Source organism: Pholis gunnellus (genome assembly GCF_910591455.1).
Source record: "Pholis gunnellus genome assembly, chromosome: 9".
NCBI lineage: Eukaryota > Metazoa > Chordata > Actinopteri > Perciformes > Pholidae > Pholis > Pholis gunnellus.
In genome coordinates this window covers 10681197-10806695 of record NC_136535.1, presented here as the reverse complement: position 1 = coordinate 10806695, position 125499 = coordinate 10681197, and the positions used below count along the sequence as shown (strand labels likewise).

Sequence of the window (125499 nt, the reverse complement as noted above, 5' to 3'; positions counted from 1 at the left end):
CTCATTGTTTAACTGTTCGGATGCAACTTTACTGTTTTAGTTCACACTGGGTTCTCATTGTTTTTGGCTGCAGCAGGCAGCTGTTTTAAGCAAAAGAAAGCTCTAAAACCCACTGTACACTACCCGCTCCGCACCAATCGGCAGACAGAAACTGTTTCCGACAAGCCAGTGAACATATTGAGCATTTAGCAGCTAAAGAGCCAGATATTTCCCTAAGGAGTTGATGGAGACCAAAAACAGAGGTAAATGAGTGGACTTACAATCATCAGGCAGGTGGAAACTTAAACTTGACTACAAATGAATGATAATGTTGCTCTGTGTCGTATCTTGCAGCGTGAAAATACTTACACAGGCAAACACAGTGAAGCTGACTGATTTTACTTTCAGTATTGTCTTCATATCTTAATTGATCAAAGGTGTGGCGGTGTTCGAGAAACATCCTGAAACAATGGCAGACAAATAAGAAAATGTATTTACACCCCAACTATTTAACACATCAGCCGATATAATCCAGTATCAGTAACAATGTGTTTGGGAGAGACTCCACAGTCTCACAACTGTTTGAAAAAGTTGAATGAATACAGAGCCATTGTTTGCAAGCTTGGGAACTGGGCTCCCGCGGGACAAGACATGACTGAAAACAGGGACTGGGATCAGGGCATTAGGGTTTAAACTGGCATGTGGTTCTCATTGCTGCAGCAGAGTGAGTGATCGTTGTGTACTGGTGCTTTAACTGGCCTTGCACATGAGCCGATCAAAACCACATGTTCCAGTGCGATTGTGTCCGTGGGTGCGTAAAGATGGAGCTCTGGCTGAAGAGCTGGCTCACGCAGCCACGCAGAGCACTCGTCGCACGTTAAAAACATTTTTCCCCCTCACTCTATTGGCTGATAGAATGGAGGCTAACATCCACGTGGAGTGTATTTTCACTGACTAAGGGGTTTGGGAGCTGATTTATAGCACAGGACTGTTGTTGAAATGAATCTAGAGGAGCGGGGCTTTGTTTTTCTAAAAGCCCTACTTGAGTTGACAGTCCAACAGCAATCAGGGAAGAATGGAAGTTATTAAAAGTAAAAGTACGGTCCAAGCTATGAGGAGAGATCACTGTTTTAAGAAACCACTTTGCTTTTAAGAAAGATGACGTCCTAATTTCCTATTTGAGGTCAATTGTTTAAAGAATGGTACTGTAGTGTCATTTGTGGTAACGCAGTGCATCTGGTTTACAGCTTTTTCCTTTGTGTAGATCTTTTATGTGCTTGTTGTTTGCTGCTTTTTTTAAAATGCAAACTTTGTTGTACATCATAGCGTAAAAATTAACTGATTACTGGTTACAAAATTCCCTAAATAAAAAGACAAAGGTTTATAAGGTTACATGTTTCTAAAGGGATTATTCTTTCTGTGGCTTTCAGGTGATTGACAGGAGGCTCAGCGTAACACAATATACGCACTGACATGAAGACATAAAACTCGGCTGCACAGAAACTGACAAAATTAGATTTAGCCTCCACGTCTACTGTGATGGATTGTATACTGTATGGCCATTCTGGTGACAGAAACCATGCAGGTAAAACAAATCCTGATATATCCAGGTTTTACTGACCGTGTGCTGACACAAACAGGAATTATTAAAAGAAAAGGAACAACCTAGATCAGATTCCCAACCTTCGTTGTCAACCTGATACCCTCTTATCCAATTCAGATGAACTCAAGTAACCCCTCATCGACTCCACATGCTTTGGTGTGTTCATTTGATATTGAATTTATCAAAGTAGATATTGTTGTAGTAATTGTTCTACATAGTTAAACTGTTAATGTAAATTTAGGTCAGTTTTATTTTTATACCACCACCTGGAGTGGCAGCAGAGTGGCAGATAAGCAGGACGTTTCAACCATTTATCCCTCCATTTTAGTAGGTATTTAGTAGTAGTATTTAAACTTTTTATTATTTTAGCTGGTAGCTGCTTGATCGCTTGCTAATGAATTTGTGTGCACTTTCAAAGTGATCCTCAGCCATTGCAGCTGACTCAATGTGTGTGTATGTACATTTTATTTAAATCCTTATTTCTAGCTTTTCAAATTGTCTGAGCTACTCCACAACCGCTCCACATACCCCCCTGGCAACTGCAGAAGTATCCCGTGGCGTGCCCCTGGCTGGTAATCACTGACCTAGATGACTGATTCAAACTAAAACATTATTTTTGTCTTTTGAAAGGGTTCTCAGCAATTACTACATACAGCAAAGAGGTTAGAGTGGTATAATGTGTTGGGTAATGATGGTGGAGGAGTAAAATAGTGTCCGGCAGAAGCGTCCACAGAGGTGTTGCTGGTGTGGACGCTTGGCCCTCAAGTCTCCTGGCAGAAAGCCAGCCGCAGCCTCACACTGTGTTACTGTGCCTTATCTCCAGCAGCCAGGATGCTGATTACAGGGAGACTGTACAGGCATGCACTGTGTCAGAGACAGCACGGCTGTGCATCTACCTCCACACCACCGCAGATTATGCCCAAAGTCATTATTATGCCACTCACTGTAATAGGATAGTGGACAGACTCTTGCTGCAGTATTGTTCAATGTATACTGCTTTCTTGGACAATGATGGCAACAGGTCGTGTGAACTAAATTATATTTGACCACTGAAGAGCTGATACCGACCCATTATTTGTTCATATAATCAGCCAAATAATTGTTGCTTTAGATCTACATTGAAAAAGCAAAACAAATCAGCAGATCTATCTCTAGTATATCAAACAACTGAGAGCATTTCAGCAGCAGTTTGTTATGTTAAGGCATTGGGATTCAAAAGGTCCAAATTGTCAGTGAGTCAGTCATTTGCACTTTGGCGTCAGCGTGTCAGTTGTGAGTGGGGCTGCTGCTTCTGAACCTCTGCAGCAGAAAAGTGGCAAGAAATTAGGTCCATCTTTTGTGTCAGCTATATCAGTTTCAGGGGAATGTGACACCAGAGGCAGATTAAGTAAAAAAGAGGTATGAATCTGACCTATGAACTCTCTGGCTGAGGGTAGAGAAGCACAACCATGGAGGAGCACTGCTCAAAGAGTTCATCATAGACAGAAAGCTCAAACACAGGTGTCTGCTGGAGAAACAGACTTGATTTTGCAGCATATGTCTCTTTCTCTGCCAGACAAATTGCAGTGCTAAAGTATAAATATACATAAATACAATGAATGTCTAGGGATGAAGAAATGTGTACAAATACAATGCATGCATGTGACATTAAACAGGATGAAAGCTCCGCTGTTATCGGGAGCCTCCAGCCACCTCCAGGCTTTCTGTTTGTCTCATCAGCAGGTTTGGCTCAGTTGTTGATCCTCTGAAACAGAGCTCACGAAGCTGCAATTTAATAACCCCGACAGTAAGAAAGACAGCACCAGCCCACTATTCAGACTCCTGCTCTCTTTTCAGTCTCACAGAAGGCACATTTAATTGTATCCTGAATGAATCACGAACAATCAACTCTGTGAAATTGAGAGAAAGCTGTTTGGCACACAGATCGCATCATTTGCTGTTCAATTTAATGATGAAGGTTTTGTTTGTTTAATCAGAGAACAAAAGCAGGGGTGGATGAGGAAGTGGAGGGGAGCCGCTAATTACAAGTGGATGGTGATTAAACAAGCATTACATTTCATCCCAGATGATTACAAAAGGTACTGGCTAGTTAAGTATTCTTTAGGTTTTCAGTTGAATCCAGTTTGTATTCAATACAACTGAGCTATTGAGGAGGTGGGAGTGTTTTAAAAAAGAAAATTGCATTTCTGAAAATGAATGGAAGTGTCATAGTAACCCTGTTTCCTTTTAAAGAAGCTAGTTCAGATTGCAACGTCTCCTGTTTAAAAAAATATGCTTTCTTTGAAAGGAAGTCCTTTCTAAATCTTTGAGTTTGCAATTAAACTAAAATATTCTCAACAATTCATTAAATGTGGGGTTTTATTGACATAAAAACTGATTGTGAACCAATATTCCAAAATCTTAACCCCTCTTACTAGCAAGTTCTTTAGTAACGGACTACAGTATAGCTTTTAAGTAATGTAATACAATAACACCTACAATTCAAGTCAGTCGAGAAAGTTTTAATTCTGAAGCGAGAATGTGTAGAAACTTTCAGTCACACGATAAGGAAGTTGCTTTAATTTGAGGACGACTGCAGCAGGATGAGAAAAATGTGGCAGCACCTGTCTCTGCTGCAGAACAAGGGGGTCGTGACTCCTATACCACCAGGAACTGCACACAGTAGTAGAAGTACTGGAGTATGTCCTCCTCTTCTGTCACTTCTTCATATTGGATTATCTTCATTTCAAGGAGGGCCACGAGAAGGACAAAATCAAGATGCATTTATTAGCATATACAGCTCTAAAAAAAATGAAATGATTCAATTAATGGTCAAAAAGACACTTAAAGTCTAATATAGAAGATAAAAAAAACTTCATAAAATTACCCTGTGACTACCAGAATGAACCACAGAAACTCTTTTTCCTGCATTGCAACAACTCAACAGCTTTCTAACAACCCGACAATGTGCTGAAGCGATTGAGGAACTCTTGAGCGTTTCCTGTCTCCGCTGGAACAAAACCTGAAATCCATCACTCACTTCCTGTTTGCACTCCAGCTCAGTTGACATGCTTCCTGTATAAGCCAAAGGAACTTCCCTCACAACACTCGCAATGCACTGAATCTCTCAACGGTCTCCTTATCTGCTCGTCACACAGTGAATGTGGGCTGGAGATTCACTGGTGGACACACACATGCCAACAATAAAGCTGCTTGTAAATCCTTTGGAAAACAAAACAATAAATGGGTAACTTGAAGCAATTCTATTTACCAGTACCATGTCTACAAATGAGTCATGAGAAACTAATCCAATTCAAGTGTTTGTCCCCCTCATTCCTAAAGATTCAGTTTGATTTATTCACGAAAACAATTCACCAACTGTCAACTCCAGATGAGGGAAGATCTGAGTTGATTACAATGTTAGAATTCTGTATGCAACTTCAATCAGGACTGAAAAAGAAGTAACTCCTCCTCTACATTTTTGGGTAAACAAAATAAATGGTTTAGCTGTCTATTTACAGATAATTCTCCTAAAGAGACGCTAAAACGGATGATCAATAGAAGTAATCCAGTGAAAGAATGTAAAACGTTACTGAGTTTAAAGGTGTATGGGGTTAGTGCATTATATTAAAGCAATTTATGTATTTTTTCGGTGTACTACCATTGTTATAGAAAACAAATAACCAATATAATTATAATTTATTATTGCTTGATGCTATTTATTTATGTAAAATGACATAAAAGCATCGCTAATTGATGAACAAACCCACGCCCTCGTGTACTATTGTCTGCTATACTGTACACAGGACGTTTCTTTTTGTTGTGCTTGTTGTTCTTCCCCCACCATCTGAGTGCAACTCCTGTATCTAATGACACTGACATCCTACCACCGCGCTGACAGAGCTCTCCTTGTTTGGGCTGCAGGGTTGTCTCTTGTTTACCTCTCCTCTTCAACCCCTCAGCAATCGTTTGCTATCATTGAGACCCTCGTGTCTTTGGGCCGTCAGGAAAGCACCGGGATCACCAGCGGCACCTCCACCACAGCAAAGTCAGTCTGGCAAACTCAAGCTGCAAGAACAAAGAGAGAAAGAAAGTGTGCCAAAAGTTAGTGTGTGGTATAAAAAGTGCTGATCTTGTGTGTTAATCGGGAGGAAGAAGTGCTGAGGCTGCTCTTAATGCCTAATGTTTCAAATCAGCCTAAGGATGCACTACAGCGAGTTATAAATACTAAAGCCGGTGAGATGATGCAACTAAAGTACGCTGGGTAACTTTAAGGTTTTGAGAGTCTTGTACAGGCAGACCCAGCTCGGCCTCTACCGCTGTGGATATCAAGGTAACACTCCCTCTGGGCTTTGATGGCACAATGTTTCATTCATGAAGAGGCCACGGCTTCCGCTGATGCTTTAACGCTCAAGTTGAATATATCAGAGGAAGAAAAAGCAACTCCCCTACTATATGACTACATGCCAAAATGTGTCCACCTCAATTATTTAACACTAGAGGTCAGTGACATAAGTGCAGAGCAAAAAAGCATTTTGAGAAAGAAAAAAAAAGGCAGCTGCAAACATGAAGGCAGTGGGTTTTTGGGTGAAAGCTTGTCTTTGATACTTGTGCACACTTTCTGCTGTCATCCACGACCGGTGATGCTATTCAGCGAAAGCCGGCGCACTTTGCCTGAGTGCATGTGAAGTGGTGCTTCACACAGAGAGGTAATCGTGCAGCTTCAGGTCCTCATAAACCTCACAGAGAGATTACCAAAACACACGTTCAGGAAGAGACGTGGTCAGTCTGGGAATCACTGCATTACCTATCAGTTAACTATCATGGCATTTGGGAAATATTCATTCTGAAAGCGGCTATAATTGAGTGAATCAAATGTGAAAACAACGTGACAATGTGAAAAGGGTCCCGAATGTAGATGCACCTGCAGAGAATTATCATGTCTTTTAACTTCCTATCTACACCGGAAGTGGGAATGGGAATGCATGTGATCATGTTGTGCCTACATTTTAGCAAGTGCATGACCAGTTTTATAATATAAAACGTAAATAACGTGAAGAACCGCTATTTACCTATTAAGGCACTGCTATAACAGTCACGTTTACTGGTCAGAAAGTGTTGGTATTTGTTTTTTGTTTTTGTGTTTATAACGATGCATTATTACAGAATAATGTCTAATTGTGCACATTCAAAATTGTGTGTTAATAAAATACGTCTTCATCCAGTGGAGACTTATTTGGTTGGATACACTATTACAAACAGTCCAGTTTTCAAGAACAAGGTCCTATTGTTGTGCAACAAGCTAATTATTCTAAACTGTTTTATCAATATGTAAGTTATGTCAGTGTACATAGTACTAAAATAAAAATAATAATGTGGTTAAATTCTTGTTTGCGAAGACTGTAAATAAATAATGTTAATAACTTAATAAACTGCAACATTTTCATGATGATTTTAGGATCAGAGCTCTTGAAAATAGAAACATTGAGCTGCTGCAGCAACAAGCAGTACGGTCGTGGAGTTAGCTGTAAACTAGTTAGTGCAAACATAACTTTGCATCAAAGATAGTTTTCTTAATCCATCTAGGCTTCAAGTTTTAAATGGGGACGCGTGTTCCCAGCTTTGACAAATAACATATCAGGCCGTTCGGGGCCGCATGACGTGACTTTCTGCATTTGGGAGAAATAGTGCTGCACTGATTAAACACATAGCAGATAGCAGAGTTTTGATGCGCTTACACGAAACTGCAGCTCCACATTTTAACCAGGATTATCGAGTGGATTTCAAAATTGCAGGTGGGGATTACGGCATTATCTCTTCAATCCCAACCCCGTTGTTCAATATTTTACCCGCAGATTACAGGCACACATGGCCCATGTGAGTCTTTCAGTAAGATTTATTTGACAGCGGAGGTCAGCTGCTACCGGACGGCCCCTGAGTAAATCTTATTCACATTTGACACATGATGTAAATCTCTTCAGAAAGAATCAATAATGTCCTGACTGAAGCAGATGAAGACGTGAGGTGTTCCCTGTTTGGGCGGGGGCTTAGAAGACATATGGCTGTTTCCCCTTGATGAAAGACCTTTTCATTATGTTGTTAAACCAGCAGCACACCGGCAGCAGGCAGAAACCCCTCCCCACAAGAATAGCCATCCAGCTGGGGTCAAAGATCAGAGCCCTCCCTGTTGGTCAGAGGAGAGGAGTGTTAACAGAGAACTGTGTCCATCTGCAAGCTGAAATCAAACCTACAGCTTAGGTTTCGACTCTTCATCCTCTGTCTCTGGTTTCTATTGTTTAAACATGGCTGCTTGATCGCAGTGTCCCCCGTTTATAAAATGTGGCCACTATGTCTCCGATGGCTACTTCTCGCCTGCAAAGACGCAATCCAAGCATCAACTCTGTTCTTTTCTGTCTCTTTGGATGACTGTGACCGGAGATGGACTGGCTCATAGGCAGAGGAGTGAGTCACCTCTTCTACCTAGCATCTATCTTTATTTCATCTGTCACCACAAAGCTCATAACGACAGTTCATGACCTTCCAGCCTCAACTCCTTCATCCTCTGCTGTCTTGACAGGCTCAGCGGACTGAGATTTATACCCACTCAATGCCATTACGATGTTATCGCCCTAATTTCTCACCACCTTTTGACTTGTCTGATCAGTGAGTTGCTGTGCGTGTCCAGCGTCCCCCATCTTCCACCACAAACTAGTTTAGAGATTGTTGCACTAGATTCCTTGTTTGAGTTGGAGAGGGTGTCCCTGTCCCTTGTGGCTTTCAGACATTTAATATATCTGTAAGAGGAGGTCTTTACATTTTGACTCTTACAGATAAGTGTGACAGCAATTTGAATCATTCTACAGTTCTCACGAGGTATTGAAAGACAAATTATATCTGCATGAAAGTACAATGACAGCAGAACCTAAGAAGACAAGTCTGAACTTTGGGTGAAGTCTTATCTTTTAACTAAAGAATGTTCTTTATTTACCATTTAATAGGTTTTGTAGGGTCAATACGTTCAGTGACCACTTTCTTTACTTTTTAAAAAAATCATACAATTGTCTAAAAATTGACACGAATTACAGCAATAATCTGTGTTTTTCACAAACCTCTCGTGGTATCCGGCCCGTTGGTTTTATCTGCTGAGGTTCTGCCTCCACCCAGTTTGTGGTGCTCATTGATTTGAAAAAATGGCATTAAAAAATGTACGAGCAACATTTCTTTCCTGTGGATTATCCTGAGTCAGTACATGTCTTTCCTTCTGGAAAGACAAGTTGCTGCTGAATTTTTATGCCAGATGTCTATTTTAGTGCTGCAAGCTCCATAAATGAGAGTCCGTTTACTTCCACGGTGGAGGAAGAAACCTTGCAGATATCCCCAAACCTGTGCCAATGAAACCAAAACTATCTGTAAGGCTGGATACATTTAATTGAACCGATCCTTCTCTTTCCCTTTAGCAGACGAAAAGACTCTGAGATATGAATGACCTCATCTTCATGTGTACTTTCCAGACTAAAGATAACCATCTCTGAGTCACTCATAAGCATGTGTCAAAGCTCCCACGCCTGCCAAGTATTATCTGTGCCCTCCTTCACATGTACATCCCATCAGTGTGACATTGTTACTGACGTATATGACTTGATAAGACAGCGCTAAATATTACCAGGGCAGAGCGTATAGCTGCATCTAAAGGAACATGATGGAAACGTGAGACCTCCTGGCTGACGTTTTCTACAGGGCAGTGGCAGCGTTACATACTGTACAGCCTCAGTGACTGAGATAACACATCGTAATCTATTTTCAGTCGGCTTAAATGAGTCTCTGCTGTTATTCTATATGCAGTGTGGAGACGTGGAGGAGAGGGGTTATAGACAGGAATCATTTTGATCCTTTAGGTGCAACAGAATGTAAAAACCTCTCTCCAGTGTTGATCAACTGATTTCCATCTTTACTGCTGATTATTAAAGCTATAAATCCTGGCTGTAAGATGCTCTTTCGACCCACTGGTTTTCCTGTTCTTTGTTTTGTCATGTGGATTGAGTCCCGCACCTTTCTCCTTAATGCAAATAAGATCAGCCCAGGTTGTGTTGTGTATTTTTAAATAATCAGGAGAATTTGAGCTTGGATTGATTTGACACTCTCTTACAAAGCCCTACAGCCGAGACTTCCTGAGTAGTGAAGGCCAGAAGACTATATTCACATCATTTTGATGGAATTCAAATGTAATATTTGAAATATTTTCTTTTTTAACTTTTAAACTTTTAGGGTATTATACTTGTATCAAGCCATACAGATTGTTTTCACTTTTATGTGTGCTGGTTTTAAATGAATAGTTTATATCATATTATATATACATACTCTTCAGCTCTCACAGCTTCATCAGCTCCCTCTTTCTCAATGGGAGTTTTGGAGAAACATTTGCAGTCAGGAGTGGGAGAGCACCTTGCAGTTTCAGCTTCATTGTGCCCAGGATCTGGGACTGTAGCCAAGCATTCTCCGAAAGGGAGAAGTTCACTGAAGTTGTGCTAATAAATGGCTCTATTCGTTTATCACTGGTGGCTCATGATGCAGGCCGAAAGTCCCTGAGCTGCTCGACTGCTGAACATGGTTTAATGTTTTACTCTTCCCCTGGCTGTAAAAGTCTTGCGTCTATTCAAGAGGAATGTGTGAATCATGCCGAGCAGCTTTGACAATGACACAAAGGACGCTGTAGTCACTATACGATGTATTAAAAAAGCAGGAATGTTGAGTGCTGTCCAAACTGGAAGATGTGTGCAATGTACACACAAGCTCAATGAAGCCTCACAGGATTTCTGAAGTGTCCTTGAGCAAAACACACACAGTCTTGGACCACTGCGCTGCAGCTGACCTTGCACCTAAATCCCTCTGATGTATTTCCCTTTCAAAGAACAATTGTGTTTACCATCTCACATATGAACTGTACTTAGTTTTTTCTTAGAAAGTGTACTATTTGCCTTGAAGTTAATTCAGGAGGACGCCAGGCTGATGGTTTCACAAAATGATAGATTTTCATGGTACCATAAAAAGCATAAAAAACACAGAGAATTATCAACCAATTTTACAGTTCTCCTCAGCTCTACGGAGCATTATTAGCACCTTTCAGCTTTTGATTTTTGGCAGGTAGATGTTGAACTTAGAGAATTTAGAAGCTAAAGAGACGGATATAGCCCTCAGGAGTTGGTAGAGACCAAAAACAGAGCTAAAAGGTGAGTAAATATTAGACATACATTCGTCAGTTGGCCAGACTTATGACTCCAAATAAATGTTAATGTTGCTACGTGTCTGCCGGATGTGTAAATAGGCAACTGTTTGCTAAGATGGTTGTCATTAGCTTTATAACGTGATAACATGCCGTGTTTTCAGCTTGTAAAGCTGCCCCATTTGGCAAGAAGAAGAAAAAAACGTCTAATGGCAGAGTCCTGTATCAAAAAGAAAACTGAACTACATTACAAAATTAACAACGCTCAGCATGTAAGCCGGGTTCAGTCTTTTGAAATGACTCTTCCTCTCTACAATAAGTGCCAAATTCCAGCAACATTCCTCAGACTGCTTTACAGCAGTGACCTCAGCTGCAGTAAATGGGCACCATCCTGCAACAACAAGTCTTATATGTACATTGTGTTTATAGAGAAAACAAGGCAGGACCTCCTAACAAACCAGCCACTGCTTAGTCAGGGTGTGGTGGACGTCGCCCCGGTGAAGTGCCACATATAGTTAATCCGCTCCATGTGTTTGAAACCCGACACACTGACCGAGAGTGGAGGCACAACAGAACGGATGGCCTTGTCAGTGATGGAAGGCTCCCTGGTGACCCATCAATATAGAAACAGCACTGCTTAATGATCATATTCTTCATCTTCTATCACCCCAAGACCTGCAGCTTGGTCTGCTCCAGCATGCAGGATAAAGCCAGGGGCCATAAAGCAAGAGACCACAGGGGCCACAGTCCGGGCGTCAACAGATCACACGTTTAAAGAATATTTTCTCAACCAGTTTCCTAATATGAGTGATTGGATTTTGAACAAACAAACATTTTCTCCCAAAGTTACAACAGTTATGATTACTTCACATGAAACATGTTTTTTTTGTATCTTTGTTCTTTTCCCTGCTTTTCTCACTGGTTGGAAGTGGGAGGGACTCAACATCAGAAAAGGGTGATGTCACGTGCACCACTCAGAGTTTTGCAACATTTGAATTGAGTTACTTCAAACAAACACCATCAACACCGTCCTAGCAAAGCAGATTACCAGAGTTTTTGAGTGTTATAGTCTCAGTAACTAAAGACTGAAGATTTGAACTTAACTTCATAAATAAGCAGCTAACTCTTGCTCAATAAGCCATGAATATTCAATGTTGAGGAGACCAAGCATTCTGCAGGGCTTTAAAAATGAAGGTTTAGATAAACTTGATTGTTCTGTGCTTTCAGAAAAGGATGGAAAGATTATAAAGTTAGATGGTAAGACCACCTGTGTACTGTATGGCGGAACAGTTGCAAGTCAGTATGTTTAGATGAAGAAATATGTAAACGTAAGCATGATATAAGTAGTTGGTTTTACAGTAAACTATTTCTGCTATAGGGTACCTTTTTCTCTACTTCTGTCGTCATGATAAAGAGAAACTGTGATGTGAACAGAACTCAGGTAAAACATGTGTTAACCATCATGCTAGAACATGTAGACATCGTCCCTGAACAATGGATTCCCATGAAGGCACAAGACTACAGTTTTAAGTTTTTAGGCTGGTGTAGGAACAAAATATTCCCTCAAAAAAGAAATAATCAACCAATCCTGATCTATCTGTTGCCCGCCTTTTCCACAGATGTAATTACCCAGCTGTGTTTGGCATGTATTACTTTCATTCAGCTGAGAAAATTGGCGATAATCACAACTTTGAGCATGACAGCGAAGTTTCAGCCGGCCAATCAAGACAATAGCTTCGGATCCCGCAAACCCAGAAAAATGTACCACAGATCCCTCTCTCAGCATCTCTCGTCCCACGTGGCTGATTCTTAATCAGAAACAGGCAGACTGGATCAGGTCCCACATGTGGAAGACTGGATTATAAAAGCTGTGAACAATTAACATGCATGAGGGTCTGCCCTGCCTCAATGAGAAGGGAATGGCGTCTGCTTATGTTAATTTCTCAGGATTAATTCAAGACGCTTTTAAGGGCATTTCGGTGGGAGGGATTTTCAAAGTAGACTCTCTCTCCTGCTTTTGTCGAGTCACGTGAAAACCTTGTATTACTGAAACAACTGTACATCCAGTACTTGAGATCTTCTGTATGGATAAATAATGAGTTAAGTGTGAGCAGCAAACTCTCTGGTGCCGCCACACAACAACATTTTGGGACAAACATGTAACAAGTGTGTGTTTCTGTGTGTGTGTGTGTTTCTGTGGCGTTGGCTCAGCGCTAGGCTGGCGCCATGTTTGGCCCCATGACTGCGGCTCCAGATGTGAACGACTGCTCAACACACCCCAAGGAGGAGGAGTATGAGGAAGAGTCTGCAGCAGGGTTGAGAGGGAGGAGGGACCGCTGCGGGGAAACTGAAACGTGACCCCGTCGTCCTCAACGCTCCCTGCACCGCCCTGTGTGACACATAACTCATCCTGAGGAGTCTGAGCTTTCAAAAGAACTGTACGGAAATTATTTTTGTATGGAGGGGGGCCGGAATTTATGTTTATGTCACTTTAAAAAAAAAGCAAGGCCGTGCCCAGTGTTATTACATCATTTTCTTTGGAACCTTTTCAGTTCAATCCGCCAGATTTGCCACATCATCTGTGAAGCAAACATCTCACTGCTGTCAAACTTTCTCTCTCTCTGCTGCTGTCAGTTTTCAATACAGTGGCCGATCACTGAGACCCACCTCCACCCCTCCATTCTGTTACCACCACCAGTCTGGAGACTCAATAATGGAGGATATTCCTGTACATATTTAGCCACTACCCAAATAAAATAATGAGTTACCGTGGGGTCTAATTGCCTCACATATCTCTGAAACTATGTCATATAAATTCATAGTTACTAAACACTTTTTTCAATTAGCCTCTCGTGACTAAATTTAAGATTGTATACATCACTTTATATCTTAATGGAACAATAAATTAACAACCAACACAAATAAAAAAAATGTAATTCTTTCGTCAACAACAATGACGACAAAAAACTGTTTGATTACCTTTTTTCATAAAGACAAGAAGATTAGAACTAAATAAAAGTAGCCTTTGATATGAAAATTAGAACTACGACATTTTTGGTCGAAGAATAAAAACTAATCGGTGATGTGAAAGACAGACAAGTGAACTGACTACTGATTTAATGCAAATTCAACAACCTGCATGTATCTGACGGGTCACACGTTGCCCTTGATTTGTAGAACAATATCCTCCATCAGACTACCCATCCTTTAAACAAAACAAAAAATACAATACCCTCCCTCTTTTCTGGCCCCTCTTCCCTCCCTTACATTTTTCATAACAAAACAAAGCCAATGAAATCATCTCTTCTGATAGATACAGTGATGTGTACAGTGATGAAGCCAAGTTGAACAGATCCTTGTTGTCTGCTTCAACCTCCACCAGTGGACGCCTGCCAGTCCCGCTGTAAATCAACCACAGTGGACGAATTCCTTTTATCGCATTAACTCTCCCCTCTTGCTAGGGGGCAAATATTGCTGATTTACATATGCAATTAGTGGTGCTGAAGGGGCAAATTTCAGCCTAACAATAGTTGTCATGGTCCAAAAGAGTAACGCAATTAGAGCCAATTGTTTAAGCACGCCCGCCCGATTCAATTACTCACGTGCTGCTGACAATCAGTGTCTGGCTGTTAGAGATGCATGACTAATGAATGACATCAGGACATGCTGCCACCTTGCATTACTGCACGCCTGACTTTCCACAGACACAGTCGTCAAAATAACACCTGATTCCTTTTAAGAAACACATGGAGAAATATTTCCACGTCAGCACAAAATATCCCAGTAGCAAATGATGCACAAAAAGACTCACACATTCTTTGATGTTTTTGAGGAGGCAGCAAAAGTTTAATTGGAAGTAACATCCAGAAGGCTTTTATTATCAACTTTTTTAGTTTTACATTGCAAGAAGGAAATAAAAGTCTTATACCCAACTTATAAAAGGAGGTCATAAAAAGTAAGAATACTTAGAAGAGGCCGAAAACCTCCATGGAGCATGCTGAGCTCATTGTTTTTCATCTTTCGCACCAAGTTCAGAAAGTTCACGTCGCACAGCTTCCAACAGCCTGAAATCATAGAGGGGTGGTATTTTAATAAAAGCAGGGAGGATCTGTTTGTATGAACTGCTCAGATTTAATAAAGTATGTAAATAATCCCAAAATCTAATATTACAAGCCCGAAATGTACAGTATGTATTTTAGTTTGATATATTCAGCTGAATTTGAAGGTAATCTTATAGTAAGAATAGATGTGATCAGCATTTCACTATCCTGCAATAGTACACATTTTATAATAGTATTTGTACTTCATTCGTATAAGCAATGGACGCTTATCTCAAGGGTGTTGGTGTATGCCACATGAACTCCATGCAGAGTTAGATCAATACTCAGGTGGGTACAGTTCTAGTAGTTTTATTGCTACTAGAGACCGTGGCCGCTGGAAAAAAACCGTAACACTTTAAAATGTTCTATTTTGACAGTTTTTATCACTTCCTTCCTGCCTGACACGGTCTAGTGTAAGAATATCAATACAGAAGAAGGCACTTGGGCTTTAAGTATGTATCTTATGCTACTTGCATTATTCTGCACTACTGAACACCTAAGAGGGCCACAATGTACAAGACTTGAGTACTAAGTATTAGTAAAATATACTTCAAGTATAAATTAAAAGTAATCGTTATACAGCATAATGGCCCCTTAAATGTTATATTATGTACATATAAATACAATTTTTATTGATACATGTAAGCATTTTAAACTAGTTTACAGTGAAGTAAGTGAAGTATTGCTACTTTATTTGAATAAAAAATCTGAATAGTTCTTCCACCAATGATATTGGATTGTCAGTCACTTTATTCAGGAAAGCAATAAACCGGTCTATTCAAACAGCAGCATAAATCACATGTCAGCCCTTTTTTAAGTGTCACCTTTTTAAACCTGATGAGCAACCTTGCTGCCAATAAATGTCATCTTTGTGCCAGGACAGCTTGGCCCGGCAACAAAACATCAATTGTCTCCAATTGGCAGAATTTCCTTCCCTCAGCCGTGGCTGCGGCCAATCAGAGGCTGGCTTGGTGGAATGGAGCACGTTCACCGTGGCAACCGCTCCACTCTACCTCTGCTCGCTGACACTCCTCCATGGATGCATTATCCACTCCTCACACCGTCCTCTCTGTCTCCGTCAGATGGTCAAAATAACACCCACCGGAGAGGTGAAGCTGGCCGTTCCCGCAGCTCAGGATGAGGTTAATCCTGACCGAGCAGACGAGGGGGACTGTGAGTGTTTTACATACTCCATCCTGCTTTCTGGAAAACCATTTTCCGAATAAACCAGAGCTAATATTCCACTCTTGGAGGCGAGGTTATCTCAGGGGTTGAGGGTGGTGTCTCCAAATGAGCGAGACATGAGACAATCTGCAAGCTTGTGCGAGGCGGTGTCCTCCCGCCTGTAACAGCAGCTTGCGGGGGGAGGCAGTGATATTTGAGCCACAGCACAGATGTGGGAATAAAGCTAAAGACAAGTGTGGGTGGTGCTGTGTGTTTCAATACAGCTGGGTTTAAAGACAAACCACACTTATTTGAGTAACCCTTCCCTGACCGCGTTACAGCAAACACACAAAGATACTAAACATGCGGACCCCCAGTGGAGAGACCTGCTTGACACAGAGCTGAATGTGTTTACTCCACGACTTCTTTGAATCGACAGTGTTGCCATTAGGGGATCAGAGAGACTGGGAAGCCATGTTTAGAGGATAATCTTGGCTGGACCATCTGGTCAAGATTTTCTCTCTTTTCTCTGGATTTTCTGATTTCCTCTTTTCACTGTGAAAAAAAATGTCTTTTGCAGTCTTGAAATGCAACTGAAGACTCACATGGATTTGATTTCACTTCTCCAACTGGATAATTGAGAGACATGCAGCAGAAACGGGAAAGGCTTGTGGTGCATCCCAAGCCAGTGGTGAACTACATAATCTATACTTATACTATTACTGATCACTTTCAGTTGCCACTGCCCATCTGGATGCTTCACCAATCCCATTGCCCTCCCAGTATAATCGCTGTTGACATAGGAAATTTAATCTAGATATCTTGGTGATGATGAAAGTGGTTGTAATAGGATTAAACTGGGCTTGACAGGAGTGTGACATCGCTACTGCAGGGCTTTACTCCATGAGTACAACACTGAATTATACTGTTGGTAGTATGCAACCTGCTGCGTATTTACCATGTGCCCAGGACCGAAGAAAAATATCTATTCATAAGGAATTTAAATAAGAATAGGAAAGACATGTACATTTTCCCAAATTAAACATAAAAAAGCAGTTGTTATGAGATAAGTACCAGAGTATCTGCAGGTTTAAGATACTGAACTACAAATCATTTGTACGTTTACCATTTTAAAATGCAGGCTATATCGTTTTAGATTTTTCACAGTATTTTACCCACACACAGCTTTCCACTGACCTCCATACTGCTTAAATATAGTGTTCCTTAAATTCACTCAAGTTCCATCTCAGTTATATCCAGTTTGCATCAGTTTCTGATACTGTTACATTATTGTTGCGTGGTAATGCATTTCAAGAACTGATTTATTTGAGAAGTTTGCCACACATTACTTCACAATAATACTGTATTTTGTGTTTAATTATTGATGCAACCTCATTGTTTCCTATCTGAAGTTGTGACAATTCTTTGTCACTTTGTTGTTACAATTTATGTTTGTAGTATTTAATACCTTTTTTGTACTTCAATTTGTGTATAGTAAACACACATCATTCATTCTGCTACAAATCTGCTCTTGTATTTCTGCTGCAGATCAACAAGGCTGAAAAGAAACAATGCACATGTGATGTACTATAATGGATTACACAACTCAAGCTAGTTTAAGAGTCGTCTAGTAGAATTTCATACTGAAAAGAAATGAATAGAAACGAGTTGCATGCCTTGAACAAAAGGTAAAACCCATCAACGTTTCTAAGACACAGTAGCACGGTTTGTAAAAAGATTAGTTGTGGAGCTTCTTGTGGTAAAAGGCAAACATGCCATAATACTGGTATGATTCTTTAAATGTGTGTTTAAATGATAAATAAAAATGAATGGCCAAAACTATGGGTATATTTTTGAATATTCTCTGTTCTGTCTATCTTTAGTTCTGAAGACGCCTCATCTGTGGGGTTTAGGATGAATTGATGTGTAGACAACAGCTTCACCCTGTGTTAAAAAAATAATCTTATATGTCACTTTTAACTAGCCGATACCCGCTAGTTGTCTTTCAGAAATGTACAGTTTGAACTCCAGAAATAGGCCAAAAGAATGTAAAATGTCTATTTTCATTTGCTTTGCTCATGTATCTGCCATGTGGCCTTTTACCATACTGCCAGATTATGGGTTGCATGGTTGGGGTAACAGAAAGCCATTACTTAGGGGCTAAAGGCTGGAGTTAAGATTATCTGGAGGACTTCAGGCCAGAGAGATTTGTTTCCACAAGCAAAACACAACACTGTCTTTAGTAGTGAGAGGATTCTGAGGTGACAAATCCGAGATCAAGCTAATTTAATTGTGGTTGATGAGGATTTTAGTTGAGTTTCAGTGAAAATCTTTTCTTGTTATAGCCTCTGTACTTTTGTTACTATCGAATGTGTAAATAATGGAGATTACATCGTTAAAACATGTGGTATTGAAAAAGTATCAAGTATAACGAAGCTAACGAAGGGCTCCTTGAGTTATCATGATGTGAGAATGCTAATTTAAAACCACAGAATGAGTATTAATATTGACCTAGTTTAGGGTGGATTATAAGCAGAGTGGGTGTCCTTTTCACTTTGGATGTGACTGAAATTGAAGATCTGACTGGGTAGCAGGGGAATTTGGAAAATAAAGTAGAGGACAGCAAGCCACAGGGACACACAGTACAGTCAGAGTGACATTCTTTACCGGAGGTTTTGATGTGGATGACCAGGAAGCCTCTAGAGGTTCACACGCTGCTGGAATGATTTGTCATCGTGAATGTCGACTCATGTAAGCAACGGTCACTGAAGGCCCTTTCGGGTTCACCGACTCAAACTGCAAACGTCCTGCGTACACACTGCACACACATGGCCATGAAAGTTAACAATACACTGTTTTATCTGAGAAGGTGCTTATTAAAATGCCAAACCCTGGGAGTGAGTTTTATTCTAAGATGTAGAGGAAATAGCTTAGAAAAAAAGAAATTCACACGCTGCATGGATGTAATCTTATGCGATGCGTGACAGTGAAATTTTTGGCAATATTTTAAGCTTTGCTTTCCTCACTGTAATAGTTTGTTAAATTATACAATACAGTCAGGGAGCCGTATCAGGGATGGACATCGGGAAAAATACTAAATTAGAAATGATCAGCAGAGAACTGCCTCTGAAGAAATCTTAATTCCACACAGTCACAGTGCTGTGCTCGATCTGCGAGATTTAAGGCACTTAAACTTAATAACACAGGCGTGTTTGTGTATGCAGTCACAAAGATTATGATTATTTTGAATCACATACGCATATCAGGAAGCAACAGATTTCCAGAAACCACATCTCAAAAACACACTTTTCTCTCCCGCAGTATACAAACAGAGGTCGGCAGAGTCACACCTCTCTGGAAGTTTGCAAATGAGCTGTCGGAGAATCCTCACAGAGGTGTCAAATACTGGCTGCTTTAGGCTATTAAAAACTTAAAATATCATTTGAGTCTGAAATGCTTTTGCAAGCCCAATATTTCTCTAGTGGTTACTTATTGAGAAGAAAGGAACATTAGCTGTGTTTGATGTTTTCAGTTGATGAGAACAATAATAAATCCAAATATAATACAAATATGAGGTCAAGCAGAAAAAAATGAAACGCATGCTTAAACCATGACAACATCTAACTGTGCACACCAGTAAAATACGCAGGAAAACAACATTTGGGCAAGCATGTGGAAAAGAGAAAGGCCTTGGTATTTTGTTTTGATCGTCCTGCTCTCCCAAATCTACAGACATGATACCAAAAAACAACAACAGACTTTCTTTTATGCATCAATATGAATTCCAGATCTTCAGCACAGGTTCTAACATGCACTTGGCAGACATAACTGTTGTATAAGACATACAACAAAAACAACAAAGCCAAAGGAAAGGAAAACCAAACCAGACCTAAACAAACACCATCATGCAGTTTACAGTCTCTCGTGTCCTCGTAAAAGCAGAAAATGATTAGCTTCACCGCTCTGGATGAAAACACATAAGTGACAAACAATAAAACATTCTCTTAAGACTCTATCACCATAATCATTATTAATAACGAGTGGTGGAGGAAGTATTCAGATTGTTTACTTTATTAAAAGTACTAATACCACACTGTGGTAGTCCTGCATTGAAAAATATGACTTAAGTAAAAGAAAGTAAGTATAATCAGGAAAATACGTTTAAGGCAACACAAGTATTTTATTTAACTACTTTGAAAAGGAATGAAATTGATGATTATCAACATTATGGATGAATTCTGCTGATTATATTCTCCATTAATCAATTGATTGTAAAAATTCAGAAGTGAGAAATCCTTTCACAATTACCCAGAACCCAAAGTGTTACCTCCACAATAACCAATGATAAAGACCTCAACATTATTCAAAATTAATTCAAAATTATTAAATAAAATAAAAATTGGTGAACGTGGAATCATTAGATGTTTTTTGCATACAAAATTATTTCAATGATTATCTACAGAACTGCAAATCAATTTTCTGTCAATTATTACAATTATTAATTAATTATTTTACAGTAAGATATTGGTAGACTTAAGTACAGAGTTTGAATAGATTTATTTAGTGTCACTACATCACTGTTAATAACCATAGTTTTATTGTTATTCAACAGCCATAATGGGCATGAAAGGAGAGATTTATTTGCCCATGGATGGTTTGAGGGGGAGATGCTGGCAGTTTATATCAAGGGTGTAGCAGCTGCCATTTTTTTTTTCTTTCACAGAAACTCAAAAAATGTGTGAACCTCTACTCTTACGAAGCAAACCAACTCAGATCATGACTGACCAGTCGACAGCTAGCCAGCTCAGCTCGCAGATCACACAAACTTGATCAGGCACAACTGTCAAAGGTCAGCCCCCGCCCCCGCCCACACAGACTTTTAGTTGGCCAGAAAATGTTAGTGACATCTTCAAAAGACAAATCATATTCATAACCATTTAAAAAACATTGGCATAGTCATGTATTTTATCTTGTTTTGTTTGTGGTTTGAGCTTTTCACGCTGGATTTACTCTTCTGCAAACAAAACAAAGTGTAGTAGAATCAACCACACAGTATTTGTAGCACATTCATCATGATCAATCGAAGATTTCATCGACGTGTAAGGGTGAGCGTATGGCCTGTGGACGCCTCCAGGTTCCCTCCCCTCAGGGCTGGTGTGTTATTCCAGTAATCCAGGCCAGTGACTGATCCAAGCATGGCAGCATCATACTGCTGGAAGCTAGCCACGGTGGGTCTTGACTGACCTTTGGCCTCAGGTCACTGCCTCTGGTCTTACTTGACTGATTTTCGAAAGCTCGCTGGATGGATGTACATCAGAGGGAATGCATAAATCAATATGCAGGAGAAGCTGTCTTTTTCTTTCCAAATAATAAATCCTCCATCTGTATTTTCTGATTCTGTGCAGTCCAGCTGTTGCGTTAGACAAGCCAACCGGGTCAGTGAGGTCAGCGTGATCACAGAACCGTATCATATAGAGTTGTGCATTAAAACTCTTTGTGATCCAGTCTGTGATCCAAGCAAAGATGCTCGTGAGCACAGATGGGAGAATTAAGAGAAATCAAGCCTTTATCTGTAATATCTGTAGTCTACAAGCAGTTTTTTAATCAATCTAAACATGAAGCCTCTCATAGAAAATAGCATCTACTGCTGCAGTAGAGAGTATCAAGCAGGCCTGTTATTAAGTTGATGACTTATTTGTGGTTAGGTATATTTTCTTTAGTATTTACTCAGCTGATGTTGCAATATTCAAAAATGACGTGCAATACTTTTACATCTTTGCAGCTGTTCCAGTTTGATGCCGGTAAGTGGATTCATATCAAAGACTCCCAGCTAAAGCCTTTTGCTTTGGAGGGATGGGTGGAGCTGCCTGTGAGTAATAGAAGATTAGATTTTGGATAAGCCGAGACTGAACATACAGGAAGGTCCACAGTAACTAGTGCATACGTGGTATCAATTACCTACTGACCGGGGACCTGTACCGGGGCCAGAAATACACTGGAAGTGCAAGAAATTAAAACAAGAAGTTAGGCAATGAGAAGGGTTTAAGTTGTGTTTTTACTACTATAACCACAAGGTACTTTGTACTTGTTACAAGGTAACAGTTTTGATATTTTAAGGATATTATTATTGTATCATATATCTAAAAACTTAAAAAACATAAATTAAGTTATATTTCTTGGTCCCTCCTAAACAAAATGTGTTAGCTCCTAATTTCCCTCATACGTACCTAGTATATATTTGATTAGTACTCTAAATGTACAAAGTATTTACATTGTACTTTGAGGGCTCTAATCTCAAGCCTCACCAAGAATTTCACCCAAATAGATTTTTTTAAGGTCAAACTAATGTTTCCAAGTTCAACGAAGCTTCACGCTCAACCACAGCTTGTTGTCAGATGATTTTCCCGACTCAGGAGTGAACTCCTGCCGTGCAGCTCAGATGTTTCCCACACCTGCACATTTCCTTCACTGCTGTGGGACATACTGTAGATTCACCAACTCAGTCACATGCAGAGCTGTTTAACTTCAGTATGAGGGACGACAGCATGGCACCGCTTCATCAACCACAGCTCCTCTTTGATGTGTTGTTTTTCATGGGCGAGGAAAGCCTCATGGGTTGGGCCTTTTTCCGCCTTCACCACCATCTCCTCCTTCTCCACCTCCTCCTTTAACCCAGCTGACATCTCACTTCCAGCATACGTTGACCAAGGTTTTGGGTGAGCTCACCAAGCAGGAACGGCACTAGTGTGTGCACAGCGTGTTTGAGAACGAGACCGTACCTGCAAATCATTCACCAAGCGAGCAGAGGGTCATTTCAAAAGAGAGCAAAGCCAAAGGGCAGCACTGTGCACTGAGCTGCACGTGACTCTGCTCTGCATGGGAAACACTGAGCTTGCTAACATGTAATTAGCTGTTACTATTTTCATTCCGCATTGCCCCGAAGCAGCACAGGGCTGTTGGTTGTACACCCTGCGCCAGGAAAGTTTGAGGCTGGCTTTTGAGTCTTATATTCTTCAACTTCATCTATGAACTTTCTGTATTGGTCTGAGGAGAGACAGAGGGGGCCGTCCTGGCCAGAGGACCCCTCCCTGAAATGAATGATCGCTCTCACAGAAGGGAAACTTAAAAACAGCTATCCTGAATGAAAAACAAGCTCAGGTTTTTTCAAGGATCTTGGCAATATCCTCAAAAAGGAAGACTTTACATAGAAGCAAAGAAAGGTCCTGCTGTATTCCTAAAACAGATGTTGTTTTCACTTAAAAGCAGAAAAAGAAGTAGTTGAGATTTTACACTTTAGGAAGACCATGGCCAGCTATTGTGCACTAAGTGGAAAACAGGACTGTCCTCCTCGGGGACCTCTCAGTGACTTTGACGTTAAAAGCTCATTTTCCTCTTCCCTAAATCCTGCTGCACTGAACATCATCCAAACTGCAAAGCTTATGCAAACTCCTGGCACCGCTTCAAAGCAGGTCTGGTGTCTGCCTCACTTCCTCTGCCCCCTTTCCTCTGCTCCTTCACTTCTCTACATCTCGAGCGGCATTGGAGCAAAAACTACTGAAGGAGCAGGACCGAAACTAGTTGCAGCGCTAACCTAGATCACTGCGTGGGTGATGAAATGGAAATAAAACCGATTGGCGAATGGGGATTCATCAGATATGTAGAGTCCAGAATAGAAGGAGTGCCTCTTTTTCGACAGAATACTGAGGCTAACAAACAAAATCCTTTACATGCAACTACTTTTCAATATATAATGAGTGGAGAAGGCAGGACAAGAGGACGATTGTTTTTCAGAGGAGACAGACTTTTAAAAAAAGGCAAAGAAACACTTTAGAGGAACAACTTGGCAACTCTGCATCACTGAGCCGAATGTGAATCTTCAGATGAGCTTTTAAGTATTTTAGGATCATTAAGAATTAATGTTGATAGTAAATTTCATTAATAATTCAAACGGTGGTTTATGTCCATGCTCATGTTTTAAATGCGTTCAGTACTTTCTTGGTGGTCAGTATGCTAATTCAGGAAAACAATATAAAGCAAGTCCAGTAATGCTGAGGAAGTATACTTTGCAATACTCATACAGGCAGAAACAGATATAGTAGAATAGGATATTTCAGTACGCCAAAAAATACCAGGATGTCCTATCAGATTGCATTTTGCAGCATGCAAGCCAGTACGCTTTTACCGCTTTTCTGACCCACAATAGTCAATGCAGCAGATATATGACCAAGACCAGGCCCTGCACAGAAATGGCCGGGCCACTAATAAGGTCCGATGAACGGGCCCTTTCTGCTTTACTCAAATCAAGTCATGCTCTCTTTTGCCTTCTTAACAAATGCATGTAAACTGAGAGAGACTTACTCAATAACGGGGGCTATATACAATTCACTCCAACATTGGCTAATAGTTCAGATCAGTACATGTCTCAGGTCATGTGGCCGGCCACCCAAAGTCGCACCTGACATCCCAGTGCTCCCACTACAATCCTCCCTCCTTTAATTAAAACAGTTTGCTCAATACGCCGGTCTAAGACTAGATACACCTATGCAGAACAGAATTAAAGGTGAAAAAACATTTGAATAGAACATTTTGAATAGAATCATAAGATAAGAGAATATATCAACATTAGCATTTAATAATGCTGCCTGGCAATTAGTCCAGTCCTCACAATATCATGCAATTAGCTTTGGCTACACAACGTAAGCATAAGCCAATAAACTATGGCTGCAAATGTAAATTATAGATCAAGGGGCTACATTATCAGCTGCATTAGGCCCATCCAAACTGCACCAAATATAAAACACTTGATGGTAATTGTTTACTGATAGATGTGCATCCACATTGCCCATCATGCCGAGCTATTTAACATTGTATATATTCAATATTTGATCAATAGTCCATGTCAATGCATTCCTTTCAACTTTGCATTGGTCCACAGTTGTAACTTAAACCTTGACTGAGAGATAATCGTTCTCTTGTTTTAAAATGATGCACACCTAATAGAGAAGTGCCATCACGACCATGTTTCCTCTGGACCGGCCCCCTCAGAGGCTGCTGCTGCAGGAGAGCGCAAGTTTCGTTACGTGCACGCGCATATGAACGCGTGTACAAAGTTACAGCAATCAGACAGACCATGAGATGCTAAACTCGGTTAGCAAGACGATGCACTGAGGTCACGCACTTTACTGTTATCTGCTGACGTCAAACTTTTGGAGAGGAGCACACGTTTACCTGATTGTTGCGCCCTGACTATATATGAACTAAATTACATACTGGAAGTTATGACCAATTTGTTTCTGCATTGAAGAGGCTTTCACTCGAATTGAATTGAGATTTCAACCAAGTTGTTGCTGTACGATTTATGATTTTAGTAATAAGTAACAATTCAGTAAATGTATATGTATTTTTTTGTTAAATGTAGTTTTACAGTTAGGAATACAATGTTTAAGTCAAGCTGGATTGTGCCTTACACATAAAACAAATGATCCAAGTCCCTTCCACATGCTGAGGCTTAATTATTAATTAAACACTGGTATCATACTTAGTATCGGCCCATACCCAATGCCTTGGTATCGGTATCGGGACTGAAAAAGTTGGATTAGTGCATTCTTAAATCTAAATATGCTCATTCAAATCAAGTCTGACTTGAATCTTCAAGTCCCTTTTGGATTTGAAAATGTATTTGTTTAAGTTGGGTTTGTGTTCATTGGGTCTTCTTCAGAATTTGTGATGTACATTTAGCATACTTACTACTGCCTATAAAAACAGTTAGTGTCTTCAAACTTAGTTGTGTGGAATTGGAAAGAGGTTCATTTATCAAGCAGGGAGGTTCTAACAGAAGTCTGACCCTGAACATTATACAAATTACAACCTTAAACACATTTCCACAGCAAGGTGTTATAAACAGTGAAACCTGTCGGTTTAGTATTAAGTAACCAACACATTTTGTGTGCCACGACATATGGGACATTATGTCTGACAATATGACTAGAAATATAAAAGAACGTCATTATGAAGTTGAGTTTGTACCCTAATTTGTTGCACGTTTGTGTACACCATAAAGTATCCAGTTTCAACTTTTCTTAGAATTCAAGAGCTCGTTTCAGGATTTTCTTTTCTTTGATTTACGCCTATGTTATTGATCCTTGGATACTGAATGTGTTTGCAGTTGGAACAGCTCATTGACTTTAATTTGTATGGATGCTGGGAGGATATTACAGGGCTTTACATACAGTGTGCACTGTATGAAACACAAATAGGTAAAACCAACTATAATATATGGTATTTTATTTCAATTAAGAAATTGACAAGCACTCATCAATCAACATATTAAAACGTTTGTGCCATCTGTTCAAACTCACACGACGGCTCCTTAAAATAAATACTTTTAAGAGGAAATAATACAGACAGAATATGTGAGGCTCAAACCACAAGTACAAACAAATTATCCAAATGTCCAAAGAGACGAAAGGGTCTGAAAATTCCCAAAGTCAACCCCGACTCTCCAAACGAAAAGTGTTTGTATAAAACAGCTAAGTGTTTTTAAAAATACAGAATCTTACAAAAAAGTGTTCATCTTCTCACCTCTTTAAATCACTGTAAAATATCAGCTGGCATTATGACAAGAAATCAGGAGTTTTTTCATGTATAACAATAAAAAGACAGAATGTGCTTCTGCATTTTTACATTAGTATTCACAAACGTCATGAGTGTACTGTATCATGAAAGTCCTCCGCCCCTCTGATGGTGCTGCGATGGAGACAGGTGCATCGCACATCCCTCCAACCGCTCCCCGTCACAACATTGTGCGCCGAGCTGAAGATCGACACCGGTGACCATGGTAACAACAAAAGGTGTATTCAGTCCCGAGACACCCACTTATTTGCAGACACCATGTCATTAACCATCTTTTCAAACAGTACACCACCCATGCCGAGGCTATGTAAAACAGTACACTTCACAGCCAAGTGTTCATGTCTTTATAGGTTATTATCGACAGCGTTCACATTTTCTGAATATAAAAAAAAAACAACAACAAAAAAAACAAACATACTTTTTGACAATTTGTCAACTTTCAAAACGGTCCAAAAAAAGAGACAAAATAGCCATCAACGGGAGAGGACTTCAAGAATACAGGTTACAGTACAAAAATGTGGTCCAGGTGGTAGCACATGAAGCATGCATGTGTTTATGTTGCCCTGCTCACCCCTACAACCCTCATGCGAAGACATACTGTATAAAAAGGCCACATGGCTTTTTCTTCACTTTTAAATGCACGTGTCCAACAACTGGCCTCTTTGTCTGCTCTGCTCATCCTAAGACCGACGAAAGGTGCTTTGTTCCCGTAATGGTGGACTCCGCAATAGACACGGAGCCTCATAGGGTCACTATGAAGTTTGGTACATGAGCATGCTCCTGAAGCTATTTACGACTGGGTCGCACTACTGACAAACAAAGGTCACAGACAGTTACTGTGTTGGGAGCAGTTCACTAGAGGACACAGATATGTTGCTTCAATGTTGTCAGGTAAAAAACTTGTCTACTTAAAAAAAGAAAAAGAAATAGCTTGGTTGATCTCGACAGTTTCCTTTTTATTTTTTAAAAGCCCCAAACTTGTAGGACATTCTCAGTATTATGAGAGACATGTTTAATTATGGTTTAAGGAATAGTTTGACATTTTGGTAAATTAGTTTATTTGTTGTTTTTGCTGTGTTAGATGATTGATACCACTCTCAAATCTTTCCACAGCAGCCAGTTAGCTTAGCCTAGCATCACTATGATCAGGAGCAAACAGCTAGTCTGGCTCTGACCAAAAATGTTTGTAAGGATTCAACAAAGGAGACTTAAAGTGGCTTTAATGAGTGAGCTTTACAGGTGCTGGTAGGTGGATTGTGTTACCTTTGGACAGAGCCAGGCTAGCTGTTTCCCCCTGTTTGTAGTCTTTATGCTAAGCTAAGCTACTTGGCAGTTGGTCGTACAGACATGAGAGTGGTATTGATCTCCTCATTTAACAGAATCAAAATGTAATGCTAAAATAATTAATTAAAACATGAAAATTACCAAGATTGAAGCTGCAAGTTTCTCACTTGAAAACATTGATTTGATGCGTGTGTGTACACAAACCTCGAGCAGTTTCTTACCAAGGGCTCTGTGTTTGTTAACGGATCAGTGGGAGTATACTGTATGAGCATGTAAACAAAAGGCCGTTGGGCTTGAGCTCGAGTCTGCTGAGCTCCCTCTTCTTTAGATCACCCCAACAGGACGTGTCTAACCAGAGTCTAACGTTCTCTCTTCTCTAAGTGCAGAGGCTTAGTGAAGCCCTTCACCCTCTTTTTTTCATTTCTTTTCCATAATCTTCAACATTTGTACTGCGGAAATAACAACAAAAATATAACTTAAGATAATCTCTCTAGGCACTGTTTGATTTCCAAGGCTTTTTGTTGTAGACTGTGATAAAAGGTCAGCAAACAGATAAAAAAAAATAATAAAAAGAAACACCAGAGAGTGACGGTTCTGCAGACCAAACACTTTCTCCTCTGTGATGTATCAACGTCCTCCGAGTCAGCTCACACAGCCAAACAGACTCGCTCTGTGGTGGAGAGGCTGCAAGGGCAGAAAGTATCTAAAGGGTAAGTGTGTAGAAGGTTCAAGGTTAAGTGTCAGTTCCAGTCTTGACCTATGCTTCTCCTTCGTAAAAAAAAAAATGTCAACAAAAGTCAGATCTTAAGCCATAATCTTCTGGGGAATCTCTATAGAAGCTTTGATGAAGATGCAGTTGTCTCGGACGTAGTTCCTCTTCTTGATCTCCTCGTGAGAGATGAACTTGGGGTAGCCGAAACCCAGGGTGCTCTCGTCCAGCGAGTTGCGGCTGCTGCTGGGCTTCTGGAAGTTCTTCCAGTTGGGGTCGGGGTTGAAGGTCTCCGTGATGTGCTGGGGTTTGGAAAGCGACGGGTCGCTCTGGTCCATGATGGAGAAAGTCACCTTGTAGGAGAAGGGCCACTCCAGCAAGCTGTCGTACTCTCCGGGTAACACGCGGATGTAGACGGAGAGGTGGGAGCCCTCGCCGCTGCCGTTACCGTTCAGGAAGGCCGACACCTGCAGCTTGTAGCCGTAGCGGTGAGTGTAGAAAGGCGGGCTGAAGAACTCGTGATTGCTTCTGAGTTTGGCCTCCTGGAGTTTGCGGGAGTAGTCGCTGAGCTTCCAGATGAGAACGCCGTCGTGACTGACGGACAACTCCTCCATCTCCCTCCGAAGCTCCAGGATCTCCTGCCGCTGACGCCCCACCAGGTTACACATCATAGTCAGGTGAGACTTGGTGGTGTCTTCCAGGTGACGACCGATAGCCAGTTTGGGGCACTGCCAGAGAGAAATCAAAGAGATGAATTATTAAAAAGCTGCTGCGCAGTGAGTAAGTGAGGAGATGCATAACACATACAGAGGTTTTTATACAAGAAAATAGAATACAGAATTTAGCCGTATTGCAACTTTTTTTTTTCAAACTGGAAGGTTGTGTGTGTGTTACAGTGCCAGGTTTCAATATAGGATGATGAGATAAAAGCAACACCCGTGCAACATCGGTTTCATCCTCATATGCACAAATAATCTGGTGAAGACTGATGAAAAAGGATTGCTGATGAACCTCATTATTTTGAGCTCAGCACCTTTATGTTTGCATTTGGGCACAAAGTAAAGTCTTTTGATTTGACTGAACTATGACTTTGAGATGAAGGGGTGTCACGTTTGTGGCAAATTTCGATGGATTTTAATTTTTTTTATATTACAGCAAATGTGGATGCTGTTCGTATGTGTTCAGTTCAGTGTGAGTTATCTGAATCATGTATTTTTCTACATCCATGAACAGTCACAGATAGATAAAGATGTGGATAATGTGATTATGATATTTAATAGTCACTCTACTGCTGTGGAGACATGTTTTTGCTTTCCGCCTATAAATGTTGTACATCAAGTCTTCCACAGAGTGTGCGGAGCGAGTATGACGCTCATCTACAGCTCTTCCTCGAGCGTTTCCAGATTTTCTCAAATTGATGTCAGTTTCAAAAATAGACGGAAATGCACTGTCAGAATATAGTGTTGCTCTCATTAAAAGAGAGCCTACAGGCACAGTGCTGTATGTTTGAAAAGAGAAAAAGCATTACTTTGGAAACACTGAGCAATGATTTGAAGGAAATATAATGGAAAAAACGCATGTAAACAACAACAACAAACAACTTGGGAGTTGATTAACAGTAATAGTGTTAACAGAGAGAGGGAATAATCTTTTACGGTTAAATGATGCAGGTCAGTCTTACCCTGTGCTTGCAGCCGGCGTCTTTGAAGGGGCAGAGAACGAGCGCGCTGCCGCAGTTGTCCTTCACATGGTTAGCCAGATCCTCTCGGGCGATGTTGGGTGTGCCGCACTGGTTTGGGCACTGGACCGGAAACCGAGGGCAGTGGTACTGGTGGTTCTGCAGAGGAGTCAATGATAGTGTTAATGTGTGCACTGCTGACCTACAGCATGAGTGATAAGAACACATGCTGCACGGTGGGGTTGCAGATTAATGGTTGCACCAGCGAAAATGTCCTTAAAAGTAAAACAAAAATGCATGTGGTATTAAAAAATGAGGCTGAAAAAATAGACCAGACAAGAAAGAAAACAACTGATCATGCAGCCGCATGATCAGTTGTTTTCTGAAGCCGCAGAAACGATTGGGACCATTCTGCCAATAACACACGCAAATCTGGCAACCGGTAATTTGATAATTGTCTATTGGTTATTGCTTTTCTTGCTGCTATTCCTTTTCTTAACTTACAGTAAACTGAATATATTTGTGTTTATAGACTTTCTGCCGGACAAAAGAGGCAATTTGGTCACCATGTTGTCAAGGACATTTTCTCTTTCTTCTGATGTTTTACAGCAAAAATGATTAATAGTAAAGATAATCCGCAGATTGATGAAATGACATTAGTTTAACTAATTAGTTTAAATTTGATTATCTTTTATCCTTTTCTTGATTAATTCAATATTCATATAAATGATAAAAAGTCAGAAAAAAAGTTATATTATATATTTTTTTAAATTGCTTAAACGATTATTCAGTTGTAGACAATCGACTAATTGGTGCAGCTCTAGATACAACTAATCACTAGTTGCTGCCTACAGACATCTAAATGAAACACGATTGTTTATTTTCCATCCTGCAAGGTAGAATTAGTACATCATACCTCTATAAAATCTAAAATACATCAGGAGGCAAAAGGCCCTCAGACTCAACTGAAATTATGTTGAAAATATAAAAATAAACATCATAAACGAATTGTAAAACACTTTGTCTAAGATCGGGTTATTACATCTTGGCCCCAAAGGTGGGGGAGGGGAGAGTGACACTGGCTGCTCAGCTTCTGGCTAGATGTGCACAGACGCAGGCGCTTCAAAACAGCAGCTCACACTAACATCCAGCTGCCACAGGAAAAAGACACCATGAACCACAGAGAGCCTTCTCTGGGCCATCCTGAGGCTGGAAACCCTCCAAGAGCCACATGCAGTACGGACGACAGGTACGACGATACTGACAGGAGTCCCATTCTGAGAAAGACCGACTCAGTCATGCCCGATATAACATGAAGTTATTTCACTAAAAAGAAAGATTTAAGATACAGGTGGTAAACTTTGTGTGAAACTGACCTGGATTGTGTCGAAGACGAACTCCTTGCCGCAGTACTTGCAGGGCTGTGTGCGTTTGGGACACTCGGCCAAGCCGTGTTGGGACAGCAGACGACGCATCATCCGCGCTCCACACTTGTTCTCACAGTAAACACTCTCCTGAGGACACACACCCTGGTGGTTCTGGGATTGAGAGGAAACACGTGATTGCAATTTAAAGCAGGGTTATAATGTCAACACATGTAATACTGTAGATAAAGTAGGTGTTACTGTTTACTCAAATGCTGTTCATATACTGCAGTTATTATAGCTCAAAACTGTGTTTGCGTGAAAGCAATGAGGCTATTATACATTGCCTAGCCAATAACCATTTTGAAACTTTTAAGAAATCAAATTTACTCTGATGGCTCTGATTGATTCTGATAAAATGCATTGATCAATCCAGACAAAAATAACAAGTAAGTCAAGGAAATGTCATGTACAAGTATTCAAAATACTATAATTAGACACTATTTTGATTATAGATGAGTATTTTTTTCTTGCCTAACCGTCAACCATTCTGCGGTTGTAGTGTCTAGTATGAGAGGATTTGCTGATTTTCTCTTGTTTTATATCACTGAATAGAATATCTTTGGGTTTTGTGAGAAGTCATCTCGGACCCTCGTAGACTAAACAAACCGTCTATCAATTGAAAAATAATCCGCGGATGAATCGTTAATGAAAGGTTTTGAATAATACACAGTTGTAAACATGAGTGAGTAATTCCAATGTGAGAGCCAAAAGGTGGATGAATGTCACTGCAACTGTGTGCAGAGGGGCGACCATGTGGGCCGGAGTAAACGGAGGAGGGGCGGTGGAAATGACAGAGGTGTTAGTGAGGAGACTCTGAGGTACTTCAGCCGGCTCACTGAGGAAAACACATTCAGCATGAGAGACCCACTCAAAGGTTCTTTCCTTCTGCCAACACACGTGTTATTTCAACAGAGACTAACACACGTGCATTAGTCTCTCCCGCAGCTTTTCACAAAGACGTCTTTCATATACTGTAGGCATGGAAATTACGCGGCGTCACTCTGGGTTGTTTACGTCAAGTTCCCGCTGAGTTGTAACAGGAAAGAAATATAATAAAAACAGGTTTGGTGTCGGTGTTTACCTCGTAGGCTTCACCGGTAAACTCGCTGCCACAAAACTCGCACTTGACCTTGCGCTTGGGGCAGTCGTGCTGCAGGTGGTCGGGCAAGTCGCGGCGCGTCAGCTTGACGGAGCAGCGGTTGGGGCAGGGTATCACATTGAAGGCGCAGGTGGAGAAGTGGCCCTGAGGGAGACACACACACACACACACAACACAAACACACGCATGTTAGGAAATACACAAGTCAGAGAGTTTGATAAGGCAGCAGATATATAAAAAAAAAAACAGTAGATGGAGGAGAGACAGATGAGAGGTTATCAAAGCTTCTCACCTGCAGCTGCTTCATCTGGCCGGTCCAGCGGCAGCCCTCCTCACTGTGGATGCAGCGGATGGGCAATGCCAGGATCTGTTGCTCCAGCTCTGGGTCCGGGTAGATCTGGAGAAGACGAGCAAGACGAGGTCAGTGTAGCAGTGGCTGACCAGGTCATGTTGGAAGACTGATATATATTACTTTCATAAAGTGTATAACATGGGGTGAATCAGCATTTAACCAATGACGCATGGAAAACCAACCGAACTAGCAAAAAAATGCAAACTTATGAAGCTGAAAACAGGGCTTTTAATGGATGATAAGCTGATATTTTGCCACGTTGCGAGCCGTTGAGAGGCAATCAAAATATATAATATGTATCGTGCACTTTTAAACAAACAAGATAAATTGTGCAAGTACGTCACCCTAACCCTGTTTCAAGTCTTTATGCTAAGCTAGGCTAAACAAATCCTCCTACACTCCAGGTTAATGTACACAGTTGAGATTGGTATTGACTGGGGTCTCTCGGAAAGACAGAACTTTATTTATCTCGAGGGAAATCATTGTGCGGCAGTTACAGAACAAAGTTGTGCAAATAGAAAATATCAATGGAGGTGCAAATTCATAACATACTCAATGTCAACTATATTAACAGGTTAACGGTGTAGATCATAAAATCTATAAACAGGTTAAATAAGTGTGTTTACAATAATGCTGAACTATCCTTTACAGATGTATTAGAGTGACGGAAGCATGTTGGTTTCTACACTATAATCATATATATATATATATATATATATAAAATCAACACTGAATGTTGAGCTACAGACTCACACATTGGAAACTGTTGAGATTGAGTTAGCAAACTGCAGCAGTGAGTCGACCCAGCCGCTGCAGTGATAATGAGTTAGTTTAAGGGTTTATGGGACCTTTGAGAGAGACAGGGAGCATAGGAAAAGATTTATTTTCCACAGTCACTGAGCGATGAGGATGAGTCAGTTTTCAGCCCAAACACCCCAAATCCTCCCCTACAGTATGCTGTCCTGGGGATTTACAGCTCTGCATCTCCATCCCCCCATGCTGTCACACGAGCAGAGCACTGGTCAAACAAGACAAGCCACTTTCTCAAAATGCCACAACAGCCCTCTAAACAAACAACAGCTCAGTAACAGCCCGACTACGCTCACGTGCCTCTGCACCGAAACCTGGCAGCCATCGCCTTGAAATCAAAATTTTATTACACTTAACTCACTCATTGTTTAGCTGCCAAACAAAATAATCATTTCAAACTGTTAAATATGATCTACAGACAGATATATCTAACATTAAAACAGATGCTTGACTAGCGGCGCTTTTACAGTAGAGGCAGATGTTTTTGCTGCCATAATCACATTCTCAGGCTAAGAGGAAACAAATAAAAATCCTCTAAATCAAACTGAGACACTCTCTCATTGTTCCAGTCTTAGAATCTGTAGGGAGACGGCAATAATGACCTTTTAATAACTTAGTCCCAGGCAGATCAGGAGGGGGTTAAGCTCTTTGGAGCTCCAACTAGGGGGTTTATTCTGTCTGGTTTAGCAATTGTTAGTCACATACTACAACTACTATTACTACTACCACTACAGCAGCTGCAGCACAATCCTTTAATGACTGCAACGCTCTTGTTCTGTTGGAGCGAGGTTGTGTTTGTGCATGTTTTTTAAAAGGACAGTTTGCAGTGAGCGCTACCCTGACAGTAGACCACCAAGACGGGGTAATTTGCAGGCGACTGGGAGCCTTGGTAAATAACAATGTCTGACAGGTGCGCCATGAGCACATCCTTCCCGTGGGGAGTCCCTGCTATTACAGGCGCTTTCGTCGCTCTCAGCACAGCATGCAGACCTGCGCTGCTGCAGCTCCGCGTTAATGGCTCGACGGCTAATTCAGGCTAATGCTAACTAACTGCATGGGAGAATTACATAGAGAGGACTTCTTTCAAATCGATGCCAAAAGCGGCTCAGACACAGGGATGACCATAAACTGTTCGTTGGGTTTTAAGTCTCTCATGCATAGTTCAGAATTAAGCTCTTTTGTTTCACTCTCTCACTTTACAACGGGGATATCACTTGTGAGGGAGACATACTCTGACTCTGAATACTTGTTATTCACGATCTTTGTTCCCCCTCTGGCACAGTTTGATTAACCGCCTTTAAAAAACAAAGAGTTGAAATTTAGATACACTTTTCTTTTCTTCTGGGAGAGATTTATTTTAGGGGGAAAAGTTAATGGTTGGATCAACTGAACGCACTTCTTTCCCACTGTAATGTGACTCTGGGTTAAAGATTTTTCTTTCTTTTTTTTTTATCCATGCTGGCTGCATGCACACACACACACACACACACACACACACACACACACACTTACACACACACACAGTCATGAATTAGGGAAAATACCTACATGCACACATACACATAGCAGCATATATAATATGGTTGGAATGTATGATGTTGTATTATGTGTTTTTATTTCTTAAAAGCCTTAACTAGGGACAAGGTCCGCAAATGAGCTAGGGCCTGAAGTTCTACATACATTGCATCTGTTGCACTTTACTTAAACGTAACAATGCCTACATGTATTGTCCCGGTCAAATAAATTAAAACATAAATAAAATAGCGACAGGGATGGAAAGGTCGGTCTGTCAGTCAGTCCACTTTTTTGGTGCAGACTGAAATATCTCTCTACAACTACTGGATGGATTACTATTGCATTTTCTACAGATATTTATGATCCTCAGAGGGTTAATCCTAATGACTCTGGTAATCCACTGACCTTTCCTATATTGCCACCATGAGGCTGTGTTTTGTGGTTTGGACTGGATGGATTGCCATTCAATTTGGTGCAAACGTTCATGTCACTGGGTCAACATTTCAATTTTCCCAATACTTTTATTTATGACCAAATAGCTGGGAAAGTAATATCGTTCCTACCAGCCTCGGCTATACTTTTGTGTTTCGTGCCAACTGGCAAATGTTAGCATGCTAAAATACTAAGCTAAATGGGTGATCATGGTAAACATTGTACCTGCTTAACATCAGCCTATTAGCATCGTCCCACAGCTCAAAGCACCACTGTGTCACAAGATGCTTGTAGAGTCTTATGTTCATAGTGTTACTATTATCATATTTGAGAAGAACAAAAGTGTGTTGTGACAGTGATGATCATACCTTGGCATAGTCCAACGGTAGCTGGTCCTCCGGACACTTGAAGACACCCTCACTGCAACAAAACAACAGAAGATCTTTGTTATTATTGGAATCACTCCAAATAAAAGATGACTGCAGACAAAACTGTTTGCAAGCATCTCAACGAGGATGATCAGCCATTTTTAAAATCCCTTTCAGCGTAAAAGCACCTTCTTTGACAGTCTGTAAGAGCAGCGCAGCATTGCTTTTAGATGGATTCTGTCTCTTCATACACTTAATATGAGAAGCTCTCTGACTCATCACTCTGTAGGACGTAAAAAGACACACTCTCATCCACACACTGCACAATAAAGTCAGATCTTTGAGCTTCTGGCTTCAATAACATTGACTCTTTCATCCTCTCCCCCTCAAGAGGAAACGGCCGACAGATTGTTATTACAGCAGAGGACAAAACTTCAATTTGGAGCCTGATCGCTTTATTTATAATACATACAGAAATGATGACTTCCCACCTACTTGTATAGATTCTCTCTCAGCTTTGAGTGAGTGTTTAATTTTTGCCCTTGCTATACAGTCTAGACAATAATGAGCTAGTTTCAACAGGCTTCTGTTTTCCTGAGAGTAAAGCAGTGTAAGCCTTGCCTTCATGCCCAAGGCTTTTCCTCAGGAAAAACAGACGATTTGCTGATTTGCTTGTGCGAGAGTAAGAGGAGTTTTTTTTGTTCTTTTCCTAATTTCTGTCCTCCAGCAGTTTACCTCAAAGGAAGACTTTATTTCAGGCCCCCACTCAGTTTTTGCGGCGCCACAGCGGAGCCCTCACCGGCCTGTTTTAAGGGCCAGATGAACGAGTGCCACGGCTCATTAGGACATCCCTACCCTGATGTCATCATGAAATATTCACACTTGTAAATAATGGAGGCAGCAGCCACTAGGGGGGAGCTGCTACACAGAATCTAAGCTTGCAACCATCCAGACAAACAAAGGTTACTTAAAGAAACACAGAAAAGGCAATTGGTGGCGGATCTCTTGAGATGTCCGCTGGGTCGTGACTGTCTCGAGCGCTCCTGCTGTTTCTGGAGCAGAAGTGCTCTCACAGTCTTCATTTCCAAGTCTACTATTTTGATAAACTGTTCATTCATTTCAGTATTCATTAGTTCCAGCTTTTCCGATTTGCTGCTCTTTTTATGCGTTACGTGATAGTAAACTAAACACCTTTGGGTTTTAGAGATTTTATGTTGCCACTTTGTGATTGTGGGAACCCGTAAAAAGGCATTTTGACACTTTATCGACCAAACGATTTATTGCTTAAATTGGTTGATAAGGAATAAAAATCTTTATCTGCAGCCCAAACCTGTTAAATGTTTGTTTTGTTTTCCCCCATTAAATCTACTCAGGCTGCAGACAACAGAAATGCACAAAAATGTGCTTTTGTTCAAAAGTCACTAGCCTTGAAGCTTGATCTGACCTCCTGTGCAAAGAGGCCTCTTGTAACCCTGGCCATGCCTACATTATGTTAAAACTAATTAAGGGACAACAGTGTGCAAACAGTCAGTGTTTGTCTCTTGGTGCTTTTGCTTTAATATGGTTGGCTGCAGTGTCACCTGACCCCGGCTCCCAGAGGCACAGCGACATGTGACAGGACGGGAGTGCACTCCGTCCCGTCTACCCAGCTGCTATGAAACGAGGGAGCGTGCTGACGGGGGGGAGCAGAGGTTAGGCCTGAGAGGGAGGGTTGATGAAAAGGGGGGGTGGAGGAGGGAGGTTAATGCATGACGAGACAGCAGTAATTCTCCTCCATTAGGGTCACTGTGTCAGCATGAGAGCTGGAGTCCAATTAACAAGCCACAGAGGACTGTAAAAGAGGGTCAATCGATTAGAGGCTAGGAGAGCCCAGTCAGCATCTCACGTGTAGTGTGAAATCATTTACAGTACTCATCGCCATCACCGAGGAATCATCCGCAACTGTGGAGTTTAGAGAGCACCACGATCACACAGCGAAAGGAGATAGGAAGCGACAGGCTCTCAGCTCCGGACAGGGGACAGCCAGAGGCCCCGTCCAGCTCGGGCCCCGTATCTGACACACAGAGAGGCAGACAGGCGAAAAGAGCCAAGTCACAGACTGTCAGGATAATTCCTCCCATGGTCGCAGAGAAGCTCCCGCAGCCACACATTCATGTGTTCGGGCCCCACTGCTGATAATGCCGCTCGACTCTCTTGGCCGCTCGTGAGTCAAACTCTCTGCCGCTTTGTGACAGCACATTAGCAGTGAAAGGTTGGGCCGATGTGTAACGCAGCTCTAGTTCCATTACATCCATCTTCTCTGACTACTGAGGGCTTTGTAGAAGAGACCGGAAAGCAGCATGACCAAAATTCTGAATATCACAAATAGGGCTTCACAATGATTAGAATAAATACTCAAAAAAGCTGCATGAGTCCAATGAATGCTTAGCATTTTTAGCCATACCAGTGGCTTTATATCAGCCCATGTTTGCCTTACCCAAGATGGTGAACATGGTAAACAGAAGCTTAACATCAGCATGTTAGCATTTAGCATAAAGTACACCATCACAGGGCTGTTAGCATGCTGTAGACACTTAAGTCTTTCGCTCGTCAGTTGCTTGCTGAAACGTTGTGCAGCTTATCAGAATTGTTTACAATTTGTTTTGCTGTAGACCAGCCAATAGATTGACTGACTCATCTTTTTTCTACTCTAATCACACATTTGACGCAGAGCCAACTTCGATTGAATCGTTCAAGAAACAATTAGTTGATTAAAACATTAGCTGAACAACAGAAAATAATGTTGATGATTAATTCACTCTATAGGTTATTCATTGGGTAAACAATGCCAAAAATGCTGATCCCCGCTTCTCAAATGTGGCAATTTGCTCTTTTATGTGGTACAAATATTTTGGGGTTTTCGTCCGTTGGTCAGAGAAAACAAGAAATCTGAAGATGTCACCACGGGCCCTAGATTATTCGTAGAAATAGCAGAGAGCTTTATCGGTATAGGCATAATCGTTAGCAGCCCTAATGCAGTCATTAAAGGATAAACATAACTGTCACACAAAGCCCAAAGGGAAAACTCCTCTGTGCACATCCTTGCGAGTGGGAACTTACACCTCACAAACAGCCAGCCTCTTTTAAATCAAGTTTCCCACAAGTGTTTGTCTCTGACCACAGTTCACACCCTCGTCAGTGAAAATCCAGGGTGAGAGGGCGATAAACAAGTGTTTCAGCGTCATGTTGGGATGTCACAGGGGAGCGAGCAGCTTAAGACCGGACAGCAGACAGTATAATACAATCACCTCATTAAAATTTCATCGCCTCCCTCTGTCTGCGAGAGCAGCAGAGGCTCTACAGCTGCTCCGCTGCGGAGACGACCATGTTTAAATCACCTCAAATTCACCGTCAGACAATGGCACGCGCATTATCACTTTGTGTTAGCATTCACCCCCTCTGCAGGTGAAATACACCCACTAGTCAAACCCATCAATGTCTTGGACCCTAAATCCTTCTCCCCTCTTTTTTTTGCCCCCGCTGAAGTCTTCTTTTCAGGCGGAGATTAAACAGCCTTCCATTCATCCAGGCGATACCACGAGGACAGCCGTCACAACATGCTTCGTCACTCTGCGCACGGCTCCTGACAGGCAGACGGTGAGAAGTACAAATCCCTCAGGTTTAATCTCACCGGTGCAGAGCGGAGGGTTTATTTTTCAAGCGACAGCGACCAGTCTGCAGGCCACACAGAGAGAGCATCGTTGGTGACAGTAACCTTGAAAACTGTTCTTTATTAACTAACAGAGAGACTCCTAATCAAACCTTGCTATGTTTGCCATTGTAGAGGGCAGGGCTGTCGAGACACGCTAGACAAACTAAATCAAAAGCGCGAGGCCTTTGGAGAGGACAAGTCTGTGGCACATTAACACTCTAAACAGACCTCTGTCACATGAGGTATTTTCTCAGATAGCATCGAGGACCCTCGACTGAACTGCCCGCTTATCTCCTGCTGGAGCTCACTACCGGCTTTTATGTTCATCCCCGTGCTAAACCCTTTTTGCCTTTTCAAGTTATACCATGGATTAACATTAATATAGACAAACAAAACCACCTTAAATTCCACCAGAGCCCTCTGTTTGGGCACTCGATCTCACAGCAGAAACTAGACTCCCCGATTCTCCTCTCAGGAAGTTAAAGAGAAAACAGGAATCTAGTTTTATCTCAGATAGAGTTCCTATAATCCCCCCAAATCCATCTGGTTTTCAGCTTGTGTGTTTAAGACTGTGTACAGTCATGACTTCTTTCTTCTGAGCCTCTGAATTTGAACAATAATGAGTTCCGATAATATAGAGACATTACAGCGTGACTGATATTCTGCCATGTATCATCTTGGAGTTTTGGAAAGCGGATTTCTTTCACTGAAAATGTTTCAAAGTGAAATGTATCAAAAAAAAGTGTTGCTTCCAGCTTCTTAAATGCTTTCCCTTGCCTGACATTTATAGTCAACTTAATATTTATGGGTTTTGGACAGTTGCCTGGAAAATTTGGAAAAAAATATTTACAAATCTATTTTTTTCTCAATCATTAGTTGCAGCCCTATGTTTGACTCTACCTGACAAACAAATTCATCAACAACTTCAAGATTAGTGAGGTTTAGAGGTGCTGCTAGGCTGATTAAGTTTCCTTTGGACGGAGCCAGGCTAGCTGTTTCCCTCCGTTTCCAGCCTTTATGGTAAGCTAAGCTAAGCCCCTGCTGGCTGCAGCTTCATATTTACTGTCCACCAATACCACACTATACTATCCTCTGCCCTCTGTCCTAATACTCATAGTATACTGAAAGTAGACTAATTAAACTGGCATATAGTCAGAGTCAGCAGTTTTGCACTGACATAAAATGATGTATGATGTGTGACTTTGGACGGCTACTGCTACTTTAATTACGGAAACTTCACGAAGGGAAAGCAAAATGTTTTTTCCACAGATTTAATAGATTATTTTGATGTTTTCCCAGCTGTCTCTGGAGCTGTCTCACCACAACCCACAATGTGCTGTAATTTCTTCCAAATGAAAAGTGTGGATCTGTCTGTGAGTTTCTGTTGCTCAGGCAATTTGGAACAATAGTGTATATTCAGTGGAGGCCAACAATTATTTAGCATAATATCATCATTCTGTATAGTTCACTTTGCCAGTATGTGTGGGCCAACTGACAATCCATCCTTGGAACAACTTGATCTCACTATACCTGGACTTTAAAGCTGCAGAAGTTGTTCGGCCTGCAGAAGCTCTTCCTCTCATCCTCTTGCTGGATTAACTTGAGCAGTCTGTGCTGACTAAAGTGGCCCCTAAACGAGGTCGAGTGACGGGGGCTGAGGCCGGGTGGCGTTTCCACTGGTGGAACCTGATACAATGCGAGCGCAGCGCTCCTTTCGCCCACGCCTGATTTGGCTCTTGTTTGTCTGAAATGGGAGGAGAAGCGCCTACTTTCACAGAGTGCGATGACACACCCGCCCACAGGTGGATCGACGGCTCCTTCTCAGGCTTTCTGTGTGGGACATCCACAGAGAGTGGTGCTGTGACAGCTTCTTGTGTGGGATTTAATACCCACGAGATAAGCTGTCCATACCTGTGGTTTGCTAGAGATTATATTGTGTATAAACCCTCCGAAATTTGTGGAGACGTTCTTCTCCGCCACGTCTAATAGGAAGGCAGCGCTGCATGACACAAAGCTCAGCCATCTCGTCCAAATATCAAATGTTAAAATCTTCAAAATGTTTGATAACTGTGGGTTACTAATTCATGCTTATGCTGCAGAAAAAGAACTATTATTAACCAATTTTTTGAGAGGAGCTGAAATTACGTTAATTAGTCAAATTATGTTGATAATCAATTAATCATTTAAGAAGTAAAACAATGTTGGGTGGTTGGACTCTTGGTTAGACCAAACAAGACAACTGATGACGTAATTTTTGTCTCCAGGAAAAGCATTTTTCACAAAAGTGTTCTGATGTTACATCGGCCTTACGATTAATTAATTCATGTTGAAGCTAATCAGCAGATTAATCGTTAATGAAAATAATCGTGAGAAAGATACACAATTAAAGCTGCGTCTGTTTTTGACTGTTAGTCAGACAAAACAAAGCAACAGAGATACAAGCATCTAGCATGATAAGAGACGTCTTTTTCAGCACCCAGCAAAGCTTTTCAGCCAGTGAAACAGTGAATACTTACTGTAAATCCTCTTTTCTGTTTCATGGGACTGGTATAACCTGCTGTCCTCCTGCAATTTTACTCATATTTATAGAGGTCATCTGTGTGCTTAATCTTTTTCCAATCTGCTTTGTCTTTACTTTGTAAAGTAAAAATGTTGTCATTAATTACTGACCATATTTCACCAAACACAGATTCGGATGAATATCAGTCCAGCCAGTGTGATTAAGTATTTCACCAGCGTCTAACAGAGCTATCCTTAATGGAGCCGTCACATAGTCAGTAAATTTGAGTGAAACACAAGGCTTTAATCATCTTATGAATTCTGCAAAAAGCACAGAAGAACAGGGATACATTATTAAATGAACTGTCTTGTGTAAACACAATATTTGTAAGTACAGTAAGATTTCAGGATTCAGGATTTCAGGGAACATGTTTGTTGAGTTTAGTAGAAGCCTGTCCACAATATGACACCTGTAAAATCCCATTCGACTTCCTCTGCTGGTCACTAACAGCCACTGGCAGCTGTTTCATATGAAGTAACAATGGCTGACAGTCTGCAGGTCATGGCCATCAACAAGACAGAAATAAATTACATCTGACTCTGTGTTAGACAACCCTAAAAAGACAGGCGGAAAATCGAACCGCTTCCAATGGTGATTACACCTATTCATATAAATCAAGCAGTGCTGAACTTTAAAGTGCAGCTAGAAATCTCTATTTTATTCTACCTTATCCAGACTTATACTATTATTTTAGTGTGTTGCTTTGCCAAAGCAGGAAAAAAAATGATGCAAGTGGAAGAAAGGTACTACTACGAGTGTGTTTGTGTGTGTGTGTGTGTGTGTGTGTGTGTGTGTGTGTGGGAGGATGTCTGGCCTCTTTCCCTGGCTTCATCTCCAGCACCCCATGTAACACACTCACTGGGACCAAATGTGGACCAAGTAGGAAAAAACATTAAAAAGGATGGTTTTATTATGAGCTACACTTACACTAACTACAAAACGTGAACACAGGAAAGCAATGTTGATGCTTTTGTTTCCTCTGCATAATATCACTATGCAGAGATATTTTTACAAACAGTAGATCCTGACGGTTCGGACACCTGAGGCCATGCTAGCTCATGCCGTCATCGCTTATGTAATGATATTCATTTCTCCTTGCAGTTCACCTCACCGTGCTGACATTTGTGAGCACAAGCCATCTGTGAGCAAGTTCACACAGCTACAGAGCGTCCAAAGGTTAACAAATTCTCAGTTTGTTTTTCTGAAATGTCAACTTTGCAGTGGCACCGGCAGCAGATAAAGAGTACTCTGAAAGCATACTGTGTTGTTTAAGGACCCATTTTATAATATTATTATTTACATTTCAACCCGACAGCAACATTTTTGGGCTTGTCCAATTTTTTTTACCCCAAATGGCAAGAGACTGTTGAAGAGATAGTGAAAATCCCAAACAACCAGATTTTGGATTTTAACTTTTATATAGAATTTTTGTCTGTTTACATTTCTGCCATTGTTTACATTTAGTTTTTGTACCTAATTGATAATCTTTATTGTCTATATTTTGTATATTTGCAGTCTTACTTTGTACTGCAACTGCTGAACAACAATTTCCCTTCAGGATAAATTCTATCTAGTTTTATTTTAATCCTGCTACCACAGAATGAATTAGCCATTGATTATAAGGTTACCACACACATAAGGGCTTGGTAGAGCGTATTTATCATTGTTTTAATACAGTATGTTCAGACCTACATTTCCTGGACGGAAATATTTTGCTTGAGTGATTACAAAAAGTAGCTCCGAGAAGCTGGAGAGGCAAAATCAGGCTTGAATGTGTGAGCATTGAATACGATGACTCATCGAACTGCCAGAGGTGCATCTTAGTAAACACCATGCCATGAAAGCAAAGCGTAAAAGGAAGGAGCCACCTGCCAGAGGACAAGCTGGCTACAAAGACAGAGCGAGAGGAAGGAAGGAGGTCTGGATGAATGGATGGAGGGAGGGTCAGAGGGAGGAGGAGCAGCCATCTGCAGGCTGAGCGCAAGCCTGCGAGATGCCTTAATCCATCCTTAAGTGTGTGAGGAGGGGAGACAGCGCTTAGAAGTATTTATAATCCCCTCGCACTGTCTCCTTCCATCAGTGTGATCGGGCTGTGACATGGAGTCTTTATCAGAGGGGATGGTTATAACATGAAATGCTAATCCAGCTCTTCTTAGTTTGTTTCTGTTGACTTTATGAATTTATAGCAACCTAAGTTCTGTAGGACTTGCTCTTAACTCGCACCTAAGATATTATGAATTAGGAGGCGTAGCTTGACATTTTGCGGAATCAATTATTTGCTGTTTTGCAGGGAGTTAGATGAGGTGATTGATCACTCTTAAGTGTGTACACTTAGCTTAGCAAAAGACTGGAAACAGGCAGAAACAGCTAGCCTGACTTTATATGAAGGTTTTTATACAGATTAAACAAACAATATCACTTATTAATTAGTGAGATTTGGAGGTACTAGAGGAGGAGCTTTAAATAAAGCAAGGCTAGCTGATTTAAATCTGTGTGCTAAACTACGCTAGCTGTAGCTTGGCAGAAAAGAACATTTGTTGAAATGTGGAGCAATTACTTTACCACCCTGTCAAAGGAACTGCTTGACACAATACATGGATTTCAGTCTCAGTTATGCCGTTTCATTGGCAGGCAATCAAATAAATAAAACCGCAAATGTGATAGAATGTTGAAGGATCTTTTGTTTTCCTGGTTGATTTCATCCCCTATATTAAACGCTGAATGCAGGAGGTACAGGAAAATCAATCCACTCTCATTAACTGCTGCTGATCTGGGTGCAGAATGGTGGCGGTGGGGGGTTGAGGGAGAAGTCTGTACCATCAATTGTATCGGGAGCTGAGCTCATGCATGCAATGCACTGCAGTCACCCTCACCCACGCTGCAAAAAGAAAAGGAAAAAAGACCACCATAACAGAGCTGTACCCACATGCACGAAGGCCTGCACTGCGTACATGAAAGGAAAGGAGGGCTTGAAAGGAGATTTACGTATGCGTTTGATCTGGTTGAAGGGCGGTTTGTGGAGGGGCAGAGCGGGTGGAGGATTGCGCCTGGAGATCAATGAAAGTCCTGAGCTTTAACATGTCGCACATGTGGGAAGGACCTACTGGTCTGTGAAAAAGTGCTAAAAGCACTTGCAAGGTTGCAGCACGTGCGAAAAACCCCACTCTCCATTTTACTACCCACTGTCACACATTAGCGAAAAAGAGTGATCAACTGTTATTCACCAACTCAGACCAAATGGAAGCAGTTACATGCTATAAATTACTCCAGACACGTGTGAATTTTAGCTGTTTTAATCACAGATGGCTGGTCTAATTTTAGCTCAGCTTCAGAGGACAGATTTCTGCTTAAAAGGGCGATCTGCAGCGATGGCGGCTGGCTTCGAGGAGCTGCGACGCTGCCTAGCTAATCCTGTGGAATGCCTGCACTGGACGGAGGGGCTCTGAGATTGCCAAGGCATTGCCTGGCCTATTAAAAGGGAGAGTTTCCTGCCAACTGTATGCATATGGCGCTGGAGAAACAGCACTAGTCACAGTCGCCTAATCTTTCCTTCAAAAACGACATTAATGATTCAGCTATTGGCGTCACAAGAAGCGCAGCATTAAATCGCTGCACTAATACAGATTAACTGTGGAAGCGGCCGTGCGCTACGGGCCATAAGCTGAACATGCATTTTCAATCAGAAGCCTATGTGAATGCTTCAGTAAGAGCCTTAAAAGGTGTCATTCAGAAAACAGAAACTCGCCAATGTGCAGGTGTTCAGTTTGGGGTAATTTCTTAAAGTTGTTTATTAAAACTTAAAGACACAGCTGGACAATTTTGAAAACCTGCTTACTCCCTTTCTTGCAGAGAGCTACAGCCCACAACCGTCCAGCTTAATTAGCTTAGCATAAACACTGGGATAAAGGGGAAACCAGCTAGCCTGCACGTACCAAAGGTAACAAAATCCCCACTTTATATCTTGTTTGTTTAATCCATACAAAAACCCGTTTCCAATCTTAATGCTAACGGGCTGCTAGCTGTAATGTTATAGCTTTATATTTAGATGACAGATATGGAGGCCGTATTGATCTGGTTGATAGTGAAGAGGTTAATGCCCTGTAAATAGAGGGATAAACTATTCAGTATCATAAACTATTTCCCTTCAATCACACTTTCTTTGATTAATTAGGATAGTAGCAGATAAATATGTCCTGACCTGGATTTAAATACCAGGAAAGATTTTGTTCAAGCATCCAGAGTGGAGGTGCAATTATGAAAACTCCATCAGTCAAGACAGGATTGAGCTTTAATGGAGTCTTTCTACTTCCTCCCTCGCTGTAATAAAGATAAAGAAAAGAAAATCTATCCCGACACAAAATCCCACAAGGCGTTTGTGTTAAAAAGCCATTTAAATTTAAAAAAGGATTTAACATCCAAAGGTTTCATGCTCCTTTAACCAATTAAGACGCCGTGTGTGAAGTCATCCCATAGTGGGATAAATTGCAAGCCCTTTCCTAAATTAAGCAGTGTAGATTTCAGTGTGAATTAACTGCCAAAATGCCTTTTTTGTCAAGACGGTCTTAACTCCTGTGGAAGAATGAAGAGGAATATGCCAATGGCTTGTTAGCTGGTTCGAACGGCTCATTATTCCTGCGTAACGACCTCCTGGTGCTCTCTGTGGGGTTTGTTTTACGAGTTTCAAAACCACCAAGATCTGTTTCACGCAGCCCAGAGGCCAAGAGGGACAGTTTCTCTTTAAAGAGAACTTACCCTGCTGTTGGCCACCAGAGGAAAGGCATCAATCAGAGGCCACTTTGAGGTAAAGTTTCACGATTTAGCAGCACCTTTAGACACATGAGCTCATGGCACCAGAGGAGGAAAAGGATGAGTTTTGCATGTGTTTACCATGAATCAAGTTTTATAGCAATTCATATAAGAACTTCACCTCATTCGTTTTATGGAGTCTGCGCTCAATGCCAAAACCCCCACAGCAGACAAAGACGACAGTTGTTTTCATTGCATGCTGATCTGCTGCATGCCTCTGGGGAAGGAGCCTCAGAGAGGCACTTCTCTCATCAAACTTCAATTAAAACTATTCTTTTATTGCACAGTGATTGTCGCTTCTTTGAAAATATGTGGAGCACAAGTCAGTTGTAAACATGCTAAAAAGGGAAAACAACACAATATCTGCAACCAAACTTCATCAAAACAGACCACGATAACTTATATCAGCTCCAGGAAGGCAGATTTTTCTCTCCTCATTTCTGCATGGCCACCAACAGCAGCAGGTGGGCAGTGCAGATAATCCCTCCAACCAGTAGGACAACAGATCTTTTAATTAACCTGCACCCGTTCACCTCGTGCACCGGAAAAGGAAATGTAACTCAATCTGCAATCGTGCCTACAACTTACTTGATTCAATCCGCCACACAAAATTATTCTTGCTTGCTAGATGCTCAAAAAGTTCTGAGTTTGCATGCATCTATTTTACGCTGTTAAATGAACATTTTCAATTTGCATTTCAAAAGTGGAAAGTTGGTGCATCGACAAACACAAAATGCGACAAGGTGCGATGATGACATACACATCATGTCGTACCTGAAGCATGTGACTTAAACGTCCGCTAAAGAGACAAAAGCTGCAGACAGACGAAAACATCAAATCTGTGTGCACCTCTGCGGAAACGCATTGTCTTTTGCAAATTCATTTTACTGTTACATTTGACTTTTGTTTGCAACTATCCACCGTTGTTTATTTTTAGTGGTTGGATCTTTGAACACAAACTATCGAACCGCTGGTAACAACAGAAAGAGCAGGTCTGCAGTTACTAACCAGCGGCCTTTTCTGTCCCGTCATTCATAAGAACTCAAACAAACACACCTCTCGAGCCGACCTGCTTTGCGTGCGTGAGATAGCAGGTGTGAGTAAACCATTATCAGCTTTACTGTGGGAGTTATTTTAGTCCGAGCCCACAAGCAGAAGAAGAAATATGTGCAATGCCCTCTGTGACACATTCATTAGCTAAAGGTGGAGGAGTCCAATCGTACAGAACCCTTATGAGTAAAGACAGGAAATGTTTTTATGTGTCGACACAATGACTCATTGATTGTTTTAGAAGTTGTGAAACTGATAAGCACATTGGTTTTTGCATCACTTGAACTTTACCAGGTCACAGTGAACTGAAGACTAAATGGAGATGGGATAATTATTTGGATTTCCCCTTGTCAAAGTCTGTGACCTGCGTCACTGTGATCCACCGTTATCACAGCCGAGTGCGGGAAGCACAGCCACGAGTCTGATGTGTCATGAGTCACTTGGGTTCCTCTCAACCTCGTCTTTCTCGCTCGACGCTGCTCACCTTCAAAAACGAGTCAAATTGACGGCTCACTTCCCTCTCAGATGTCCAAAAAGAGAACGGTGTTATATAATGTGAATTCCTACTTTGGACTAATTTGCATTCCTCTTGAATTGCTAGCAGAAAAGCTCCTTTTCCTGATTTGGAAAAAGCTAATTCAGGCCTCTGAGGTGTGCACATCAGTGGCAGTGACAATTTTAGGTCCTGTGCTATTGTGTCCATGGTAACTGGGAGGGAAGGTGAGGGCTTTTTAGGGTGTGTGTGTGTGTGTGTGTGAGAGAGCAGTTTGCAGACAGTGAGAACACACAGACACATGCACTAATTCACAAAAAACAAACAATCACTGCTCCTCGTATCAGCTGTTGTAATCTCAGGCATGCTGTGGAGAGCAGGCCTGCATGTACAGTAGATTAAAGCGATACAGAAAACCACCCCCGGGCTGTACATGCCCTCCTCTGACTGACTGTGAGCCACCTCAGAGCTGCGCCGCCTGCAGTTGTCCACTTCTCTGCTTTGTGGATGCAATGTCTTTGTTCAGTGGGGCGAGGTGCTGACGTCAAATCGCCTCCTTTGTTTCAAAACGCCTCAGCTGCATTGTTCGTCTAGCATGAATTCTTCAACCTGCCCCTGTTGCTGGGAGCAACAATGAGATAAATGACAAGATTTTTCAATCAGCGCATGAGAGAGCAGAGGGGGAGCAAAGAAGAAAACAAAAAGAGGAATTAGCAACAAATAGAGATGTCACCCATTCCTCGTAAGAATTAATCACAAAGGAGGACAATGCAATTTTGTATCTTTTGTCAGTCAAATGTTATGCAACGCTTTAACGGCAGTGTGAGCATCACTCAGTTTGCTTCTTTACACTTATGTTGTGCAGGAAGTATTTTCTGGCTTTCCTTTTTCATTGGTGATAGTAGATAGGTTACTTTGGTTTTGGTTGGACAAAAGGAGCCATTTGTTTGTCTTTTATTTATTTCTTTTGCCATTTCTTTGATATTTTATTGACCAAACGATTGACAGATTCCTCATGAAAGTCACCAGCGGACGAATTGATAATGAAAACAATAATTAGTTGCCAAGTAAGGTGCCCATTTATTAATCCACCACCACCACAATCAGCCAATCCTGTGCCATTTCCACGGTTGGGGGGGCTGAGAAAGTCTAGAAAACAAGCGCTCCCTCACCCTGAACGAGTTGACTGATTGATGCATCTGGACATGCACCTGACAGAGCGACTTCCTGTGCGGCCCTTTCATGGGATCAATAGTTGGCTTGTGCAGAGGGAGGAAGAAGTTGGTTCAGAGCATTAACGTGTTGACATATGTGAGAATGAGCTGCGAGACACAACACAAGGGAGTTAGTGTTTTTATAGAGTCATTGAGCTGTTTGGTTAAAGGACCACCACAGTAAACAGCGCATGCTGATGAGAGGAAGGTAGAAGAGTCTTGGCAGGAAGGAAGTGGAAAGGCTGAGGGGCAACTGGGCAATGACCTTAACATCGACGGGGCCCCTGTGGATAAATGACTATAATTCAGAGTGTGTTCGCTTCAAGTGAAGGGCTTAACTGCTCTGCCGACACCTGTTCCGCTCTACAGAGGAGCCTTTCACTGAGGACAGGTGCCTCGGCAGCGAGACGCCCACTTCCCCGGCGCTCTCTGCTCCGCTCCCAGCTGCTCTCCTTTCAGACCTCAGACTCAGATTCCTCACATGCCGGCCTGTCAGCTCAGCAACCACTGCAGCGGTCACTCGGCTGCCCGATAGTGAGGAGAGCCCCCCAATACAAATGAGACCTCTGCCAGATCACCACAGCAGCTTCTTACATTATGGGCGATAAAGTGGAAATATTGCAGGATCAGTGTGATGGAATGTGCTGCATTCAAGCACCTTTCTAACTCTATGCTAGATGGGAGGACACGTACGTGTAAGCTTCACTTCATAGAATACTAACATGACATTGCTTCTGTTACAATCATCAGTTTGACTCAAATTCAAGAGAAATTAACTCATGACTTGCATGAGTTAATTTGGAAATGACTCATGCAAGTCATTTCCTGATTCCATTCTCTATATAAGTGGGAGCGGTAATTGTTGGAAGAGCGAACAATTATTTTGTAATATTTTATTAATTAATCCTCAAATAACAATTAATTCTTTGATCTATAAAATGTCAGAAGACATCAAATGAAATAACAAAAGGTGACATCTTCAAATAGCTTTGTCACAGTCCACAAGCCCGCAGATATACAACTATCATATGAGACCAAAAGAAGCAAGCTCACTATTCAGAAGCTGAAACAAGGGAATGTTTTGGTATCATGACTTTAAAAAATGACTTAAATGGTTAACTGATATTCAAAGTAGCTGCCAATTAAGTTTCTGTTGAATCAACTAATCAACTAATGGTGTCGGACTCTTGAACACCCTGTTTTGGAAATTCAGTTATGCCCAAATGTTTGATGCAAATCAGGAAAAACAAAAAGCATCCTGCTGGAATAATTTCTGTGGGAGCTTGAACATGTGTGTGCTGCTGTGTGCAGCTTTCTAGCTGGTTCAGTGACCCGTGCACAACGCAAACAGATTGGGGAAGCGGGGGGGGGGGGGGGGGGGGGGGGGGTCAGTTTGTACGATGGGGAGCAGAGCCCAGATGAAGCCGGTTTGAGCACTGAAATGGTTTTGAACTGAAAAATGTGTCTCATGCTTTCAGTTTGTCCTGCATTTCAACACCACAGCTACGAACCTTCTGGAGAGGCTCGCAGGTTTTGTGGGAACAGGCGGAGAGAGCATGTTGGTGTTATGATAACCATACCTTTATCTAAGCTGTTTCACATAGCATGCATACCCAGGCAAGTGTCAGCACTGGCCATGCTTCCCCGATATGGGCCAACTGGCTCCAGTCCAGCAGCAACGCAGCAGCAGCAACAGGGCTGGGTTTGGCGGCTTGGTCCCAGCATGCTGGCTGTGTGAGGGGCAAGGTGCTTCGCTGCATAGCTGGAATGTTTTCTGTCCTCGTTTGGCCCCAAAAGGCTGTGAGATTCATTTAAAGGACCTCTTATAGAGGAGGGCAAGTTGAGGCATGTCTATAACTGGCTCTTATCGGCAGTTGCATTCACACTGCTGCTGCTGATGTAGTGTTGTTTTCCCCCCCCAAAGACAGTAGTTTAGGTAATCTTGCTAATAATCTAATTCTTGCCCCGTCAAACTTGTTTTTAGCGATGCAGCCATGTTCCCAGAGCTCAGCTACTAACTTAGTGAATACAGTGTCATCATAAGCAGTAGACATTAGAGCTAAAGCTACAACAATAATGCCAACGTTTTAGTAAACCTTTCTAAGTAAATCACCTTCGTCTCATCCTGAAGACCCAAAGTTTAAACTAATCACCAAATATAGATGTCTTTTGCTAAATTCCAAAAAAGCTACAATATTTCCGATCTGTGCCCCACAACAACCAAACCACCTGGTGACGATGAGCTCAGCTCTCTTCATGCAATATGAAGTCAAACTAATTGCAGTCATTTGAAGTTGTTCTCCGTGAGTGATTCAGGTGTGTGGATGTTGAGTTACGACTTTAAGACTCTCTGTCAACCACAAATTGCCTTTCCTTCTCCATCACGGGGCGCAGAAAAGACACGATGTGTCGTCACTCGATTTGGACGAACAGTCAGGGGTCATGCAGAAGTCGAGTAGAGGCTTAAAGTTCTTGAACGCGGCGGAGCATTTAGGATGGATTTCTGTCTGAAGCTGGCTGAACTGTTTCGCTTGTGATTCAAATAAAAGCAGCCACTTTCAGGGGTCTTTCAAAAGCGATGAATTATACTTGAACTGGCTGTCTCTAATAAACTCCCTCTCAGCAGACAGATGATGTGACCTGAAAGCGACGCACGAAGAGCCGCCCCGTCACAACGAGAGGCTGAAACAACTCCATGAGTAAATCCACCTAAGACGTTTAAATGCCCCTCCATCCTCGGAGAGTCACAAGTGCCTCATCCTCGTTTCTTTACGTTCAAACAGCTGTCAAAATACGAGTCTCACAATAACATATTTTCTGGAACTCTGCAGCTGTGTGAAATGGTCATGGCACTTTCTCTCAGCGATATCATCGTCACAGCTGCATCTCTAAAGCCTCTCTGCTTCCTCCCAGGAGACTTGCCGCGAATGACCTTATCCTGAAACAGGCCAGCTTAAATGTATCTGTGTGGAATTGACAAGAATAGGGCTATTAAGTTAAGGAAGTTTCCTCTGCAAATATCCTTTTGTCCATCAACGAAGCAATTCTTGTTCCGCTGTTAGTTTTCTTTACTACAAACCATGGTGGGAAAGTTTACAGGAGAATCAGAGCTTGTGAAGAAACTTCATATGGGCTCACGTGTCATTTACCATTAAAGTGAATTATTATCTGTAACAATCTAACTTCTCTGGTGTTAACGCAAAGTGAGAGTTCAGTAAATTGAAACCACGTTGTGGGTCAAAAGCTGCAGTTAGAGTTCTTTTTTTGGGGGGGGGCTTTTCTAAACATGGGAAATTGCTGGCCATCCAATGTCAACATCAATTTCCTTAACCCATAAAATACTGTGATTTAGACTCGTTTCCTGTTTGTTTGGATTTCATCCTCAGGCTTTCATTTTCAGCTTGAGTGCAGTGCCTCCTTTAATGTGCATCATTGTTCATACTCGAGCTGACACAAAATGTAGCAACTTTTTAGATCACAGATTAATCATGTTGGTCATTTTTTTTAAGCAAAAACGTAGATCATTCAACAGTCTTTTGTCTGTTAATTGTAAGCTTAATGTCTTTGGGTTTTGGGATAAAAGAATATTATAGATACAGTGAATTAATAAAATACAGTATTTGGCAGATAAATCAGCAATGAAAACAACCGCATGGCGGTTAGCTGCAGGTGTGTTTCATAATGCCGATCTCAACCAAACTCCATGAGTCAAAGTCCATATTTTGCTTCAGAAACTCCATTTCAAATTCAGGAAGTAAGCAGCAGCAGGAAGTAAACATCCATGTTAAACTGTAAAGATCAGTGACTTCTTATACGATTAGTTTCAAAGTCCATGAGTGAGATGACGTGTAAAGTTCAGGAGCATTCAGTCGCTGCAATAAGAGCAACGAGAGGGCGGCACAACTTCACAGGTACATCATGGAGGTGTAGGTACATAGAGAGAGTACTGACTGTTCTTTCCCCAGCTATATTTCTTCTCAGAGTGAGTGTCTCCCTCCATGCACTGATGTGTTCAAATTTACTGGGCTGTTTCCAGCTCTGTCACCCCAAGTTCATCAGCTGACAGCAGCCTCAGTGCACACCACTAAGAAAGATTCACAGACCCCAAACTGCAGAGCGGAGGCCTGAGGGCTTTCACTGAGCTAAACACAACATCTCTCTCTGTGCAGCTCACTGACCATCGTTGTCGTCAGAGACAGGATGGGACACCAGAGACCCCCCTAAACTCTCCGGATCTGGACCCAGGATGCCTGTGCAGCCTGCGGACACCTGCAGGGGACTGTGAATGTCTCTGTGATGGGACTGAAGGACGGGGATGGTAATGAACACACAGTCATTCATCAGCCATCCATGGCATTGCTCCCATTCAGATACAGATACCCACTGAGACACAAAGCCCCAGCTGCCTCAAGTGGCAGACTTACACACAACATTGGGCACCAATGCAACACACAGCTCCATTTAGCCCTTTAAAAAACGCCCAAAGTGCCTCTCTATACATCCCTCTGCACGGCTGCGTGCACAATGGATAGAAGTGGATTCATCATGTGTTTAAAAGGAGAGAGAAAAACTTTGATGATCACATGTTGACGGAGCCAAATGCCTGGCGTTTGATTTTTATGGTACTACTTTCTAACAAATCACCCTTTATTAAGGGTTTTAATGGTTAATAAATCACCTTCTAAAGCTTTACAGATCAGTTATTAATCTAAATAACTGTTGTGGTATTTAGAGTGTTTATCCTCCAGCAGGACAGGTGTCCTTTGAGCTCTGTAGACGTTGAGGTTATTTACTGTCTTGGCAAGAATTGAGAAGATTGATACCACTCTCATGTTTGTACTGTCCATATGAAGCTACAGCCAGCAGTTATATTAACATATATAAGACTGGAGACAGGGGTGAAAAGCTAGCCTTGCTCTCTCTGAAAGTAACATAATCCACCTAAAAGCACTTCTAAAGCTCATCAAGATATTACATTCATTTAATCTGTACAATATTTGAAATGTAAAAAAAAACCCTCAGCTTGTGGTTTTCACGAGGATTATTCATTTGCCAGAGCAGTGACTTCTGCAAATTGTGTTTTTTAATACCACAGGTTTGTGCACAAAATAAACAAACTAGATCTGACAGCTGTTTCCTCCTGTTTAGTCTTTATGCTAAGCTAAGCTAACCAGCAGCTGCTGACTGCATATGTACTGTACATACATGAGAGTGGTGTCAATCTCCTCATCTAACACTGACAATGTATTAACATGTGTGACTGCAGACCTTATGGATTATTGGAACAAGTATTTCTTAATGAATTAACAACATTTATACATGCATTAAATAGACATGCATTAAATAGACTGCAACAACTTTGACAATCGAATCGTTTAAATTGTTTGTTTTGCATCACCATTTGATAGTTGCTACTATAATGTGAGCATGTTCTGCTTTTCTCTGTTTATATCAATGTCAATTGAATATCTTTGGTTTTTGGACAAAACTAGACATTTGAAAAGGGCCATTTTTGTGTTTTCGGGAGATTGTGATTGGCATGTTTACTTTTTTCTGACATTTTATGGACTAAACAGACTAAACAACTGATTTGATTCAATGGAAAATTGCTCAACAGATTTGTTGACAGTGAAAACTAGCGTTATTTTCAGCCCTGATTGACTGATTTATGAACCATTAGTTAGACCATATAACCCTTTCATAAGAGCTCCCTGATCATGTATCGCTAATTCTTCACACGTTCAAATAAGACATACTGCTGCTGATGGTAGAAGAGTAAAAGAGTCTGTAGTACTTCTGCTGGTGATTGTGCATCAGGGCATTCAGACTATAAAAGCGTGGGAGAGTGAGTATCACCTCTATCAATGAGGAGATACATAACTGCACTACACACAGATGATGTCTCAAAGTTAAAATGAATCACAGCCAATCCCCCCCCCCCAAAAAAAAAAACACTCCCCCAGGCGTTTGGACAGTGAATAATCGAGTCATGAACATTTTTCTCATATTAGCCCACTTTGTAGTTCCTCGTGACTCTGGCTAAGTCAGCAGTTGCAGCACTACACGACTGCGTGGAAGGAGAAGCTCCCGAGCCGAACAAAGCAATTACACCCATGGCAAGGCCGTGGCACTGCACTGCATCGTCCCCACAGAGACGCACGCTACTGTCACATTGCATGGCATTACTGTGGCTCAGTGGACCCAGGACTGATGAGCCATGAGGCCTGGCATGTGTGAGGGCTACTTAGCCCCCACACAGTGAAGGGAATTGTGTTACATACCATTAAGTGCCGATTCTCCTTTATTAAAGAGGCAGTGTTGCTAAAACAAAGACTGCCCCGGTCACACTCAATTGTTGAAGCATGTGACTCGTATTTGATTGCAGTGAGGCTGCAGGGCTGGGCTGCTTTTTGCCCCATGACTCTCCATTGGACTTGGGGTAGCCTCCGGGTCTGTGAAGTATTTGAAAGCATTCCTTGAAAGCGGAAACACAGCCCATTGGCATCACATGCTAGCATGCCTATGGACACAGACGAGGCACACACCAGCTATTCTCAGCACTGACCCACAACATGGGAAAGTAAAAACAATTCTTGTGTTTCCTCGAGTGCCTCTCAGGAAGGTTTATTTTGACAACCTTCGAAGTGAAAATACAGGACCTTTTATTTGGTAACACTTTAGCATTGAAAAGCAGTACATGAACATTAAATAAATGTGTTTGTAAGCAGATATCAGTGATTATTAATTACAAGTCAACAACAAGTCCTCGTGTGGTGAAGCACCCATAAGTGGAGGCTGGTGTATAAACAGATGATGAATGACAATATAATAAACCACAGTTGTAATAATATAAAATATGTCTTCGTAGGAGAAGTTAGAACTGTTGAAATTGACATTAATATACAATAACATCTGCTTAAAACTACATTAAAGTGTGATACAAAGCATTTATTATTTAGCATTTATACTGCTTATGATTGCTAAATGTGGGGAGTTGAAAGTGTTGCAGATGAGGTAACATTAAGGAATGTTTGTTGGGGAAGGATGATTAACACTGAAGAAATGCCATGCAGTAGCATTCTTACATGTTTTGTTGCAACAGAGCAGCGAGCTCCGGAGACGGCGACGGAGCTGTCAGGGTGAAAGAGGGCAGAGTCGGCTGGCAAGCCCTGACTGGATGTTACACAGCCTTCTATAATTACAGGAAAAGTATCAACCTAGTTGCACAATGGGTAAAGCATTAGCTAACTACTGTCTGTCAGCCTCAATAAACTTGAACTCTCCCCACAAAAAGATGCATGCGCTCGACAGCCCAGAGAGCTGAAAGTGGCCATGAACTGGCACACTTTGTTAATTAAAGAGATGACGGAGCAGCTTTGTTTCTGTTTGTCAGAGCTAGTGAAGGTGGAAGAACTGCTGGAATACAATTTACTGTTGATGGAAATGTCTATCTAAGCTTTATTCTACCTGAGAAGTGGACCAGGAACTCTTATTTAAAGTAACATCTGAGAGAAATGTCATCTTTTACATCAAGACGCAAAAACATTTTGATTATCTCAAAAGTCTGAATAATGTGTTTGGATATCTCAACCCCACTATCTGATGTACAATCTGATTTCAGATAACGACGTACCACTTTCTTTTGGGCACCCCTCGTGAAAGGTCTATAAGTTGTAACTACAAGCTTTAACAATAGTTAATAAATCATTTACTAATGCTTTATATGTATGTTTTCAGCCATTATAAGAACAACTTTTGAGTTGCAAAGTTGTGAGAAATCTCATTGACTGGTTCATCCTTTCCATTTGGTAATAACACATTTATAAATGTTTTAATCATCATGGTGCTTTTGTGTGATTATTTATGGAGGAACTCAGTTTTACAGAGTGTTGGTCAACAGAGTTTCTTTGGGAAGGACAGCCCTCAGCTACAAGTTATAACTCCTTTATGAAGGGTGCCTTATTATCTAAAGTGATATTTTTTAACTTATGGCAGATTTTTGCAGACATTAAAGGTCTACAGATCTCACAGATGTTACACCAGCTGTTAGGTCAGAGAGGTAAGAATCACATTCACATCTGCACTGGCATCACGACCAAACGGAAGCAAAAGAGTTACTCAACGAAAACTCTCATAAATCGGGAAACTTTTGCTACATTCAGTCAATCTGTGGGAGAATGAAAAGAGCGTAAACTGGAGGACAAAGACGGAGGCGGGCAAGATGAGGCAGACAAAGCGTCGGGCCACACTTATTGATCAGCAGCGAACACTGTTCCTCCCTTGCTCTCTTTGTTCATCTGAGTTTCTGCTTTTCAACAAGATGCAATTTGCTGCTGTCTAGTGAGCGAGAGGAGGCTTCCTGACGACTGTAGGAGCATGACACAGCGGTTCATGTACTCATTCACGTCTCCACCTCTCTCCTGTCAACTAGCAGACTGTTATTCTGACACAAGAAGCATAAGAAGTTGATATTTCACGATTCAATTACATATTCCTCTTCCCTGGTATATTGTCGGTTACAAATACGTTTTATTTGGTTGAGAGTTTCTCTCTGGGTGCCATCAACTAAAACTGAAGACATTTTAAGATATTTTTCAGCACTGGTTACAGATAAATAATTGTTACTGAAATAAAAAGTGCAGACCAGTCAGATTGAGTCGATTACTCACACAGCACACTAACAAACCACAGCACTTAAGAGCTGCAACACTGACGTCAACAATATTAAAATGCTATACTTTAGTATATTTGAGTGCTTTAACTTCTCACTAGAGTTTCTGTAACAAAAATGAGCAAACCGCTCTGTTCGTTTCCGTTTTGTCTCCCTCTCTTTATCTTTCCCAACGCATCACTGAAGCCCTGATATGATTCATGCAAAGGAGCTGCTCTTCTATATCATCTAGGTATGAAAACATCAGTACGGCTGCTCTGTGTGTGACTAAAGAATATCCACGTTCATTCACAACATGAATGAAATGCATCTTACTGAAAACCAAAAACAACTTTCACAATCAAATCTTCAGACTTTCATTGTCTTTTCTCAATTCATCGATTCAACTTTTAGTCCATAAAATGTCCCGACGCCCAATGTGACGTGTTCAATTGCCTTCATCGGACCAACAGTCCAAAACCCAAAGATAATCAGTTTACAAAAATACACAGCATAATATTTCAGGGTTTTGTTAAGCCATTTCATGGAACTCCCTCCAATCATCATGGTTTATTTCATGTGATTGTAGACTGAACATCTTTTGGGGTTTTTTTGGATTGTTGGCCACAATCCCCCAAAAAATCCCAAATCCACCTTTTTTTTTCTGACATGTTATTGACAAAACATTTATAGATTAATTATGAAAATAATCGGCAGGATAGTGACAATAAGCATTAGTAACAGCAGCGATAGTCTACTGCTCAAAATAAATCAGAACCCACTTTCCAACAAAATCACATCATCCCGCTGAATCCTCTGAATCTGCCTGAAGAGGTAAATAACAGTGAAGATCTTTGGCTTATAGATAAACGAGATGCAACACACGATTAAGCTTTCTTTAAACTCCAATAAAGGGTTACTTTTAATAGATCACAACATATTAATTATTCTCTCTCACTGTCTTAGAAGTTCATGATGCAAGTTCATCAGTTGCAGCTAAATTGTGGTTTTTGTTGTTATTATTGGTTTCCTTTTAGTTTATGCTTACTGTTTTTGGACAGTCCCCTTAAAAGTAAAACAAAGACTTTCTTTCTACAAAGTCTAAACACAGACTTCAATGTTGAGCAGATGAGGAGGAGGTGAGGGGAGGGAGGAGGGAGGGTCTATCAGACTGCTGACCTCGGAGCGAAAGGTCCCTCAGTGGCCCCCTGACTGACACCAATGAAGGAATCTGTCTAATCCTGGACTAAGGGCAGACTCTCCAACACACACACACACACACACACACACACACACACAACAACAACCCTAATCATCCTCAACCCAGCAACCCCATGCAGACTCAGCCACCCTCAGGGCAAAAACACAGCCAGGATGGGGAGACAGGGACCCTTTGTCGGACACCACAACAGGAAATATATTAACACTTTATTAAGTCACTTCACCATAAAGATTGAATTAGTCAATTCTGCAAAAGCACAAAATAATACTTTGCTCGTGGAGGATGTAGCAACAACAAAAGCCATCTCCTTTGAGCAGAACAATGACAACATCCTCTACCTGTCTAACAAAAGCATCTGCATGACTGATCCAAAACAAGGAGCTCCTCGGTCATGTTTTCATGCTGACACATAAGTGTGGCTCATAACAACATTAAATCATTACCTTTCCGGGTAAAGGAAAAACACACCTGAGCCTAAAGAAGGAGCGGAGTTCAACGCAGGCGCTGTTTACCAGGCCCCGTGTATGTACTGTCATAATAATTGTGCAGCGGCATGAAATAGTAAAATGAATGATAAACCCCGCTGAGGAAAGGTGAGGACTGAGGAGGACACACCTACACATCCTTTATTTACTGTCGCTCGACCGAAACTGCGGTGTAGTCTCTAGTATCGCTTGCACAGCGGTGGATCCAACACAAACAAACACGCCGTAGCCTACCTCAGAAATTCTTGCAGACAGGTGTCACAGAACCGATGTCCACAGGTAGACACTTGGACCGGCTCCCGCATCGCCTTGCTGCAGAGCGGACACTGGAACCGTCTCTTTGGCTTTTCCAGGAACTTGTAATCAAACCCGGGCATCGCTACAGGTTCCGTGGGTATTTTTTTCGGCCTTCAGCTGCAGGTTAAAAAAGGTACGAATGTCCTCTCTGATCCTCTGTGAACCCCCCCCCCCCTGAAAACGGGGCTATTTAGCTGCACTGCTGTTCAAGCCGATGAGGGGTTCATATCACGTCCCTTCCGCCAGCGGCCGATAGACTCGAGAGGCGAGTCCTCCCCAGTGTTCCCCTCCTGCAGCCCGGCGACTGGTGGCACACAAAAGAGCGACACGATACCGTCCAGGAAACGCTGCAGAGATGATCACAGCTCGGTCCCTGAAAAACCCTCTCCCTGCACGTTTACTGCTCGGGGTTAATGTGTGGCCCTCGTCTCCTCCTCCTCCTCAGTGGATGCAGCACTGACAGACTGAGCACAATGCATTGCCCCTCCGTCTGTTTAGGTGCACCGAGTCCCGCCTCCTCCTCCACGCAGGAGGAGTCAAGAAGCTGAAACGCCGTTCACACCATTTTATCCCCCTCATCTCTCCTTATGGAGCTTCAATTGGAGCTTTTGTGTGGCTGCTAATGAAATACATTGTTTGTTTTCCATGCCTTTGTTTTGATATGTATTAGTTTATTTATTTGTCAGGCACAAGCAAATATGTAGATTTAGTGCACACACACTGTGAGGATGAAGACATGTTAAATAGTCTTAATCAGAAGAAAAGTCAGAGGTGAGGAAGGTTTTGTTGTTTATATCTCAGTCAGATCAATATTAAAGAAATGACCAATTGATCTGATACAGAAGCCAACAGTACCGTCAGAGGAGACAGGTGCCCTCTAGTGGTAGAGCAGACACACACACAACGACTAATGTAATGTATCTCAGTGCATGTATTGTTACAATGTTGCCTTTCTACATTATAACAAATAAAACCGGACATACTTTGTTACACAACAAAACTGGACATGATTATACGACAGTAGAAATAAAGAGCCCATCCAAATATTTAGCTAATTTTCTCACCTGCTGTATTGCCACTGGATTACATCATCATTACATCATCTCACAAGACAACAGAAAAAAATAAAATAAATAAAGAATAACATCCTCAAAAAAAACACAAATTATATTCGTGCAAATATGTGATTTCGAATAAGAATCTTGATGAATACATTTGGAGAAAATACATATTAATCTACAGTGTAACTAATATATAATAATAGTTATAATCATACCAAGTGATAATAGCTGAAAACTACATAATGAATCAGATGATTAATGTGAGAATAATGGCGACTGTGGAGGCTGAATAAAAGCAAAGCTAATCAGACTCTCACTTAGAGATCCGACATTATACTTCAGGTATGTTATTCATTTTAAAGATGGTGAAGTATATCTTGTATTATTATAAAGTCTACCTTCCCAGTCACGATAAGTATGTCTGGTTCTTTGTTTCCAGATGTCTTATAGCAGCCACGGAAAACATTACATTCTCTGAAATAGGATGCATGTTTTAAACTGTTCAAAATGTCATTTCAGATATCCAGAAACCAACAGACACCTGTGAGGATTATTCTTTCTTCTCGTATTTTTATTGATTTATTTAATTTTTTTAGTGTGACAATAAAAGCTTTAACACTAGAACATGTAAATATAACAAACACAAACTACAAATGTTTTACTCACACCAGTGGTGGTAAGTAACTAAGTACATTTACTCACATGTAAGTGCAATTGAGGTAGTTTACTTGAGTATTTCCATTTCAAGGTACTTTATTCTTTTACTCCACAACATTTTAGAGGCAAACATTGTACTTTTTACTTCACTACATGTATGTAGCAGCTTAAGTTACTTTGCCGATTCAGATTACTAAAACTAAATATAATCAACTAATACATAAAGATTCATTATTATTGATTCCGTATATAAGAAATAAAAAAGAAATATCCCCACATTACCAGCTGCAACATTAGTAATGAACATATTAATGCATCACTAGATATAATAGAGTAATATAATATATATATTGTTCTGAAATTGCCATTCTGCATAATGAGTAATTTTACTTCTATATTTTGATGCAAATACTTATGTACTTTCACTTATTGAGTAAAAGGTCTGAGTTCCTCTTCCACCACATGTACAGTTAACAGTCTAGGTCATCTTATGAATACAGTTTACACGATATATGTACCATCTCATTTTAAATAGAATACGCATTTCTGTGAGTTACAACACATTTATTTTATATTGCACTTTATTCGCTGTCTACCATTTTCTTCGAGTGTCCAAAGTGTGAGAGTGTGATATCTATGCTCTATAAATAGTGCCCCAAACTAACATACAATGCAACAAAAACAATAGTGTACAAGTATATGAGCGACTTATGATCCCTACTGTTAACCTTGTTCATACTTTGGTATTGCCTATATATATATATACTTTGGATTTTGTATCAGTTTTTTTGATATTTTTATAGTTTTTGTTGTTGCTGTTCTTTCTGACTTTGTGTTGCTTGCTGTACAACGATTTCCCTCGTGATAAATAAAGTTCTACCTTTTCTTATTTTACACTACTTTCTGCTAACAATCCCACAATACAATTAGCCAAATTACATAAATGTCAGTGATGAAGAAAGACATTAGATGATTCATACATACGGCTCCCTGCAGAGTAAACTAAGTGGCTATTATATAGGGAGTAGTGAACGAGTGAACGAGGGAACAAGGGAGTTATTTCGGACACAGTCATTAAGTCTTAAAGACGTTGTTGAACCCTGAAGAACACGTCGTTATCTGCTGTGTTACAAATGTATTGGAGGACTAATCCAATAAAGCACAATGTGAGCGCTGACGATGCGATGGAGATTATTGTGTTAGGTTCATTCGACTGATGACACTCAAGTGGCTTTCATTCTTTTCGTTGCTCTGCATTGTGTCGTCTCATTCACCAGTGGCTTAAGAGCGCTCAAACCAGTTTGACTTTTACTGGCCTTTATCATGCTATCATGCACGTGAGAGAGGACAATAGCTCGCCACATGAACGCTGCCTAATGACTTCTTGTAATCCACCTCCAGCGACCGTGTTGCAACATTCTTTTAACTAACCTGGTGAGAGATACACCTGCTGAAACACACAGGGTTTCACCTTTTCTGTGCTTTGCTGCATGATATCAAACCGCAGAATGAAACAAACATTCATTCCTGGAGAGAGAGAGAGAAAAACTAGACAGAGAGAGGAAGACCAAGTGAGAATTTGAGGGCGCAGCTGCGGCGTGAAAGGAAATCTTTCAACGGCAGCACAGACGGGGCCTCTGGGAAGAGTTATATCCAGAGGAAGCTTCACCTTATGCCACAGATGGGCTTCAGGGCGACCGCTGAGTGGGTGTGGGTTCGTTTTTAGGACAAGATCATCTCGGGACAGGTTCCTCAAGCAAAGCTGGAGGAAGAGAAAGGGACAAGGGTGAAACATCAATAAGAGCTGAAACACGGTCGTTTTTCAGGATTTGCTTCTTCTCATCATCATATAAGATCGTTCACTGAATATCTATTTTGGACTGATGGTGGGATAAAACACAGAGTTTGAAGATGCTGGCATGAATATTTCTCTACTCGCTGAAGACAAAACAATTATTCAATTGATTGAGCAAATATTCAACAGAATAATCAGTAATGAATCAACACATGACGTATCTTGTTGAACAGATTACTGTTGACCGATGAATACATTTTCCATTAATGAGGCCGATAGCGGCTGACAGTTGATTAAATATCGATACAACCTTGTCATGCTCTACGACCAATATGTAGCAGGATCCCCCCCAGTTAGTCAAGTTTTTGACTAAAATCAGCTCCACCACCAACCTTTGATTGTTTCGTTGGTTAATAAGCTTTAAATAAGCTCTGACTACTGAGGGGGACACAGTAAGTAACGTTGTAGTCGGGGAATCAAACAGTTTAGGGTTTCTATTTAGCTGTTTTTTTACCGAAGACATGACTTTCACTCCATTCATGATACAGTGTGTGTTTAGTTCGATAACAAATCAAGGTGTTTGTGGGTTTCACTGCGTTTTGATCCTGTACTACTATGTATATAGTGTACATGACAACATTTATCAACACAGTTCTAATAAGGTGTAGTAGTGCAGTAGTAGTGCAGTAGTTTCTGGACTGGTCCGATCTGCATCAAACCCTGCTAATGACCTCTATGAGTCCATGTTGGTCTCCATGTCCTTGTCACATGATGCAGTTCAACGAAACATTTAAACAGCAGCCTGTAGTGAGGATTACCAACATCTCTGTTACTTTTTCAATTGTGATGCAGTTTAATCTTCTCTAAATCTGCAACTATTTTCAATTTGGAGTGTAGAGGGACGATTTAATCCCACCTTCACTGTTATTCAGTTTTCATTAGAATCTGTGGCTTTGCACCGTCAGGACAAAGAGGGACAGATTGCTGTTTTTTGTTCCTCTCAGTAAGATGTCATAATGGTTTTAGTCTACAATCAACAGCCACAATGTTATTACAGAAGGCATGCAGATAGAAAAGTTCTGATCAGGAGTAGCTGGAAGGAACTAGTTTGTTAATGTTAACAGAGCGCCTGTGAATGGAAATGCTTTAAGATGTACGACTGCGTAAAAAGCAAAGCTGTAGTCATGTCATCAGCTTTCAAACGTACAAATGAGTCTTTTATCAATTCTTCATAAACATGAAACTCTGTCGACGCCATCAAGAGAAGCTCGTCTCACGTTGGGCCTGTCTTTCATCTGGGGATTAGCACCCTCTCAGTTACATTTCACCACCGTCCCAACGTCTCACAGTGTTTGTTAACAAAGGCTAATAAGCGAAATATTACGTTTCACTGCCAGCAGAGTGTTGCCATGACAACAAGCCACCGATGTCACCGTGAACGGGTGACTCTCGTCGAGCTGCGCCGCCTTGGGTATCCCAGAATCCTCTTCTTTCCTTCCGAGGCGGCCGCGGGCCCCCTTTCCCCATGTGTACACCTCCCCATCTGTGGAGAGCAGGAGCAGAAGAAGCTGGTCACTGTTTGCTGACAGCTCTGTCTCTCCTGCAGCAGCGTAATGACTCTATCTGAAGGAAGCCAAAGATGAACAAAGACTTCCCTCAACAAAGAGAACCTGCAGGCAGCGCTGCCACTGCTGGCTTTCTCCCCGGGGAGCCAGTCACAGGCACAATAGGACATTTTACCATTTAACCACCAAAACAGAGACTTACAGACACACAAGGACACACACACATCTGTTACCTGTTAACCCTCGTGTTCAAAGAAGCAGACCAACGGTTTTGTATATTACGCCCATTGGCTAAGTACAATACAATAGGGTGTATTGTGCTACTTACCATTTTTCCAAATCATACTATATGTTCCATGTAACCATTAAACGTTCAGTTCATTTCAGTTTGACATGAAAATAAACTTCCAGAGACTTGAAAGAGTAACAAAATCCGTCACAGTAGAAATTAAAGTTACACTTTTGTGGTGTGGTCACATGGTTGTTCACAGGGACTGTTTGAAAATGCATTATTGTTTCTTTAAACTGATGTGTGTGCTTATTGTTCGTCTTCAGGTTTAGTTACCACATGGCTCTTGTATAAAACAGTAAAGACTGTTTCAGATGTCAGGGTTTTCTGTTCTCAACCAACAAGAATAGTTTATAATACATCCCAGCATGCATTAGCATCATCATGCAGGGACAAGAAAACTATTTCCTGTCTCCCCTGAGTCCGGCCGTGTCGGATGCGAGTACATGCGAGTACATTTTGACAGTCTCGGTCTCCCTTGCACTCCTTTTGTAGCACCTGGTATGTAGGAACATATGACAGCTGTATCAGTTAGTTCTGGGGACCTCACATACCCTTTAAAAACCGAGCCAGATATAGTAAGTTCTACTCACCAGATCCGATAGCTAAGGAGAAAGCGTCTCCACAGGCAGCCATGGTGATGCCCTGCAGCCCGGGCACCGGGTAGGGAACACGGCTGCTACGACGGGAGCTACAGCCCATCTGACCGTGCTGGTTGCTGCCAAAGGTAAAACACTGACCCCTCTCTGGAAAATGTTGGTGAAAGTGTTTTATTTTAAGACTTTGACACAATATATTTTTCAAATGTAAGCTTTAGCACTTTGGCTTTACTGTAGAACATGTTGGAAGTGATCTTTTCAGGCAGTTTTACTCAATCTGGTGCTGCAGCAACCTAGAGAACTAATTTGGCTAATGCTAAATGAAACAATGACCTACTTTTATTTCATATCATTATGGAGACAATCACTCAGAGATGCATCATTTCAAATCTGATTCAAAAAATGTGATTTGATTGATTAATAATGGGAATATTTTACCTGTAACAGCAATAGAATGGGCTGTCCCAATGTCAATGTGAACAATCTTCTCACTGTCGAGTGGGGCTGATTGGACTGGAGAGTAAGAATTGACTTCTTCCAACTGATTCAAGGGATTTGGTTCCTCTCCAGTTGTTATCTTATCCAGCCCGAGCTTGTTGAACCTGACCACAGCAAAACAAAAGAAATCCAGCTACTTACAACAGAGAGGGGAATTTACACCACTCCTTTAATATACAATGTATGTTTGTTAAAAAAATATTTTGTATTCCTATTTCCCGTATCTGCTGAGTCCTAGGTATCTGAACAATACTTCTACTGAGACATGAAATGAATGTTGTTGTGTTTACTGTCCTACTCATACACAACTCTACATCTTGTCCAAAACCTCTCTGAGAGAGACGGATTAACAAAGATAGAAAAGTGTTTGTCATTTCTGAAGAGAATGCTGTCACACAGGTTCTGCACCAGGAAAGTATCTCAGAGAATCACCTCATCTAATCACCTCATCTAATCTATCACCACTCCATCCACACATATATATATATATATATATATATATATATATATATATATATATATATATATATATATATATATATATATATATATATGTATACACATATGTAGTGGCTTTGTCTTCTCATTAAATGTAAAATGAGTTGGTTCACAGCTGATCATTAGCTCATGTCAGTCAGTGACAGACTTCGAAACATATGGCCGTAGTTTTGAGTGGGAAAATATAATTACCTGTTGCTTCCACATGCCACAATGCTGTACTGGGTGCTGATAATCATGGAGCAGTCGACTCCACACACCACCCTCTGGGCCTCAAATTCCCCAGGTAAACACACCTGCTGCGGAGAGTTGTGGGTGTCTTGGGTGCCTAGCCCGAGGCGACCTTCCAGACAGAGGAACAGAAACAAGGACAGAGACCCAACAATCAAGCAGGGTGATGATCTGCTGCCGTCATAAATTAGTCACATACAACACAAACACCAAAAGATTATTTACTAAGATAAACTAGAAAACAACCAGTTTATTTACTACCATTGTCTCCTCTTCCCCAGGCAAATACTTCTCTTTCATTGGTCACAGCGAGTACGTGGGAAGCACCACATGACACCTGAACCAGCTCGTAGCCGAGGAGTGCCTCAACTATCTTGGGCTGAGTACAGAGAGAGAAAAGAGTTACAGATGTGTAGGGATGTAGCACTCTGGTCTTTTTAAAGGTTAAAATGCCTGCAAAAAATCCCACCTTCATGATGGTTATAATGGAAAGTTAAAGAGGTGCTTTGATTAAACGTTATGATCATTTTGTATTACAGAATACGTGGTGCTGTTTAACTGTATTACATTATACTGAGATGTGTTTCTAATATTTAGGCAAATTGAATATAGATAAGGTGAACTAAATATTAACACGAGTTGAACTTATTGCCAGACTGTTGCAGCAGACTGCATTGGTTTTAGTCAGGTGTATCTACTGTAATAAACTGGCAACTGAGTGTACATTTAATATGAGTATTGTTTCCTTTGGATGGTGTACGCGTACCTGTGTAACATCATTGAAGTTACCGTGTCCTAGGCACCCGTTGCTGCCACTTCCAAACGTCATGATAATGCCTCTGTCTCCAAATTGAAAATAAAAAGAAGGGATTAAAGACACTATTAGTTGATGGCTGTAGATGTATTTTTACGTAGACCAACACAATGCTTCTAATCCTCATCTAGGAAATGCTAATCTGTGTGACTACAGTGAAAAGAGATGAAAGAGAGGCAACTGAGCTGAGAGGACGGGTCTTTAATCCTGTGTTATCTGCTTTGCAATACTGGACGGACTGACAGCAGCGTCCTGATGCACACTGACTAACAAAGCACCAGAGTTTGAGCTCAGGAAAAACTGCAAACTGAGAGGCAAACATGGAGAAGTTTATTTTACAAGTGGATCCACGCTATCTGATCAAGTCTGGACTGTATCCACACCTTCATATGTATGTTCAAACACTGCCTCTGTGTTTTACAGCCACGTGGTGCTGACATTTATTTCCTCTAAAAAAAGCTGCCTGCTAAACTGACAAGGGTGTGATGTCTCTGATGGTTATAAAAAGCAGAACAGCCCACCAACCTGTCATGCAGGTGGTAAAAAGATCGCCACAGGACACAGACTTGATGGTGACTCCAGACTGACCCTCAAGGAAACGTGAAATAAATTGAGGCTGCATCTGCTCCACCGCACCGGGCAGACTGGCCTCACCGGAGCCCACTGATGGAGCCTGTGACAATAAATGATGATTAGTCTTAATGGGGCCAAACCGTGAGAATGTAACTGTGACCTGGAAAACATAAGCAACTGAAAATGTCAAAGGAAGAATCCACCCTCTGATTCACCATTAGGAACCATCAATGTGTGATGATCAACGCCTTCCAGCAGTTATTCTATTATGGAGTACCCATATTCTACAGCCAGCCTCATTTAACTCTATAGAAAATCAAATCAAATCAAAAAACATGTTGTTTTCAGCAAATTGGTTGTGGCTGTTTGCACTGACGCAACTGCTGGTGTAGAATGTGCTATCTCTGTTTCTTTAACTCTCTATTCTCCCCTCTAATTTGGCAGTTCAGTCTACGAAGAAGCTCTCTGAGGGGCTGAAACGAAAACCAGATTTTGACCATTGATATCTCTGATAGCTGAATAACAACTAAATACACCTGAACCAGCTAGTTATAAAAACATCAAACTGTAATTGGGAGAGATGGTTTGACCCAAGAGGGCAGAGTAGATCACAGCTGTTCCTTGATGGTGGATCAGGAATGAATTGTTTCCTTTATATTGCATGACTTTGAGAAATCATTAAAGCAGCATATTAATAATATGTTCAGGGTAACACAGACCTCCCATGTAATCAGACGGCCAGACCTGGTCACCCCCATCTTCTGAGTGCGGCCCAGAGACACTTGAAGCACCTCGGTGTTGAGCATCGGCAGGCGGAGAGGCGCTGAGATTCCACTTCCCCACGTGTACACCGCTGACAGCGGGAGGGAATGCACCTTCCCTGATCCTAAACCAACGGATCCATCTGTTTAAGCCCAATAAATAACAATCACATTAGTAGTTAAAGTACAGTATCTACCAGCGAGTTCTGTTGTCAAATAATAGTGGTATGAGTCTGACCTCTGGACCTGTTTGTGGGAACTCTCCCTCCTGGTCTACCATGAGGACCAGTATGCACAGCAGACAGTGGTTTCTCAATCCTGGATCAGAGAAGAAGAAAAACTCATGCACAAAATATAGGAAATCTTAATCTCAAATCATTGTAATGTCTGTCTCGTCATTAGTCATGCATTAAGGCAGTACCTGCGCATTTTGACATTGCCTATATCTGTGTAGAGATTGAGCAGGGGCCTGATGCATACGGGAAGAGCCATTATTTCATTGAGTTGAGGTCGTTTGGATGGATCCAGATTGAGCATGTTGAGGATGAGCTGTCGAAGTTCTGGGCTGTACCGGTCTGAAATCGGAGCAAATGTTCCGCTCATGATCTTCAGAACAAGCGCTGGTAGATTCTGAAAGCAAAAATGATGAAGTGTTATGATAATTGTTTAAAAGCTAACACAAGTGTGGTGCTTTTTAAATCACTACATCCAAGTAAATAAGGGATTTTTGTAAAAAAAAAAAAAGGGGGGTTTCTCACAGCAGCCTCGAAGGCTCTCTTAAGACTCGCAAGCTCATAGAGCACACAGCCCAAAGCCCAGATGTCACTCTTCTGGTTATACGGCTTTCCCTCACACAGCTCTGGGGAGATGTAACATGGGGTACCGACCACCTGCAGAGGGAAAAGGAAGAGGAAATGATTTGCGCTAGTACATGTTAGCATTCAACATATCAGGACATGCATGTTGCTGAAGTAATCACAGTTCCAAACCAAAGGCAAATCAACACACCGTGTAAGCTTTGCTCTTGCTGACAAGGATTTTGGAGATGCCAAAGTCACCGATTTTGACGATCATCTGGTGCTTGTCAAGAAGAATATTCTGTGTCTTAAGGTCTCTGTGCAAGATAAGTTTGTTGTGTACGTGATACAGAGCAAGTAAGATCTGTACAAAGAAGTGAAGGATAGTGTCCTCGTCCAGCAGAGAGTTGCAGCGCTTCTGTATGTAATCAGCCAAAGTTCCACCTGCATGAGGAAAACAGTTTGCAAGGATGAGAACATTTAATTTAGACCTTTAGGGTCCTCGACAGCAAAGGTTTGATCTTTAACCTGAACACAAGAACAGCTGACGGCGCCTCATCAGGCTGAATACATGGCTCTGGGTGGTGCTGCTACATTTTGGACTACTTGATCGCGATCCACCTTTTTTACATTCCACATTTTAATACAACAGAAACGTTACCTGATCACCTCAAAACACCACCGGGCAGACGGATACTAGATGGTGACATGGGAACAAGAAAAGGTATGGAGCCCTATACAGCACTAAACCATGGGAACAGTAAAGCGTTAGACAATGAACAAAAGGGGGTCGTGTAATTAGATATTACAGTAAGCTTACCTGGTGCATACTCCATAGCTATCATGAGGGCCTTGTCTTCCAGGAAGTTCTCATAGTACTCTATGATATTCGGATGGTTGAGCAGTTTCAGGACCTGACACTCGTTCTGAGCCGACAGACGTTCGTCTCGTGACATCTGCTCCACTGGGATCTCCTTCAGGATGACAAAGGCCCCGTCGCTGCGCCTGCGGCACAGGTGAACGATCCTGACAGGGGGGGAAATAAAGAAAACGTAGATGTATAGTTAGTTCCATAAACAATACAGTAGGGTGGTCGTTGGTGGTTTATATCTCGTGTGACAGTTTTGTAGGTGTGGGTAGGGAGATTTGTGACTGTGATGTCTGTTGGAAACACAATGAAAAGACTTTCAAGAAAAGAGGGAAATAATGTAAATGAACCAACAAACATGGTGCTTCCATTCGCTTATTATGTGTGAAGAAGGGTAATGGGTTTGTTATGGGCTATTAAATACACGGGCGACTGTGGCTCAGTGGGAGAGCTGTGTGAAAATATGTTAATAAATAACATTTAATAGTTTTAAATGCGCTGCATAATGAGCAGTAAGGTAGTAATGTAGTAACAGTATATTATTCATGTAACTTACTATCTTTAAAATAACAACTTTGATTATTTTCTAATGTGAAGTAGAGCCACTAGTAATTCAAAGTGATGTGAATGTAATTATTCAGATGATTAATAATATATAACAGCTTATGGCTCGCCGAGCTAAAAGTCACTCAAACTGTTAGTTAGCGCTAAAAGACAAAACCCAGCAAGTTTGCTTAGCGGATAATAAACCGAGAACTGCTTTGACATTACGATTAATCACGCAGCTCGCTTCAATAAACTAAATCACGTGTTTTTGTTTTTAACGTGTAACGTTTTCCAGACACGTCTTCTTCCTCTGAAGTCCCCCATTTTAGGGATTTCTAGCTTTGTTAACTCACACCTGAAAACACCCTGTTTTCACAAATACAGCCAGCACAACTGATGTGTGTAGCACAAACCAGCTACAAAGTGTAACTAAACTCAAGAGTTTACCCGAAAGCTCCTCTTCCGACAACTTTGATTTTCTCATACTTCTCCATCGCTGCTCCCAAACGTTTCCGCCGTCTCCAGGCAACCCGACCCAACTACTGCAGGAAGCGACGAGGGACAAAAATAGGCGAAGGGAAAACTCTCCTGCAAAATACAACAGTAGCCTACTATATTTGAATGAATGTTTTCAGTCACAGAGTAAAGGATTTTAGAGACACATTAACATTATTGTTTTTAGAATAAATATAGTATATAGGCTTAACAGTAAGGGGAAGATATGTCTATAAAGATACAAAGTGAAAATGTGCAGCATGTTGCAATAGGCACAATATTTGGTACAGGTAAGCAGTGCCAACAAAAAGAAAGTGATCTATATTTGGGAAGTTGGGAGATTTAAAGTGAAAGTGCCCCGAAACACATTGAAAAATGAACTGTGGGCTTAGATTAATTTAGAGTTTCAAACTAATCCTGGCTTCAAATCAATTGAGATTATGTGACATGAACTGAAGAGAGACATTCACGAAAGACAAATAATTAGTAAAATTGTCGAAGATTCGCCTGGCCAATGTGGAGCTATGATCAACATGTGCAAGAAAGATAGTTACCAAAAACAAGGTTTCACTTTCTTTTTCCAACATGACTTTCAATGTTCAAGCAACTAGTTAAATAAATACACCAACATGCAAATGTTTTAACTTTTTCAGGCAGATGAAGCTTGTCCATTACTGTGAATTTGTCAGTGTCAGAACACATTTCATGATGTAAGCGTGCAAAGCAATCCAGGGGCTTACATCTTTTTTCTTGGCACTGTAAAGTGATGGATATAGTAAGACATCATATACAGAGAAAAACAGCTGGAGGCATGATATGAATATGGGATATTTACTTGATCAGATAAATACAGTATGGACAGTAGTATAAACATAAATACACAATAGGTCAGATATGTAGGATGTCAGGACATCATGAAATGTAAAGTTGTGCAGCCACAGTGAACACTGAACAAACCAAAGATATCAACAAAGAATACATCAGCAAATAATTGGCTTTATTTTGTTATGCTTGATTTTACAATTTCCACTTTTTCCACTAACAGCAACCCAGTTTGAAGTCTGTCCTACTAGATTTAGTTGTCATGGTAAAGAAAAGATCACATCCAACCAATATAATTTCCTTTCTGACAAGTGACTCAGTATTTTAGGTTAGAAACTGCTTTTCTTACAGTACATTGTATGCCATTTTAGTACTGGCATGCCACAAATGTATTCAGCACAGTGTTGTCTAACAATTGTGACAGGAAACGACTAGAGCATGGACTTCAGATACTGTAGTCTGACATCCAGACGCCTGGTGATTATAAAGTGCCTTCCTCTTGTCTGAGATAAGCAGGAAGAGGGCTGCATGAGCACTGTTTCCCCTCTGCCATGGGGATAATAAATGCTTTGTGCTGTGACAAAGCCTGCTCTGTTTTGGGCTGAAGTACCTCCACTATTATCATCAATCAGAAATTATGATATATCACCACAAACAGTCATCTTCATGTAATTTAACCTTTTCTCTACAATTTGCAGTTTTCAAAATGAAGTTAGGTGGAGGTAAGATAAGCGAGGAGGGGGTTTAACAAACAGTAGTTTGCTCTTTCTCAGGGATATAATATCTCAACAAAGGAGCGCCTACAGGAGACTTGCAGAATATGTGGCACTCCTTAAACCAGCTCAGTGACATACTTGTCTGTCTCAAGACACAACAGTCAGTAACCAGGAATGCACTGTCTAGGATAGTGAAACTGATGCTAAACCTCAGGTATGAACTATTCATCTTTAGAGATTTCTTAAGACTTGACAGAAAGTTGTGGGTTAGGATGTTTCCTCACATGGATACTTTCACCTCGCTCTCTCTCATCATTAACTCATAGGCCTTTTTCACAGACAAGACATTTCACAGAAGGAAAAGCACAGGTGTAATTAATAAAATTAATGAATTGTTAGTCATAGTAGTAACTACTGTGCTGTCTCTCTGTCTCTCTCTAGCCAACATATACGTGTGTGAGCATACAGTCTATATTTCTATATATGTGTGTGTGGCACTTAATTACCTTTTTTACTATGTACGTTTTTCACTGTAGATGTTACTCCTAGTTTAAACCTTATAGATTGGGGGTTAGGAACACAGTGTATGGATATAGTAAATGTATTTAATCAATGTCAATTAGTTACATTACTGCCTGAGAACGAAACAGAATCTCTCTCTGAACAAGACAAACCTACTTTTGTTTGGCTATTTACGAAGCAGTAGCTGGAGCTCAATTAACCCGCAGATTTTCTCTCTTGCAGACTTGCAGTCTCCACAGTATAGCCATTTCTCAACAGCCCTCAGGAGGAAGAAAAATCATCCCGAGATCAATATTGTGCTGAGCCAGGCACAAAGATTCCTGTCTCAAACACATCAAATGATATAAGGAGACCTTCTAAACAGTTTGGTGTTTGCTGTGGCTTGGATGCAATAACACCTTCTGTCAGAAATCCTGAGCTGTTTCTTTGGAAACTTGATTCTGGGAGGTTTCTGTGATAAAACTATGAAAGCAAAAGACTCTCATTGTATCGCACTACAACAAAATGCACGCTGAGGTAACCAGGAAAAACAAGGAATGGTATTAAGTTACATTTCTCTCTCTAACTGTAATGTGTCTTGTTACAGAGAAGCCTGTACTCAACTGATGTACGCAGATTAATTATATGGTTCATGTTTCAAGTTTCACACTTGGAGCACTAGACCTATTGACCAGTCTTTCTCTTTTATTTCTCTTTCACAGTCACACATGTGCAGGAGTGTAACTTGAATATGTTGGAATCATTTTATGAAAGCCTTATTAATGACAGGGAATTTTCTCGTACATCTCAACATCATCACATCATCATCAACGAGTTGGGTCTTCCTGGAGTTTATTGGGGAGAGACGCGGTTTGATGAAGAACTCGGAGTCACTGAGCTGAAAAACAGCATCAGTCTGAAGGAAATGCTCGTTCTTCACATGAGCCTTTGCTTCCATCTAGTGGTGTTATTTTTATGTTGCACCACATAATGCACCACAGTATGAAACACATCATACTCTGCATGATGTGTTTCTTGATATAAGAAGCAAACTCATGTCCAATTAACACAGTAGCTTCTTTTTTTGTATTAAGTATTATCTGGGCCTATTGTCTTAATTTGACAGTAGATGTTAAGAAGAGAGTTGAGAGGTAACAGGAAATAAGAGGAGAAGGGGAATGGGTGATATGCAACCAGAAGTGGAATAAGTACTTTAAGTATGTTCCTTTACTACAGTGTAGACATACTCTGTTACAAGTAAAGGTCAATCCAAAATATGTAAGTATCTAATGTAAAAGTTTGTAAGTAGGTGTGTGAATGGTTTGCACGCAACAGTCAGACAAAGGCAGTAACACAGGTTTTGGGCTTAATTGGCCAAACTACTGGAACTCAGAAAAAAACTCTCTTGTCGCCTTCTTGAATGATACTGGAGGAACATACCACGGAACATACCACTCTAAGGGGAGGGTTAGAGCATTCCACTCCATGAGGGGAGGTGGAATAGTCCAAGTGGTGTGGTCTTTGTAACAGCCGTTGTAGCCAATACTTGAGTCTTTACCCGTCTGGCAGTTCAGGAAGGCTGATGATGCGAGATACTGGCTGGGTGTAAAAGCGATCTCCTACTTTTACTTCTACAGTCCTTATTCTGCCATCAGGTGCAGAAACAGTCTGAGGTTTGTGGAGTCAGAATGACACTTCTGTCGAAGTAGAATCGAATGAAACTCCTCCATAAGTGGTCCGCCAGCAGTTGGCTATGGCGCCACCGCTGTCTAGTAAGGAACTCTGACTCTGGGTACAGGGCATCCAGTCGCCCCATGAGCAGGATGTTGGGGGTGACAGGATCATGGTCCACCATCTGAAGAGGTGTAGCCCAAAGGCTTGGAGTTAAAGATGCTCTCAATTTCTACAAGCACCGTCTGCAGGACCTCTTCAGTGATGGACTGTGTCCCGATGATGACTTGGAGTGCTTGCTTGAGTGACCTTATTTCCCTCTCCCAACAGCTTCCAAAATGAGGAGCACTTTGCGGGTTAAAGGTGAACTTGATCTGTTGGGAAGCGAGCTGGGCTTGTAGGTCTAACTACAGTGAAGAGAAGGTCTACTGTAGTTCCCGCTCTCCACCCTTGAAATGTGTGCCCTGGTCTGAAAGTAGCTCGAAGGGCCAAAAACCTTCTCAAAGCCATCAGGAAAGAGTCTGTGTCAATACTGGAGAGGAAATGTAAGTGCACGGCCCTGGCAGTCATATACTTGAAGATGATCCCCCATCTCTTCTCAGTTCTCATGCCAATCTTTATAGTGTAGGGACTGAAACAATCAACCCCTGTCGAACAAAAGGCAGGTTTATGGAGCCGTAGCCGGGCCAGGGGGTGAACTGCCATTCGCGGCATTTGTGGTCTTCCACGCCACTTCCTGCATTCTGTGCAATGATGCTGATGCCGTCAAACAGCCTCCCTCCAATATTTCCTCCTCAGCTCGTTGACCACTTGTTCACTTCCGGGATGATGAAGCTGGTCATCATAGTGCTGAATTAGGAACTGATTCTGTGCTTTGGACCAAGGATTATTAGGGGGAGGGTCTCATCAACGACAGGAGTGTGGCGCAGCCTTCCCCCAACTCGAATGAGCTGTGCAGCATCGTCAAACTCTGGGGCGAGAGTGATGAGGCGACTGCTGGATCCTGTTCCTGGATTTCTGAGACACGGGTTCCAACGAACACTTTGAACCGGCAGGAGCCCAGTGGTTGATTCAGTCCATATCATTATCTGGTGGATGAGAAGGGTGAGCTCTTCTTTTAACACTCAAATACACAGTTTGAGGCGACGGATAGACTGTTGTCTCATAGGAGCTACATGAGATCTGGCTGTGAGAAAGGCTGTTTCCACTTCCGTGTCTGAACTCTTTGTCCGGAGGTAAGCCATACGCCCGCTCTGAGGCATCAGAAAAGATGTGGATTTCTCTCTGGCTGTTCTCGGAGTCCATCTTCTCCCGGGTGTAACACCTTGGTAGGTTGATGTTCTGCAGAGCGAGGAGCTCACTCTCCCACTCTTGCCAGGCCCAAAGGAGCTCTTCAGGGAGTGCTGGATCATCACAGTCCCTCTTCTTATCCCACAGTCGCTGCACCACAATCTTGGCTCTGGTGGTGTAAGGTGCAATAAACCCTAGGGGGTCATATTGGCTAGCGAGCACCTGGGTAAGGAGGGGATGGTGGTTGTAGGACAGTATGTCTGAAGAGAAATGCCAAAGGAGTCCAAGAGCCGGTTCAGAGGCATTTGGCTAACCTTGAGTTTTCCACAACTCAGGCCTATCTGATCTGATCAGAGGTGAGTGTGAGGTGTGAGGTGAGAAATAAGCAGGTAAAGCAGTTGTCAACATAAACTTAACTCAGTACTGCCTCTCTGGTGTCCATTCCTTCGTAGATGTAATCGATGGCATGTTTCTGGAGAGCAAACTTGGGACAACAGGGGGAGCTTGTGGTGCCAAACGTAAGCACTCTTCATTCCTCATACATGGGCGGCTCCTCAGGTTTCAAGTCTCTCCACAAGAAAGAAGGAGGGGCTGGTCGTTGGGGAGCAGTCTGACATGATGAAACATGCTGCGTTTATCGCTACTGATGGCCACAGTGTGTTCTTGAAATCTCAGCAGCACAGCCAGCAGTGTCTTCCTCACCGGTTTCCAACTTTTGAAGCAGAGGGAGGACTGCTTCCTTTGGCGCCTTGACAGGGGGCATATTCTGCACACATAAGAGAGGGGTAGCATATCAGTGGAAACCTTCTATCTGAACTCTCAATGTTTCGTGTGGCCTCTTTGTCCTGGCGTGAGCTGGAGTGCAGGCCTTTTCACTCCGCCATGACAGAATGTCCACTTACCACAGCTTCTTATTAATGTGGCTGTAGATGTCTGCTGGTGATGACAGAATGGACGTGAACAGAAACTGCTGCTCAGACAGACGATACTTCAGTCCCTATGCTGGGCCTTGGAGAGACCATTCAAGGCGGGTCTTCACAGCTGCAGGGCCTCCGGGGGGCTGAGAATCTACAGATTGACACAATTATTAAGTGAATGTTTACTATTGTCATAGCAGGGGCAGTACTTCTTACTGATTTCTGTTGAGGGTGGTGGTGGTGGTGATACTGTCTCCTTCTAAGATGTGGTGGCTGTGATCATCAGAACTGCTGAGGGCCCCATTGGAGATTTTCTTTTGCCCTTTGATATTTATTTCCTTCTCCCTCCTTGAGCTGCTGCTGAACCTGGTGTTGTCTTCTTGCACTTGGAGCTCATACTCTAGCCAGTCAGCCAGGTTAAGGAGAGTTGGTATGGGCACCCTGAGGGGATGAATTAAGCATCAGAAACTAAAGCGCAGGTCATGGGTGAGATTTCCTAACAGGCGGGAAAAATGTGAGCCACACTCTAATTTGACTCTGTCTTTCCTTTCCACCTCACTAAGGAGCGCACAGGGAGGGCAGTCATCCTGAAGGCTCTGGTGTCACCTCTGAGCACGTTTGGCCCGTCCATGAGTCCTGCTATGCGTTGTAAGGCCAGCTGGTGGGGCTGTCCATATTGCAAGTGGAGGGCTGCCATGGTGTCAGTAAAGGTCAACAAGGATTTGATACATGAATCTCTCTGAGGCATGCGGAGGAAGCAGATTGTCTCGAGCAATTCTCAAACGGTTGAATTCTTTGGGGTTGAGGTGGCTCATTTTAGGGATTGTGGGTGTTGGGGCCCTGTACAACGGCGCCTGTCCTCCGCCTAGGGCTTGGCGTTCGGTGATGAGAGTAACGGTGCTTGTAGGTTTTGGGCCGTCTCCTAAATGAATTATCACCCTCAAGTGACTGAGAGGATTGGATTAACATGAGTGGGATTGTGCTTCAGGCTTGGAGGTGGTGTGGTGTGGCATTTGTAACAAATACACAGTTGAAAAGTAGCGAGTATAATTATACTAAAAAAGAGATTTTATCAGCATTACTGTATTAATTTGACTGAATGTTTCAGTTCTATAACTGAAAAGAAATATTAACTTTTTGATTTAGGGAAAGTAGATCATTAATAATAAAGGAAAGAAGATAAATATGCATTCATAGAGAATAAGAAGAGGAAGACAGTAAAGCATGAATACAAATATGCAAAAAACAAATACAGATAGGATTAAAGAAATACATCTTTGTTTGTAAATAAACTGATAAACTTTGAGCAGGTATAGAAAGGTTAATTCACCGTGGATGTATATTTCACAGAGGCATCTGTGGTTGCAGATGGTAATGAGTGGAGGGTCTCAGCTGTTCCTGACGAGTTTTACTCACTTCCTTTTCCCCCACTGGGCTGCAAAGGGGCCAGCTGTGGGGGATGAGAGACATGCTGTGTTTATGGAAAGAGTTATGGCCGAGGAAGGAGGGCGTAATTTACATAGGCTGTCTGTCTAACACACCAGATTTACATTGTTATGCTATAAACATAACAAAGATGTGTTTATATTCTCAATCGTATATGTTTACAGTACTTGACATTGCCACAAATTTACTTAAAGAGAAATGTAATCCTGAATTTGATAATGTAATGTGTAATTTGTTGAAGCCCCTATCTTTATGCTCGCATTCACTAACTCCCCTAAAATAATATAAAGGTCCAAATGACCTGTATTACCACCTTTATATGGTCAAGTGAGTAAGACATGATTATAATAAGGCAAAACAGATGAAAATAAAAAAATAAATAAATGGTGAACTAGACCATTTAGACCCCTTTTATACTATTTTTAGTTAATATCATAGCAGCACCCACGGATTGGCTGAGGGCAAGCAATTGCCTTCTGGCCTATGTCAGAATAAAGATATTTACAGTAGTCCAGAGGAGATATTAGATCAGACTGTCTCAAGATATCCCAATAAAATTAAATAAAAGTTATAATCTTAAATGTCTGCTACATTAACAGAGCAACCTGGTTTAAGGGGGAAATGCAGTTATCATCAGCATAAACATGGGGATGTATGCCATGTTTGTGAAAAATTGAATGTGCAAATTGAATATCAAAATGTCATTTGAGCTGACTTTCCCTTTAATTTTCTCAGAAACTGTACAGTAATATCTCATGAAATTAGACATGTACATAGTGAAGGTCCTCATAAACAAAAATCCAGTGACATTTTGACATAACCTCTAAAGGATTAGTTTTTATAAAATGTGAAATATAGGGGAATTATGAATATCAAAATGTAATTTGAGCTTTGCCTTTAACTTTCTCAAAAATGTTATAGTAAAAATACATTACATTTGACATGGAGATATATGGGGTCATCATGAACAGAACTCCAACGGAAATTTTAGCTAACCAATGAAGGAAATGTTTTTTTTACAGATCAAAGATTATTATTAGGTAATATTATAAGATTATACAGCAGTGCAACTTCAAATTTTATATTTCACTTAATGTTCAAAATGACGTTGTTTTTGACTTGTTATATCAAATTAGACAAATTATTGATGAAATATAGGTCTATTTCCGGGCTTTTTGGGCTATCCAAGCACCCGTACCGTAGCACCACAAATAGACGAGCATTACACAAGTGCCGGCTGACGCGAGGTTCCGTGGATGATGGACCACTTGACCGCAGTGAACTGCGGTTGTTGTTTATATGTTACATTAGATGCATGAGGAGGCAGAGAGAAGGAGCCTTTACGCACAGCGCCTACCCAAATACATGCGCACATGGAAGGGTGGCGCTGGTCAACTTAAAGGTTATAACTATGCAGCTATTTAATACATTTGCTGTATATTGGTCTTTTTAGACATTATTACATAAAATCTTGTTTCGGTAGCCCTGCTCTGTGATGATTTGTGTAACGTGATCACATCTCTGTCCCTCCTTGTTTTTATTTTTAAACGGCGCAGTAGCACCGCCCAGCCCTCACCACCACTCCCACTCTCCATTCTGCACAGACGGGCGGGCTGAGGGCGGCAGCAACATAAAGTCAGAAGGCGCTGCTTGAAGACAAACATTGTTTCGTTGGATTGAACTGTTCCGTTAATCCCCACCGCGGACCACGGGGCGCTTAAAACGTGAGAAGAAGAAAAAGGCTGCAGCGTAAATCGGACACCAGCTCTTAGAAACGTAGTTAAAACTTTATTAAAAACAGAAGATCATCTCTCGCAGCTGCAGTAGCGCCTCCCCTGCCCTGCCCCATCTCATACCGTGCAAATCTGTCCATCACTAACACCACGAGACGTTTACAGGAGCGTGGCTAATCCAACAGAGGGGAAAAGACAAAGAGAGGAAGATATAGAGAGTAAGAGCCAGCGTACAGAGAAGGGAGGGAGACCAGAGGACAGGATGGACGCCCTGGTTTCTGTGCTGAAGCGTCACCCAGGCAAGACAGTGCTGGTGATCGCTCTGATTTTCAAGGTGATCCACCGGTTGCTGCAAAGGCTGCCTGTGCCCAACGTGGTGAAGCAGGATGACTACAAATCCTGGAAGTGGAAGAACCTCTCTGTCTCAATGGTGCACTCCCTGTTGACTGGATCATGGGCCCTGGCCTGGTAAGTTTCCATTCAAACATCTGTCTATTCACACATCTATCCATCCATCCACACAGTGGGACACCATTGTCTATTCACAGTCCAAACGGTGTGTTATGTGAGTGTGTAGCAGTGACAGTCTGTGGCAGCCAGGAGAAGAATGGCACGTTCAGACAGGGTGAGGGACGGGGGAGAGAATGGCATTTTGTAAGCGGGGAGGGAAATACCACTGTACAGTATGAGCCACATAAAACTCTTATTGCTATTTGCTTGTACTTGTGAATTTGTGTCTGACTTCGAGGTCTGTAAATAAATAATCTTTTTCAGCCACACACACACACACACACACACACACACACACACACACACACACACACACACACACACACACACACACACACACACACACACACACACACAGCCTTCCTTAAGAGAGAACCTCCTGACATATCAACTGGAAAAACCTGCTTGCTCAACGACTCTTGTGAAAGCATCATGAGAAACTATTTATTTGGGTGGAGACTATGTTTGGGACCAAGCTCAGATTTCTTAGGCTGTTTGCACTTTCACTGAGGCTATTTATTGATACTTTCGTGTAATATGTGAATAGCAGTGATTGAGAGACAATAATTTAAAAGTAGATTTTTGTTCACTCAAAGTAGTGTCAAGGAAACACGTGAAACAATTTGCTGCTTTACATGTCATATGCAGGTATTTTATCAACACACTAATTCTGTCATGGTGTGTTTATACAGGGAGGGGACGCCGTTAAACTTTAGCTTTTTGAGGTGTGTCCCCATTTGTCAACTGCAGTGAGAAGTGACAAAGAACACTGCAATATCAGAGAATGTGTTTTTAAAAGATGTAGAGATACCAATAGAGGCTCGACTATAAGAGTTGTAAAATGAAAGGATAAAACATTAACAGCACATCTGCTTCAACTACTGACTATCTATTAGTCTGGGGGTTTAAAGAAGCCAGAACACCTGAGATTAACGTCTCTGCTTATTCCTGCTTTTCTCTCCATGAGTGAGCCCATGTATGCCTGAGTGAGGTGAACACAGACCCATCTTTCTATAACATTCATCCCTCTCCAGTGTGCTGGTTTGGCCAGAGACGTTGAGCAACCTTCACTCTTACCACACCCCTCTGTCCTACCTGCTCGTCTGCGTCTCAACAGGTCAGTGAATGCATCGTGACAAAAGAATAACTTTTCAACCAAGGAAACTTCTCTTCAGACTTTTTTTTTAATCTTGCATCTTGCAAATCCTAACTGTAGTAGTTTTACTTGTTATCCTGTAGTATTTAGTGTAGGGCTGCAACAAAGCATTACTTTTAGTATTGATTAATCTGCAGATTATTTTCTTGAGTCTATAAATCGTTTTGACTATAAAAAGTCAGAAATTTGTTATAAGTGCTGGAATTATAACTTAGGTAGTGCTTCACATGACGGTTGTTTGATAGTCCAAAAACCAACAAGTGAGAAACTGAAATTTTTGCTTGAAAAAATTACTACAACGATTTGACTAATTGACAAATCGTTGCAGGTGTAGTTTAATGCACAAGAGGGAAATGTGGGAGACGTGCTGATTGACTATTCCATCCTTGAATTGATCTTTGAATGGATCTTTGCGGTATAACACCTTGCAGTTGCTGCTATACTGCTGTTCAGAGAAACAACAAAAAAGATCCGCCCCTCTAACCTGTTTCTAAATCACCGTGGACACCAAATATATTCCACAGAGGACTCTGTGTTCTGTTTGAGCTGTCCTTTATATCTTATGTGTTGCCATGAAGACACAAATCTGTGGAGATCTGCGCTAACTACCGCAAACACCCATAAGCTCCACTGAGGCCAACCACACTAGATACTAGAGGTCAGGTTGTTTTAATATGGAGGCTGGTTGTGTGTCTGTTGGCGTGTCAGTCGAGGCGCAAAGGGACTCTTAGTAGTATATTAGTCACTTTAATAGCTCCAGCTAAATGAGGCCTACACCGTTTGATAACCATGTTGTCATCGTCTAATAATAATAATGACTAAGAGAAACATTAAACTCTGCTTTCGGATCAGCTCAACTAACTTCTTGGTTAACAAGTGACACAAGGGAAATCGTGCATTGCAATGACTGATATATGCATATGAATGCAGGTTTAACGCAAAAGAAATGCTTTTGGAGGCCAAACAGGCAGGGGACAATCTGAGAAAACTTGTAAGCTTTTCAAAAGCACAAAAAAAGGCAAACACATGCCACTGTATCCTTATGTGTCAAAACATATGTCAGATGTAACTTTATCAGATTAGACGTGCAATGCTGTAAGACGTTGATGACAAAAACTGAGCTTCAGTGAATTAAACAGTAAGCAATTGTACTGTCATCTTCATGCATCTGTTGTGTCAAACAGACCAAGGATGAACATTTTCAAGAAAAAGCTCCGAGATCAAACGAACAGTAAAATATAGATTGTATTCTCAACCTCATCTACTTCCACCTCCTCTCAGTGTCATTGTTTCTTCCTTCTCAGGATACTTTGTGCATGATGCGGGGGATATTATCCTGACAGGACATGCAAGACAATCATGGGAATTCTTACTCCATCATGTGCTGGTAAGACCACATGCCTATTTGCCATGTTTTCTTCTAAGGTTTCTTCTAAGCATGTGAAGCTTATGCTGATATCAAGGTGATCTTCGCAAGTTTCACACGTGTGTAAAAGACGAAAAAGACAATGAAGTGAGGTGCTGATTTAATTTTAGCTCCAAAATTGGTGTCCAATTGTCACTAAATATGGAGGAAAATTAAATCATATTGCAAATTTGGTTTGTTGTGAAATATTTTCATCCTCTGAAATACCCTGTGTATTTGTTTAATATGCTGTTATTTACTTTTACTGAATATTATTGATTGTTAATTGAATTCATTTACTATCTAATATATTTAGTTAAATTCTTAATTACAAATCCAACTAGCAGAAGTGTCATTGTTGTCTTATCTGCATCATGTAGAGTGTCTTTCTGTTCAGTCTTTATTTTTAAACCACCCAGCTTTCTCCTCTGGAGGTTATATGAGCAGCATTGCTTACAAACAACAACAACAATAAAATGAAATGAGAGCATCAAACACAGGAGTTGTTAACTGTAAAAAAAAAAAAAAAAAAAACTCACCTCTGTGTGTCTCTTCAGGTGATCTCGTGTTTCCTGTACGCCCTCTTCACTGAGCTGTATGTAGCCGGCGCCGTAGTCGCTCTCTTTGTGGAGGTCAACAGTGTCACCCTGCACCTGAGGCTGTTGCTGAAGCTTGCGAGCGTTCAGGCCTCCTCCTTGTACCACATCAACAAACTCGTCAACATCGTCACCTACATGACGTTTCGCCTGGGCACCCAGTTCTACCTCACCTGGTACATCGTCCGCAACTACACCTGGCTGGACCACGGTTTATACTTCCTCTTCTCCATGATGATGATGAATGTCATGATCCTGATTTATTGGTACCGCCTACTACGTGCCGACTTCTTCTACTGGAATAAGAGACCTGTGAGGCTGAACGGGACGCAGAACAACAACTCGAAAAAGTTTCCCTGTGATTGACTGGGGAAGGTTTACGGACTTGTGTTGTATTTGTATTTAGAGTGGGAGTTCACACATGACGTCTTTTTCAAACTGACCCCATTCCTAGTGACGACAGGTTCACTTGTTGTGTCTCACTGCCAAAGAGATTTTTTTGTTTTTTGTTTTTTGGTGGGACAAGGTCCAGTCTTGTTCAGAAATGTTGGAAATAGATTAAAATAGATTTTCAGTATCATAGGCCTATTGTGTAAAGGAATAGTTTGACATTTTTATCGAAACATGCTTAGTTGTGTTCTTGAGAGAGAGTCAGATGAGAACATTTATAACACTTTCATGTCTGTTTAGAAATGATGACGCGTCAGCCAGTGAGCTAAGCTTAGCACAAAGGCCGAAAACATGGGGAAACAACTAGCCTGGTTCTGTCCAAAGATTTAAAAAAAATACTCCTGTAAAACTTGTTTTAACTTCTATGATTGTAGGAGTCAAAAAAAAGTATATAGCCTACAAACTGTTCATTGAGATTAGTGGTGTTGGTAGATTTTGTTGTCTTTAGAGAGAGCCAGGCGAGCTATTTCCCTATTTCCAGTCTTTATGCTAAGCTAACTGGCTGCTGGCTGTAGCTGTATATTTATAATTAGGCTACAGACATGAGAGTTGTATGTTTTCATGTAACTCTCAGCAACAAAGTAAATTAACTGCCTATAGTTCCATAAATGTCAAACTATTACTTAAACATTCAATTGTAGCATCCGCACAACCTGAAGGAATATTTACTTCCTTGACTGATACCACTATATCGGTACACTAAATATGACGCTACAGCCAGCAGACGGTTAGCTTAGCATAAAGACTGGAAATTGGGAAACAATAGCCTCATAACATACAAATGAAGACAAACAAGATATAAAGTGTTAATTTGTGAGATAGATAATTTATTTGCCTTTAGGCAGAGCTATGTCAGAGCAACAGACTCACTCTTTCTATGATGTCATCTGTGGCTGAAGAGATACTGGGCTGTGACTGAACTGGTACAGGACTAACATTCGTATTCTCACCCCCAAACCCATGCATCTTCACTAAAACCTGACTATTCAAACACATCTGCAGGCTAGTAACATTTCAGCAAAGATGCATGTGTTTGGGAAGTAGTGAGAATATGGACTGGATAAATGAGACTTGGATTATAATGCACAAGTTATGTGAGAGTTAGTAAACGGATGTTTTGATATTGTCTTGCGGTTGTTAAACGTGGCCCCCATTTACTTCAATTCATCAAGACTTTTTTCCATTTTTGATTCTTCGTTCACCTCTGAGGCATGCGAGAAAAACGAAAATGTCCTCGTGAATTCAAGGTAACAGGGTGCGTAGTTGATCTACGAAATGGTCAGTTTGTGGGTGAGGTGCTCCTTTAAATGCTCATTTCCTAATCATGCCATAAATCACAAGTGCTGACAGTGTCATTTGAAAACCAAATGAGCAGTGCATTTCACTTTCAATTTCAGCCAACTGCCAAAAGATCTAATAGTTTAGATTAGTCCATACCTGTGCAACAGTGCCTTTACCTCAGTGCCTTTTCCAAAAGAACAAAGTGCCGATACTTTATGAATAAGAAAGAAAAGATATAGTGCAGAGTCAGACTGACATCTGAAACTCTTTGTAAAAGGTGGGCCAAGTGGAGAGATGTTTGACACCAACGTACAGTAAATTCTGTGACCAAATGTATCTTGTATTAACATTTTTTTAAGAGCCCCTGTATTTTGGATGGTTTAGTGATACCATGATTAAAAAAAACATTTAAAATCACAGGAGTACTGATGTGTATTTTTGTGATATATATATATTGGTTTGCTCTATTATTTCACTCTGTATAACATACATGTAGAGATAACTGGTGAATCTACAGTCAGATACCTTTACTGCAGTAATTTTGATTACTGCAAAACTCAAGCAGCTTCGTCAGGCCAACGAGGAGGCCTACAGAAGTGGGGACAACGACCAACGACCCTGGGTCAGTGTGGAGAGGCCTACAGGACCTCGCCAACTACAGGGGACCATCACAGGATTAAATGACTACAGGCCTGTCGCCCTGACGTCTGTGGCAAACAGGTCGGTGGATGATGCAGTCAACATGGAACTGCACTACATGCTGCAACACCTTGACTCCCCAGGGACATACGCAAGGGTTCCGTTTGTGGACTTCAGCTCCGCATTCAACACTGTCATCCCGGAAATACTTAAACCCAAACACTCCTGAAGTTTGCAGACGACACAACGGTCATTGGCTTCTTCAGGGACGGTGATGAGTCTGCGTACAGACGGGAGGTTGAATAGCTGATGTGGTCAGAACAACCTGGAGCTAAACAAGCTCACAACTGTGGAGATGACAGTGGACTTCAGGGGGAGCCCCCCAACACTGCCCCCCCCTCACCATACTCAACAGCACTGTGTCTGCTGTGGAGACCTTCAGGTTTCTGGGATCCACAATCTCCCAGGACCCAAAGTGGGCCCCCAACATCAACACTATCCCAGAGAAGGCCCAGCAGAGGATGTACTTCCTGCACCAACTCAGGAAGCTCTACCTGCCTCAGGAGCTGCTGATTCAGTTTTACTCCGCTATCATCCAGTCTGTTCTCTGCACTTCTTTTGCTGTCTGGTTTGGATCGACCACCAAACAGGACAGGAACAGACTACAACGGACTGTCAGGTCTGCAGAGAGAATCATTAGTCTGCCCTTCATCCAGGACGTGTACATCTCCAGAGTCAGGAAACGGACAGCAAACAACACTGCAGACCCATCACACCCTGGACACGACCAGTTCCAACTCCTCCCGTCTGGTAGGCGCTACAGAGCTCTGTGGTTCTGGTTCTCAACAGTGTCCCTCTAGTCTAAAGGATCACATGAGAAATCTAAGGGGTTGTGAGATAGATAATGAGAGAGAAAAAGTATATTCATTTTTTTTGCAAATCTGTGCAACCTGGATTATTTGACCTCTTTGGGCATAAATCAGTTGTTTAAATAAAAACGATCTGAGAAGTTAAGAGGGGAAACAACTCAAAAACTAAACACTGACTTTTAGTAGAAAGAAGAGTCACAAGCCAAAAAGGTTGGAAGGGTTAGGGTCTTCTTTCTGTGTAAACATGTTTTAAAGTTTAACAACTTCAACAACAATGAAACACGGTTGAGGAAGGATGGAGAAGACTTTTTGGACTAAAAAGATCAACATTGAAAGACCCCCCACTTGATTGGACCGACCCAGGATAATGAAGCTTTATGTTATTTCTACTTTTAGGAGTAGGACTGTATTTTGTCGCCCATCTCTGACAACAAAGTCAGGTTAGAAAATGATCTCTTCACAGCCAGTGGGGACAGGAGAATTACAGCGACCAAAATGTATCCCACGGTACATATACAGTCAGTGGCTGCTTTATTATGGACACAATCTAATGTTGCTGCTTCTGCCATAAAGTACCTTTATGATGCCTATGGTGTCCAGTTTCTGTTCACATTATAGACAATAGACAACAATTAGAAACACCCCTGAATATAATGTATTCCAGCACAAGAACACCTTTAACTATGACTTCATTAACTTTCATTTACACATTTCCAAAATTGTACTTCACTTCAGTAAATGTACTACATCACTGCTGATCATACAGGGGGGAGAGTAAATTGCATTACATGTTAAGAGTGTAAAACCTGGTCAAAGTGACTGTTTGCCACCTCACATATTAAATAATTATATTACTAACATTTGTTTAGTTATTATCAGAAATGCATATATTTATACTTGTAATGTAAGCTATTTTCATTAAATGTTGTATTATTTTAACATTTAACAATGTATTGTCCATCTTGAGGACAGTATGGAGCCCTCTTATGGAATACAAACTTGTAGCCTACCTTCTGTCTGATTATCCTCGTCTTCATCCAAAATGAAACTCAAAAGTGCTTTGATGTCAAAAAGATTTTTGTATTTTTGTACCGGCCTTGATTTTCTCTACAACCATTTTCGACGTTATCCATAGCAGCCAACTAAAATACGATGTGATTAGGCAATACAATGTTACTTGTATTGAGTAGTCGAATTGAATTATTTGATCATAACGAGACAGATGTCAGTGAGAAGCTTAGAGCGCCCTCTATTGTCGACATATTCAACTGACTGACAGGAAACGGACCCTTTCTCTTCACTACAAAGACAAGCGCATGCAGACAAGTAGGCTTTGACAATATTACATGTTTATAAATAGTAACATTCTGATGTAGCAAATGGTGGTAATAGAGAAGTATGAATGGTCATACATAAATAATGAATAAGCGGAATAAAAACAAAAGGAAACAAGAGAAGGTCCAATTTGTTAGAAAGATAGACAGACAGACAGACAGACAGATAGACAGACAGACAGACAGATAGACAGACAGACAGACAGACAGACAGACAGATAGATAGATAGATAGATAGATAGATAGATAGATAGATAGATAGATAGATAGATAGATAGATAGATAGATAGATAGATAGATAGATAGATAGATAGATAGATAGATAGATAGATAGATAGATAGATAGGTTTGTTTTTGCTTTCCTAATTTCCGATTATTCCTCATTTCCTCCAGCAGGGGACCGAGCAGAGAAAAATCTGGGAGGAAAGAAAAATAAATCCAGGGATCTGAGTCAGCAGCAACAGCGGCTGCAGTCTGCTTCTCCTCCTCCTCAACTTCCGTGGATCGATTTCAGCTCCGATCACCACACAATCAACACTTTGACGTTGACCACTGAATATGCACGAGTCTACATAACAATAGGAGGCAATCTGTGGGAGGTAAGAGACCAAACCGAAACACAGAAGAGAGAAGAGTCTGTCTCGATGAGGTAACGTTAACTTCTTTTGCAGCTCAAACACGCTGCTTTTAAAACTTTAATTTGGTCATGTGCGTGTAACTTTAACCTAACGTTATATCTTTCTTAACGTGTGACTTTACAGAGTTAATAAAATACTTAACTTGGTGTTTTGGATGTAAAATAGAGTTTTAAAGTTTCAGTTTTGTGGTGGACCAAACTCTTCTTCTTCTTCTTCTTCTTCTTCTTCTTCTTCTTCTTCTTCTTCTTCTTCTTCTTCTTCTTCTTCTTCTTCTTCTTTTTTACCAGAAGCTTTGATGAGCAAGAGGATTAAAACAGATCCGACCAGTAAGTGGATCAAAACTGATGACAGTTGTCTGGCTCTGCATGTGGTCGTGTTGCTATACAATGGATAACAGATATTTGCTCTCGCTACAGTTTATTGTTTGACTGCCTGGCGCTCTCTTTATTTCCAGTGAGCTGAAGTCTTTGGGGGGATATAGTCTATGTTCTGGTTGCCTGGCAAAGTTAAACAAATATAAAGATGGCAGGAAGAGAACATTGACTAATACAAAGATGCGAGTCTTTTTCTTTGTGCTGTTTGAAAATAACATTTTAAATAGAAGATATTGTCCCACAGGAAGATTTTTTTTTTGTTGCAGCAAGGCCATGTAGAAAACAAATGAAAACAGTAGTAACACTATTGGAGGTATATTGAGAGTAGAGCAGCATTTAATGATTATTTTAATTATCGATTAATCTGTCGACTGTTTTTCTGATTGATTTTTTAGTCCGTGACATTTTTGCAGATTCGAAAGGGACGTCTTCAAATTCTGGGATAGAAAATATTCATTTTTCGATCAAAGAAGACTTAGAAAACCAGTTAGTATTCACATTTGAGATGCCGAACCAGTGAATTTTGGGGGAGTTGCTTAAAAGAGTGACTGAAACAATCAATCAATTATCAAAGTAGATTCAGATTAATTTTCTGTCGATCGATTAATCATAATTATTTCAGGTTTAGAAGTAACATTTTAAATATAATGTAGTGATTAATCTAATGGTTGCTCTTCTTAGTGCAACACAGACAGACACACAGGCAGGCAGACAGACCAACAGATGCTGCACACAATGCTTAGTGTTTATCTGTCTATAAAGTGTCAACAAATAACGATGCTGGTCACGTTACCCAGAGCACAGGGCGATGCATTCAAATGTCTTTTTACCTTAAACCATTTGTCAATTAATCGATTAGTCAACTGACAGACAAGCAGCAAATCCTCCTAAAGAACATTTGTTTGTTTTTGTTTCATTACAAGCTTCATGTAACCTCTTGTCAGTTTTACTTCCAGTAGTAAAAGTTAGCACCAGGTCTGATGTTTGGGCCTAAAAATAATTCACTGCAGTTTAAATATAATGAAGACACAGATTTAACTTGTTAAACGTCTTTCTCTCTCTGTCCAGCTCACCACGTGTCTCTCTACTAAACATTCACCTCAAAGCTTCATGTCCGTCCGAGTTTCAGCCATGAGTGTTCTTCCTCCTGTCCGAAAGGACCGTATCATTGCTCAGCTCCCTCAGGTAAAGTCATGTACTAATATGATCGCCTATAGCTAGCTGTCCACTATCCCTCCAAAACAGCCTCATACATTCCTCTTCCTCTCTTGTAGTATTTCAGCAAAGACGCAGCCTTCCACACTCAGAAGGATTTCAACAATAAAGTGAAGACGGCCTGTCAGGAGCAGCGTACCGGCACTGTGGGGTGAGTGTGTTAACCACCGGCTTGATGATGCAGAGTGTGACTTATTTACATGTTGCTTCTTCTTTCATTCTTCTCAGCAGATTTAAAATCTCTAAGGTCATTGTTGTGGGTGACCTGGCTGTGGGGAAAACCTGTCTGATTAATAGGTAAGCTCACACACCGCCACTGTTGCAGTTGTGGGAATAAATAACTCAAACAAGAAATAACTCGGAGGACACGAATCTCCTTCAAGGGAGCACAATCTACTAAGTTTGTTATTCTATTATCAAAAGTGTAGAGAAAATCTGCATTACAATTCATACTGTAATAGTACTGGAAAGTAACCAAATATATTTACTCAAGTACTATACTTAAGTACAATTTTGAGTATTTCTATTGCTACTTTATTTAGATTTTTACTCCACTACATTTATCTGGCAGCTGGAGTTACTAGTTTATGTTTAACAAAACACATGATCAATTGATAAAATATGATACTGCACTATCGACATAACTATCCAACAGTATATAAAGTAGTTCAAATGTGTCCCACCTTCACCAGCTGTAACAATATGATATATGTAATATAATATAACTCTGGAAGGCCCAACAAATACTTTAAATGTAGGCATCTAGTGGTGAGGTTGTAGATTGCATCCAAGTGAATACCCCTCCGCCCAACGCGTCGGAGAACTACGGTGGCCTTCGGGTAACGTAAAAACGAGAAAGGCTTGCGCTAGAGCCAGTGTTTGGTTTGTCCGTTCTGGGCTACTGTAGAAACATGGCGGACTCCATGAAGAGGACCCACTCCCTATGTAGATATAAGCAGCTCATTCTAAGCTAACAAGATCTTTATGTTTTCAGATTTTGCAAAGATGCTTTTGATAAAAACTACAAGGCGACGATCGGTGTTGACTTTGAGATGGAGCGCTTTGAAGTGATGGGTGTTCCTTTCAGCCTTCAGCTGTAAGCCAAATGTCTTCATCACTACTACACACGCATAAATATAAAAACTTTGTAAACTCAGTCTGTCTGATTTGACATTGCTTAAATGTCCGTCCCTATTTTTACAGCTGGGACACTGCAGGCCAAGAGAGGTTCAAGTGCATTGCCTCTACGTACTACAGAGGAGCCCAGGGTGAGAGATTTCTGTGCTTTAGGGCAGCAACCTTATAAGAAATGTATTAAAGACTCTCCTCTTTCCATGAAAACAATGTCAGGGGTGAATAGGAAGCTGTGTATACGTAACGTTACTGGAATTTGTGTGTTAAAACGGTTAATTCATGTCTGATTTTCTCTTCTTCCAGTTGTGATCATCGCGTTTGATGTAAATGACGTTGCCTCTTTGGGCCATGTGAGGTAAGCTTATTCATGATGAGCAGATTGTTGGGCAGTTTTTCACCCCAGCTGGGGGAATTCATCGTTTCTTGTTCTTTCTGCAGACAGTGGCTCGAAGACTCCCTGAAAGAGAACGACCCCACTGCTGTTCAGCTGTTCCTTGTTGGCACAAAGAAAGACCTGAGCGTACGTAGTGCTTACTGTTTGAAGTGGACATGTGAACGTTTCTGTGTGTTCTGCTGGAGTCAAATGTGAATTGTTTGGACTACAACTCAAAGTGTTTGTGTCTCAGTAATGTATTTGCCCCTGATAGAGGCTGAAACGATGGACATGCATTTAGACATTTCTAAAACATTAGAAACTTTATTTAAGCAGTGGTCTTCTATTTCAAGAAGTAAACATTTTGAAATGTGTCTCTTATTTTACTCTGGGATTTTAAGAGATTTGCTATTTCGTTTTTTTGTCTGTTTGGACAATGCTGTGGCTTTTGTAACAAATTACATTACTGAGTTATGTAATTTACCTCTTTCTTATTTCAAGAGTACTTCTCTTGTCCATGAGTGATTTCTTTGCAGTAGAATAAATGTGACAGAGAACTGAATATATTTGGATTTTAGATCGTTAGTCGGCCGAAACAAGCAATTTTCAACAGATAGTTTTTTATTTGTTCTACCATTTTATAGACTAAACAATTGATCAATTAAGGAAGAAAATAATTGTCAGATTAATCGGTAATGAAAATAACTTGGTCTTCTCTGTTTTTTTCCAACAGTCTCCTGCACAGTATTCTCAGATCGAACAAGATGCCCTCAAAATAGCACAAGAGATCAGAGCAGAGTATTGGGCTGTGTCGTCGCTGACAGGTGAGTGTTTGGATTGAATACAGTAACATGACTCAGAGTCCCTAAGGTGCCGTCAGAAAAGAGGAAGGGGTATATCTTTCATTTTTGCAGAAGGGAGTGTCGTCTGATTTCTTTGGGGGGAAGCAGTGGAGAGTCTTTAGTTTGAATAGTTACATCAAAAACATGTCTTTGGTATTCAGCATTGATCGTAGCTGTTTGTTTGCCATATGCAGAGGACGCCAATCGTGTCCCTAACTGATCAATATTTCCTCCATGCTGTAGGGGAAAACGTCAGAGAGTTTTTCTTTCGAGTTGCATCGTTGGCCTTTGAGAACAACGTTCTTGCTGAGTTGGAGAAAAGTGGGCCGAGGCAGATTGGGGGCGTCGTCAGTGAGTATCTAAACTAACTCTGCCATCATAAAAACCTTCACATTTGTCTCATAGTTTTAACCTCCTGCTCTTCAATTGTTCCAGGAATTAACAGCACTTCCAACAATGTGTACGCTTCATCAAAGAAGAAGCAGCCAAACTGCTGTCAGTAAGAATGGCAGCAGTGGTTTAAAGTCAAAGGTACAGACTGAAAATGAGGGAAAAGACTGGAGGTATTTCTGTGGTCAAGGCAGGAGGAGGGACGCTGGAGTTTTACTTCCTGACATGTTTGAGTTCAGTTTTTCCTGGCCTAGAAAGAGTTTTCCTCTGTGGGATGTGGATTCTTGTGGTGTTGCTCAGTTTAACTTGTCTGGAGTTACAGAGTGACTCAGCAATTATGCACAAAATGACTGTTTTGTTACTGCAGCGATGCCAAAGAGTGACTGTGGATGGTTTTAACATGGCGTGTGTGTGGATGCTTAAATATTCAGTCTCGCTGCTGTATTTTGTTTAACAATTTTTCTTCACAACGCTCTGGTTTACCTTTACAAAGTCAGTTGTTTTAAATGTCAGTTTTTACTTGGTACTTAACCTCTTTTCATGATAATATAGATCAGACGTCCTCAACTTTTCTGTTAAAAGTAAAATATTATGCAGTTAATCTTAAGAAAAAAGCAACGATTTGAAGAAACACTGAAATAAGTATTAGAATCATGTGTAGCAGGAAGGTTTTTTTCTGCTTAACTATCCTGTTATGTATCTCACGACCCCTCAGATTTATCTTTTGACTGGTCAGACCTCTCGGTCGGGAACCATAATTGTAGATGCTGGATTTTTCTTCATGTACAGTTTATGCTTCATCGGTACTTTTTGCTTTTTGTTGACAATACATTCAAAGACTGAATTTCAATGATCATTTTTTTTATGTCAAAAACTGAAATACTGTCTGATTATTTTAAGCATTTATTTTCTTTAAAATTTCTCATGGTATGTTTTACATGTAATAAAATATATATATCTATAAAACAAACACCGTTCAAAGTGTTATTTAGTTGAAATCACAGTATATCTTGTCTTATTTTAAGGAAACAGGAATTTCACTGTATTTCGTAAAAAAGAAACATGCTGATAAACTTTCTTGACCATCTCAGTCAGCAAATGGCACTACTCCCCCTTTCTTCTTCACTGAAGTTGAAGCTGCTGAAGGAATCCAGATACTTCTGGTCAATTTGGCTCTGGAGCTCTTCAGGGATGCAGTGAGAGAATTTGTAATTTTCTTTAATCCACTTTCCTCCTTCAGTGTTCTCGATGGCCACGGCTGCTACACCTGTAGGAAAGTGTGATACTTTTTACATTTTAAAATGTTGTATTGTTACATGATATTTGATTTATGTTACATTATAACCAGTGGTGGAAAAAGTATTCAGATATTTTATTTAGTAGTAGTAGAAATAGTCAAGTAAAAGTCCTGCATTTAAAATCATACTCAAGTGAAAGTACAAAAGTATTTGCATTAAAAATATACTTGGAAGTACCAACAGTAAAAGCATTAATTTTGCAGAATGGCTCATGTCAGAATCATATATATTACTGGATCATAATTATTGATGCATTAATGTGTTGCTTTAATATTGGAGCTATTTTTTTATCTTTAAATATTGTAGCTAATCTAACTACAATAATATATTTTATTTGTTTGAAATATTATTGTATTAATAATTAAGCCCGCAAAAGTAACTAAAATAATAAAACAAATATAGTGAAGTATATGGTACGATATTTCTCTTTGATGTTGGAGATGAAGAAAGTAGCATAAAATAAAAATACACAATACTACAGTACAGCAACAACAAAATTGTATTTAAGTACAGTACTTGGGTAATTGTACTTGGTTACATTCCACCAGTGATTATAAGGTACTCATCTTGACTGACCTACAACAGTGGCTCCGAGCCTCTCCACCAGCTGGATTGCAGCCTTCATAGTGCCTCCAGTCTCGATCCATTGGTCCACTAACAGCAGCCTCATACCTGCAGAAAGGACAGACATGTCAACCACAAAGTCAAGCATTTAAAGAAAATCACCTTACTTTTTCTAGAGCACATGGGGAAACATGATTATCAAGTGAATTTAGATAAGGTTAAAAAGTAAAAATGAATAGTGTATCCAATGCAAAATACAAAGCAAATAATACATTGTTATATAAAACGATCCGGTGTATACATGTCCAGATGTCGAAAAGTAAATATGCACAAAAAATAATCGAGTAAATAATTCAAACATTAACATTGATCTCTCTGCTTATGGCCTACTCATCCACCAGCCTGAACTGTAAAACTAAATGGAACAAATAATAATAATTACTAAATAAATAGCTAAATATATCTCTAATAACAGTCTTCTAAAAAGTTCTTGGCAGCAAAAAAAAAAATTACATTTATGGAAATAATCTTTGATGGATTAAAAATTAATAAAAGAGATTGACCCTCATAATTTCTGATGTGATGTCAATGTGAATATAAAAAATGTTGACGTTTCTCTAACACTAGAGGGTGCTGTGTCACGGGGAATAAATAGACATTATATTGAGTAGACCTGGCTGAATAAGTACCTTTTTTCTAATCAATTAAACATTTTTCGATTTTTATTTGGTGGTTGCAGCTTTATACTTTTCTTTGTCATATATACTGAATAACTAAATATTTTGGGGTTTTATACTGTTGACTGGATAAAACATTGGGCTGTGGAATATTATGGATTTTAATAATAATCAACCAATTAATTAATGAATTATGAAAACTCTTCAAGGTCATCTTCAAATCTTTGTTTAAATTCTGCTTATAATCTAAATTTAACATTTAAATACAGCTCGGCATTGAAGCTTTCTCTGACTCTCACCACGCCTAAAACAGCTCTTACAGTGTTGGTGGCAGATGATGATGAAGTAATCACTGAACCCATGTATGACTTTTTGCATAGAAATTATCCAATTACAAGACTGACTATTTCCAAAAGACACACATGACCGGTCTAAACTGACTGATATCCTTGTCAGCAAGTGTGGTCTTTTTTTAAATATATATTTTAAGACGTAGCTGTTACAACCCTTAGGTGTCCAAAGATCATCAAGAGAAATAACTGACATGTTTAAAGGGTACAAAAATAAGTATGATTAACCTGGTTTTAGCACATCCAGTCTTACTTCCATCGTCTTTTCTCTGCCGGAGTAGTCTGTGTAGTTTTGATTTTGGGTTGCGACACACAAGTGTCCTGCTTTTCGAATGGCCAGATAACCTTTTCCGAGGGTGGCAGCAACAGACGCACCTGAAACACATTTTTCAGAAACATTCATCCACAATGACGTGTGTGGCTAACCTGCAGTGCAAACTGAAAATGATAATGCCATGAGTCTCAAAGTATCTAAATTTAGTAACTTCAGTCAGGTGTTAGGTTTCCTGACCTTAGCAGAGCAACTATAGATCTTAAAATAAAATGAGTGTGGGACACCAAGTGTCTCTCTAGCTCTCAATCTACATTTACTTTCCTTTAATTAAAGTGAATCGGTGTGTTTTCATACCAAGAATGAATCCCATTGCATCTATCCCGGCAACCAGATCAATAGAGTCGCTGTGGAAAGGACTGTGAAGGTCTTTGACACAGTCTGCAAGAGCCTGAATGAAGACAGTAAATGCACAAAATGCAGAATTTGCACACTCAACTTGTATTTTTTCTGTTATAAATGAGTTGTATGCAGTGTTCAATGAGAAAGGAAACAGTATAGACAGTACAGAGTAACTAAATCCCCCCCACCATACCTGGGAGTTGCAGTAGAGTTTGGATGGGTCCAGCCAGGCAAACGATGGTCCTTTTGTGTTGGGTGCCATCAGAGAAAGGTACCATCCTTTATGTCTGTCTGCAGGAGCGGCCAACACGTCCATTTGACAAACAACACTTCACGTCTGTGCAGTTAGAGGGAGAAACTGGGGTGAATGAAGTGGACTGTGAATGAGAAAGCGACCTTTCTCCGGTTCCAGTGGGAGGAGTGGTGGGTGGGGAGGGGGCTGTTAACATGTTGAAAGTAGTTATTCGCTGTGCAGTTATAATGATTCGAAGACCAGTCTGACTTTTCAACTATTGTAGAAGAAAATAGTGTTATTTTAATCTGATATTGTCGTTGTGTATCCTGATTAAGTGCCTGCTTTGATAGTAATCTCTGTGTTGAGACATCCCTTATTAGACCTAGCGCTGCTGCTGAAATTAGCAAGATAGCTAACTAGCCAGCTTGCTAATTCCACCATGCTTAAATGCTCCACTGGTTCCAGAAAACGAGCCGTACAAAGTCGTGGGAAGAGACTTCGACGTAACGCCTGGTAGCTTTTTTGTAACCATCTCTGTTGAGGCTCCAAGCGAGCTGAGCCAAGAAGGTGGAGTGGAGTTCAAATACTGCAGACCACTGACCGCTCAGAGAAAATCGTCATCAGCGCAAACCCGCAGCACAAACACAAACTCGCCATTTTAGACTAGTCAAGGTTGATACTCAAAAGAGAGATTTTTGGCCAGGTATGACTATTAGACACAGCTACAGCTCATATTCTCAATTTAATGAGAATTGGTTTTAAACATGATGTTTAACTGATGTCATGTTTCAATGGTCTGTCACAGAAAAGGATGCATTACTTTTTTTCGGGCCATGAATTCTAGTTTTAGGTGCATATTGTGCAACAAAAACAAATCCAATTCTGTAGTGACCTAATACTAATTGATATCAACACTGGACTGTAAAAACCAGACAGACCAATGATCCTCTAAAAATGTTAATTGTTCCCCTCATGCATGCTTCAGGTGTTCTGAATCACCAGAGGATTGATGTCAAAATAAACTCAGCTTGCGATCATGTTCACAGCTGAAGCAACAAAAGCCATTACCTTACAGTATTACATTTCCCAGTTCTCAGACTAGAAAGGTTATTGCAGTTATTAAATAAACGGATCTGGAATTTCATCCCAGTCTTATGCAACAGAGTTCAAGCTGAGCTAAGGACGGAGAGTTCACCTTTCTGCCATCAATGACTTTCCCACAGTTTTTTGTCTCATGTGTATCAGGAAATAAAAGTAAACTGGATGCACACATGCATTTTTTTCTTTTGCACATTGTTTGCACACTAACAAGATTTACAAGGTAATAAAACTGAGTAGATATTCACGTGTTAACAAGTCTGTCTGTGTGAGTGCTGTACGAGCTCATGCCGATGAGTTTATCTTGTATGGCCACCCGGGGGCAGCATAAACAAGCTGCAATACAACACTGGCAGAGAATATTATGACTTTTATGAGGAACTTTCACTTTGTGTGGATTTTGGCAGTCCCTGTTGACAAAAGTGGCAGTGTTTCCGAGCACCAGACATGTAAATCTCTCATTTTACTGCAGTAAGGGTCTGGTAGTCTGCCCCACGCAGTCCTGGTTCTGGTCCTTGCCCTCCTTCCCTCCAGGGGGCCCAGCAACATGGCCTGGGCCTCCAGCAACGTGGTGACAGGATTTGGGTGGACAGACCCTTTCACACACTCATTGAACTTTCTGTACATTTAACTTAAATTCATTTAGGCTAGCTTCAGCAAAAATGTTGGGGCAACAACTACTTTGGACAGATGCAAGATCAGAAAATTACACATATTTACAATTTGACACAATGCTCTATTTCCCATTTCCCACACAGTTTAATGTTGTGGCCATTTATCATATTGTTCTTTTAGTTATAACTTGCATCGCTTAAACCTGAACAAATTCAGACGAGGCCATCCAGACTTATTTAAACCCAAATAATTAATGTTATCATATCGAAGGTATTTCATGTCTGACTTCCAGTGTCATCCTGATCTCACTACCTAACCCTCTTCCCACGAAAACAATACCAAGGCTGGGACCCTGGCCTTGGTGGATGTCTGGGGAGACGAGACAATGTGCATATAACTTTTTGCTGCAACTTTGTTGCTAGACCTCTGAACCATCTGTGGGGAAAGAGCTCTATCCATTCAGCTGACTTATTCTAAGTGTCTGTTCAATAAATATATTTTTGATATGTTAAGAGTTTTCTCATCACGGTTATTTCTCACAGGGAGGTTAAAAAGATTCATTTCCACCACATTTAACACAGGTGATATTACTACTGGGCCCATACCTTTTCTCCTCAACTGCTATATGCTTAATCCCTGGTTTGTATGTGCTGTCTGTTTGGGGAGCCATGTTTGCACAGTTTCACTGTGTTGTCCTGCTGCTTTCAAGTGTCAGCTTTTTGTTTAACTGTGCGCTGTTCTCCACATGAACTCCAAGTTATCAGCCTCTTTCCTCCCCTGCAGTGACCACTTTAATTCACAAGAACCTCCCCCCCCACCCTCAAGATCTGGTCGTATGTTGCCTCTGGTGATTTTACATCATTTCTCTCCGCCTTCCAACAATCCGATTTCAGTGCCTTGAGTAGGCTGGATCTCCGCCTCTAGAGCCCTAAGACCAGCCATGTGACAACACACTCGGCTGATTAGAAACCCAACCTGACAAGAGGTTTTTCTTTTCTTTGGGAACAGTCACTTGTTCAGAGATGCAGAGGAATTTGCTGTGTATCGTTTTCTGAACTCACACGTGATTTTAAAGAGAAATGTCAAAGATATTTAAAATGTAAGCCACCATATAGGTCAGACACAGATCTACAAAACAAACCATGCATGAAACATATTTCCTGATAATATAAAGTGCAGCAACACTGCAGCTGCTGATACATAATAATTGAATGAATTCATAAATGTTAGCAATGGGCCAGATCTAGAATGCTGCATGTTATCAAATGTTCTATAATATATATATATATATTTATATATATATATATATAAATAATAGTGTTTAGTGATACATAATGACAAAGAAGATAGGGGGTAAAAACAAAAGCAATATCACCAAGAGGCATTTGAAGGACTAATTCTGGTATAGGCTGTTTCAGCTGACATGTAGCCAAATACTCAGGATATGGTGATCCCACACCATATTTGAACGAGATCTGTTTGAATCCAACCATCAGCTGAGACTCTTATGGGCTGCTGAGGCCCCTCAGTCAGTGTGGTTTGCGTGCGACCGCGCCAACATTTCTCCACATTCCACAATGAAAGAGATTTGTCCCTACATTGTGATTTAGGTCATCACCAATTCAGTGCCTGTTTTGTGGCATTTGAAAGATGTCCAATCTCCTGGGTTGGCACAATCACCCCATGCCAGTTACCATGGAAAGCGGGGGTAAGCTAGAACCTCCTCCATGCGTGTTCCCAAAGTAAATCTCCACTTTCTGGGGGGTTGAGCTGAGGGGGTTGGGAGGTAACTCTCGGTCATGTCTCTGTGCAGTGAAAGGTGCCGGGGGTTCATGCTCTGTACACACCCACAAATTAACCCTCTGCTACTGCACGTTGAAATACAGTGGGGTTGAACATACTGTATCTACTCTCAGATTGTTTCAGTAATATGCTCTACCCAGGCTGGAAATCTAAAGAGGTTAATTCGGCTGACTCCTCCCAGCGTTGCCATTTCTCGTATTGATAATCACACCACTTGTGCTTCGCCTTAAAAGCGCCGGAGCGCCGGAAAACCGCGAGGAGCTGTCTCCGTTACGCATGGTGCTGAAAGTGCCACTCGCCGCATCATGTGGTCGGTTTTCTTTGTCTTTCTGTCTTATCTTGACAGAAACTTCGTCAAGGGCGACCTCCTGAGTCGCGCTTTGGACGCAGAGAAGGAGAGCAAAGAGATGTTCTCCATGCTCAACGGCACCTTTTGCGCAAAAATGTCTACCGTGCGGGAGAGCTTCCTCTACCAGGTGTCAGACGGAGCCGAAGTGGTGCGATCCGTCGTCAGCCCCGCAGGAATGCTTGGTAACTGTGCTGTCATAGCGAACCAGATGCAGGTGAAGTCGTTCATGCACGAGTGCAGGTTGGGACTGAAAGAAAACAGAGCCGGGCGGCAGCTGGAGACGCGCTTTGCGCGCATGGATGAAGCCAAACTGATGTGCCGGGAGTTTAAAGAGAGGTCGGAGCGCAGAGGCAAGGTGAAGGGGGGTGGCAGTGACGACTCTGCGCGGCGGGACAAGGTTTTAAAAAGATCCAAGAGAGGCTTCACTTATCCTGGGACCCTATGGTGTGGAGCTGGAAACATGGCTGATCATTATGGCCAGCTGGGTGGGTAGTATGACTATAAAATATTCAAGCAAAGTAAGTTCATTATACGAGGTGTAATAATAATAATTGTGTCCTTGTTGCAGGAGATTTTGCAGAGACCGACAGCTGCTGCCGTGTCCACGACCACTGCCCTCACGTCATCCACCCCTTCTCCTCTAACTATGGCCACACCAATTTCAAGTGGCACTCCATCTGCCATTGTGACTGTGATAATGCGTGAGTAAAGCAAACGCTTTTAGGGCAAATGTACAACCACCGCGATGACAAATTATGAACGACAGCATGTGTAACAACGTAAACATAAAAATAAAAAATAAAAAAACAGTGTTCATCATCCTTTGAAAGAATCGGCCTCTGGGGTTTTAAAACTACAATCAACACAAAGAACTGCGTAAGAATGAAATACAGAAATCAGAACTTAATAAATATGGTGAGACATTAAGTTCTGTTCAATTCTTCTGACAAATGTTTTCTAAAATTCATAAACATGAGGTAACCTTTTTCATTGACTATCACCTCAAGAGTTTAAAAAGCATGATTCAATTCATTAAAGACTATAACTTCTTAAAATAAAGTCAGTGAATTCAAGCTGAACAGCTTTTAAGTCATTTTTTTTCAGTTCACAAATAACAAGGCAGTCATGAGGTCTCCATTCGAGGTCTCACTGTAAAATGCAATGACTACTGTTTTAGAGAACTTCACCTTACGACTAAAATAAAGGTGCGTGTTAAAATAAAAATATAAAGTTAAAATGTAAGACTGTATCAGGAGGACCAAGTGACAAATGTGTTGCCATTGGTTGGACATGAGGACAATAATATAACAATACTGCAATGATCATAATTATGATGCTTGATTTGACACCTAAACATTTTATTCATAAATGCAACATTTTTGGATAACTTTAAACTAAGTCTGGAACAGCTTGGTAGATACTGCATCATACCCCATAGATGATCTGCAGGAGAGGAATCGTAGCAACAAGACAAACTAAGCTAAGATGTCTACGTCCTTTTGTGCAGTTACTCTGCTCCTATAGGTTAAACTGCGTTGCCATCAGGAAGAGACAACTAGAGATGAGCCTGACTTTTTGTTCTCTCTTTAGGTTGAAAGGGTGCCTGAGGAAGGTCAACGACACATCTTCCAGGGTGGTTGGTCAAGCGTTCTTCAACGTCATTGGTGTGCCTTGCTTTGAGCTTGCCTATGAAGATCAGTGTGCAGAGCGGCACTGGTACGGCATGTAAGTATCAGTGTACTCTGGTGTTAAAAACATAGTATGCAACATACTGAGCTGAGCTGTATTACTTTCCGAATTCACTACACACACAAACCTCCCCTCCGTTTGTTCTCTCGTAGGTGTAAACATTATGAGAAGTTTCCCATTGCTGTGCTGAAAGAGGCGGTCCCCTACGACTTTGGCGGTATCAACGTCATTGATGAGCTGACGGTGGCTCCTTCCAAGAAGGAAGAGTCCGAGAAGAGCAAAGAAGAAGAGAAACCAGAGAGTACAACACAGTCTACAATGTCAGGCCCCGAAGAGCCTTCTCTCAGAAACGTTGTCACCGCTGCCGAGGACTTCATCAAGGTCCTCGCTACCGTCTCCACCTCTCAAAGCTCCACCACCGACTCCAATAAAGGCGAGACGCAAAGCTCTGAGAAGAAGAAGAGGAAGAACCCAGGGAAGAAGAAGAAAACCACCAAAAAGCAAAAAGGAAAGGGAAAGGGAAAGGGAAAGGGAAAGGGGAGGAAAAGAAAGCAGAAAGCAGAGGAAGGGGCTGCAGTTTTGCCCTCTGGCAGCAGAGCAGAAGAAGTCATCGCTCTAAGTAACTTCATCGGTGAGTCCCACAAACACGAACAGTCAAGTAGAAACACAAACGGAGTCGATGACAGAGAATATAAGCTGGAAGGAAAAGACGAGCCCTTTAATGAAGTCATGAAAGATGAACCAGCGATAGATAACGACACCGTTTCCATTACGTCACCTACAACAGAGAAATCAGCCGTGTCCACAGAAGAAATTACTCCGTCTATGTTAGCAACCACGACAAGCGTTAGTCCACATGAAGGAAACACCAGAAGGCTCAGAAAGGGAAGGAGAAAGAAGAGCAAGAAAATCTCTCTTCCTCCTTCTGCAGAGCTCGAAACAAATACAACAGACCAGTTAAGAGCCGTTTCTGCCCCCACCATCATCACCAAAAACCCAACGGCACAGCCTGAGCAACAAAGCTCTGTTGTCAGCACTGCCAGTACCCCCATTATAATCCCCAAAGTCAAAAGGAACAGGTCAAAGGAGAGAGGAGACAGAGAGGGGAGGAAAAAAAGGAGGAAACTCAGCTCGGCTTCTTCCATTGTGGCCGCTGCCCATGAAAATTCCTTCGTGGACAGTATGAAAGTGATCCCTCTCACTGCGGCTCCCACCGTACCATCGGTGCCCATCGCAGAGCCGAAGGTTTCACACAGGATGGACGTTTACAGAGGAAACAAGACCGACAAAGGTACGGCTCTGAACTTTAGTGTTTTGAAAAGGCAAAAGCCGAAAGGATCGAGAAGCAGAAGGAGGAAAACAGTTTTGCCTCTTCTGAGTGAAAATCCACTTTTTCTCAACGGCTCTGAAAATGTGATTCCTATTCTCACAACTCAAGAGATGAGTGATGCACTGAACAGCCCTGCAACCACTTCTGCAGGAGAAACAGACAGTCACAGTGAATGGAGGCTTTTTACAGCTATCACAGCAGCCCCTTCTATCATTACAAAACGACACAGGCAGACGATCAGGCAGCAGAGAAAACAAGGAAAGAAAGGTGAAGCTTCTTTCCCTAAACAAACTGAACAAACACCAATGACTTTTACATCCACACCACCCAAAGTCGCCACCACTGAAGAGCTCAATCTACAGATCAATGAACAGCCCCGCGGGACCACCTCAGCAACTCCCGTCATGAGTCCAATTCAGTTATCAATTGAGAGAGCAAAAGCACAGTTCACCAGGAAGAAGAGGAGGAAAGCATCACTGTCTGTTAGACTTAGCTGGCTAGGCTAGCACCTGTCAATCAGATAAACTTCTACATCAAAGTATTTACAGTATAATCTTTTCTGCTTCAGCATTTAAATCACCGAAATGAAAATAAATCATGTTTGATTGTGATGTGAGAATCATGTTTTGTCATACTTTATTCTGCATGCCTATAATAAAATTGGTGAATGATTAGCCCATGTGAATGTATCTGACAGTGCCGATGTTTATATCTAGTGATGGAATAAACTAAATAAACAAAAGTAGCATGATTTTCATTTTGGTGTATGCTTAATCATTTTCTATCTGAGAGTTAGATCAGTAGATTGTGACAACTTTTGTACGCTAAATATGAAGCAAACACCAGAAAACAGCAACATGTTTTTTACAGTTTAGTTTTTGCAGGAAAACAAACATCTGACATGTTAATAAGTGAGCTTTAGAGGTGTTGATGGATGGATTTCTTTACCTTCGGACAAAGCAAGGCTAGCTTTTCTCCATTTACAGTCTTTGAGCTAAGCTAATGGCAGCTCGCTGAAGCTTCATATTTACCATATAGACATGGCAGTGAGATCAATCTTTACATGTAACTACATGGGAGGGAATAACTCCCACAATGTCAATCGAATGCTTTAAACTTTGTAGACATTTGTAATTACTGATAAAATATGATAATATAAGCAGAAAAAGCTAGCTAGCTAGATAAATAGACTTTTGAAAATAATGTTGTGTGCACAGTGTTATTATCTCAGCTGGAAATATTTAATCAAAGCTGGAAAATTGAAAATCTAAAACTCAGAGGCTTTACTCTAACCTGCTTAAACTGATATTAATTTGTGTGAACATTTCTTTCCGTACTGCCCACTCAGAAACCATGCCTAGAGAGACCTGCGAGTTTATGCACTGTGCTCTTTTGTTTAAAGGGGATTTTGTTCCTAGAGTCACCCCCCCCCCCCGTTTGGTTTAAGGCATGCTCACATTCTCCACACAGATTAGGTGCTCACTTTGCACTTTACTTTCACCTCTCAGCACGGAGGGTTTGTAACACCCAGTGCTGAGGATGAAATCCTTCCAGGTCAGCTGATTCTCACATGCTGGCATAAGACAAAAATGCATGCGCTTTGAGAAAAGGCTGAGATGTGCAGATTAGATCTCCATCACATCTGAAACAAATTAAAATGCACTGCTGAGGAAACATTTTCAGATGTATTTTACAACATCAGAAATTCCTGTGTGCATTTTGCAAACAGTGGGAAACGACGTAACAATGCAGACTTTCATTCTACAGCTGAGATCTTTTGGAAGACACCCAAGCATTCAAAAAGGAGCTTGGCATTCAGACACATTCATAAGCTGAAATGGCAGAGCGACTAACACAGATGGACCTGTGATAAGACCTTGTTCACAAGGAGGGGAGAGAAAGTGGAAGGAATTTTCCATTTCATCAGCAAGATTAACCTATTGTGGGCTCATGTTTATGCTTATTTGTACGCAACTTTAATTTACATGAAAGATAAAACCCTGAACGAATGTGTTATAAAAGTATTGATTATAGCTGCTTTAAGGGTCTGAGATGGACAGTTTGTTTTGTGACTTAACAATATGAGATCTGAGGCCTTGAACGGCAGTGAAAACATGCCAGCACAGTGTAATGTGGACTTTGTGCCACTAAAGAAACCATAGCAGCAGCCTTTTGGACGAGTTGCAGAGGGAAACATAAGACTGGCTGGATACCTTTCTACACCATGGAGCAAAAGATAGAGTTGAGCTAAAATCTTACTTTAAAATATATATTAAAAGCAGTTATTTTAGAGCAGTACAGTCTTTCTATGAAGTAACTTACTGTGACTGTGGTTGTGGAAGGTGTGCAGCAGTGGGGTTTCGATGTACAGTACGAGTGTTTTAGTGTCATACTGAGAGTAGCAACTGTTAAAAAGTGAAATCATTGAGCTCTACAGCAAAACATTTCCTGAACCTATGTGATAGCAGCTGAGCTGATGCCTCCTTCACAGGGCATTGGTTGGATGCCCAGCGTCCAGAGGTCTCGTTAGGGCTTTGACCCCATCTCGTCACTGGCTTTTGAAACATACGAGACGTGTTCTGGTCAGGTAGGAAAAAACACACAAAGGGATATACAATCCATAGTATGGGCAATAATGAGAGTACAGCAGGCTCTGCGGCATCCCATTAGGTGAAGAATCCAATAATCCATTATATTCACCAACACAGAGGAGGATTTATTGATTGAGAGAAACTAACCTGTCGTGGTTAGATTGGCTGGTGCGGCACTGATGGATGAAGAAGAGGCATGTTGTGCTTCTGCTCCAAGTGATCCAATTTGACCGCTCATCAAATACAGACGATCCTGCCTCTGCAATTGGACTATATAGGTTGTACAGAACAGTGCAAGTGCTTTGCAGTCACAAACAGACAATAGCTCAATCAAAGGTGAGCTGCATATTTAAAGAATGAGAAGAAATCACCCCAAAGCACAAAAAAAAAATCATAATATATGAAATCATTGAGGGATCTCACGCAAAAGAACATAAAGTACATTTCCAAAACTTGACAATTCTAGACAGCAACTTAGCTTCTATAACAAGTCTTTATTTTATTTTTAGCTGGTGATGTTGGCAATGACTAGGCCACATTTCTCTGACACACATTTTCTGTTTGGGTGCGCAAAGCTTCAGCCTGGTCACGAAACAGCGAGCCAAGTGTTTGGCCAACATTTGTGTACATATACAACTGTAGGCTCTGTGTAAATGGATGTTCATTAACATCAACAAGACGGTGGGTGGTGGTGGTGGTTGGCAGTCCCCAGCTAACGTTGGCTTTCCTCCGGACAGGAAGCTGAGCAGGAACCTCCCTGGCAGCTCTCTACAGGCAGAAATACAGGAAGTGATGAAAGGTTTCTCTTTCAGCAGGACAGACGGAGATATTTCAGTGTGGAGCAAAGACAGACCAGCGACGCTGCTAACGGAGCTAAACATTAATATAATCACAATTACTGTGAACACATTCTTGCATCTACTCATCTTCTCTTTTTATATTGTGGACGAAGAGGCTGAACACTCTCCTGTTTGAGACTGAAGAAATAAAGAAAGAGACATTTAAGCAACAAGAAAAACATTGTTCCAGCTTGATGCTTTTCTGCCTCCTCCTCAATATGTTATTGTATATGTGGACGAAGGTATGCACCTTTAACTTTGTTGTCCTACAGATCACATGAGAGGTTTTAGTTTTATTAGCACACAACTTAAAGAAGACAAACTGATTTGTAAAACAGAATTGAGCACAATACAAGTGAAAGCAAAGAAAAGAAGAGACTGTAAAAGTCACACAAAATGAACAGAAGAATATGGCAAGTATTATCTGACAACAATAATAGCAAATGATGCTGTATTGTTTCTTCCTTCACAATATGTTGGACTGCTCCTACCGTCTTACTTCAGAAGACACATATAACCAGTGTGTGTTCTCCTTAAATACATAACGAAGCAGAAGACAAGAGACTGTTTTACTTCCACTTTCACTCACTTTTCATGTTCAACTTCAGCATCAAAGTGCGTCTTTTTGTCTACATTCAAATGTGTCTCTTTTGTGAAATTGTACGTTTTTTCCCCCCTAACAAGCTTCTCTATGCAAGTCTTGCTTACCATGAGGTCAGCATTTAGAAGGCATACAGTATCATATTATTGTGTCTTGTGGCCTCTAGTGGACAAAACGTAAAGGGATGTTTATCACGTTGTGTTTCTCAAAGTAAATCCATACTCTTACTGTCTGTCTATAAAGATTGTATTATTTGGTTTAATTTATTATTATTTTTAAATGCTGTAGGAGAAATTACATGCTGCACTGCAAGGCAGTGTTAACATAATTCAATATATTTTTCTCATTTAGGTTAAACTTACAAGCAGCCCTCATCTATTTGTCATCCTGTGCAGTGAAAGATGTTGCACCGGAGGGAGTCTATATTCATTAAATCAGTAAAGTCTGCAGATTGTTATTTAGTAACTTTAAAGTATCGCCATCTGTCTCCCATAATTGTATTATAATGTTCTCGCTCCTAACAACTATCTTCGTGAAAAAGAAAAGTATCTTCAGGTATCCCACTGCAATTGTTGCTTAAAAGACCAGATTGTAAACCTAATAGAATAAATATCAATAGCTCTTAGAATAACTCTCCAAACATGCTCGTTGTAAATGTGTACCTTAATGAAGCTATTTTCTTATCAGCAAAGGAATCCAGTTCCAGGTCTTTGTGTCGCTCCAGCGTTAACATGTTGACACTTGAAAATATTAACAACCATCTCATGCACCCAGTCACAGGTCGGTGGGTGAACTATCCAGAGCCTCCATGTCGGAGTCATGCTGTAATTTCAGACTGCGACAACAATCACAGTTAAAATCAAACCAAACCAGTGAACCAACAAACCAAAAGTATCTGTGTATTCCAGAAGACAACATCAATGTACATATAACTAAAATATCGGACTGACATCTAGGTAACTTTATGAAATCACTCTTATGTACCACCTGATCAACATCCTTATGCTGCATTGAAGCACAGCACTGTTGAATACACATCGAGAACGACATAAACATCCAATTGATCCGTCATTTCTAGTGGTGGAAGAAATAGACCATATCATTTTCAAAAAAGTAAAAGTACACTCGTGTTATACATGTCTTACATCTTCAAAAAAATAAAATAATTTCAGGATATTTTTCCAAACTATTTTTTGAAATAATAATAACAATTTGATTTTAATGATAGTCTTTTAGACATTTCACAATTTTGTGTTTGTTATATAACACAATTTTGCATTATTACCTTTTTTAGATATTATATATTTTACATTATAATTATTTCTGATACTTTACTAACATTTGTCGGATATTTTGCTCTTTTTGTATTTTACAGAATTTTTTTAAATTAAAACAATTTAAAGATAGTTTTTTGTATTGCGAATATTTGTGTATTTTTTAGGTTTATATTTCATCTATGCATTTGACATTTTGATGAAAACATTTTGACAACAATTTAATGCCCTTGTTTGTTGCTATTGACGCATCCCCAAGCTACAAATAATTTCCTTTTGTATGATAATAAAGTTGTGCAAAAAATTTCATATTGAAATCAGACATTTTATTCTATAAGTGAAAAATCATAGTACACATTTTTTAAGTTATTCCATGATCAGATATACTAATTGTCTTAAACCAGTCAGATGAAGAATGTGTCGGTACACTGAATCAGCCGTCACACGGTGCAGTACTACAACAACACCTGCTCCACAGATCGCATCTGGATGTCTCCGATCTAAGAGAAACGACATGAACGATATCTCATTATAGGTAAACTGATGATGTATTGACAGTAATAGAGCAGAGGTTGAAAACATTTGTGATACACTATAGAAAGCACTAAAATATGTAAATTAAATCACATACCTGCACATGGGGAGGTGCACTGAGGACATATGTGACAGAATTTGCAATATCTATTGCTTCCAAGGGCTGTAAGAGAAGTGAACAGTGAAATAATATGCAGATCATTATATCAAGAATACTCAGGGAATGTAGGAATGATACCTTTACCTTAACTCTAGAGCAAAAATCAGCAGCTTTATCATGATCATGTTTGTAGAACCGCGAAAAGAAGTCTGTCTTCACTACGCCGGGAGAAATGCACTGCAAAAAGAGCAGTGTTGGGCAAGTTACTCAGAAAGAGGAATAAGTTACTTTTTAAAGGAGTAATATGTAAAAAGTATTAATATCAATTTACTTATTACTTGCTATCAAAAGTAATTAGTTACGTTACAAGCCAAATACAAAGATACAAACAGACTCTTTGCATCTTTGAGACAATCTCAAAAGACTTTCTTGTAGAGTATAAAGTATGATCTCTTACTGTGGCTCTGATGTGGGTGTTCGCCTCACGCAGCTCCTGTCTCAGGCCCTCCGTCAGGGCCGTCACAGCGTACTTGGTGGAGCTGTAGAAATGTCCATCAGCACTGCAAATTACACGATGTCCACTCATGCTGCAGCAGAAGAAGATAGTGTAAGTTGTAGGAAAACCAGGTCAGCACAAGCATTTACCTTCACGTATTGATATGGCCTCAATCACTAGTGAACGTAAAAAAAAACAACATAAAATGTTATTGACAGTTTTTTTGATGCAAGAAGATTGACCAAAACAAACAATTGGAAGACGTCGGCATGGTGACTCATACAAGTATGCAGCCCAGTGACCATCGCCTGCCGAGGTCACAAATTAGCTTTTTGCTTGCACAGAATGAAAGTGAGCAAGAGGCAAATGATAAGTTTGAACATGTGTGACCGTGCCTTTAGGCCTCAGGATATTTAGACCTAACCTAACGATTAATGGAGAAAATATTCTGCAGATTTAGCAATAATGAAAATAATTCTGGCTGCAGCCCTAGTAAGGTCAATAAATGGGTGATTGATTATTTTACCGCCTACATTTTGAAATGCGATAATAAATCATTATCAGTGTTGCAAATCGTCATAGTTGAAATTTCAATGGTGATGATGATATTATTTAAAATAACAAAGAAACAGATATTTAGGTGAAAAGAATATTAAATCAACAGAACTATACTTCACAAGCTGTACCTGTTTATGTGTATGATGTGCCCGTCGTCAACATTTCTTTCCTTCATTGACTGATACGCTTCTCGGGTGCAAATACACAACGCAAGAACGTTCACCTGCGAGAAAAAATAAGTAAAGATATTACCTTCCAGATTTTAGCCATGAGTCACATGTAGGAGACATTTTCTTACTTTTAGTTGATACTGGACTTGATGTGTCCATCAACATTTGCTGTGTGTTCTCGTTGTGTGGGATTTGTTTTGTCTAGAGTTTTATGCATCTAATAAACTGAAGAGTCACTGATCTGAAATAATGTCATGTTTCACTATTTTTGACTAGCCCAGGTGTCGCCAACAAAATGAATGATGGGTCCATGCTATTCAAGTGTCTCACTAAGCCAAAACAGTGTGACAGCGAGACAGCATGCACAATAACAGGACCCAGACACAAATGCAGCTAAAACAGTATAGTAGTGCAAACGCATCTATTTAATTATAAGCATTAGATTCAATTCCTAAAATTAAAAAGATTTGCATTCTCACATCCAGCATGTTCTTCCAGCCGCTGGTTTTTCCATTTAACAGAGACTCTGGATGACCTAAGCCAGCGTTGTTGATGCACACGTCCACCCCTTTGTGCTGCTCTTTGATGGCAGCAAACATGGACACAATCTCCTCCTCGTTGGTCAAGTCACACTTGAAAGGCACCAGGACACCACTGTGACCTGCACTTTGACACACAGCTGCCAGTTTCTGAAATCAAGATGAAAAACGTGTCAGACAATCAACTTTTTTTCAGTTGTTCACACGGGCTGTCAATCGTTGGTTTTATTCTGTAATTTTCAAAAATATTGTAAATTGGTAGATGAGAGAAAAACCTTGCACAACACATAATGCAAATGAAGGGAAAGTATTTATTATTTAAATGAGTGGATAAGGTGAGGGGGGGGGGGTATTTGTATCTGCCTCTTTCGTGATCTTCTACTTTTTTATTCTTTAGAGTTCTTAACTTGGGAGATAAACTACTTTTTTATTATTATTATTCAAAAGGAATTATGAATATTTTATGAAACATGTTCTGATTTCTGCTAACTCTGGAACATGTATAACTGGTTATCTCCCAGGAAATGGTTCAGCTGAGGGGGAGAGAATACTTATTTTATTAAATAAAACTAGATACAAAACAGTGGAGGAGAGCCTGTAGTAAATTGTCTATATTGATTCATGGATGGAAGTATTGCCTTATTATATCACAGAAAGGTTCTTCTCGAAATAAAAAATGTCGTACAGTCATAATGAGTAACTAGTGTTTATGGGAGTTTATTTGTACAGGAAAATCAAAGAGACCAAATGTCCTGTCTCGTGGTGTCGTGATCACGATACACATTAACTTTATTAACAAACATACAGTCTATGAGGGCGACCCGACAGATAGACGATTGTTTTTAGATTTTCTGCAGCCTAAAAAAACGTTTGTATTACCCAATAGCTGGTATTAAACTATTGCGAGAAATACATTAAATACATTCAGTAACTTATTTACGACATGCATTCACTTTCTGTTAACGTTATCTCTTTTTTTCACGTTAACAGCTGTGGGTTTCATCAAATAATAGTCCTCTAATAGTGTCACGTGGGTTTGCACTTCTTGCCTCAGGTGGACTGTTATTCACATGAAACAAATCCCTCCCAAACGTGCAGAAATTAACTTCAAAGTTCAGAGCAAACCTGTATCTTTTCAACGTCCCTGGCACAGCCCACCACCTTCATACCGCAGCGGACCAACTCCTCCGCTATGGCCGCACCAATCCCGACCGAAGCTCCGGTCACCAGAGCCACTCTGCCCCTCCAGCGGTCCATCGATAACCTCCTTAAAATACAGATCGCTCTCAATAATAACAAGGAGAGAGACACAGAATTTGGCAGAAGAGGTAGAGGCAACCCACAGATCCAACGGTCTGCTCTTGAACGCAGCACAGAGAAAGTCGATCAACTCGCTCCGTCTACGTCACTGTGTTGCATTCACTAAACGTGCTAACTGTGGGATTTCGCACCACCCAGGTGGTGGCGAGTGCTTTTGTCATGCAGTTCAAATTGTTGTATTGTAATGGAGATAATCTTGAGCGGCTTCATACACTAAAATACTACGTTTCAACTGAAACAATTGCTGCAATGTTCACAATAAAACAATCATTATTAAAACAGTTTTATAAACTCATCTTGCACTTACAGTTCAAAGAGAGTTCATCACATACTGTCAATATGTGACCATAAAATTAGCCCAAAAGATGAAGCTGGTAAAAAGTTCTGCAGTTGATATTATGAGGAATCAGTTAAGGAGGCATACAGTATAATATTATTGTGTCTTGTGGCCTCTAGTGGACAAAGCCTGAAGGGATGTTTATTACGTTGTGTTTCTCAAAGAAAATCCATACTTTTACTGTCTGTCTATAAAGATTGTATTATTTGGTTTAATTTGTAACTTTATGAAATCACTCTTATGTACCACCTGATCAACATCCTTATGCTGCATTGAAGCACAGCACTGTTGAATACACATCGAGAACGACATAAACATCCAAGTTGATCCATAATTTCTAGTATGGAAGAAATAGACCATATCATTTTCATTTTATTAGTAAAAGTCATGCATTCAAAAGTAAAAGTACACTCGTGTTATACATGTCTTACATCTTCAAAAAAATAAAATAATTTCAGGATATTTTTCCAAACTATTTTTTGAAATAATAATAATTAGATTTTAATGATAATCTTTGAGACATTTCACAATTTTCTGTTTGTTATATAACACAATTTTGCATTATTACCTTTTTTAGATATTTTAGATATTATATATTTTACATTATAATTATTTCTGATACTTTACTAACATTTGTCGGATATTTAGCTCTTTTTGTATTTTACTGAATTTTTTAAAATTAAAACAATTTAAAGATCCTTTTAAAAATATTTTTTGTATTCCTAATATTTGTGTATTTTTTAGGTTTATATTTCATCTATACATTTGATGAAAACATTTTGACAACAATTTAATGCCCTTGTTTGTTGCTATTGACGCATCCCCAAGCTACAAATAATTTCCTTTTGTATGATAATAAAGTTGTGCAACAAATTTCATATTCAAATCAGACATTTTATTCTGTAAGTGAAAACTCACAGTTATCATCAGATATACTAATTGTCTTAAACCAGTCAGATGAAGAATGTGTCGGTACACTGAATCAGCCGTCACACGGTGCAGTACTACTACAACACCTGCTCCACAGGTCGCATCTGAATGTCTCCGATCTAAGAGAAACGACATGAACGATATCTCATTATAGGTAAACTGATGATGTATCAACAGTAAAAAAACATTTGTGATACACTATGGAAAGCACTAAAATATGTAAATTAAATCACATACCTGCACATGGGGAGGTGCACTGAGGACATATGTGACAGCATTTGCAATATCTACTGCTTCCAAGGGCTGTAAGAGAAGTGAACAGTGAAATAATATGCAGATCATTATATCAAGAATACTCAGGGAATGTAGGAATGATACCTTTACCTTAAATCTAGAGCAAACATCAGCAGCTTTATCATGATCATGTTTGTAGAACCGCGAAAAGAAGTCTGTCTTCACTACGCCGGGAGAAATGCACTGCAAAAAGAGCAGTGTTGGGCAAGTTACTCAGAAAGTGGAATAAGTTACCTTTTACATATTACTCCTTTAAATAGTATTATTATCAATTTACTTATTACTTGCTATCAAAAGTAATTAGTTACGTTACAAGCCACTTACAAAGCTACAAACAGACTCTTTGCATCTTTGAGACAATCTCAAAAGACTTTCTTGTAGAGTATAAAGTATGATCTCTTACTGTGGCTCTGATGTGGGTGTTCGCCTCACGCAGCTCCTGTCTCAGGCCCTCCGTCAGGGCCGTCACAGCGTACTTGGTGGAGCTGTAGAAATGTCCATCAGCACTGCAAGTTACACGATGTCCACTCATGCTGCAGCAGAAGAAGATAGTGTAAGTTGTAGGAAAACCAGGTCAGCACAAGCATTTACCTTCACGTATTGATATGGCCTCAATCACTAGTGAACGTAAAAAAACCAACATAAAATGTTATTGCCAGTTTTTTTTTAAAAGACACATTTGACTACGTGATGCAAGAAGATTTCCAGCGTATGCAACTTTCTTTGTCCTACTTAACTGAATTATCTTTAGGTTTCTGACAATTGGTTGACCAAAACAAACAATTGGAAGACGTCGGCATGGTGACTCATACAAGTATGCAGCCCAGTGACCATCGCCTGCCGAGGTCACAAATGAGCTTTTTGCTTGCACAGAATGAAAGTGAAAAAAGAGGCAAATGTTAAGTTTGAACATGTGTGACCGTGCCTTTAGGCCTCAGGATATTTAGACCTAACCTAACGATTAATGGAGAAAATATTCTGCAGATTTAGCAATAATGAAAATAATTCTGGCTGCAGCCCTAGTAAGGTCAATAAATGGGTGATTGATTATTTTACCGCCTACATTTTGAAATGCGATAATAAATCATTATCAGTGTTGCAAATCGTCATAGTTGAAATTTCAATGGTGATGATGATATTATTTAAAATAACAAAGAAACAGATATTTAGGTGAAAAGAATATTAAATCAACAGAACTATACTTCACGAGCTGTACCTGTTTATGTGTATGATGTGCCCGTCGTCAACATTTCTTTCCTTCATTGACTGATACGCTTCTCGGGTGCAAATACACAACGCAAGAACGTTCACCTGCGAGAAAAAATAAGTAAAGTTATTACCTTCCAGATTTTAGCCATGAGTCACATGTAGGAGACATTTTCTTACTTTTAGTTGATACTGGACTTGATGTGTCCATCAACATTTGCTGTGTGTTCTCGTTGTGTGGGATTTGTTTTGTCTAGAGTTTTATGCATCTAATAAACTGAAGAGTCACTGATCTGAAATAATGTCATGTTTCACTATTTTTGACTAGCCCAGGTGTCGCCAACAAAATGAATGATGGGTCCATGCTATTCAAGTGTCTCACTAAGCCAAAACAGTGTGACAGCGAGACAGCATGCACAATAACAGGACCCAGACACAAATGCAGCTAAAACAGTATAGTAGTGCAAACGCATCTATTTAATTATAAGCATGAGATTCAATTCCTAAAATTAAAAAGATTTGCATTCTCACATCCAGCATGTTCTTCCAGCCGCTGGTTTTTCCATTTAACAGAGACTCTGGATGACCTAAGCCAGCGTTGTTGATGCACACGTCCACCCCTTTGTGCTGCTCTTTGATGGCAGCAAACATGGACACAATCTCCTCCTCGTTGGTCAATTCACACTTGAAAGGCACCAGGACACCACTGTGACCTGCACTTTGACACACAGCTGCCAGTTTCTGAAATCAAGATGAAAAACGTGTCAGACAATCAACTTTTTAATTTACTTTTTTTCAGTTGTTCACACAGGCTACCCATCTGTCAATCGTTGGTTTTATTCTGTAATTTTCACATAATGCAACTGAAGGGAAAGTATTTATTATTTAAATGAGTGGATAAGGTGAGGGGGGGTATTTGTATCTGCCTCTTTCGTGATCTTCTACTTTTCTATTCTTTAGAGTTCTTAACTTGGGAGATAAACTACTTTTTTATTATTATTATTCAAAAGGAATTATGAATATTTTATGAAACATGTTCTGATTTCTGCTAACTCTGGAACATGTATAACTGGTTATCTCCCAGGAAATGGTTCAGCTGAGGGGGAGAGAATACTTGTTTTATTAAATAAAACTAGATACAAAACAGTGGAGGAGAGCCTGTAGTAAATTGTCTATATTGATTCATGGATGGAAGTATTGTCTTATCATATCACAGAAAGGTTCTTCTCGAAATAAAAAATGTCGTACAGTCATAATGAGTAACTAGTGTTTATGGGAGTTTATTTGTACAGGAAAATCAAAGAGACCAAATGTCCTGTCTCGTGGTGTCGTGATCACGATACACATTAACTTTATTAACAAACATACAGTCTATGAGGGCGACCCGACAGATAGACGATTGTTTTTAGATTTTCTGCAGCCTAAAAAAACCGTTTGTATTACTCATTAGCTGGTATTAAATTATTGCGAGAAAGACATTAAGTACATTGAGTAACTTGCATTCACTTTCTGTTAACGTTATCTCTTTTTTTTCACGTTAACAGCTGTGGGTTTCATCAAATAATAGTCCTCTAATAGTGTCACGTGGGTTTGCACTTCTTGCCTCAGGTGGACTGTTACTCACATGAAACAAATCCCTCCCAAACGTGCAGAAATGAACTTCAAAGTTCAGAGCAAACCTGTATCTTTTCAACGTCCCTGGCACAGCCCACCACCTTCATACCGCAGCGGACCAACTCCTCCGCTATGGCCGCACCAATCCCGACCGAAGCTCCGGTCACCAGAGCCACTCTGCCCCTCCAGCGGTCCATCGATAACCTCCTTAAAATACAGATCGCTCTCAATAATAACAAGGAGAGTGACAGAAACTTTGGCAGAAGAGGTAGAGGCAACCCACAGATCCAACGGTCTGCTCGTGAACGCAGCACAGAAAAGGTCGATCAACTCGCTCCGTCTACGTCACTGTGCTGCATTCACTAAACGTGCTAACTGTGGGATTTCGCATCACCCAGGTGGTGGCGAGTGCTTTTGTCATGCAGTTCAAATTGTTGCATTGTAATGGAGATAATCTTGAGCGGCTTCATACACTAAAATACTACGTTTCAACTGAAACAATTGCTGCAATGTTCACAATAAAACAATTATTATTAAAACAGTTTTCTAAACTCATCTTGCACTTACAGTTCAAAGAGAGTCCATCACATACTGTCAATATGTGACCATAAAATTAGCCCAAAAGATGAAGCTGGTAAAAAGTTCTGCAGTTGATATTAAGAGGGATCAGTTAAGCCAAATGCAAATGTTGTGAAACAGGTTATTACACTGACAAATATGATGTATATAGTATATTATTGTATATAGCATATGATGTAAGTATTGCTTTGAACAGTATGCAGCCATATAAGTGCTGAAGGTATTTGTACCAGAGTATGAAAGAGCAGAATAATATAAGTAATTATACAGAGAAAACTTTGCAAGACAGGTTGAAATCTGATAAAACAGTATTGGATGATTATATATAATAATATATGATTCATTAATACTAGAAAAAGTGGTGGCCTACACGTGGCCAGGTATATTACTTGTAAAAGCAGCTGCAGTAATGTTACAATTCCCCGGCATGTGACCATGTAAACAGTTAATCTTTCAAAGACAAGATTAAATGAGCAGACAGGACAACGTCAGGCTGTTGCTGCGTCGACTCCTCGTAGCAGAATATTTCTTTGTATTTTCATACTTAGGACAGCCGTATAGATGACTCTTTTTTTCCAACAATAGCGATAAGAAAATACATGAACTCTTCCACATTTCACAGTACTCAACAAGGTGTTAACGAGTTTAAATTTGTAAAACAAACGTACATATACAAGTAAATTCAGTCTAGAAGTGTTTAAGTTAATTAGCAATATATTTCTAGTTCCTGGAGCCTTCGGGTTTTCAGCCATAATAAGTTAGGAGCCTGTAAGTCGGCGAAGCAAACTCACTAACCCACCATGATGGGGACCTGCGTACATTGCAACTTTAAACTAACTTACAAGCCCTCTGAAATGTCTGAATATATTCTTACATACAATTCTTGTTTTTTGTGCTTATACATGACACTAACCTGTTAAAAAGATTACATGAGCAGACAGGACAATGTTAGGCTGTTGCTGCATGAATGAGGAGGGAGCCAACAGGAGCATTAAGCAGAGGTCCGGTCAGCTGCCAAACGTTCTGCTGCCACCTACTGGCGTTAATGAGTATTGCACCAAAATAACAAATCCACAAGGACTGAGTTTATGCCCCTCAGACATGAAGTAAATCATCAGCAATAGATTACATGTAATCATCATTCCTTGAAGGGACTAAACATGTGACCACATCTTTTATGTGTGTCACAGCAGTAACACAATACTGTGGTAGTTGTAGATTAATTGTCTATCATTTTGTGATAACTCCTCAAAGAACATAAAAACATCATTGTTGCACCTGAATAAGTTAATTTTGATCAGTTGGAGATTTTTCAAATCTAAACTGCATCTTCAAGCTGTGAGTTTTCAGGACACATCTTGTGAATAAGAGTCCATACATAATCTGGTGAATATCAGTCTAAAGATAGCGGCTCAGAAGTCATAAATCTATAGCATGTGGTGTGGGCGTGATTGATAGGTGAGGTTACCTGTCTTACAACAGGTTGGTTGAGCTCTGCTTCTAGCATCAGCTTCCAAAACGATTATTTCAAAGCAGGCAGACTCGGACAGATACAGTACATTCACAATGCTGTTAGCACCAGTTTTATTTTATTTTGTATCTTCCATGAGGATTGTCTCAGGGGCAGGTAGGTTCTCAAAGAAATTCAATATAATTAATTGATTAGACTTTGCAAATGTATTCAGTATAAGGCATTTTTTATTTTTGGTATTTTCTTTAGAAGAAATTGATGACATAAAACATTGTTCAATTAACTGGGCTTATTCATTACAAAGAAGAAATTCAAAATATGTATTTACATTTGTTTCGGCTGGAGGCTTGTATTAGTTCTTGCTGTTTTATAATTTCTTTGCAATGACTAAATTCAAACATGTTCTTGTAGATTGGTGCTACCAATCCCAGGTTACATGCAATCACACCTGCACAGGTAAACCTCAGGACAAACCATTTACAGTTTAAATACAATTTTAAAATATAAATAGTGGAGTTACTTTTTTTCACCCACCTGCCTTCACAGGTCCAGAGTTGTGGGGAGTGGTTTCACAGCACTGCAGTGGCAAATCTCAGTCTCCAGTTAACATTGTTACAAGGAGAATGCTACCAGATGAACGTCTCACACCTTTTCACTTCATTGGCTATCAAGAGGCTTTTCATGGTCGCCTCATAAACACCGGTCACAGTGGTACGTCTTTGTGATAATTGCAGTTTTATTTGAGGAAGAAGATTTGGTAAAAAGATGACAATGAATTATTTTAAATCAGCTTGACTAAAGTAAACCAACTGTGAAATAGTCACAAGGTAAACCACTGAGATGGTCGTATATGGCAAAGCCTATTTTCAAATCTGAAGATGCCGCAAAACATTGATAATCTTTTAAAGTTTCCACTGTAGCCAAATCCAAAAAGGCTCTATGTAATCATCACCAGAGGGGCCTTTTTTCGAATTTTCTGAATTTTCCAGTTCAACTGGATTTACCCTCTAGTATGAGGATCAAAGGAGGAAATCTGGCTGCACCATATAAAACAGTTCAACTTCACCTGCATTGGGGTAAAGACGGAGGACCTGGGTCCGAACACACGGTTGATGGAGAACAATTCCCAATGGAGGTAAGAAACATGGGTATGGAAGTGTGTTATAATTTATGATAAAGCCACTTTGTGTACTGCATTCAAATAAATTAAATACTGAATCATTGTATGCCATTTACAGATGCATATAGTCCACATAAAAGAAGAATACGACTCTATATCCCAGGCTCTAAGTGACCACACAGGCGTGGCTGTTCTTGGCTTTTTCTTTAAGGTGATTTCATTTGATTATCAAATACAAAAAAGTGGTTAAAATGTATCTGCTTAAAAAGAGTTTGATATAACTAAGATGACCAATTTGGTGCCCAAGGAAAGAATTTAGCTGGTGTCTCTGGCATTGCAGCCAATTCCACCACCAATCATTGTGTTCACACACTCCACCAAAACCTCTAAGCTTTATTGTCTTTGAGTCTAAGTCCCATATAAAAGAAAAACTCTATCAGCTATTAGGGTGATGCCTCAGCATGATGCTGCAGCCAACGCAGAAAAAAGGCCCTGTTTAATATTTGTATTGTTGTGGGCTTTTAGAAATAATAGTATTAAAATAGTATTAGTCAAAAATAGTAAAATTTATCATTTTTGAATCTTTTTTCTCCCCTCATTTGGGGTGCCCCTTTGGATGGATGGTGTCCCTAGCATGCTGCTGATGCCTAACGCCGGTGCAATATTTGTTGTTCTGGACAAGCATCTTTCTTATGAAAATGTTGTCAAAGTGGGCCAGAGGTTCAATAATTGCAAATATATAATTTTCAGGTTAGATCCCAAAGTATGTGAGTTCGTGATTTTTCTGTTATACTTGATCAATTTCAAAGTTTAACCATAACTGGGATGGAAGAACAGGACTCATTCCTTGTGAAGGAAAGATAAAGGATTGTATGGATATAATGGTTGCAAAGATAGTACAATAAATGTAACCCCCAATATAGAAACAATTAGCTAGGACTCTTTTAATGTTGTGATAATTAAGAAAACACTTTTCAAAACCTTTGAAGATCAAAAATAACAAGAAGCAATTAAACTGTAACAAAGCACCAGTATGAACCAATCCTTCTACAGTATGTTTTCCCAACTTTTACAAAAATGCCAAGTAACTTGAACATTTTACTCTTTTCAGAAGTCCAAGTCTGCAAATAAGAAATTTGATCCACTTCTTAATGCTCTGAAATACATCACACAACCTAGTAAGTCATATCTGCTGACATGGACAAATAAGATCATTTTGCACCATTATCTTCAATCCACATTGTGTATCGGGTCCTATATGTGCTGCTGATGGTTCCAGTGTTAGGCTAAAGTGCAATTGTTAAGAGATAACACTATCATGAAACACCTTTTTAACGCCTCAACAATAAATAGATTAACAATTAAGCCGTCACCTTGAACCTCTTTGTTGTCTAATAATACGTTTCTGTATTAAAACTTATCTTGTTAATATTTTATAAAACCAGCCAACAGTACGAAACTGAAGGGCATGTCCCTGGAAATGTTCATACCTCCTGAGAAGAATATGACCAAGTACTTTCGCTATGATGGCTCCCTCACCACACCCAACTGCGCTGAAGCTGTCATCTGGAGCCTGTTTGAATACACAGTTCCTCTAAGTAGTAAGCAGGTAATTATTTTCACAATAATCCCAAAAAGAAAATCTGTATTTGAATACAATTTTCTGCATTTCTGCTTTTTTCTCAGCCATTTTAAACCAATGCATTAGGCTATGATTAAGATATGCTATCATGCTTAGTTTAATCATTCTGCCAGAAAAGTGGGAACATCAGAAAAAGCTGTCTTATGCTCTGCAAGTTTAACCCAATACCCCAGGAAACATCACTTGCTGTGGTATTCAATTAGGGAAAGGGATCAGGGATATACCATGAAACATACAATAGATGTGTGTGTGTGTGTGTGTGTGTGTGTGTGTGTGTGTGTGTGTGTGTGTGTGTGTGTGTGTGTGTGTGTGTGTGTCATTTTACTTTTTCACCTGTCTGTTGTGATTTTTTATTACAGCTGGCTGTATTCGCCCAGCTTCAGTTTTCTAATGGAAAGCAGATGGTCCAAACCTACCGACCCGTGCAGCCCTTGAATGGACGGCAGGTGTATTACTCCGGAGGCAATCTTGCTCAGCTTAACAATGTGTTACTCATCACGTCAGTGCTGGTATCCAGTGCACTCTACCGTCCTACTTCTGCTTAATTTACTACACCTTTATAAATAAATACTGCTTTATATATCCGCTGATGATTGTCAAATGAAATATATATATAAAAAAATCAAACTAATGTGTGAATTAACTGAATGTAATGTGGGCAATTTTGTTGTTGTAAAGACAACCTCATGTGTCAAAGCATGCCTCATTAGCATTTTAAAATATAAATTGTATATTTAAGTTGTAGATTTTGCATCTTGTTACCTCAAAATGTATGGATTTTCTATTTCTGCAACAAGCTGCACTGAAGTTTGCTGACAATAGTAATCCAATCCCGATTACTGTAATGCGCTTTACACTGTTATCAGTCAGAGCGTCACCTCCCCTAACATCCACCACGTGGCAGCACCAAACAAGTCTGAATGACTCTGGACTGTGAATGTATTCAACTCTGGGTCGCACACAGTATTAAAGAAGTGCATGAATATCTTCAAATGTTTTATTTCTATGTTTAGCAGTCCTGGGGAAGTTAAATCTCTCATAGATTGACTTGCTAACGAACCCACAGCCATGATGTCATGAGACAGTTAGAAGTTTGACTGGACAGAAACAGGAATGGTGGCCTTCTTTGTGGTGTGTGTGTAAGCGCATACATTTGATACATTCATTGTAACTGTTCAAACATATTAACGCTCTAAATTATATTTCTGTAATTGCAATACTCAGAAAATAACTTAAACTGCAGCAACCCTTTTAAAGGAAATATACATTTACAGCTACCGTTGTAGACAGCGGAAGAAGATTAGCTCCCGGTCTAAGATCACCCAGCAAAGGTAAAACATAATTCAATCAGTCCTAATCAGTCCTAATCAGTCCTAATCAGTGACCAGGAAGGATAATACCCACCGGTGTCATTAGATGATGCATTTGTTTTTGG

The 125499-nt window shown here is 40.6% G+C and overlaps 8 protein-coding genes across 11 annotated transcripts; 3 read left to right on the top strand and 5 right to left on the bottom strand.

Moving 5' to 3' along the window:
- Nucleotides 1-26323: 26323 nt before the first annotated feature.
- Nucleotides 26324-61212, bottom strand: traf4a (tnf receptor-associated factor 4a). Its single transcript, XM_079165875.1, has 7 exons — nt 60757-61212; nt 36352-36403; nt 33167-33271; nt 32857-33018; nt 31725-31886; nt 30352-30507; nt 26324-29398 (listed from the first exon to the last, which is right to left on the bottom strand). Exons 1-7 carry the CDS (start codon nt 60897-60899, stop codon nt 28766-28768), a joined length of 1413 nt encoding a protein of 470 aa, XP_079022001.1. The 5' UTR covers nt 60900-61212; the 3' UTR covers nt 26324-28765.
- Nucleotides 61213-62441: 1229 nt separating this feature from the next.
- On the bottom strand, nt 62442-72896 carry nek8 (NIMA-related kinase 8). Its single transcript, XM_079166062.1, is given in 15 exon segments — nt 62442-64299; nt 65717-65875; nt 66780-66932; nt 67224-67387; nt 67974-68124; nt 68274-68391; nt 68779-68850; nt 69350-69499; nt 70119-70303; nt 70399-70478; nt 70582-70790; nt 70919-71050; nt 71169-71401; nt 71778-71983; nt 72819-72896. Coding segments are annotated over 15 exon segments (2088 nt in total). The 5' UTR covers nt 72866-72896; the 3' UTR covers nt 62442-64270.
- Nucleotides 72897-81852: 8956 nt separating this feature from the next.
- tlcd1 (TLC domain containing 1) lies at nt 81853-87769 on the top strand. The gene is made up of 4 exons (XM_079166852.1): nt 81853-82430; nt 83507-83589; nt 84933-85015; nt 85591-87769. Exons 1-4 carry the CDS (start codon nt 82225-82227, stop codon nt 85993-85995), a joined length of 777 nt encoding a protein of 258 aa, XP_079022978.1. The 5' UTR covers nt 81853-82224; the 3' UTR covers nt 85996-87769.
- Nucleotides 87770-90171: 2402 nt separating this feature from the next.
- rab34a (RAB34, member RAS oncogene family a) lies at nt 90172-95915 on the top strand. Of its 4 annotated transcripts, none has more exons than XM_079166784.1 (12): nt 90172-90194; nt 90599-90801; nt 92283-92399; nt 92489-92580; nt 92658-92726; nt 93424-93525; nt 93633-93697; nt 93867-93918; nt 94002-94083; nt 94670-94760; nt 95022-95129; nt 95214-95915. In XM_079166784.1, the coding sequence occupies exons 1-12, from the start codon at nt 90185-90187 to the stop codon at nt 95279-95281; spliced, it is 1059 nt and encodes a 352-aa protein (XP_079022910.1). In that variant the 5' UTR covers nt 90172-90184; the 3' UTR covers nt 95282-95915. The 4 variants fall into 4 exon arrangements, with proteins under 4 accessions (XP_079022910.1, XP_079022912.1, XP_079022911.1 ...); XM_079166786.1 differs by lacking the exon at nt 90172-90194 and adding an exon at nt 91131-91166 and having other exon boundaries at nt 90679-90801; XM_079166785.1 differs by lacking the exon at nt 90172-90194 and adding an exon at nt 91128-91166 and having other exon boundaries at nt 90717-90801.
- A 138-nt stretch (nt 95916-96053) lies between these two features.
- LOC306701473 (adenine phosphoribosyltransferase) lies at nt 96054-99111 on the bottom strand. The gene is made up of 5 exons (XM_079166789.1): nt 98924-99111; nt 98686-98779; nt 98286-98432; nt 97043-97138; nt 96054-96435 (listed from the first exon to the last, which is right to left on the bottom strand). The coding sequence occupies exons 1-5, from the start codon at nt 99044-99046 to the stop codon at nt 96260-96262; spliced, it is 636 nt and encodes a 211-aa protein (XP_079022915.1). The 5' UTR covers nt 99047-99111; the 3' UTR covers nt 96054-96259.
- An 11913-nt stretch (nt 99112-111024) lies between these two features.
- LOC306701524 (dehydrogenase/reductase SDR family member 11-like) lies at nt 111025-114903 on the bottom strand. The gene is made up of 7 exons (XM_079166846.1): nt 114677-114903; nt 113492-113701; nt 112971-113065; nt 112246-112375; nt 111933-112025; nt 111786-111851; nt 111025-111654 (listed from the first exon to the last, which is right to left on the bottom strand). Exons 1-7 carry the CDS (start codon nt 114806-114808, stop codon nt 111610-111612), a joined length of 771 nt encoding a protein of 256 aa, XP_079022972.1. The 5' UTR covers nt 114809-114903; the 3' UTR covers nt 111025-111609.
- Nucleotides 114904-115986: 1083 nt separating this feature from the next.
- On the bottom strand, nt 115987-119548 carry LOC306701240 (dehydrogenase/reductase SDR family member 11-like). The gene is made up of 7 exons (XM_079166498.1): nt 119318-119548; nt 118170-118379; nt 117649-117743; nt 116836-116965; nt 116523-116615; nt 116376-116441; nt 115987-116257 (listed from the first exon to the last, which is right to left on the bottom strand). The coding sequence occupies exons 1-7, from the start codon at nt 119447-119449 to the stop codon at nt 116216-116218; spliced, it is 768 nt and encodes a 255-aa protein (XP_079022624.1). The 5' UTR covers nt 119450-119548; the 3' UTR covers nt 115987-116215.
- Nucleotides 119549-121397: 1849 nt separating this feature from the next.
- On the top strand, nt 121398-124609 carry ca4b (carbonic anhydrase IV b; the record flags this gene model as incomplete). The annotated part of the gene is made up of 8 exons (XM_079166417.1): nt 121398-121458; nt 121714-121758; nt 121849-122013; nt 122292-122437; nt 122541-122633; nt 123534-123600; nt 123868-124031; nt 124424-124609. 8 exons carry the CDS (start codon nt 121398-121400, stop codon nt 124607-124609), a joined length of 927 nt encoding a protein of 308 aa, XP_079022543.1.
- Nucleotides 124610-125499: the final 890 nt, after the last annotated feature.

Coding starts and splice junctions, on each gene's coding strand:
- traf4a (XM_079165875.1), bottom strand. CDS start 60,899: ATGCCCGGGTTTGATTACAAGTTCCTGGAAAAGCCAAAGAGACGGTTC. Junction 31,887..32,856: donor TTACCGGTGAAGCCTACGAG/GTAAACACCGAC, acceptor TCTCAATCCCAG/AACCACCAGGGTGTGTGTCC. Junction 29,399..30,351: donor ACGCCGGCTGCAAGCACAGG/GTAAGACTGACC, acceptor TCTCTCTGGCAG/TGCCCCAAACTGGCTATCGG.
- tlcd1 (XM_079166852.1), top strand. CDS start 82,225: ATGGACGCCCTGGTTTCTGTGCTGAAGCGTCACCCAGGCAAGACAGTG. Junction 82,431..83,506: donor GGATCATGGGCCCTGGCCTG/GTAAGTTTCCAT, acceptor ATCCCTCTCCAG/TGTGCTGGTTTGGCCAGAGA. Junction 85,016..85,590: donor TCTTACTCCATCATGTGCTG/GTAAGACCACAT, acceptor GTGTCTCTTCAG/GTGATCTCGTGTTTCCTGTA.
- rab34a (XM_079166784.1), top strand. Junction 92,727..93,423: donor AAAACCTGTCTGATTAATAG/GTAAGCTCACAC, acceptor TTATGTTTTCAG/ATTTTGCAAAGATGCTTTTG. Junction 95,130..95,213: donor GCAGATTGGGGGCGTCGTCA/GTGAGTATCTAA, acceptor CAATTGTTCCAG/GAATTAACAGCACTTCCAAC.
- LOC306701473 (XM_079166789.1), bottom strand. CDS start 99,046: ATGGACGTGTTGGCCGCTCCTGCAGACAGACATAAAGGATGGTACCTT. Junction 98,780..98,923: donor AACTCTACTGCAACTCCCAG/GTATGGTGGGGG, acceptor GTCTTCATTCAG/GCTCTTGCAGACTGTGTCAA. Junction 97,139..98,285: donor ACTGGATGTGCTAAAACCAG/GTTAATCATACT, acceptor TCCTTTCTGCAG/GTATGAGGCTGCTGTTAGTG.
- LOC306701524 (XM_079166846.1), bottom strand. CDS start 114,808: ATGGACCGCTGGAGGGGCAGAGTGGCTCTGGTGACCGGAGCTTCGGTC. Junction 113,702..114,676: donor GGGACGTTGAAAAGATACAG/GTTTGCTCTGAA, acceptor TCTTGATTTCAG/AAACTGGCAGCTGTGTGTCA. Junction 112,026..112,245: donor ACACCCACATCAGAGCCACA/GTAAGAGATCAT, acceptor CTCTTTTTGCAG/TGCATTTCTCCCGGCGTAGT.
- LOC306701240 (XM_079166498.1), bottom strand. CDS start 119,449: ATGGACCGCTGGAGGGGCAGAGTGGCTCTGGTGACCGGAGCTTCGGTC. Junction 117,744..118,169: donor GCTGGAAGAACATGCTGGAT/GTGAGAATGCAA, acceptor TTTTTCTCGCAG/GTGAACGTTCTTGCGTTGTG. Junction 116,442..116,522: donor ATGTTTGCTCTAGATTTAAG/GTAAAGGTATCA, acceptor CTTCTCTTACAG/CCCTTGGAAGCAGTAGATAT.